The 138,958-nt window shown below is 41.7% G+C and overlaps 5 protein-coding genes across 7 annotated transcripts; 4 read left to right on the top strand and 1 right to left on the bottom strand.

Annotated features, from left to right (window-relative positions):
• Positions 1 to 52,483: 52,483 nt before the first annotated feature.
• ctns (cystinosin, lysosomal cystine transporter) lies at positions 52,484 to 62,524 on the bottom strand. Of its 3 annotated transcripts, none has more exons than XM_080736207.1 (11): positions 62,449 to 62,524; positions 61,659 to 61,790; positions 61,084 to 61,162; positions 60,677 to 60,767; positions 59,902 to 60,005; positions 58,790 to 58,933; positions 58,401 to 58,500; positions 57,689 to 57,808; positions 55,535 to 55,705; positions 54,670 to 54,787; positions 52,484 to 54,273 (listed from the first exon to the last, which is right to left on the bottom strand). In XM_080736207.1, exons 2-11 carry the CDS (start codon positions 61,720 to 61,722, stop codon positions 54,122 to 54,124), a joined length of 1,143 nt encoding a protein of 380 aa, XP_080592333.1. In that variant the 5' UTR covers positions 61,723 to 61,790; positions 62,449 to 62,524; the 3' UTR covers positions 52,484 to 54,121. The 3 variants fall into 3 exon arrangements, with proteins under 3 accessions (XP_080592333.1, XP_080592334.1, XP_080592335.1); XM_080736208.1 differs by having other exon boundaries at positions 62,454 to 62,498; XM_080736209.1 differs by having other exon boundaries at positions 62,460 to 62,493.
• A 294-nt stretch (positions 62,525 to 62,818) lies between these two features.
• Positions 62,819 to 65,195, top strand: mrpl55 (mitochondrial ribosomal protein L55). The gene is made up of 3 exons (XM_080735841.1): positions 62,819 to 62,940; positions 64,035 to 64,311; positions 64,898 to 65,195. Exons 1-3 carry the CDS (start codon positions 62,897 to 62,899, stop codon positions 65,045 to 65,047), a joined length of 471 nt encoding a protein of 156 aa, XP_080591967.1. The 5' UTR covers positions 62,819 to 62,896; the 3' UTR covers positions 65,048 to 65,195.
• A 2,406-nt stretch (positions 65,196 to 67,601) lies between these two features.
• On the top strand, positions 67,602 to 75,236 carry slc5a9 (solute carrier family 5 member 9; the record flags this gene model as incomplete). Its single annotated transcript, XM_080727692.1, has 13 exons — positions 67,602 to 67,703; positions 68,088 to 68,159; positions 68,257 to 68,361; positions 68,469 to 68,633; positions 68,922 to 69,027; positions 69,362 to 69,442; positions 69,789 to 69,994; positions 71,037 to 71,172; positions 71,441 to 71,548; positions 71,732 to 71,882; positions 72,201 to 72,369; positions 72,532 to 72,747; positions 74,901 to 75,236. 13 exons carry the CDS (start codon positions 67,602 to 67,604, stop codon positions 75,234 to 75,236), a joined length of 1,953 nt encoding a protein of 650 aa, XP_080583818.1.
• Positions 75,237 to 76,399: 1,163 nt separating this feature from the next.
• Positions 76,400 to 94,664, top strand: pde6d (phosphodiesterase 6D, cGMP-specific, rod, delta). The gene is made up of 5 exons (XM_080722141.1): positions 76,400 to 76,660; positions 91,111 to 91,199; positions 92,508 to 92,633; positions 92,863 to 92,968; positions 93,299 to 94,664. The coding sequence occupies exons 1-5, from the start codon at positions 76,599 to 76,601 to the stop codon at positions 93,378 to 93,380; spliced, it is 465 nt and encodes a 154-aa protein (XP_080578267.1). The 5' UTR covers positions 76,400 to 76,598; the 3' UTR covers positions 93,381 to 94,664.
• Positions 94,665 to 99,128: 4,464 nt separating this feature from the next.
• phb2b (prohibitin 2b) lies at positions 99,129 to 115,054 on the top strand. The gene is made up of 10 exons (XM_080721462.1): positions 99,129 to 99,210; positions 103,609 to 103,744; positions 104,794 to 104,878; positions 105,414 to 105,493; positions 105,785 to 105,969; positions 107,964 to 108,093; positions 108,853 to 108,956; positions 109,651 to 109,728; positions 110,497 to 110,573; positions 113,615 to 115,054. The coding sequence occupies exons 1-10, from the start codon at positions 99,190 to 99,192 to the stop codon at positions 113,640 to 113,642; spliced, it is 924 nt and encodes a 307-aa protein (XP_080577588.1). The 5' UTR covers positions 99,129 to 99,189; the 3' UTR covers positions 113,643 to 115,054.
• Positions 115,055 to 138,958: the final 23,904 nt, after the last annotated feature.

Genomic DNA, 138,958 nt, shown 5'->3' with positions numbered 1-138,958 from the left:
TCTCTGCTCTCAGTTAACTCTTTACAGTGCCAGACTCTGACATCACTACAGTCTTAATTCTCAACCTTCAGGTAATGAGGGTGGATAAAGTGTCCCAGAGTTGCACTTGCCCTGAAAGTAAAGCTGGAATTAAACCTGATAGTGTTCCTCTAGAAAACCTAACAAGGTCGGTAATGTTCTAATTACTCTTAACGAGCCTAAAAATATCTGTAATGTTAAGAGCCATAATGAGGCTAACAATATCTGTGTGATGTAGTCATGCAATGGGCTGGCCATTAGAGTGGGAAAACCTATCCGATCTGCGTTTTTCCCAGAGACATCGTGTATTCAGTGTGTACCCTCACAAAGGAAAACATGTCATTAACCACATGAAGCCTATTCTAGTGCATGTGAACCTTTGGCAAAAGAATAGAGCCCTGTGAGACTATATAAGACTAGGCATGCATACCCCTTCTGCACCATCATTTCTTAAGTTATTCTACATCTCTCGATTGTGGTCCAAAATGGAATGAACTCTTCTGTGTAGCCTTTTGATCATTTCAAGTTGAATGAAAACCCATCTTATTTGCCCCTGATTTTGACATTCATTTGGACCTTTGATCTTTTTGACTCAAATGTTCATCATAATCCCTACCAAGTTTCATGAAAGTCTGATGATCCATTCTCAAGTTAGTTGGCCCTACAGTCAGACCGTGACCTTGAATATGAACTTGAATATGACCTTGAACATTGACCTTTTGAGCAACATACAGACAGGCCAGAGAACAATACTACCTTGCTTATTATTTGTAAGTCACTCTGGTTCAAGAGCATCTGCTAAATGACTAAACTGTAAACTGTAAACTGTTGTGCATAATATGCACACTCCCAGATTGGACAGTAACCTTCAAGTTAACTGGATGATATGTCAGCTGCCACCCCAGTAGGATTCAAAACCACACAATACCAACAAGCCATTACAGATTTTAATCAGTCTAGAATTGCCTGTTGTACAGAGAATTAGTTAATGTCATTATAATTTGGAATATATGTCGAGATGAATTTACATTCAGAGTCATTAGAGTTTCCTTTACATCACCTCTCTTGTATAGGATCTATCATGTTTTGCAACAATGGTGGTGGTGGGGTAATTGTGGCTTTAGGTCCACATCCATCCCTGTTCTAAACATTGGCTATAGGGTTGCTTATGTTTTGGGGTAAAACTGGGCTAAATTATAATAATTTCTGATTTCATATCTTTCCAGTGGTGGCAATTGTCTGTCCCAAACCATGTGGTTTTGCCTGTGTGGTTGTGAAAACTCGATCCACTCTCCACTGTTCTACTCAGACTACTGTGTTTTCTAATGAGCTCTCTTCTGTATTTCTATGTTAGCGTTATAACCATGTGATTATGGCCTAACTCTCTAGCCCAAACCATATGCCGTAAAGTCATTCCATGGCTTGTGTTTATGAATGTGCTGTTTCTATACCGTGCTATAGTATCTCTACTGTACTGTTAACAATATATGTGTTGTGTCTTTCCTAGATAGGATTGTATTATTAGCAAAAGCCTGAGTTGTTGTGCATCATGATGTTGCACATCGGAAATTGTAGTTACAAGCTTGTGTGAGTACTGGCACACAATTAAGAATATCAGCCATACTTTCTCAGACTCTCGCAATATAAAAAAGAAATGGAAGGAAAGAATGAATGAAAGAAAGAAAGATACTAGAAAGAAAGATACTAGAAAGAAAGATACTAGAAAGAAAGAAAGAAAGAAAGAAAGAAAGAAAGAAATGTTAGAATAGTACAGTAAGTCACTTTTTCATTTAATTTCAATCTCAGAATATGATAACATTTCACAACAGAACACAACACTAGAGTTCTCAACAGGCCTGAAAATGAAGGCCCGGCCCTAACTGGGCCCTAACTGGGCAGGCCCGAGGCCCGGCTGCCCGAGGCCCGGCCCGATATACTTTGCATATACATTTTAGGCCCTACCCTACCTGGCCTGAAAACGTAAAAGTAATAAAATAATGTTTTCATTGAGCCCGAGGCCCTACCCGACTAATTAGCATACATTTTAGGCCCTACCCTACCCTAAATGTCGTGTCGGGTTCGGGTATGGTCGAGTTCTGGCAGAATTTGAGAACTCTACACAACACAACCGTTGCAACAGGTAAAGTACCATGAGTCAAACCTATAGGTGACCACAGGATACTCGTGAAAAATAATGCACACTATGTTTGATGTTGTACAGTGTAAGTAAGAGGTACTGTATGGAGAGCCTTCACAAGGGTAGAGTCAGTTCTACATTGTTTACTGAGTCGTGTCTGTCTGGTGTGCACACAAGTCTGAATTTTGAGCAACAATGATGGTATTGTGAATAGTTGAAGAGATGAGCTAAAGTTTCTTTTTCTAAACAAAAATCATGGTTTTGTTTGTCCTTGAAACACAGCCTTGGCCACATCTTTCTCCTGGTACAGTACCAAAACAAATGCATGACTGCCTGCATGCGTCACTAAAGAATGTCTCCTTTCCTGAAAAAGACAAGAGAGGGATGTCTGTATGGAAGACAACCACCTGTTCCGGCACACACACTGTATATTCTTTGCATACAAAGATCAAGGGTCTTCTGATTGCCTTGTGGAGAAACAAGCTAATTCCCACATTCACACATACAGGCACTAATGCTCTCACACAAACATGGCCATGAAGACACAGGTCATGGTTGAGTGATAGTCCTACCTCATCCTCTAGACAAGATAAACAAAGCTGGCTGATGATGATAAATGGTACTTGTTACATGTGTGCAAGTGACACATGCAATACACATACGCGCGCGCGCACATAAGCACACACATCACACACACAAGCACACACGCATTCATGGATGCACTTACACATGCACACACAGACACTAGACACACACACACACGCACAGGCGCACGCACATGCGGGCACACGCACGCACGCACGCACGCACGCACACACACACACACAGGCATGCCACTAAACATGTAGGCCTGTATACCCGCATGTACACTCTCTCTTGTGCTCTCGCTTACATCGTTTCCATAACTAGATAGGTTTGCTCCATGGAAAAATAACTTCTTATGATGGTTGTCTTTCAACTGAATTTCATATGAAAAGGTGTGTGTGTGCGCGCGTGCATGCGCGTGTGCGAGAGAGAGATCATTGACATACTGCTGAATGTGATGGCTTTCACTGCAGTGTTATCATCAGACTATGAATCACACTTTGGCTGCTCTGTGGAAACATGGTTTACTGTGTTCTTAGAACTCTTACTAATACCTCCATAGCGACGTGTCAGACTGGACGTCTTACATGGATTATATGCATTAACATTTGAGAGATAGGAAGTGTGGAGGTTTGTGACAGAATCTCTGATAAACTACTCATCTGCATGTTTTACCATGCATTCTTAATTGCAGATACTGCACAGCTTGTATACATTCAGATGTTGTCTGACTGTACATAATAATTTTTGATATATCCATTTCAAAATGTCAAGTGGTATTCAAAACTGGACAATAAGTATAACAGCTTGGTGAAGCAGAACTGAATTTCTTGCTTCTTTCATTCCAAGCATTGCTTCCAGTGTATAGAGGCCGAACCAGGCCCACCAGGAGAGGAGGCAGGAGACAGAGACAATATGGTCAGAAGGAACATTAATTTTGAAGGACCAGAATTGAATGGCCACGCATTCTACTGTCCAAGAGATTCCATCTTCATCCTCATATCCGGAGTCGGGTCATGGAGGTAACATTTCCAGCAGAGAACCCCAGACTTTCCTTTCCCGGGACACATTAGTCAGCTCTGACTGGGGGATTCCGAGGAGTTCCCAGGCCAGTGTGGAGATATAATCCCCCCACCTGTCCCCGGTCTGCCCCCTGCCCCATGGCCTCTTTCCAGCTGGACATGCCTGGAAAACCTCCAGGCATGTCCGACCAGGAGCCATCCTTACCAGATACCCATTGCCCAAACCACCTCCAGAGGCTCCTTTCTATGAAAAGGATCAGCGGCTCTTTCACTGATGACTGAGCTTCTTGGGATATCCCTAAAGGAGATGCCAGCCACCCTCCTGAGAAAAGCCATTTCGTCCACTTGTATCTGTGATCTTGTTCTTTCAGTCATGACTCATGACTCACATTACATAGATAAAGAATATAGGAATGAAGACTGACTGTAGATTGAGAACTTTGCCTTCTGGCCCAGCTCTCTTTTTAGCACAACAGTGCAGTACAGTGAAATATACGTATCCCATCTACATGAAATCTGAAGTTTATTCTCTGCATCAGCATTTTCTTTCATTTGTATGAAGTAATATGTACAAGGTGAAAAATTAAGGTCATCAGGTGGAATAACATGCAAGTACATATGTAATTAAAATGCTGTCAGATAGACCATGAGCATAAGAGTTTGATCAGAAACAGATGTCAAATCATCTGTGGCAGTAATGCAATATAGGCCAAGAAATTAACAGCTTACGCTGCCAAGAGACTGACGTCACAAGTGGTACAATAGATCAGGGGTTCCCAAACTTATACTCCTACATTATATTCATAATCTTCACTCCCAGCACCTCATATTTATAGCATATTTTAGTGATTATGTTGCGAGGAAAACGTTGAGATAATAGACATTTTGTCTGGAACTGACAGAAAATAACGTTTTAGTTCAAGTTCAAGTTTAAATTGATACTAAATATTGTGTCCAAATAAATTCCAAAAAATATCAAATTATCCCGCGGCACCCCTGGACTGCCGTCACGGCACCCCAGGGTGCCCCGTCACCCACTTTGAAAACACCTGCAATAGATACCGGTAAACCTAAACCAAGATAAGAAATGACTTAAGAAATTAATTTTTTATCAGTTTTGTTTGTTTTTTCTCTAAAATAATTGTTTTCAATATTCACATATCTGATGTTAGAAATATTGAAATAATATGATGCTAAAAATGTTTCTTTTGCTTTCTTTATGTTGTCTATCATAATGTCTTCATGGCTAATGTTTTGTGTAAAGCACTTTAAAATGTGTTGTTGTAATGTCATATAGCCTACTGTACAAGTAAATGTGTCCTCCATTGCCTTCAGGGAGTTCTTTAGCCTGCATGGACCGTGTGAGGGTGTGAGAGGTAGGTTTGTGAGGAACACATAAAAGGATGAGTGAATAGATAAAGTGGTGGCAATCATGTATTCCTTCCATGGAAGCTACGGTATGCAGGTGTTTTTCAGTTCAGGTTGACAAACTTGACAGGATAGGTCACTGGAGTTTGTTCTGGAAGACATTTAAGTAGCTTTTTGAAAATATGCCAACTAGCAGGCCACACACCAACACCAACATGTCTTGAAATTATGCCCTTGAAAGACAAGATCATCAAGCCATGTACAGTACTAACAATGTTAAGAATTGTCTTTAAACGGTGAGGTTCTCTTATAGTTATAAGCCCTCCTATGGTTTTATTTCTTACAGCACAACTGTCATCTTTCCTATACTATGCATATTGCATATGAAAATGTATTCTGTTGTTCAAATCAAATACATCAAATCAAGTCTCTTAACACAAACAATGTATCTTTTTGCCTGTCTACAGTAAATAAATAAAACATAAAATAAAATAAAAAAACTAGCAACAAATTGCACATCCCCCATTGCATGTGTTTTTTCTTTACATAAGTTAGAAGGTGTGTCATGCCTGTACTTTTAAACCTTTTCCTATCTTTATCTGATTTTGTTTCTTATTTACATGTATATTCTTTACAATCCACTAATTAGCTATGTATTGATGTTGTTACTGTAGCATAGTCTTGCAGAACACTAACATGTTGCTGCTTGTACCTGTATGAGTAAGTGACAAATAAATAAGGGATAAGGGATATACGGATAAGGGATAACGTTTCGCCCAACAGGGCGTTCTCAAGAGAAAGCCCTGCTGGGCGAAACGTTGTTTGTTGGTTGAAAATAAAGAAAAGACGGGAGAGCATTATAATGTGTGCGGACATTATCCCTTATTAATTCACTATTTCCTGGATCCAGCACCGTATACAAGTTAGGGGATGTGCATTATGCTATTCCTTTGGTCTGAGTGACAAAACCCAGATTCCTGATGTGTATATGTTACAAATTGCACCATCAATAAACTGTCAATTCTGCAACTTTAACTCATATCAGAAATGTGTCTTTTATTGAAGGAATGTTAGGTAGTATTGACAACAATAACTATGCTGATAAGTGTCAGTATAGCCTATACAGCTAAAGTGGGAAGTGAATTATGAAGGGGTTTGCCTAATAAAACCACATTCAAACAGATAAAGCAGTAGAATTAGTGCAACAGCACCACTAGTCTGCTTTTATTCTGCTCCTGAGATTCAGTGGCAAAGGTTGGACACAGCTGGAAAATAACCTCAAGTCAGACGAGTAACGGTAGAGACGTGATGAAAGAAACGGTGACAGGTTGACAGATGTGTCACCAATTACCGTAACTTTCTCAAAAATGTAAACAAACAATTCTCCTCATTTTGTCTTTACCAGCAAACAGTTGCCATGGTGAAGTGCAAATATTGTCATCTGACTTTTATTTGTTTTTGAGGTAATGAAAAGATGAAGACACAGCCATACAAGATGGATGGATAGATGGAAGAGGACTATGATGATGAAGGGATGGTACATGCCAACATTATATATATATTTTTGGAGCCGTGTGCAAAGCACATGAGCTCCCAGTAAGTGGCTTTCGGTTTTTGTCTCGTCTAGTGGTTTTTGTCTCGTCTAGTGGGAAAAAATTGTGTCGTTCAGTTCGAACAGGATCTGCGCATGCGTGACTTTACTGCGCACACACCGATTGCACACACACACACACACACACACACACACACACACACACACACACACACACGCAGTGAGTGCAGCCTCTGTGTCGTGTATAGGCAAGCGCATCACTCACTCCCCAAGCCTGCACTTTAACGTGCGATTAATGCAGTGATGTTGGAGCCTCGGTAAGGAAGCAAATGCACTGACAACAGACAGTCAGTGTGAGATGCTGCTAGCAGCAGGGCTAGTAGTATGAGACCCCATGTATGAGACAGACAAAACGGCAGAGATTTAGAAAACAACGGTGACTAACACTTTATTTTGTGGCGGGCTCCAAATATCTGCATAGGAAATCCTGTGACCAAGTGTTTCCAGGACCTCATTAAGGGAATGTTTTTTTTGTTTTTTTTTGCATACACATGTGTGTGTGTGTGTGTGTGTGTGTGTGTGTGTGTGTGTGTGTGTGTGTGTGTGTGCGCATGCGCGTGCCATGCAGTTGTTTAGACTGAAGTCACATTAAATCTGTGATGGAGTCCTGACCCTGACACTTTACCACAACGTGCACAGTCTGCACACACATAAACATGCCCATGCTATTCTGCAGCACATAATGTAGATGAGCATCAATCCACAGATGCACATACAGCAATGACGGCACATGCACACACATGCATGCACACTGTGGTAGAGCCTAACGTGCAGCCTTATCCAAACAAACGGAGTCTGTCTGACAAACAAGCTACTAACAGTTGGTTTGCTTGTTTCTTTTGGGTAACACTGAGCAGGCAAGCTGCCCCCATGTGTCTATTTTCACTTTATTTAGACTGCTAGAAAAGTCTAACGGCTTATGAAAGAGACCCGAATTGGTTTACCATCGGTGTGATTTAATCAGAAGCTCAGGAGGTAGAGTGGCTCGTGGCTGCTTGGGAATCCCAGGTTTCCCAGTCTGACGATCCCCAGCTCCTCCTGGGCCTGGCTTATACTTATGTTATGCTCACACACACTTACTGTATGTAAATATACAATATGATATATAAACATCAGGAATCTGGGTTTATTTGTCACTCAATCATACAGGTACAATCAGCAAAATGTTAGTGTTCTGCAAGACTATGCTACAGTAACAACATCAATACATAGCTAATTAGTGGATTGTAAAGAAATACCTGAATATAAGAAACAAAATCAGATTATTAGTTATATAAGAAAAGGTTTAAAAGTACAGGCAGACCCTCTAACTTATGTAACGAAAAACTGCATGCAATGGGGGATGTGCAAAAAAGGGGATAATTCAATCAGGTATATGTACCGGTACGGCGGTACGTGATCTCTATACATCAGTATACATGCACACACATGCACGCACGCATGCACACACATACTGTATATACTGTATAAGAAATTATGAAGAAAGCACACAGACAGATGTGGAAAGGTGTCATAACTTAGGTTATCTTTATTGAATAGTCTGGATAATACACTTATTAGCATCATATAACATCCATGCCATATTATAACATACCATTTATTATACATGTACAGTCTCTCTTTTGGCACCACCTAGTTTAATAAATAACAGCTTGCCTATCTGAATAAATAAATATAACTTATTATTACTCTGTGGTTTATGGGTCATAAATACTCGTGCTGCTGTCACACAGGCAGAGACTGGGTTTACAAGGGCAGCAAAGATCTAGTTTCTTAGTCTTTATGGCCCAGATCTGATGTTCTCGAAAAGAAAATCCTTCCCTGTTTAGAAAGCCATCAGATCTGGGCCACATTCAAACATCATACATTCTGTTCCCATATAAATGCAGCCTTGGAGGACAGGCCGATGCAAATATACCTATATACAAATGTCTAGAGCGTGTCCCCCACCTATGGGATGGCCCGTCCGTGAGAGTCTGAGTACTGTATCTAGAGCTCTAGAGAGCACTCTGGTCTGACCTGCTATGTTTGAACATACCATCTGTGATGAAGGATGTGGCTCTTGTACTGTAAGTGCAGTAGTCCCTCTGACTATTCACAATAGAAACATTATCATGTTGTCAAGTGATAAACAGCATCTCACATGGCACATGGCACACATACGTACCACAGATTGCTTCTGCTTACCTCCCAGTATATGGTAGGGTAGGCCCTAGCTTTGGGCTATGGGCCAGCCAGTACCATGAACACAGCACAACTGTCACATCCAGTAATGCAGTGGTTCTCAAACTTTCAAATTTCAAGTTCTCTGACAGTGTACAAATGGAACCAAATGAATTTGTACACTGTCGGAGTTACAGACTTGTATGGGTCAATTTAGATCCCCCTAAAAGAACCCACAGTGTCCCTGGAATTCACTTTGAGAACCACTGCAGTAATGCCCTCCAGTAATGTTTTTCTATTTGCACTATATTCTCACAGGGCACGCTCCAGATTGTGTTGTCTATGTGCAGATGCTTGTTCGATACACACATCCAAAAGCACATGGCTGTGTAAAGCTGAGTTGTGTTATACTTTTGATTGTCACAAGGTTTCATGGAAACATAACGCTACTGGCCAAAATGTCCACATGCTGACCATCCGGTTCTTTTCTTTCTTTCTTTTTTTGGTCGGCATTTTACCTAATTTCCTGGATTTCCAGGATTTCCTGACTCTAAGCTCCTCTTCAGGCTCTTCTCTCTCAGCTGCTCACCACCTCCCAAACCACAGATGCTTCACCCTATAGCTGATTAGACAGCCAATTGATCAGTATTAGCCAAATTTGTCTCACATTGACTGCCGTAATATGTTGGCCGCATGTCAAAGTGAGGGGGAGAGCTGGCTTGTTTATTGACACATAACAGCATGATTCCTCTTGTTCGTCAGCCTGATTATGGATGGTGCCCACCCGTCATAATCCTTGGTCCAGTGAAATATTATGTTGTTTAGCAGATGGCTAGCAAGGTAAGAGAACAGAGGTGAGAGGCATATGAATCCACAGTGTTGAACAAAGCACTCCTGCAGCTCTGGCCTTTGGTAGAATATTATGATTGCACGCATTGCTTTACCAACAGTCCAGAGAGGAATCATTATGTCATATCCACGTTGGTGAGATGACTGCCACCTTAGTTGCTGGTAGTGGTCAGCTACACTTTGGTATGATAGCCATGTCCCAAGGTCCTCTATGGTTCTGTGTGGCAGCACATGGTAGTTTCTGTATTCCACGCATACAATCCAACAATATTTAGCACTAGCCTTGCCTTGCAGTAGCGCTAGTGCATTATGTCACAGCTGACATAAGCTGACAAGCTGTCATGTTTTTGTAACAATTCTTGGTCCTTCCCATTAATCCTTTATCATTTTTTGTTTGGGGGCTCAAAACAGTGTATGTTTTAATGATAAAATAGTATGTCATACACAGTCACATGCCTGTGCAGAATAATTATTTAATGTCTGAAATTTATTGTTAATGTCAAACACCACAATGTTCTCGTATTTGATTGGCCGACAGCAGGGGGCGCGGTCCCTCCGTGACACGCCCCTACCTGTCCATTTCTTCATGATGAGGTCGTACAAGCGGCGCTTTGAATGACACGTTCCACTGCAGTAGTGGAAAGGGATGGTCTCGTCGCTAAGGTACCCAAGGCCCAGTTCACTGACAGTTAGCTGTGCCTCTCGTAGAGCACATAGCTTCTGACCCTACGAGGAGAAAGCAAGATGTCAGACTGCAGGGAAGTACAGAACCCACACACTCATAAGCTGTTGTTGAAGTTATTCAACAACAGCATGTTAAACTCAGTTTGATGTTTCAAATGAATTCACCCTTTGTCCCAAGTCCCACCCGTTGTCCCGCCCCTCTTCACTTGGTTTCAGTAAAATGGAGTGTCAGTATAGTGACTCAGCATGTTTTTAAATGTTTTTATTTCTTTAACAAATAAAATATTTTAGCAAATTCAACATAAAAAAGGCAGAACCAGGGCGGGACAAGGCAGATAGAGCCTGCTGGTTGGTCAGTCAGGGACCAACCAGAAGGCTAACAAAGGGTGAATTGTGTTGGATGTGTGGGTTTTGTCGTTCTCTATGTTAACCCAGCACCCCAAAATCAATCAGTCAGCAAGAGGTCAGTCCATTGAACCAGTGGGACTGTGTCTGTTGAGCTTTTCCTATCATTATTCAGCTATGTAACAATTACCTTCTTGGTCTTGCCACGGCCGCCAGCACGCTTAGGCCGGCGCCCAGCCTGTTGAGCCTCACGACGCTGCTTCCTCGCAATGAGTCTGTCAATCAGACTTTTTAACTCTGCCTCGGTGAAGGACTGGAACATCTGCATGACTGTGGAGAGAGGAAAGGCTGAAAAAATTGGTAAATCTAGACTATAAATCAAATCTATAAATCTCATACTGTAGTTAGAGCTGATGCTGGTCACTCACGCACTCACTCACTCACTCACGCACGCACAAGCATGCGCACGCACACACAGACATTTTCTCTGTCTCCAACTTTTGCCAGAGTGTGAGGTCAGCCTATAAAGCACTATAAATATGAGCTGTGACCTATAAACACACACTAAGCGAGAGCTCCACAGCCAACATTTTGTATGTGTGAATAAGTACTGATTGAGGGTTGAATTACATGAGTCTGATGAGCTAAGTGATTCTGCTGGAAGTTTTGGGACCACTGACCAGCCTGAAGCTACAACAGAGGCACATTATAATTGCACACTAAACTGTTGTTAAGGGTCATCTTGATGAAGAAAGCTAAATTATAACAAATGGACATTAATAATAATAAACCAATTGGTTTGTGAATTGTCCAGTGTATATGAGGTAAATCGTTAGAGTCAAGATCTGGAGTATTTGTTTGTTCTCTCACAGCTGTCTAGACAGGGAAAGAAGCCATGAGATTATCAGAATGAAATGAAAGCCAGAACCTTTTATACCTGTGTAAATGCAAGCCCCAATGTTTAGTCCCATTAATGCATTTCTTGTGGCACTAACCAGGCAGACAAAATTAAACAAATCTAAGCTAAGCTAAATGGAATCAAACTATAAAGCAAGCACAGTAGATCAAAGGAAACAAAACACTTAGACGTTCACATTCACATGGATGACATCACTGTCTTCATGATCGTGTGTGTGTGTGTGTGTGTGTGTGTGTGTGTGTGTGTGTGTGTGTGTGTGTGTGTGTGTGTGTGTGTGTGTGTGTGTAAGTGGTTTGTGCACAAGTTCGTTCGTTCATTCATTCGTTTATTTGTGTGTATGTGTACGTATGTGCATGTGTATGTACAGTATAGTATGTCTCAGGGCAAAATCCATTAGTTAACACCATTCTATTCTAATATTAATGTACTCCTTTATCTTTAATAGGATATAAGATGACAGTACATTCTATCTAGTATCCTGTTTTTAATGTGACCTCAGTCAGTCATGAATGTTACAGCTGAATGCACACTGGAACCTTCAATGAGAGACAGAGAAATAATTGACCTCGGCAGCAGTTAAAGGAGAATAAGAAAGCAAGATTTCAAACCAGCAGTGATTCTGACTAATATTGCTTGACATTCATTTACTTCAGTGATGTGACAATTCACTTCACTTCATGTAACAAAACAAAAAGATCAACCCCCTAAATGAGGTGGAAGGAGATGGTAAATCCATGACTTACATTCTGTCAACATGGAGCTCAGACCTCCTGCAGAGCGCACCCTGCGCCTCCGTAATGCCCTCACTGAGGAGGAGGAGGATGAGGGAAAAGAGGATGATAATGAAGGTGATGAGGATGATGATGACGATGCTGCTGCTGCTGATGATGATAACAACGATTCCCAAGAGGGGAGGAGACTGTGATTCCTGGTTGTGGTAAAGGGGCTTCTAGGCAGGAGGCAGCAGAGGGCGGCACCACATATCACCAAAGAGATGACTGACAGCTTCCATAACCTCATCTTAGAAGGCTGGGGGACATGGACACTCTGAAACCACAGGGAGAAACGAATACTGGATCAGAACACAATGACGTACATGGTGACAGAGACCTTTGAACTGTGGTCATCATGTGATGTGTTATCATGACAAGCTATATTAACATTTGCCTTTGGCCTCATTCAAGCAACTTATAATCCTCTACTTGGCTTGCACCATCACCACCTTCAACTCAAAGTTATTCGTGTATACAGTCGCTGCACCACAAGGCACAAGGATCAGATTCAAATAAGGTAGGGACATTCCAACGCCACAGGAAAATCCTCATTGTCAGTGTAACATATCTTTGGGGAGGCGCAATGGCAGATTGACAGTTTCAGGAGGCAAAGTGGTATGTTTTTTCCCGCCTGTGTGTGCGGTATACTTTCGATCGCCGGTGGGAGGTCAGGTGCAGTGTTGGGAGTTTACAAAGCTGCAGCGCACTGCAATTTCGGGGTCAATGAGGAGGACCAGGCGATGTCCACTGGCCACCTGCTTGGAACAGGTTTACTGGTGTATAGTGAGGTACGCATTATGTCCATTGCTAATTTCAGCACACTTTAGTTGGCAGGGATGCTATCCCGACATTTACCAAAATCCCACATACATTTATATTATGTTATTGTTATGGTTGTCTGTTTCACTTTGGTATATCCCTTAAGCTGGAAAAATCATTTTAGCATTTTCTTAATGCATTCTAACCCACACGTGACAATGGTTAAATGCTCGTGACCTCAAAAAACTGTTGTGCGTCATCATGACGCATATGCACAGAGAATGTTGAAGGCATAATATCCTCTGCTTTTTGGACTTGGCTTGATGATTGGTCAGTTTGGCTCATTGCTGGACATCATCAAACCATTTTTAAGGTGCTTAACTGTATGTACAGAGGGGTGGGGGTGGGGGCTGAGGGCCCCTTTTGCCCCTGATGTCCATGCACTTAGTAAAAAGAAAAAACATTTTCACCCCCACCTGACACAGTGATGTCACGTTCCCTCCAACCTTTATGCTTTGCAGCTGCAACCACCATGTGCAGCCAAGCACTCAGCGTTTAGATGGTGAGTTCTGAGTTTCACTTGTATGATTGATACTCCCTCCCCCATCCATAAATTGTTGCTATTAAACTTCAAGTTTTGTGCAGATTAAACAAACGAGATGCATGTTAATTTGTGAGCTTTTATCTCCGCCACGCCAGGAGGTGGAAATTATGTTTCGCCCCTGTCTGTGTCCATCTATGTGCAGCTTATGTCGGACACTGCCGGGCCGAACACCGTCAAACCTTTCATGCACATTCCCAGTAGCCCTAATGTATGTTCCATCAGCATCTATTATTATTTTCCACATACAGATTAGGCCCTACTACAGTATTATGTTTCCTATGTTTCCTCATGAAACATTTCCATCACAAATTACAGTATAATTGCTTTGGTCTATGCCTTGGTATGGTCTATTTTACAAAAGAAAAGGCCAAGATCATGAACGCATTGTCAGATTGACCCCGGAGAGGACTATAAACCATGCAGAGCCAAAAGCCATTTCACTAATGCTACTTTTTCTTGCAGAAACCAAATTAGGTACAAAAGGCTTAGGGAGCTATGTGACAATGAAAATGAGCGTCAAACAGGGTTTTGATATGCCACTCTGTTGTTCCATTCAGCCTGTAATTGGCTTCCATTATTAGTGGGAGGGCTGTATTTAAAAATAAAAAGAGCCACATGTCATGACATCCAATCAATTCCAAATTGGAATCACATGTTGAGGGGCCGCTAAGGAGCACAATTCCAACAGCACTTTCACTTCTGCATATAAAAGGGCCACCGCAAATGTTAAAATGTTGCACCGTAGTAGCCTATGGGCCCTATTTTCGTCCATGCCTTAACCCTCATCCCTAAACTTCTTTGCCATTTTTTTTTCTAAATAGTTTAAATAGCTGATCTACAAGCTCACAATGTGTCAATGTAGATCGGCTATTTGAAGTACTAGAAGCTGGGCCGCCCTTCCAGCGTCTAGTCGGCGACCTGGCCAACTCGGAACAATGTAAATAGGGAATGAATGCCCCGCCCATTAATGCAAACCCCATTATACCTGTTTTCATAGGACCCGTTTTGACCATCTGTCTGCCTGTGTCCATTTATGCCCATATATGGAGTTATCTGTATCTGTCTGTCTGTATGTCGCTGTCCATTTTATGTCCATATATGGAGATCACTGCAGTTATAGTTCTGGGTCCATTTTATGCCCATATATGGAGATATCTGTCTATCTGCGTCCATTTTATGCCCATATATGGAGTATCTGTCTGTGCCTCCAACTGTGTTGCAGACACAGTGCCGGTTCCCCCTTTAATGCAAACCTCATTATACCTGTTGTCATAGGACCCGTTTTGAACATCTGTTTGCCTGTGTCCATTTATGCCCATATATGGAGATATCTGTATCTGTCTGTCTGCGTCCATTTTATGCCCATATATGGAGATCTTTGACCATCTGTTTGCCTCTGTCCATTTATGTCCATATATGGAGATATCTGTATCTGTCTGTCTGCAATCCATTTTATGCCCATATATGGGGGCATTCATTTTATGCCCATATATGGAGAACGCGCGTGCCCGTGGGACGAACGGTTCTCGAGATACGCGGATTACATACATACATACATACACACTCACAGAGATTTTTTGTTGACTCATGTGGCGTACGTGATGTCAGAGCCTTTTATGAAGTGATGTCACAATGAGTCAGAGCTTTCGCCGATTTCCTCCGGAACAGCCTGATGTCAACAATCAACCAAATAAACCAACAATCAAATAAGGAGATTCCGAACGTTTCGCGCCGGTTCGGGAAAACCGCGCGTCGGGTCGGGTCGAGACCCGGCACTGCACTCCGTGCCGCGGCGGGGAACGCGCGTGCCGAATCTGAAGCCGGTGGGACGAACGGTTCTCGAGATACGCGGATTACAGACACACAGACAGACAGACAGACAGACAGACACGCAGAGACTTCTCGCATTTATAGCTAGATATTCAAACAGTAAAAAAAAAGGCAAAGAAGGGGTAAGGCATAATATTATCCCAAAATATAGCTCTAAGTCTATTTCCCCCCACAGCTTTCTATAGTGTCTTGAACTGAAAAGATTAACTTAGGACCCCTCTAAAGGTCGATTCATACTCCACTTTTAGAGCCTAATTTATTTCGGTTCGGCTCTGTCTAATCTATGATATGGCGTCATTCGGAGCCGAATTAATGACGTTACCCGTGCCCCCGATCCTCTGAATGACGCCATATCATAGTTTAGACAGAGCCGAACCGAAATAAATTAGGCTCTAAAAGTGGAGTATGAATCGACCCTAATGGTCTCTGCACGGGCCTATAGTGTACAATGTAAACTCCTCAGTGTTAATTTAACTGAGAGTTACAAATGGATAAACACTGGGGATTCCTCTCTTTTCAGCTGTTCTTGTTTCTCTTTGCATTGTTCTTTTTCTTTCTCTCCCTCCCTCAGAATAATTTCCAATAAAGGCAAAACTACCAATAGAACAAAGTACATTTGTTTTGCTAAAGCGGAAAATTTGTATTAACACAGGATTCTGCAGTGTAGTCTGACTATAATAGATATAAATAATGCTGGAGGACATAAAGGCCTGGGCAACATCATCGTTAACACTGGATTCATCCAGCCAGAACAAAACACTGTGTAGTTGGCTCCTCAACGTCTACTTAGGGTCCGATTAATCTGGGATCAATTATGAGCAAATAGAGATCGGTTACATTTACACAAAACAGAGCAATCTGACTTCTAATATTTTGCGACAAAGTCCTGATGTCAAAATGGGGAGAAACCACATGGAATCCGATTTTCCAGGGGAACTCGGTTTTATACAATACATTAACAAACTTGTAATAGTTATTGTAACAATAACGAATACATGAAGGGGAATATTGCTTAGAGAGATGGCATTCTAATCTACTTGCTTTGTGAATTACTGAATAAATGCACCCTGTAAACAATAAAAAGTAGTCCGTGTTTGCTCCAGTGCCTTCCTTCCACATAAATGTATATGAATCTTGGAATTACTAACATAACTGTTTTAATTTTCCAAGTTGGAGGGAGTTTGGATGGAAATTTTGGGTGTGGTATATTTTTTTCAGTTCCATTTTCTATATCTTCCTTTGATAATAAATCAAAGGAATACTAGTGCTTTGGAATACTGTGGACAGGAAAATACAGGATATATTTGTAATATATCATTTGAACCATGTCAATACTGGGGATCTCGCTGCATGTGAACAGTGAACGATCCCAGAACAGACCTCAACTAACAGTTGATACAAAAAAGAAAAAGGTGATCCAGGCACTCAAGTTTAAAAAGGAGGAACAGATTTATTTCATATTAAAAAGCCAAGCCAAGGCTTTTTAATATGAAATAAAGCTATTCCTCCTTTTTAAACTTGAGTGCCTGGATCACCTTTTTCTTTTTTGATGACTTGATCCCGTAGATCCAAGAGCACCATTATACTCGTTTTTACTATTATACTCTCTGACGAGCACCTGGTTTCTCTCTATCTCTGAATAACAGTTGATACAGTTTATAATTTATAGCAGACACAAAGATGAGATTTTGTCATTTTGTACCTTACTAAATGATTACTAGATTATTGAATAATTGATTGCATAAAAGTTCTCCCCTTTTATTACTTTCCCTTATCATCTTATATAGTATTTTTCTATGTGAAATGTGTATAGTGTGCACACGTGTACTTCATATTGTATGTGATTTTAACACATTTCGTGTTATTTTTTGTATCTGTTAAATTGAGGTTGTTTTTTTTGGTACTTTGCACAGAGATTGTACAAGGTTGGATAATGTGGTTGTGGACAACAGAGGTGTGTATCCCACATGTATTATGTGTATGTGTGTTAAGATGTTTTCCAGATTAGGAAGCAGTACATTGACATCTGCTGAACACTCAGGCTCAGCCTATGAGAGAGAGATGCAGTATAATGTACTGGTATGTATATGTAATTACATGGAGCAAGGAAGTCAGAGAAAGCAAGAGAAATGTAGCAAAATGTTATGTATTAGTAGTTGTATTTTGTAGGAGATATTTTCACTTCAGATGTTATTGAAAAACATTCTGCTGAATTCAATAAAACAGCATTTTGACACTAAAATGGCACTAAACATTTGACAGTTCAGTTTGACAGTTTTAAACTCACTCATTCTGTTATTCATTACTGGCAGGAATTGAATAGTATTATTGAAGTGTGATAGTTTATTTTAATTAGCTTAGTACAACACTTCTATACAGCATTTTCTTTTAAGATGCTGGCTTGTGTGTGCGTGTGTGCGCACACGCATGTTGCGCCTGTGTGTGCACTGTGCATGTGTGTGTCAGATGTTTTTCTTTTTTCACATATGACACTGATAAGTGGTCTCCTGTTCTGCCTGTCTCTGTGTTTACATGTATTTCCTTGCAAACACAGTTTACATTCAATCACGGCTCATGTGTTTCTTTTTGTTTAGATTGTTGTTAAAGCAAATTTGTCCCATAAATGGTTAAAGACCAGATATATTGAAGCTTGAGGAAAACCAGCCTCTCTCTCTCTCTCTCTCTCTCTCTCTCTCTCTCTCTCTCTCTCTCTCGCTCTGTCTTTTCTCTTTCTCCCTCCCTCTTCATCTCCACTCTCTCCCTCTTCATCTCCAATATTGCTCTCGTTCTCTCTCTGTGTGTGCCTCAAAGAGTTAAGGATTTATGTGCTGATGTCAGCGTTTCAGAGTAAATGTACTGACAACCCAGGTATTATGTTGTGCTTTTCTTTCTTGCCATCAGGGTATTTGTCTTTTTCTGTCCAGGTCTCTCTATATTACAGTCACAAATAGATGATGTTGTTGTTCACCCACATATAATCAAATAAATACACACATAAATAAATAATAAAATACACACATACACCCATTGTCAGGATTTGTAAAAAGAAAAAATGCATTTCCACTTGCAGGAAATGGAATAAATCACCTTGATTGGTATTTATAAAAGCAGAGTCTGGGGGGGGGGGGGGGGGGTTCACTTGTGTTTGTGTGTGTGTGTGTGTGTGTGTGTGTGTGTGTGTGTGTGTGTGCGTGCGTGCGTGCGTGCGTGCGTGCGTGTGTGTGTGTGAGAGAGAGAGAGTGTAATTTCACATGAGTGTATGTGAGATAGAGACAGCTTGACAATAGCCCTGAGAGCAGAGTGTTCCGGAGGACTCCAAGGGTTCCGCTGTAAAACTGCAGTCGGCGTTCCGCTATAGAAACTTTCTCAGACCTCAAGAACAATGGACACTAACTCTCAACATCTGTCTGTCTGTCTCTCGCTCTGTCCGTCTGTCAAAATTGTATGAACCACACAAGCAGTCCCCGAAATGGACGCAAAGGGGAATGCTAATTGTAAATAAACAATAGTGATTTACTCATAAACATCTCAGGCTAAAACAGCCCCATTAAAATGTGTGTGACTCACTAAAAGCCGTTCCATTAGCACTATTTACTATTTAATAGAGACAAATATTTGACATGAATATGGAATTCTTTGTGAATAGCCCCAGTAAGACCTGTTATACAAATACTGTTGCAATAAACTTTCCCTCACCTCAGTGTTATTTATACCAACAAGATACTGTATCAATGGTGGTTCCGTTTCAAACATCCAAATTGAAAACAGAACCCCATAGCCTGTTTTTTAACCTCTATCTGTCTGGTGGAGATTTGAAGAACATGAATGTTATATTTATTCTGCCACAGTCTTAGAAGTTTACTCCTCAGTGATGCATCAAATAACACACTGAACACCTATTTATACACCTAACCTTCACTATCACTGACTATACCAACATCAGGGTTTCAATAAGGAAATATTCATGATAAGTGCTAAGTTGTGTACTGTTTTGGACCACACACAAACAGATACAATAGACAGACATATTGGAGTAAATTGTTCACTATACGCGTTTTTGTCCTCCCTTGTGTTTTGTGGTTTGTCCGTTTTGTTTTGTTTAATTATGTTCATGCTGGGAGAGCAGGATAAAAATTGTGTATAAGTAATTTGACCATTATGGGTAAGCTGTTTCTGAGCTGTTTGATGATTAAAAAATCACAGCCAATGTGAAGTGAGCCGTGGTCGTGCTTGCATAACGTCTTCAGATTAGGATTTGAGTCTAGGATGTACAGGGTATGCTACACACACACGTTTTGCTATGGCAAAACGCTGAGAAAAAAGGCTACAGACACACGCACAGCCACATATAGGAGCGGTTTACCACCGCTCAAAAATAATAATCAAACAAAGTGAAAAATAAGAATGACATACAGACTGAAGAATACTGTACTGTAACTCTGCTGCACTAGTTTTATAAACTGTATACTGTATACGTCTTTGTGGGACAGACGTACCTCATTAAGCACTTTCTCCTCATTATCTTGCCTTCTTGTGAAGTTTAAGAGACGCTCCTCAAAACCGAGGGCTCTCGTAGCTCTGTAAATATACTTTCAATTATGTGAAGGGCCTCATCGTGATGAGGAAGTGCAGCAATGGAACCCTTTCACGGATGGGTAAACATAAGGAGGGGGTGCGGCTGTAGCAATAAGATTCATTCTGTGTGATGTTAACTGTACAGGAGATATCCATTCTGGTACACACTGATATGAACTAGAAAGACGCAATTGGTTGCTGTGATGCGAGTCACACTTGCAAATGAATTTCGTCTTCTTAACATTTGAATTTTTCCCATTCAAGCCAATGGGGAAAATTAATTCACTAATACATTAATGGCCATATATGGAGATCTATGTGTCAGTCCTTGTCCCCTTTATGCCCATATATGGAGATCCCTGATCAACACTAAGCCCATATCTTGGAATCCCATATATGGACATACTGTGTCAGCATGTAATCTATGATGTCAGACATCTATGATGTCAGTCATCTCCATATTTTGGAAAAGTTTAATTAAAGTCAATGGAGAATCTAAGAGGAGAAAGAAAGATGGAAAGATAGATGGATGGAATAAAGTAGGACAAGTAGGCTACTATTGTTTGGTTGCCCTGGTTGCAATTACCCATCTGTTGTGTAGGAGGAGGATAAAGGCAAGATAGGAAAACGTTTTTTTTTGTAATAATGTCAAGTTAAGTCTGCATTTTCTTGTTACAGTATGTGTATCAACCAGGAGCATAGTTCCGCCGATTTAAAATGATTCCAATACGGAACTAAAACTTCCTATATTGGCCGCTAGTTTCCCCCCCCGGCCGATCGCAAAAAGAATTGTTCTCCATTGGACCCCATTCATTTTCCCCTTTCGTTTTCTAACCTTAATTAACATTTTCATAAATACTTTATGGTTCCTATCGCTAGTTCAAAATTGCCTTTCAATCACGATGATATGCGTTTTGTGAAAATAAGGTCCCATTTATGTAAAAATTGATGATAAAGTTGCGGGGGGCGTGGCCAACTAAACTGATACCAGCCGGCTGTGTTCTTCGTGTGCTGTATTTCGGGAGGCTCCGACCACATTCTCCCATGTATCTCTGCGGTTGCATGTGACCGTTGGCAGCCAATAGCATCCTCTGGTGCTTTTACAATCTATGATGGCGACACCCATGCCAAGGACCCAAAATGCGTAATTTGCGCTGCATAGAAACCAATGGCTTCGCTTTGTCCATATATTTTACAGTCTATGGTATCAACAAGATACCTCAACAAAACATAAGTCTTAACGAGTCATAAACATGTGGCCCCAGGGCTATAAAGAGGTGACAAAGAGGACAAGGTGGTAAAAACGAGTCATAAATGCAGCCTTCAGAGATCCATGTATGTCTATTTTAAGTTTCCAGTCTACTTTTGGTAGTTTTCTAACATTCACACACCAAATGATTTACATTGACCACACAAGTGCAGATGGTTTGGCTTTAAAAATTAAAATAATAATAATAAATCTAAATGGCTCTTTGTCCGAAGCTTCAAATGTTCTCAGCCTAAAAATAACAACAACAAAACATAACAATATCCCTATTATATTCCGCTGCCTGTGTGTCTCACTAAGCCATTCTTCACATGAAGGGTCTCTTTAGGGGATTCAATAAGGCATTAGTCAACGGTGAATGGTCTGTAAACAGGAGATGAAGGGGAGGCAGGAAGAAGCAGAAAAGGCGAGGCTGTCAATAGTCAAGGGGATGCTTGAGGAGGAGGTATTGTTGTATCAATTCAATCATTCATTTAGTATTCCTTTGGTCTTGAAAAGCCTCTCTGGAAATCCTCCATGATCCGCATGGGTACGGTAACTAGCACAGCGTCTTCAAGTACCAATTATCACACGTTTGGAAGTAAAACCAGAAGCCTCCTCAACCACAGATAATCTAAACATTACAGAGGTAACATTGCTGGTTTTTCTGGATATCCCATCCTGCCGAGCTCCTGTCTTTATGCATTACGCTCCAGATGGCCAGTTAGTTAGCTACTGTTTTGACCCTATAAGACACCTCTGACACGCATGCACGCACACGCACGCACACGCACACACACACACACACACACACACACACACACACACACACACACACACACACACACACACACACACACACACACACACACACACGGATGACCCATAACCTGCAGACTGAGGGATTGAACCTATGGGAACATCCTGGCATTTCCTGTTTCCTCTGCTCTGCACCAATCACATTGGAAGGAGGAGAGAAGATGATCTTAATTATGTTATGGCAAAGACCATCAACGTTTATGTATAACACTACAGAGGCTTTAAGTAAAGATTAATTTACACCGTTTGCAAATATGGGATGTGCTGTGTAGGTGATCAAGGCCAGCTGATGGCAGAATCGTCATCATACTTTGTCAGTGTTTTATAAACTGTGGTGCATCAGCTGTTGTGACAGTATGTACTGTAGGTGCACATTTTGATTGCATTTTAGTACAGAATGAAGTTGAATACTAGTTCTTACTAACTAGGGGTTGTGAGACATAGGTTGTGTGGTTAAGCTTTTGTATCCCATATCATGTTGTTTTCATTAGTCCGAGAGACATCTATTAATGTGTTAATATGATATACAGTATGGGGACCACACATTTTGGTCAATGAGCCTGGGTTCCAACGTTGGAGTCTACATGGATACTGTTATATGAAGAATTAGGACCTTTGTGCTGTTCTTTTACTATATGGGAACCAAACGTCAAAATACATTTCTCCCTTTCTACCTTGTATGTGAAAGACATTTTCTAACTTAACTGGATATTAGCAATATTTTACTAGGAGCAAAAACGATAATGGAGACATTATCATCTTTAATTGTTTTGAACAGAAACATTACTTTGAAATCACCATGGTTAAATAATGTTATTCTTTTGGATCATAACAAGCCAAACATTTCTGAAAAACTTGTACCTTCATTGGCAGGGACGTGTAGAGAATGTTAGAGATAGGGGATGAAATTTCTAAAAGGGCCTTTTGGTGAAAATATCGAAAATAGCAGACCTCCAAGCTCACAGCTTGGAGGTCGGCTATTTTCGGTGCTTGATACTGTATACCACACTGAACTAAGTATAATCAAGTGAATACTGGAGTTGTGGCGTACAACATGGATTTCTACACAGAGAGGGCAATTCTTTCAACATAAGATGCTGCATTCAAGTTCAGGAGAGTTTGGACAAGGCAATTCTCTTGAACGCTGCCTTCAGATATGGCATGGAAAGGGAGTATTTGCATTTCTTTCACTGTAGTAAAAACTGCATTTGTGATCTGGAGAGGGCACCTTTTCCAGACGGATAAAAGGGCAGGGGCTCAAGCCCCATTTGATGTCCATGTGTGCACGTGCCTGTTCATTGTATCAGTGCTCTTATTAGAGGACAGGTGTGACAGGATTTTGCCAAAGAAATAAGCCCAACAGAAGCAACTAGTCTCAGTTTTACTACCGGTACGTTACATTATAGCAGATCAGCAAGCTCACAATGTGTCACATTGCGACACATTGTGAGTTTCTATATTTGCTATTAAAAAAATATTGAGGAAATACCGGTATAAAATATTTTGAGTATTTTTGAAACATTTTAACAACATGAATCTGTGTGGAGGTCCCTGGCACCACATATTTTCAGGTGGGGGTCTGCGACTGTGGACAAATATGTTAATCTGGGGTCCTTGATATGAAAGGATTTGGGAACCACTGGTTTAAAAAATATTAGAAAGTAAGGCAGCCCAATAAGCAACTACACAATTTTTTTTAAAGACACAAATTGCTTATTATAAGCAGACATGGCAACACAGGTTAATTCAGAGCCCAGAACGCCAACTACTGACACTTTAATGCAAGGACACAGGAAACCAAATTATGTTTTTCAGGCCAGCTTTTTCAGCCCCCGCCTCTTTATTTCAGGATATGAACAGGAAGCCAGGGGCGGGGCCAGGAATATGGTGAATACTCTTGGGCTAGGCCCACAGACATAAAAAGGTAGACGCCTCTTCCGGCTCTCTGGTACCCGTCTTGCATTGATAGGCATTTTTGATTGACAGTCTTGGAATTCTTCCACGTGTGTAACAGACACGGAAGGTCGGTAGGCAAATCAGAGTTTTTTTGAGTGGCAGCCTGCCCTCGACACTTCCGCTTTTCTGCCTATCAAGTTGGACGGGTCGCTCCAATCAACTGCAGCGGTGGACGAGGTATCTAGCTTTTTATATCTGTGGGCTAGGCCTATCCCTCTATGTCTAATGTTAAATAACGTTGTAATGAGCTCCAGCTAAGCAGATGTTTTCTATGTTATTTAAACGCACAATAGTCTAGTCTGTCAAGTTGCAGGGTCTGTGCACATTCCTGTGGATTTTTATATCCTTAACTGCTGTTTGATGTTTCACTTTTTCACACCAACCACTAACCAAATCCACAAAAGATGTTAGTTATGATGCTGAAATCCTGCACCAGATGTACAGTAGTCCTGTTAACAAGTGGTACCTGCTGTTTTGAATGCCGTTTCCGCAAGAATTCAACAAGCTATTCCAGCAGGACTGGGGCAGTCCATTCAAAACGCTGGAATGTCTGCCTCTTTTGATGTGGAGTGGTGAGGCCTGGAATTAATCCCTCACCATATGAACAACTTTTATTTTTATTTAGGTGATTACTGAAATGCTTTTCCGCTGGATTTCTTTGCTCATGCCTCATCTCCTCATCATCAGGCCATGCCCATTTAAATCTAAAAGATTGTTTTTGTTCAAATCATGTTTTTTCCGCTACTCCTTTAAAGTCTGAGCAATCAGCATCAAATATGGCACATGGAATAACTGGACCTTAGCTGAAATATCTAGTTTGGTGGTTCTCAACCTGTCGTACATGTACCTCTGGTGGTAATCAGAGGAGTCTCCCAAAAAAGCAGAAAAAATACACAAGTGGAGTGAAATATTATATATTCTACAGTAGAATTGTTCAGATTTACGTTTAATTTTCCAACACAGAATGAAATGACATTTTACATAAAACGGTTTGGGCCCTTTCTTGTGCGGCACCTTATCCCTTATTATGTCTAATCCTTTAGTATTTTGAAAATCTTTTTTAAAATAATGAAAATCTACAATACAAAAATGAATACAAGAAATACCTAATTTCTACAAACTGTACAAATATCACCGTCCTCCACAAGTGAACATGATTGTTATATTCCTTGTCTCGTATTGGGGTGGAATGCAATATCCTTGAACCTTTTGGTTCTGCCAACTGGTTGGAAAAAAATACTGTTTTATAAGCCCTGCTTTTAATACTACAGTTTATTTACAAAAACAAACATGGTGGTTAAGGTTTGGTCAGGGTAAGGATTTCCTGTTTTTGTATGGTAAGGTTATGTTAAGACACAAAAAGAAAAACCACATCAGGCACTGACTTTGTAAGTAGGCATCAGTTTGTTAGAGTTGGAGAAATAATGAAGGTTGCAATAAAACAGCATGGTTCACATGGGGCTGGGTTCTCACCATTTAATCACCTACAAAGAGTTTGTGCCTATTCGAAGCCATCTTGTCACAAATCATGAGATCATGTTTCACAGCTCTTAATTGTTTCTTAATAAGCCCTCGTTTTTGTGTTCCCCTTTTAGCACCATTGTATAATAGTACCACTTTACTATTTGCAAACTGTTAATAAAGTATTCAATCAATCAAACAATGGCAAATTGCTTTTACATTTTCAAATGACCATGAAACCAGGCTGGAATAAAATAAAGTCAAAATTGCGAAGTTCCCAACATTGTTCTTGTCCTCAGATAAGCTCATCATCTACGTTAGAAATTATTATAGGATGATCTTGTCCAGAGCAACCCAACTAATGAATGCAACAGAATTTGGCATCCATGAATAAACATCCCTGCAGCCTGGTTAAGAAAAAGAGAATACCTACATTATGCAGTGATAAACAGTAGGACTGTGACAGACAGTGGAATGATGTTTTTGGACATATTGCACATATTTGCTTTCCACAAATGGTTTTCAGATGAGTTCCTGTGGTGAGAATCAAGATGATCTGGCGATAAATATAATGTATTCCTTTGTTTTAAACAATGCATGCAGACATACTAGACACACACACACACACACACACACACACACACACACACACACACACACACACACACACACACACACACACACACACACACACACACACACACACACACTAAGCATGCACTTTATCCTGTCATTTCAAACACAAACGTGGACATCGCAGGGGGTGGTTGTCATGGCATTCTTTCATCTTTGACATTGTAGAAAGGAAAATTCATATCTGGAAGCTTTACAGTGTGTGTTTCTTGTTTCACAACTCAATTTCCTCTCCAGAAATAGACAATACTCATAAAAAACATCTCCTTCTGTTCTCCTGACAGAAAATACAAGGAACACCTTCCTTGTTTTGAGATGGACCCTGTTTTGCTAAAGCCCTAAAGTAAAAGGCTCATTTATCTCCCCTCCATGAATGAAATGTGTTTAATTGCGACCGTAGGTCGCAGTTTCAGAACCGTCACATCTTGTCCGTATCTGTCTATCTGTATGGACGGGTTTCTGGTCCACGTTACACTGATAAGAAGTAGATGCGTGTGCAGGTTCGGTACCAAAATTAGCCAATGAAACCAGCGCTCCCCAAAACAACAGGTTTGGGGATTGGTGGGAATTGATTACATGATACATTCAGCTGTGCATTTAGTCTCAATGTTTGTAAACAAGAAACCCGTCCATAGGTAACGCTTGTCTTTTTTGTTGATTGACTCTCACACATCTGACATCACGCTCTGACATCACTGTGATGTCAGGGGAACCAAATCCCTTTTATGCCCATATACCGGTATGGAGATCCCTGTGATGCCAGGGGAACCAAAACCGTTGTATGCCCATATTATGTAGATCCCTAATGTCATCAATATTAACTGGTTCGATATACTCACTGGCCAGATGGCCAAGACATGGCGCGAGGTCGCTTTTTTCCCTTAGGTGTCTTACTGGTATAATAACAAATGATACGTAACCTGCGAAGTTAGTTCAGGCAGGTATACTCGAGAGGATACATTGCATTGCAGTTGTATAAGGACACTAATACACACTATTATGCCAGACCCTACGTCATTGGCCGACGTGGCAGTCAGCTGATCATTTGCCAACTACTTAAGTCCGTCCAGTCTGTCATTCTCCCTGCTGCTCTTGCCCGGACTGTTGCTTGTGTTTGCTTGCCCCCACCGCCTGCCCAGCACCACCGTCCGTCCAGTATGTCATTCTCCCTGCTGCTCTTGCCCGGACTGTTGCTTGTGTTTGCTTGCCCCCACCGCCTCCCCAGCACCACCAGTAGGCTCTGCTAACTCCATTCCCCATGGGGGGATGTTTATATACTGTATATATATCTCCCTGCTCATTATGGTTAATGATGTTCTTCTTCTGTGCTGCTTGCTGCCAGTGTTACCAGATGGGAAATGTTGAATTATCGTACCGGAGGCTCAGAATTATCGTATTTGACATGAAACTATCGTACACGGCCAAAAAAGAGAAATCACTCGCGTAAAAACGTAATTTCACCAAAAAATGCGTCTTTAGTGTAAGAAACGACCTCGTTTTAGACTCCTGCGTGACAAAAACGCATCAGATTTGCTGTGTGGAGGCAGGCAACTTCTTGGAGCTTACACAAATAAAAGCCTGAAACTGGTCTGGAAAGATGCAACCAGTGTTTTTAATGCCTCCAAGTACAGATCTAGGGTCAGATTGACTGATTTCCTGGCTTATTTTGAGAAGCCAAACCAGATCCCAGATCAGCAGCCAGGGAAAATAGTGAATTCACGCTCTTTTTGATGATATGCCGAAATTATCGTACATTTGGGCATTTTTGGAATTATTGATCGTACATCGTACAGAGGGTCAAATTATCGTACAAATACGATAATTATCGTACGTCTGGCAACACTGCTTGCTGCTGAGCAGGGAGAAAAATTAGCAGAGCCAAACGCCAAATTAAATGTGACATTCACACTTGTATACTCATTAATAATAAACATTGTTCAATATATCGTGAGTTACCTGACGGAACTATAGTAGTTCACACAAATTTCACCAACATTTATGTGTGACTTACTGTTAATGTAATCAAGTTAACTACAGTTTAAAGGAGGAAGGCCCTAGGTCCTCCCGGTGGGGTCTCTTCAACACACAGAAATGTGTGTGGAGGCCCGAACGGCTGACAGCGTGTTGTGGGTTCGAATCACGATCCCGACAATCTTTGCTGCGTGTCACCCCCCATCTCTCTTCCCATTTCCTAATAATCTACCGTAAGTCTATCAATATTATAGGCAGAAAAGGCACCCAAAGAAATCTTCAAAAGAAAGTGTGTTGGGAGGAATTAATTGACAGTTACATTAGGGAGGAAAAAGGTCTAAAAAATGATTGGCTACTCTATAAATGCCAGATACTGTACATCTACAGTATTTGATGTAAAGGACACATGATTCAACATAGTAATTTCATCACTACAGTATGCTCTTGCTCATGCTTACATGTTGCCTTCTGTTCTTTGGTTTAGCTGTCACTGTCTTGTGGAAACTTCCCCCATTAGCATAGGACCCATTTATTCAGCATTGATAATGACTAGATGTTGCTGAGTGTTGCAACTGAGCTTTGAATTCCATCTTTTTCAAATTATTGTAGACCAGGGATCTGTATTCCATCACAATGCAGGTTCTGAGGATCAAAGCTTTGACTTCACTGTCAAAACATTATATTTAGCATGCTACATTGTTCACTGCCAAAAGCCCATGACTAATAAATCATCATTAATGTCAGTGTAGAGCATTGTTTTAATCATCCTGTAATAACACTAGGGCCTTAACAGTATCATCTGCAGAAAGACACAAACAAATTAAGTAGACAAATTTGACAGGTACACGGTTCTTCTTGGTGCAGGTGATGGCAGGAGACACAAATATTCACTGCACACAATAAGGCTGACATGTTTCCTCTAGATTACTTCCCCTTGGGCTTGGAGGAATAGCCTACTCTCTATCCAAATTATACATTAAATTGATCTAATTACGGTAGATGTACTCTGGGAAATGTATTTGCGTATGTTGCTATTATTTTTCTTCACAATTGCTTCTAATTCCTATTAAGAATAACTACATAATTGTCTCCACCAGCCGAAGGCTTGGGGGAGAGTATGTTTTCCCCTTCGTCCGTCCGTCCGTGCGTCCGTCCGTCCGTGCGTCCGTCCGTCCGTGCGTCCGTCCGTCCGTGCGTCCGTCCGTGTGTCCTCACAGTTTGTGTGCAGCTAATCTCAGTCGCCGTTGGCCCGGTCGCTGCCAAAGTGAGCACACACATTCCCTGGATGCCAATCTAGAACCTCTGCCCTAAATTTTTCAAATGGGCCTTTTCTAGCGCCACCTAGTGGCCGATGTTCACAAAACACATTTCTGTGCATTACTCTTACAGATTTTGTCAGAAAATCCTACAAATCGGTAGGCAGCATCTCGACAGTCATGTGATCGACACAGATCTGTCCGATTTTGCATATTCCATCCGGATTGGCTAAGATTGGCTTCCAAAGTTTGTAGGATTGAGCCGTTTTGAACAAAATGCCTCAAATCCCAAACGCAAAGTGCAATTATCATGAAATCGCGCACACACGTTCCCACTAGGCCGAGGAAGAAAAGCCACTTATTTTTTTTTAAATCAGCCTCATGGTGGCGCTATAACAGGCCGATTTGTGGTTTTACCTATAACTCCACCGATTAGTTTCAAACTTTGTAAGCGCACTCCCTAGAGGCTAAGGATAAACCTTTGCCCTGCATTTTTCACACCAGCCTTTTATAGCGCCACCTTTGGACCGACTTATGTAAAACACATTTTTGGATATTACTCCTTGAGATTTTATCCAAAAATCACGCAAATCGGTACACAGTATCTCTATAGTCATGTGATCAAGTCCGATCCGTCTGATATTTCATATTCCATCCTGATTGGCTAATATTAGCTTCCAAAGTTTGCAGGATTGCTCCGTTTTTGAACAAAATGCTTCAAATCATCAACGCAGCTTGCGATTACCGTGAAATTTGCCACACATATTCCCACTAGGTCAAGGAACAAAAGCTACCTTTTTTCACATTGGCCTGTTATAGCGCCACCAACAGGTAGCCTTTAGCAAAACAAATTTTTGGAACACAATGCTTCAAATCATGCATGCAGCGTCCGATTTCCATGAAAGATCTATGGTGAAGAACATATGCCACCCTTTTTACATTGGCCTATTATACAGTAGCACCACCAGGACACACAGCCTGGTGGAGACCTGTGCTCGGAAGAGCACTGCTTCTAGTTTGGTACTGTAAAATCCATAAATCCATTGGTGGACCATGAATGAACCACACTTGAATGACCTCTGCCTGTTTTCTGAATAAACACACTGGAATCCTACAGTGGCCTACACTAATGTTGTGAGGAATATATCATCTGCCATTACATACTAGCTGATCTATTAATGTCATATTAGTCTCATCAGGGAGACGTTATCAGCAGCTCTGCGCTACAGGACAGCAAATTGAGTAATCAGTGATTGTTTAACCACATACAGTACAGTACAGTATGGTGATAGATTCATAGTCCCATCCAGAGGGATTTGATGTTTTTCACAGCTTTCTTGGGCCATTATACTTGTCACCACATGCAGCACATTTCAGGAGGAGTACTCATTTTTATTAATGACCCTACCCACTGTAAAATCCTGGCTGTTAATATAAGTTTACAGATGGAACCAAACTGACCCATACAGGCCTTTTGGTTTCATCTGTAGACTTCACAGTTAAATGAACACGATTTTATTGTGTATGGGTCTCAGGTTAAGGGCTTATATTTCACAACTAAGGCTCTTTAGAAGATTTTAAACAAGTGTTAATAAACCTTGATCCAAGGGTAACCGACTGTATTTACTTAACCATATGAACCCTATAGCGTCCCTATTCTGGGGCGAACATTTGGCAGAAATAGCCGATCTACATAAGCTCACAACGCGTCGCAAAGCATTGATCTGCTATTTTTGGTGAAGAGATTTAGTGGAGGAAAAATTTGATATATAGCCTCAACAAAGTGTTTAGCATTTAAGTGGTTAAGTGAATCCCATATGTCAAGAGTACAGCATGTTTTAATGAACCTGTGCCCCAGGGTAATTGACCTGGTTTGGCCGCCCAGATAACGTAAGTATGATAGTCTTAATGAGCCTGGGTCCTGGGGTGTCAGAATGAGGGTTTGAGAATAATTATTAAGAACTGGTCCGTGGAAAGACATTACACATCCCTTTGTTGAGCAATAACTGGATTGGACCGCCCCTGTACAGCTTAACTCAGTTCAGATTGTCCATGCGTTTCTTGTAGAGCTCTGCTGGTTCTCCATCATTTTCACTTTCAACGCCTAAACTAAACAGGATATATACTGACCACACCCGGACATGGACGTGCGTCTGGAGTTGAGATGTTGTACCTTGTTGTGGTTTCCATTTTCTATTTATTTCCCCTTTGGAGCTTGTTTCCCTTGATTCATTACCCAGTGAAGACCCGCAGGCCATAAATATTCATAATTTCACAACCTCGTTGCAAGAGGAGACCCGGCAACTAGAAATTGTTAGGAGTATTCCAATACCTCAAAGAGAGCAGTCTGGGATTTTTGTAATCATGAAATACCTTCTTTTTTACGTGACTTTGATAAAACACTGAACTACAAGCCACAACCACTTAAGCCCTATATACTTAATTGTTCAACAATTATTGAAAATAGCTGATCTACAAGCTCACAACACGTTGCATACTGATGCGTTGTGCGCTTGCAGATATATCAGACAGTCTACTGTACATTTCCCCAAAAGGAAATGGTCACTGTCGGGCAGAAACCTCGTATCTCCAAGTTTCAAATGTGTGCGTTTTTTGGCAAAGCAAAGCCCAGCTGCTTCATCATACAAGACCGTCGCACAAAACTAGTGAAAACAGCAGATCTACAAGCACACAACGCCTCGCGAAATTCTTTAGATGATAAATACAAAACGAACGGTTTTGGACATACAAGGTTTCCATCCGACAACGACGAAATGCCTGTAATTAATTCAGTCTGACCAGCAGATAAAACACATCCCCACTGGCGATAAAACCACCAGAGGGGGGATATCAAAAGCACCCCCCCGATCTCCCTTGCAAATGGAAACCTGGAGCCATCAATCGGACTGCAACATCCAGATGGATCCACACATTTCCCCAATATATCGTCGTTGTCGGGTGGAAACCTTGTATGCCCAAAACCGTTTGTTTTGTATTCACCATTTTAAAAATGATTTAAACTAGTGAAAATAGCAGATCTACAAGCACACAACGCCTTGCGTGCTTGTGGATCTGCTATTTTCACTAGTTTTGTGCGACACTTTTGTATGATGAACTAGAGCTTCAATTTACCAAAAAAACGTACACATTTGAAACTTGGAGATACAAGATTTCTGCCATACAATTGACAGCAGTCATTTCCCCCTGTCAGGTTCATCTCTAGATTCTAGCGGCTTTCTCAGAAGTACAGTAAGAGCCTGGCTCTTGACCAACTTGTTCCATCCAAACTAATGGAAACCATGTACATATGTACACCACACCACAGGAAACACACTTTTTCTTTTACTGAATGACTGGCCACATTGACAGACGAATTACAAAATGTATACCAGCAGTTTGCATTAGTTTGCTCCTGAATCCTCTAAAGGTTAAGCCATGTATTTCAATATACTATATTAATACACGTACAGTATATTTGAGATGAAAGGTTGTCTTGTTCCCAACACAGTGTTGCCAACACAAGCAAAATAAAGGTTTGGCAGCATGTGCACTGAAATAGCAATGCATGAACATGCAGCGCCATTTATCACCGAACAAAATGTGAAACTTCGAAAGCCTCTGCTATTTCTGCATTGGGAAAAAGAGAAAGGTTTTCTTCCCGCTCTCTATTTTAGCTGATCCAACAGATGTGTTTCAAGACAAATTAGCCCTATAACTTTTGTGTGTGAGATATTAATGTCACTGTCTTCCCACATCACTGCTCAGAATCTGCTGTGTGTACTGGCATAAGAAACCCTAACGCAACAAGATGCACTTCCAGCTCAGAACCCTACCCAGAGTGGAGAGACAGGTAGACAGACTTGCATATTGGTGTCAACATTAATGTTGATGTTCTTCAAATGCTCAGAACTTGGGCGCAGCAGTAGCTCAAGAGGTAGAGTAGCCACCTGGGAACGGGAATCGAACATGGAACCTCCATGTTCGATTTCCGTCTCCTCATGGCTTCATGTCGAAGTGTCCTTGACACTGACACCCGTAACTGCTCCTGATGAGCATGGTGTGTGTGTGTGTGGTGCAGTGCGTAAGGTGCTTAGAAATGCAGACCATTTAACTTGAGAGTATACAGAAAGCGAGGATAACATGACCCTTACATTTATGACGCTGAATACAAGGCCAGCGGAATTGTGTGGATGAGAATGCACTGTCATCTGCATATTGTAGGTCACAGAGAGGATAGATGGTGGCTTTAGTGGGTGGTTGCTTGTTGCCACAGTATGTAAAATAAGTCTTTGACTGAAACTGAAAAATATGACCACTTAAACCCTACACTTAGTTGACATATTCCCATGGGCCCTATAGTTGATCGTATTCCCATGGGCCCTATACCTAGTTGATCGTATTCCCATGCCATCATTAAGTTCGGTGCTACCGAGATGTTGTGACTCCTCGAACCGAACAGATTTAAATGCATCGGCCCTTGGACATAAAGTATATCAGGTTAAGATCTTGGTTCTTCTGTGATTCACATTTTCTCAACCTGTAAAGCAGTGAAGGTCATATATGCTGTGCCTAATCAACAGTAGCACTTTAGGTAAGCAAAGAATTTGCCTCTGACTCAGTGTAGAGAGACAAGCATCTACACTAAAATAGTTGAATGATAGATGAATAGAGATTACAGTTATTGTCCAAAAACGCGGGCGCACGCACACACACACACTCACACACACACACACACACACACACACACACACACACACACACACACACACACACACACACATTTAGAGTTTTTCAGGTGAAGTGTTTATTTTAGATGTCGGTACTAGCTGTTAGCACATACTGTAGCGCCATCGGTCACACTGGTGTGTATACACTCTATGAGGGTTTGACCCAGGCTGGCCAGCCTAATTAGATGTTTGTGTAAATGTCTGTCGCAGGCTGGCGGGGACAATCACACTAATAGCAGCTAGTTAACAAATCACTATCTCTATTGCCTTTGGCTGTGTTCATACACAGTGAGAGGTTATGCCATGTGTCTTCTAAAGGACAACATACTTTTCAACACAGCGTATGTTGTAGCTGGGTTAGCGGCACACGTTGACACACGCGTATTATGAAACATCGCTTTAAGAGTGGAAATATAGGTGTCATTGTAGAGGAGTTGACAAATGAACCATAATATTTGTTTCGAAGAGGTGGTGACATTTCAAGACTAACAGAAGGCCGGACTCCCCCGGTCTTTAGGATGTAGTTAAGGGACTGGGTGAAGGTTTTTTTCCCTAACAAAAAAGGTCCAAACCTATCCACCTGTTTCCGCGGGAGTTTACTGGAGATTATTTGGACCACACTTCCGGTTTAACAGCAGACATACAAGCTCACGTCACGTCGCAGATGCAGCCCGTTGTGAGCTTGTAAATCACACTCGGCTGCGGCGCCGGAAGCTCAGTACAGCGTCTGCGCAATGCACTATGGGGCGTTGGAAACCCGTGGATAGGGTTTCCCTATAGGTAAGAGATAACGAATAAACTGGTCTTCTCTTGTGAGTGGTTGAAACAAGTTGCATCTCATCCTGCGGGGGAAAACATCTGAACGTGAATCCCATGTTAGAGAGTGTATGATGGCATGAAAATAGCCTGTAGCACTGTTTGTGATTTATGAAGCTGCAAATTCCCACCATTAAACAGTAACGACGGAATACCCTTTTGAAAGAAGATATCTCTCAAATCTTGTTTTGTCATGTGTGGTGAATTCCTCATTAATGACAAATGTTTAGATGGCTGATAACACTGACAAAGATTCTTGGGAACTGTCAAGGAAACAAAACCCAAGAGCATACTGTATGTGAACAAATCTTCTGGTCTGGGTTGTTAATGTTAGACTTGATATAAGCTCTGTCCTGAATTAATACAACATAACTAGCACATCTGCAGTGGTTGGAGGTGGTCTCCCTACTCTGCATTGACACATTTAGACCCTCTTAAGGACTCCTACTGGTTGACAATGTCAATAAAGTTATAGTTATTTGAGCAGACAGTACAGTGGATTGGACACAATGCACCACCATCACTGTTGTAGTTTGGACATCATTGCAATTACCTGTATCCGTCGGAAGAGGGAGAACAACGGAAATGAACTTATTTATTAACAAAATGTATTTTCCACCTTTACACTAAAAACGTTATCTGAATGTTGTACAACTTCCCCAGTCTGGGAGAAGCCATGTGGAATTAAAATGTCGTACAACTTCTCTGTGGTGTAGTCTGGGAGAGGCCATATGGAATAAAACATTCCCCCATACTGACAGACATTAAAAAGATCAGATGCAGATCATAAACAGTTAAAAGTCGGATTTGCTTGTCTTGTGTAAATACATCGTACGGTGCTTAAAGATGGAAACCAAGTCAAGGTCAGCCATGTGGGCATTCGTCCTAAAGAGCAATCACTTCCTGGGGCCTCTCAAAAAGACAGAAGAGGAAGTAGCAAGGAAATGCATGGAAGAGGGAGAGCATACATAGCATAAATGGAAAAGCATTTATTTTGGTCTGCAGCTGGAATACACATAAGAGAGCATCAGACGTTTGCCCTGTGACCATCCATATGTTATAATATAGCTTCCTAGACTGTTTGACAGACTGACTGACTGACTAACCGACTGACTCATAACCAAATCAACAAACCAAATGACTGACTGACTGACTCATAACCAAATCAACAAACCAAATGACTGACTGACTGACTGACTGACTGACTGACTGACTGACTGACTGACCGACCGAACCACTATACCCAAACCTTTTCATGTCAAGGACCCCCAAATGAATGTGTGTAACGGACTGATTTATCTAAATCTGCTGTATAGAAAGATGTGAAACTATACCCATTCTTGGTTTAGAAGTCATTATATTATGAACTTCAGCTAGGTTTTCCCAGAAGTAAACATGTCCACGCACTGAAACAGACCGCTAAAACGTATAGTAAAATCATTCCAAGCATGTCATTCTTCTGTTCTATTGTGCGTCTTTGATATTTAATCGAAAACAGTTGAGTTGGTCTCAACCAAAGGAATTCTTGTTCCATGCTTGCTAGGCTTCCTTGTTGAGATGGCAGGGTGGTCCAGTCCTGTTTCTACAGAAAGGACAATACATTCATGACTACCATCATGTTATTGATACTGATTTCTTTCTAGAACCAATCCGCATCCATGCTGAATCAGTGTTGCCTCTACAGAAGGGGCCTTCAACATTTTTTTCAGACCAAGGACCTCTTAGCGGAGAGTTAGACGAAGCAGGCACACCCACATATATTCAATATATTAATATTAAACTTTCTCCAGTGATCATATGCATTTTCAGACATTTAACCACTTAAACACTCAATACTTTGTCTGCTCTTTATTCCCTCTGCACCAAATCTTTTATTTTATTTCATCTATAGCAGATCTACAAGCTCGCGACATGTCGCAGTGGCCATTTCCAAATGTTCCCCCAGGAATAGGGCATTAACCACTAGGGTTCAAGTGGTTAATGTAACAACTTGAACCCCCCTGTTCAAGACCCATGCTCTTGACTAGAGTCCAAATGTTACCTCAAGACCTCAAGAGCTGTCATTGATGCGACTTAGTGTTTAACCACTTAAACCCTATACAATATAGTACTTAGTTTACTGGAATCCTCCCAGTGGTCTTTACTAGACCCCCTCCAAATCTCGTTGCTGAAAACAGCCGATCTGCTATTTATGCAGAATATTCACAGCAGCATGTAGGGACACTAGGATTCATGTGATTACTTTTTGCACAAGGTTCAAGAGTTTAATGTTTGTGTGTGTGCATTTGTGCAACTATGTTGTGCATGTGTGTGTGTGTGTGTGTGTGTGTGTGTGTGTGTGTGTGTGTGTGTGTGTGTGTGTGTGTGCTTGCAGCTCACATGACATGCATGCTTGGTAGTCAGTTATGCCAGGACTCCCTACAACATGTTCACCACTCCTTCACCACCACTCTATTCCTCACTTCCTTCTCCACTCGTCTCCCCTCCAGGCCTGTCACATTTTTGAGCGGTGGTCACAACGCTCCTATACGTGGCCGTGTGTGTGGGTCTGTCTGTCTGTCTGTCTGCGTGCGTGTCTGTCTGTCTGTCTGTCTGTCTGTAGCCTGCAGTAACCTTTTCTGACCACACATGTTAAGGGAGGGGCGCTGTTGTTCAGGCCAGGCCAGACCAGGCACACACACACACACACACGCACACACACACACACACACACACACACACACACACACACACACACACACACACACACACACACAGGGGGGGGGAACCACCGCTCAGTTCACATGGGTGTGATTTTTTCAATCTGTTCAAACAAATATCATCGCTGTTGGGTGGAAACCTTGTATGTCCAAAACTGTTACTTTTCAGGAAATGGAAAAATCCAATGTAGTTATCATTTAGTGACAAAGTTTTTGTCCTACAGACACACTTAACCCTGTTCAATTTCACTTTTAAAATGCTTAGAAATGGCAGATCTACAAGATCACAAAATGCCGTAGGCCTAGTACGACGCGTTGTGAGCTTGTAGATTGTCTGTTTTCGAAACCTTTGTGCGACACTCTTGTACAATGAAGGAGGACATTCATTTACGAAATAAACAATTGAAAGGTGGAGATACAAGGTTTCTGCCCAACAGCAACGTTATGCAACAGCTGATCATAACAGAATAACAAAATACTAATACATCTAGGTTTGGGCACGCATCCCTGTGATGCCGGGGGTACAAATCCCTTTTATACCCATATATGGAGACCCCTGATGGCCACATCACTGTCACATCACTGTGACTCTGTTCCTTTTATGCCCATATATCGACATCCCTGATGTCCACATCACTGTGACATCACTGACTCAGTGCCACTCTGACCAGATGGCCAAGACAGTGATGTGTCAGGGGAACCACAGTGTCAGGCGTTACCCGTCCGTTTACGGACAAGCTGTGTCGGTTCTGACAGTAAACTGCGACCTACGGTTACAATTAAACAGTGTAACAGCGCATGCCCAAATAATGTCTGTCTGACATGATGAAACAAGTGACCAAATTTGGAGATGACTGACATCACTGACTGACATCACTACAGTGTCCAAATTTAGAGATGACATCAGAATGGCCTGGACACGGAACACCATATATGGGAATAAAAGAGAGCCAGACAGACGGATACAATGGGTATTGCACAACTGGACGTCAATGGTGACTATTCTGCCCCCACTATGACAGCAAAAAGGATTATTAAACACCACTAGTTTGATGTCAAATGCTGTAACAATTCTGCTGAAGTGTCTGCAATGTCCTCTCCTGCAGTCGTTCTCAACCTTTTCTGGATCAGGGCCCATTTGAAAATCTTGAAAGCCTTTGCGGCCCACCCATCTGACCACTTAAGACGGGCCGCTTGCATTTTCAGAAAGTGTTTATTTGAATGATCGATCAACCAATTGTGTTCCGGCTTGGCTTCACCAACGTAGTATACGTTAAGGTAGCCTGGCGTTGCTCATACTAATTCCTCACACTACCAACAGGGGGTGGTGTTGTGCAGTCTGGTTTATTAACCAGGCTAACGTTAAGGTCCTATACTATATACTGACTTTGACTCATATTTCTTCTCTACACCTGATCAATGAAACCCATACAGTTTGTGATAACATGTGCCATATTACTGTACATCCTGGACTCGTAAAACCGGGTACTGAGCCTGGTGGCTCAGACAGTTTGCTCCGACCCCTGTCTTGTCTCGTATGTCTCTCCTCTCTCTCTGACCTTGATTCCCGGTCTCTCTACACTACACTATCAATAGAGTAAAGGCTTTAAAAATACCCCAAATAAATCATAATAATAAACTATATGTAATCCTGGTTTTGCTGTGGGGATGAGAGAGGTGAAAGGAGTTTAGCCTTCTATCAGACCTAATGCACACACACACACACACACACACACACACACACACACACACACACACACACACACACACACACACACACACACACACACACACACACACACACACACACACACACACACACACAAACACACACACAGTTAGTTACCCAAACTGTTGCATATGCTCTGCGGTTGGTCTTCCTTTTTTGGCAGACTAACGGCGTGTTTGTGTCATCCAGAGCCATAGATAGTCAGAGTTTGTCTAAATTGTGTTATGGAGTCAACGGCCAACATGTGCATGCAGTAACTCCTCACCGACGCAGACGGTGGCCCAGGCCGTGTCCTCTGCAGGCCAGCACTCAAAACAAACTGTAACAAGTTTCACCGTTGCCAAACCTCAAGCTCCACCACAGCCTTATTACGACATCAGAAGAGAAGAAACAACTACTGGTGCATGATGCTACACTATTCTCCTCGGCCCTCAGGTCTGTGGAACATTGGCACACCAAATATCCAAATATCGTCTTCTATTCCCTTTATACGCATTGAATCAAAACAACAGGATGGTTTTCTGCTCTCAGGGCCTTCAGGCACTTCATCCCCACACAAGACTAACTCTGTAGGGGACTTCACCGACGATGACATCTTTATAGCCCCTAATGGAGCTAGGCCACCCCACCAGTTCTGTGTGTGTGTGTGTGTGTGTGTGTGTGTGTGTGTGTGTGTGTGTGTGTGTGTGTGTGTGTGTGTGTGTGTGTGTGTGTGTGTGTGTGTGTGTGTGTGTGTGTGTGTGTGTGTGTGCGTGCATGCGTGCGTGCGTGTGTGTGCGTGCAATGTACACTGGTTGCCCCCTGCCTCCCTGCCTTTGCCTTCTGTGTTGAAGGGCTGGAATTGATTTGATTTCAAATGAATACAAAATGGAAGCGGATTCTATTCAGCAGACATAAGCCATCTATTTTCAAATATTTTTCATAGTTTCAACATGACGTCCTTCTCATGTCAAAAGTGCTTGAGTTGTGAGGTGCCTCCGGTGTTGAATTGTCTAGGATACATTAAAGTAATTGACCCCAGCCCTGCTACGTCTGTTCATAATGTTATAGGTTTGTGCAGTCAGTTAAAATAGTTGATGAAAAGGCAAATTAAAATTAGCTGTGGTAACTGCTTTAGGGACACACATGTCAATACTTTAAAGCTATAGAGAAGGCTACAGTGGCTTTTGGAGGAATGTGGATTGGTAAAATGCAGTGGTTCTCAAACATTTTCTTCAAGGAAAATAATATCTAATTAGCTGCGGACCCCCATCTGAAAATATGTTGTGCCAGGGAGAGATCCTCATACAAGATTTTCACATCGAGCTTTTAGAGCAGCTATTTTCAAGCCGATGCATTTAGCCGTTAAATGGTTAAACTGATTTTTATGCTATATTAAAGAGAATTCCGGACTAGCCGCTTTATTACGTTAATCTGATGTTATCCCAGAGCGATCTGTAAATTAGTATTATTCTTTTTTTTTGTTCAGCTCGAGTCCAAGGCTGCTCCGACCGCGAGCGGTGGAACATTACGTTAAATCGTCTATTTGTATCGAGATGTCTCCACAGAAGCTGCCGTAAAAAGGCGAAAGGCCACTAGATCGCATCCCCCCCTAGAAATGGATTTTTTTTCCTTTTTGTTGCCTCTACGACTGGTTAATGTACTACAGTATATGGAATAACGGTAAGAAAAGCACTAGTCCGGAATTCTCCTTTAACAAATTGGCTGGGGACCGCCTTGAACGCCCTCAAGGGCCCCTTGGGGTCCCCGGAGCCCACTTTGAGAACCACTGGTAAAATGAACAAAAGAAGTATGATAATAATGAGCTAAACATAGTGTGAAGTACGGTATAAAGCTTGGAACACCCACTTCCATCCCCTCAACATTTAGCCCATGTGTGATTGCATTTAGAGTTATTAATGTAGGAACACTGTCTAAACAAAGCCATTCATATGCTGTGTTTGTACGACCGTTGGGTCTTCCCTGTCTAATCCATAACTTCACATTATAAACAAATGGAAAGCCGTCAAGGGCAGTAATGTGTTTTTTGTTATTGGTATTAAATATTTCTGTGAAAGTTTCAATGGCCCCATCAGTGTGTCTTTCATGTGGTAGTGCTGCGTCTAAAGGATGTATTATGTGTCCTGCGTAGTGTGGCTTGTTTATACAATGAATTGTTGCTGCCAAGCAATCTGATTGGTCAAAGACGTGTTCCAGCCTACTGCAGCTAATTCCCATGAAGCATAACGTGCCAACTTGTGGTCTCTTGTTGGAGCTAATTAGTGATCATTGTCGTTTTCTTCTATTTTTCACTGTTTTTTTTTTATCTTCACCAGGTCAAATGCAGGGCGAAGAATCTTGTGTTTGCCCCTGTCCCTCTGTTTCAGTCTGTCTGTCTCTCTCTGCTGGCCTGGAATCCAGACTGATTCACTCAGTTCGGTGGATAAAATGTATGAACTTCAAATCTAGACCAATCAGTGTCATGTTCTTTTATATTTTTTCTGCATGCTGACAGCAAGCCAAAAAACATAATCCCTGAATAGTAAAAAATGTAATTCATGACAATATTTTGGCATATCTGCTGATGAATATAAGTGTATCTGCACTAATAATGTCCTTGATGACGTTTATTCTGATTCACTGTGATTCAATGTGATAGTTCGGTGCTACTGATTTTGTACTTGGAGGCATCTTGTACCAATTGCATAACCATTTAGCTCATATCACAGAGCAGAGCTGACTCCCATCATCATGTATCACTGCTTGCAACAATCTGTCAGGCTGCAGTTGTGATGCTGCTCCACCAACACCTCAACTGACAGCTCAACATCATTAAAGAGGATTGTGGGGGAACTCTTACTTACCGCTGGTCTGGCTGTCCCACCACGTCTGTCCCGTTTGGCACCTGCTTAGAAGAACACCGGGCTGGAGTCGGTTATGGACAAGGAGTATGGGAGGCCTGTTGGCTGCACGGTGAGTCCACAGAACCACGGAAAGCAGCACTTAATGAGGCTTTAGAATATCCTGCTTATGTAGGTCTAGTCCAGTCAAGAATAAACAATGGAAAAAAAAGAAAAAATTGGAACTCCAACTGGTCCAAATCCAGGAACAAGGCAGGCAGGTTCCAAAATAGAGTCCAAATATTGGTTCTGCTTTGAACACACTCTGTAGTTCCAGGCCTGTGGCTTTTTAATCCAGTTCAGTCCTCTGTAATCGGGTCTAGTCCATGTCCAATACTGCCTAATGATCCACTTCTAAAGAGGCTCTATGGGTTTTTATAGTATCAGGATCCAAACCCAGTTCTGTTCATCTGCTGTAAGCGGTACCGCGTCCCCTCGATTGGTTGGTTTAGAGACAGCAACAGCAATAGACCCATAGTCCCAGATCACAGATGTCTCTACTGTTTCTCACACACGCACACGCGCACACACATACTGTTGTGCCACTGCACACTGAGGTGCATGTGCGCATACACACCTGCACACAAAAATGCACACTGATTGATATTCAACTAAACTATTAGTGCAGGAGTCTTATCAGGCTGTGATTCCAATCAAGAGAAAGATGCTTGGAGGGAATTAAACGTCAAGTCAGCTTGCCTTGCACTCAAACACTCGATTATTATTAATTAACTCACACACACGCACACATATGCACATACACTCACGCACACGCGGACGTACACGCACACGTTCACACACACACACCACACACACGCACACGCACGCACACACACACGCGCACACGCGCGCACACACACACACACACACACACACACACACACACACACACACACACACACACACAGAGCTTAAACAAAGGTGCACTTATACACTTAACACACACACACACAGACTTAGAGACACTTAGAGACACACTGCTATAAAGACGCACACACACACACATACAGTATATGTAGAAGTCACTCTACTCAAGGGACCAGAGCCACGTTTCTAAGCCGCAATCTGATAGGAGATCTGCTGTGGGGGCAGGTTGTCTACACACACCATAGAATATTCACAATCAGTCCATACGTAGAATTAAAGCTCTAAGCATGCAGGTCTGCTCAGCTAAGACAAATGATCACGACACAAAAAGAGATATATGGCTGAGGAATGAGTCTTAGACACTTCCTCTCACATTCCCTCCCTCTAACCCTCTGTGTCGAAGTGTTGATGGTGTTAAGACAGGTCGCTGTGAGTCTTGGGAACACACACACGTGTATGCACACACAGGCATACACAGACACGCGCTGCACTCACTCCAACCCGCACCTGTATGCTGCTGGGTATTTCCCAGTGCAATGTGGCAAAATAAACAGGTTCCTCTGTGATTATAGCGGCCTGCCTCAATCAAAGATGTGAATTTCACCGCTCTTACGCTTGGAAAAAAGAGAGGGAGAGGGAGAGACAGACAGACAGAGAGATAGACAGATAAACTGAGAGGAACAGAGGGCAGAAAGAGAAAATATCAACGCTGCTTCTCCACTGAAGGAAGCTCTCAGCGTCCCTGTGAGGACACTCCTGCAAAGTTACACACAAGCGCTCTGTTCCAATCGCACAGATCCATAACTAGAAGCAGGATCACAGAACCACCAGGGGCCAGACTGAGTCCCCGTCCTGTCAGCAGAAAACTAACTCCTGGTGATGGGTCCACACGCTGTAAGCAGAAACAGAAGCTTCAGCCGCAGAGGACAGAGTGTCCACTAAAGAGACTCTTCTGCTGTGGCTCAGAGCTGGTCTCCTCCAGGGGGCTGGGGCATGTTTTATTCCATAAACTTAATGTTAAACCTTTTCCTGGCCCAGCAGTCCCGCTGAGTGATCTTTGTGCTGCAGACAGCACGAGCGGCAATTAGGCATCATCCTTTGGTTGTGCAGAATTCTCGAAATGAAAACAATACAATAAGAATAGTTTCCGATGTGGTCTTCCAATGTCGCACCAGAACCAGCACTATGCAGCTTTGTGTTCTCCTCTAATAACAGAAGAATATGAGTCCCTCTTCAGTCTCCATGGCACATAAGGCTTCTGTTGTCCTTTTACTAATAGTAGTATTAGAGAAAATTAGGAAATGTCACTTTTGAAGCATCGCCCATTGGAAGGAGTGAATATTTCAAGTTTCTCAATGTGTAGTGCATAGCTGTAGAAATAATAAAAGGATTTTTCTGCAGCAGTTGCACTAGTAATACTTTGCCATATATCCTTCCAGCTACAGTATGTCCTCTGGTTGAGAAGCAGACATACTATGAGTAGTGGTAGTGTTGCGCAGCAGCGGTCTGAGTGGTGATAGAAAGAAGCTGATGGTGATGCTGTTGCCTCGTTGCTCAGAGCCTGACTGCTGAGTGAGAGAAAGATGGACAGATAGAGGAGGAGAGGGAGGGAGGGAGGAGGGGAGAAGGATTGAATGGCCTCCTCATCACTCTCCCTCCTCTTTACTCAGTCCCTCCTTCCTCTCCTCTCTTCCTGCCATTCTCAATCTCTGTCCTCTTTCTGTAAATACAACTACACATGCACGCGTGCACACGCACACACAAGTAAAATGTTTTGTGAATGGCCACACACATGCACGGCCACACACACACACACACACAAGGATGCAGACGCAGACACAGACACACACACACACACACACACACACACGCACGCACACACACACACACACACACACACACCCCCCCCCCCCCCCACACACACACACACACGCACGCACGCACGCACGCACGCACGCACGCACGCACGCACGCACGCACGCACACACGCACGCACGCACGCACACACACACACACACACACACACACACACACACACACACACACACACACACACACACTTGATACTTCCCAGCTGATTGGGTGCTATCTCTGCTCCTGCCTGGCAGGATCCCATAGCTCCATTAATCTGGCCAGTCAGATCTAGTGTCACTCAGTTCAATTAAATGCATTTGACTCACGCAATTATTCCCCATAGGGGTGCACTTTTCTTTGATTGGCTTTCACCTGCAGTGTCTACAGTATATGTGCTTACTTTTAAACGCCCATGAAAAGGTCAATGAATGTGGTGGCTGGGCCTTAACGTGGTTCTAAACTTCTAATAACCATAAATGTAGCCTTGGGGAGTTCTTCTTCACACAAAATCAGCAGTCTTAATTTAACTCCGAGGGTGTAAAAATAGTGCATACGAGTCTGAGATTATGGGGGTATATATCACCACTGATGATACATGAGGATTCTGTGTTTGTCAAGAGTCAAATACAGACCTTAACAAATACATACAGTACAGTATACTGGGTTCCCAGAGATGCCTTTCTGCGCATGTGTAATGTTATGAGCAGGGGTGATCAACGTAAGGAAAGAGGGAGGGTGTGGTGGCTAAAAAGAGAATAATGTAGACACTTGAAGTGATAGTGTTTGCTGATCTGCACATGCTTAGCTGACAGAACAAACACAGACACCATATGAGAGACAGACAGAGACGGATACAGAAACATGCCACTACCCGTGCACTCACTGTCTGTCACTGTCTACTGTCTACATGCACACTTGTGGAAGAAGTGTGGGGAGGCTTTTAGCACTTTTCCAACTTCTCTTATCGCCACTTTCAGTCGCGGACTATTCCTGTTGTCAGCCCAGTGTGTTTGTGCAATTGTTGGACTGTGTGTGTGTTTGTACTTAGTGTATATGAATGAATATATTCTTTGTTAATAGACTGCTAATGGACTTTGTATCACTGTTGATAAGACTGTACATACAGTATATTAATGCAGATACTGTTGAAGGCCAGTCTACACTTTACATTTTCACTGTTGATTGCGACCGTAGGTCGCAGTTACTTGCACACTATCCAAACCTCCACCGGCTGTCCCTCCGTCACTCCCTCCGTCACTCCCTCCGTCACTCCCTCTGTCACACGTCACACGTCACACTTTTGCCCTGCTCATATCTCTGCAACCGTTGCCCCGATCCATGCCAGATTTTGCACACACACTCCTTGCCTGCCAAACTACAACCTCCAAGGACCCCCGGAGTTTCGGGGACCCCCAGGTCCCTGGGGGACCCCCAGGTGTAAAAAATTACCAAATGTGCAAAAATGACCAAATGACCACCCCAACGGGGCTGCTCACGGGGCATTCCCGGGGACCACCCACTCCTGGTGCTCCAGAACGGATGCAAAAGTGGTGGCGCCCCCAGTGGAGGACCCCCTGCCACTGCAGCTCACAGAAAATGCCGTAACTCGGGCTAGGAGCGACCGGGAGAGCCGGGGCCAGTACCTATTCGTCCGCCTTGGCGGCGCGGAGACCCCACCCCTCATTTCTCACATGGCCCTCTAGCGCCACCATGAGGCCGATTCAGATTTTGCCCTAAAATCACGAAAATCACTACACAGTATGTCTACACTCATGTCAACAACATGGATCAGGAAGATTTTGGAAAAACACATTTTTGCTCTATTTATGGAGATAAGCGACCAACGGTCGCTTATCTCCCGATTAGGGAGTCTTACTGGTAGTCTGTGTATATCCATTCATATACTTGCAAATGTATTCATTCATATATTCACTGACAGACTATACATTTATAGGATATTTATGTATACACCACACATTTGTTAACTCATTCATTTCAGAAACCAAGATCCCAACCAAAATCCAAGTGTAACTTACTATTAATTGTCTCCACCAGCCGAAGGCATGGGGGAGAGTATGTTTTCCCCTCCGTCCGTCCGTGTGTCCGTCCGTCCGTGCGTGCGTCCGTCCGTCCATGCGTCCTCGCAGTTTGTGTGCACCTAATCTCAGTCGCCGTTGGCACGGTCGCTGCCAAAGTCAACACACACATTCCCTGGATGCCAATCTAGAAGCTCTGCCCTAAATTTTTCAAATGGGCCTTTTCTAGCGCCACCTAGTGGCCGATATTCGCAAAACACATTTCTGTGCACTACTCTTACAGATTTTGGCCAAAAATCCTACAAATCGGTAGGCAGTATCTCGACAGTCATGTGATCGACACGGATCTGTCCGATTTTGCATATTCCAACCTGATTGGCTAAGATTGGCTTCCAAAGTTTATAGGATTGAGCCGTTTTGAACAAAATGCCTCAAATCACAAACGCAAAGTGCAATTATCATGAAATCGCGCACAAAGGTTCCTACTAGGCCGAGGAAGAAATGCCACTTAAATCTTTTTAAATCAGCCTCATGGTGGCGCTATAACAGGCCGATTTGTGGTTTTATCTATAACTCCACCGATCAGTTTCAAACTTTGTAAGCGCACTCCTTAGACTAGAGGCTAAGGATAAACCTTTGCCCTGCATTTTTCACATCAGCCTTTTATAGCGCCACCTTTGGGCCGACTTATGTAAAACACATTTTTGGATATTACTCCTTGAGATTTAATCCAAAAATCACGCAAATCGGTACACAGTATCTCTATAGTCATGTGATCAACTCCGATCCATCTGATATTTCATATTCCATGCTGATTGGCTAATATTAGCTTCCAAAGTTTGCAGGATTGCTCAGTTTTTGAACAAAATGCCTCAAATCATCAACGCAACTTGCAATTACCGTGAAATTTGCCACACATATTCCCACTGGGTCAAGGAACAAATGCTACCTTTTTCACATTGGCCTGTTATAGCGCCACCAGCAGGTAGACTTTAGCAAAACACATTTTTGGAACACAATGCTTCAAATCATGCATGCAGCGTCCGATTGCCATGAAAGATCTAAGGTGAAGAACATATGCCACCCTTTTTACATTGGCCTATTATACAGTAGCACCACCAGGACGCATGGCCTGGTGGAGACCTGTGCTCGGAAGAGCACTACTTCTAGTTTATTTTTCTTTAATTATTTTTTTATCTTTGGTTTGGTTCTTGAATTTTACTCATACCTGCACCTCTCCTGTGTTTCACTCTTACTGCTGTTACTGCTATGACACTTGAATTCTCCCCAGATCTTGTCTATAGTCTGAGGAATGGACCTGTTAGAGGAACCCCAGTCAGTCTGTCCTCGATGTCATTTAGTTCTGGCATGACCCGACTTCTGTTGTAACTATAGCACACAGGTGCTATGGAGCTTTGCCTTTAACATATTAAACACATGCTTAAGTCCCAGTTGTCCAACTGCACCCGCAGAGAACCACCAGGATGACCCTCAGTACGAATTCTTGGAAAATACTTAGAGTTCTCCAGTGTTGTTGAACAAAGCTGGACATAGGTATTTGTAGAAGGTATAGCTTGATAAAGTCAGAACATTATTGTTCTCTGTAGCTCACTCAATCTTACATCAACTGTTATTGAGTAAGGCTTTACATGGACTTTATGTTGCCATCTAGTGTATAACGTTTGAAGCACATGCTCAGCACCACTAGCCTTGTGCAGACTAGAACATGTACAGGATGAACACTCACAACATTAAGCGTGTTAAGTGAGAGTTAAGTGTGTGTTGAGTCTGTGTGCATTTGAGGGTCCGTATCTGCTAGTCATCTGCAAGTGTTCACTTTTCTAATGTCAACACCTGCTACTCCACCTAACTACTTTGGCCCTACCACACACTTAAATAAACATGCACGCACGCACGCACATGCACAGGGCCTAGCTAAAGTTGTTAATTGCCCATAGCAGATGGGGTTAGTTTAGGCCGCCAGGGTGTCTGTGTGTGTGTGTGTGTGTGTGTGTGTGTGTGTGTGTGTGTGTGTGTGTGTGTGTGTGTGTGTGTGTGTGTGTGTGTGTGTGTGTGTGTGTGTGTGTGGCTGTGCACGGTCTGTGTGCATGCATGTGCGTGCGCGTGTGTGGATGTGCATGACGTTTGTGCGTGTGTGTGTGTGTGTCGGGTGAGGTAAGGTTTCTGGTTCCCACTTCAAACAAACACAGTCAGTCAGTCTGAGTGTGAACACTGAACAGTGTGACTATAGAGGGAGAGAGGGGGATGAAGGAGCGAGAGGAAGTGGAGAGAACAGAGGGATAAAGGCAGGGAGGACAAAGAGGTCAAAGGTGCAGGTACTGGACAGGAGATGGAAGTGGAAAGACCTCAAACTCTAGTTCGACCTCCACATTAACAGGACATTCTTACTGACCTTGACTGATATGTTTCTCTGTCAGTGGATCAGATTATATGATGGAAACAGGATGCCCATTCTACAGTTCACTGAATATAAGCAAAATTTCCCTTGTGGACAATAAAGTTTACCTTACCTTACCTTACCTTACTCCTTCCTTTATATGGAAGGTCCCTATACTAGCCATGTCATAATAGTCGTAGGCCTACATTACATTCAGCAAGATTTTCAACAAGCTCACAATTCATCATGCCACAACACGTTGTGAGCTTGTAGATCAGCTCATTTTGCTATTTGACTGTACAAAGTGTACAGGGTTTAAGTAGTAGTTGACTAGTTGACATCAATTCTCTTTCAATTAGGCTTATGTGCTCTGACTGGCTTTAATCTGAGCACACAAATAAACACATACTAGAATAATGGACTGCATTTTATAGAGCTTTGCAAAGCAAGTTGCGAGCTTTATGGTCCATTCATTCATACGTTAGGTCCTAACGGTTAGGAGGTGACACAGCGAACAGTCGACACCACCAGTGTCCTCACTACCCACATTCACACACCAACGGCGGCAAGCTAGCACTGACCGACTCATTGGAGGCGATGTGGAGTTCAGTGTCTTGCCCAAGGACACTTAGACATGTGGACAGGAGGAGCCAGGATTCAAACCGCTGACCCACAGTTCATTAGACGATCTGCACTACCTCCTGAGCCACAGCTGCTCTACCTCCTGAAATACAAATCCCCAAAACACACACACGCATACACGCATGCACGCACGCACACACACACACACACACACACACACACACACACACACAGAGATTGTGCAGAGTTCGTTGAACAGATGAGAGACATTGAACAGATGAGAGACATACAATCAAGGTAATACATGTATTTGTCTGTGTGATTGCAATCAAATGTGTTTTGAAAACTCAAACTGCAGTTATACACAAAATGTTTTTATTTCTGTGTTTATTTTAGAGAGGGAAAACCCTTAGAAAAGAATTCCAACAACATTCTACAGTCTTGCTGCATGAGGTCTAACTTGGGGAACACAAACACATCCGTGCAAAGCTAAAGCAGAGAGCCAAGTTTGCGATGATGTCATGAAGATATTTAAAACAAAACAAAAAAACAGCTTGTGCTGCTCAGAGAATAGGAGACAGACTTTGTGGGCACAGGAACAGTGCCGCACAGAGACATAGAGGCATGTTCTTGTTTAGAACTGTAGAGCCATAATGAATTACAGCTCGTTTGACTGCAATAACAATTTATGGCCATCATATTTATTGCCAGAGATTATATTCAAGACATTTAGAACAGCTGGTAATGAAGATGTGTAGCAATAAAACCTTTTCCCCCATAAGGCTGACTGATCCTGTTGCTGATCTTGTTAAAATCTTGAATTAAGTATGTTTGTTTTTGGGCTGGTGTGTGGTGAGGCACACACACACACACACACACACACACACACACACACACACACACACACACACACACACACACACACACACACACACACACACACACACACACACACACACACACACACACACACACACACACACACACACACACACACACACACACACACGTAAATGGTCTCTCCACAGTATTTCTAATTATAGTAATCATAACCAATAATCACCACCATTCCACTTTCCCTCTTCCTGGCTTGTCAATAATCGGAAACATGTTTAACCCTTTAGTCCCCTGCCAGTTGTTGATCAAAGAACGGCAGTATAAAGGCTGGATCAATGCAATGTAAACACTTTAACTCAGTCCAGGTTCAGACATGATGACAATATGTTTTGACATTAGATTCACACAGGAATTAAAACCGTAGCGTTAATTGGATGGGTTTGTAATCTTTTTTTATTACACAGAGTGAAGAAAAGATATTGACAAACATCTTTTCTGGTTTTGCCCCCTCTTCTATCAGCACCTCTGTTACCTCATAGTTTAAACATCAATTTCCTCTTGGAATTCCCCAGCAAAAGCTTGAAAATGTGCTTTTATTATTATTATATTTAACAAAGATAATTGTTTTCTATAATAAAGTAACTTCACAGGCCCATGTTCCCATCGACACTATCCCCGTTCCTTTTCCAATCTAGACATTGTAAATGATTGTAGGACATTATGTATGTTAAATGGTGATATGATGTAATGTGGGGAAATGTAAATCGATTCTATTCATTTGCTGACCATTACACAACAGATGAACATTGTACATTGACGAGCCGCTGGTCAGTATTATAAAGTAGAAGTATTTCACTGTCTCTAACAGCCTTATATTTCTCATATTTCCCATTTCCTTCCCAACAGTGCCCCCTACTGGTTTAATAGAGATGTGCTTGATTCATTTATACTGTATATTACCCCAACACATGCTTTAAGCTTTACCTGACACTCAGCCTAGGAATGTGGAGAAAAGTGAAACATTTCAGGAAGGTCCCAAGGTTATGCCTCTTATCTGTATAAGGACTGCTGGAATATTGAATTTACTGTGTACATGTAATAAATTGTAAATGTAAAGTGTAGGTTTAATAATTGGCCCCAGAATTCCACAAGTTTCAACTCCATAAACTACATGTGGATGAAATATCGGTCCGTATACAATAAAACCATGGATGGAAGCAGTCAGATAAAGATTTGTGACCTTGTCACTTTAGACTTGAATTCAACTTGCAGCCAATTGTTATTGGCAAACAATAAAAATGACCAGTTGCCATAGAAAGACTAACTTACCATGTTAAACTAAAAGTCCAACATGGGTTTTACTACTGAAAAAAAGAAGAAAGAAAAAAAAACAGCCCATGTAAAACTATTTCCAAACACAGCAGTACCTACTGTAAGTAGCATAGAGCCTAAAGAATAACTGGCAGCACTTAGATCAACTCCAAAATTAATTTATTAGTAATATAGATTCCAAAGGTCCCACAGACTAAAATTGTTTTACATTTGAAAATATAAAAATACACTTTTTATACAAAAGAACCCCAAAAAACTAAAACATAACTAAACATGAGTGTTTTAGGTTTCTACACTGGCCAGCCAGACTTTAAGCTATAAAGGTTGCATTTACATATCTAGAAAACAGAGTGATAAGAAAGTTCAACATTTCATATATTCACTATTCACTGATGCATTTGGAATCGTTTCATTATCAACAAAGCAAGTTCTTTGCAGACACAACCTTGTTCTGAGAGACAATTTGACGTTCACAAATGTACTGCAGGAATACGAAACTTTTTGGGGGGGTGGATGTTCCCTTTAAATTCAGATATGGTTGCTGTGCAAATGCAGCCTCTGAGGCATCAAACTACCGATATCCACAATTATCCGATAACCGATATCCATAATATAAATTCTCCATGGTCCTAAAGAAGCATGATTACAATGAGCTTCAGAAAAAGCAAGGCCTCAACAATGCAAACCCTGTTTTGGGTTATTAGCCGAGTTGTGCAAATTGTGTGCTTCACTACTGTAACAAGGTTGTCTGTGTGTGTACACTGTGTATGCATGTCACCCCGTCTGCAAATGTACCAGAGGGTGCTCGAAACCCAGCCCAACTATGCCCACGTCTAGGTTGCCTTTTATGTACCATGTATTACACACAGGCATGTCCACTTACAACGTCCTGTGTGCTGAATGTTTGGGACAATCACTGTTGTGAGATGTTTGGAGGTATTTGTTTCTTTAACCACCCTATACACTTATATAGTGTCCCCCCAGCTTGTAGATCTGCCATTTTCGGCAATCGTTCACCCCAGAATAGGGACGCTAGGGTTCATGCCATTAAATCTGTCCAATAAAATCTGTAAACAACTGAAGATGTACTGGAGATGCAGTAGCTGCTGTAGCTATGTTCTTCTCAAAGAGAGAGAACATCTTATGGCTATGTTATATGATGTTATTACAACCCCTTTGTTGACCTTACTCTGTGTCAATCTGAATGTGTCTTACTTCTGGTCCTATCAATCTTATTGCATAGTGAGTCTATATATGGAAAGTCAGTGGTTCTCAACCAGTTTTCCTTGGAGCCCACCTTCTTAAATCTGATACAAGCTGAGACCCCCAATATGCAAAGTTGCAAACATGTTTTTAATTAGGTTAACATAATAATTAACATATTTGAAGTAGGCCTAAAAGGCCTGCTACAATACAACGAGTAGCTAATGTACAAGCTACAAGCAAAACACGTCTCAAGCTTGTAGGTTATCTATCTGTCCAAAAATGCAAGTTATGATTTTGTGCAACATAACATTTTATAGGCCTGGGCCTCACTGTGATCTTTAGTGCTGCCTCAATGTAGATCTGCTATTTTCACAATAGAAATGTGTTATACAAAATATTATGCCTCAACTCTTAGTGCTCGTCAGGGTTAAAAAATATGATTATTTTGGGGGTCGCGGCCTGAAAAGGTTGAGAACCACTGCTGTTCCTGTGTGTGTGTGTGTGTGTGTGTGTGTGTGTGTGTGTGTGTGTGTGTGTGTGTGTGTGTGTGTGTGAGAGAGCGAGAGAGAGAGAATCATTCCTCATCTTCCACAACCAAAGGTTCATAGTATTGACTTCTTTGTCTATAAAGACAGTAGTGCTGAACCATGAACAGTATATCAAACATCACAGAGAAAAGACCCAGGCCAAACTTGGTTGGATCGCCAAATATCAAATGCCACTCATCTGGTAAAAAAAAAGAAAAAGAGAGTGACAGAGAGAAAGAGAAAGAGAGAGAGAGAGAGAGAGAGAGAGAGAGAGAGAGAATTAATATCCAGCTCACACACAACAGTCGTTCTAGTCATGTTAGTCAGACACTGATGTTACATGCTTGCTTTATCGCCAAATCAGGGGTGAGTGAAGAGGAATAAAGACAAACAACTGTGACCTCCTTCCAAAACATTGTTGGGGACACTTTGCTGGCCAGCATCGCTAAAATCACATTCATCTGGATATTTAATCACACGATGACCTTGAACTTGAAATAACTCACGCAAAATATGTTTGGAGACTTTGATACCAATCTAAATCTTATCTACTGTAGATAATAAAATATAGCACAGACAGCCACTGTTTATTTACCGTTGTTATACGATTCCAGGACCATCTGCACAATACTGAATGATCCACCAGTGAAATCCAGCAACACGTTGCCAATACTCCAACCTTCAGTACTCTGTCTCTTGTAGTTCATGTAGGCCTAGAGCGCGCACGCACACACACACACACACACACACACACACACACACACACACACACACACACACACACACACACACACACACACACACACACACACACACACACACACACACACACACACACACACACACACACACACACACACACACACACACAAATCATCTATAACCAGTAAGACGCCTTAAGGGTGAAAAGCAACCTCGCCCTAAAGGGCCATCTGGCCAGTGATGTATATCGGACCAGTTACCCATATGGAGACCCCTGATACCCATATATGGAGATTGATGTATATGGAGATATGCTGCGAGACCCCAAACATGCTTACTCAGTTATTCGTTATGTGAAAGTCCTATGACGTCTATGACTTCTGACATCATACATACAATCCCTTTTATGCCCATACAGTATATGGAGATCCCTGTCTGTAGAACCAGGCACACAGTCATGGGCTGTCTTGGCCATATATGGATTCTGTTAGTGTGGTATGTGGCCTCCATAAATGGGCATTCCCATATGAAGTCCTGTTAGATATGGGCTTAATATTGATGACATCAGGGATCTCCATATAAGGGGATTCTGTTAGTGTGGTTCCCCTGACATCTCAGTGATGTCAGAGGGTGATGTCCGAGCGTCAAACCGAGTGTTACACGGAAACGTGACACGGAGACAATCTGTGACCGTTTTCATTCTAAACAATGGTATTTATTATCTTCAAGTCTGAATACATTTCTTGGGTGTCGCTTACCTGTGGCATGTACTTGATCAGAGTGATGGCTAGTTTGATGTAAGAGAAATAGTAGAGGTATTCCAACCAGGTAATCTTATTGGCTACTGCCACAAAAAGGCTAGCACATGCAAATGACCAGCAAATCAGCAGCAAGAACAGGGCTATCCTGGACACCCTCTGACCACCTCTCTGGAAAACAGAAGATAGACAGAGGGTTACATCCACGCACAATCAGTCACACAAACAAACACTATACAATGTTAAGTTAAGACAACTAAAGTACTATGTTTTTAGACCTTTTCGAATTTATAAATCGCACCTGTGCGAAGTGAAAGGTGCTAACACGAACACGACACAGGCGCATATCTCCTTGTATGGGCCGTTCTGTCTGTGACGTCAGTTACTTTATGTGTACTAATGTAGGCTCCGGGGTAGAGCGTTGGTCACTTGCCAACGTGCCTGGCACTTTGGCTGACTGGTTAACGTACGCGCCCTGTAAAGTAGCGGCCCGGATGAAATGTCACCCATAACAACTCGAACTGAAACTAGAAACTTCCCCTATTAGGAGAACTACTGTACTTAGACCGGACAGATCACACAGAGTGAGTTCAAAATATAATTCCATTATTGTGCTGCCGGCCATGTCTTACTATAGAAATGTAAGTAACTAAAAATTGTCATATTTTCTTTTGAAGAGCAATACATATTTTTTATACTCATAGATGGGTGGAAATTGTTTTGGGGATTACAGCAGAATGATCCTTACACCAAATGGCTTCCATTAACAGGATTTGATTTAATGCCACGACGTGACAATTCAAGCAACAAGCTTTACCTCAGACTTCTGGTGAAGACAAAGAGTTTGCGGGAGTATGCATTTTTTATTGAAAGTTCTTTTTATCTAAGGGGATTTACTCCCAACACCACAAAACATTTTCTGAGTGTGCATGTTGCATCTCCCCTTATAGACAGAAAGTCGGCATCTTAACCCATTCAGGCCGGGAACACATTTTGCTGTTTGGGAGGGGCTTACAGTACATGTACAGTATGTAGCAACATATTTGTTTTGTAGGCTAATTTCTGATTTAGCCCTATTCTATAGGTTAGGCCTACATTAATACATACAGTCCCTGTAACAAATTTGCTTGATAAAAACATCTGTTGCATAATTCAATCAACCAAATTGTAACAAACAACGCATTTTGTCACTTTTACACAAAATGGGACAATATGTAATTTTGTATGTAATTTTTGTATTTTGTATGTAAAAACACTACATCAAATACCGAAAATGGCAATCTAATGTTTGCCTATTTTTGCCTATTATACCCAGAACGCTAGGGTTCATGTGGTTAAGATGGAGACTTTCTGTCTATACCAGAAGTCTGAGGAAGAGATTGGAGCTCGAAACGTCACGTCATGGCATTAAATAAAATCCTCTTAATGGGAGCTATTTGGTGTGTGGATCTTTCTATTCTAATCCCTGTATTTCTGGATCCAGAACCCATTTTATTGGAGATTTGGATACTCTTTTGTTATTGGAAAGTCTTACTGTAGCTCATGTTCCCCTCTTACCACAGTCTCTCCAATCGGGTCAATTTGTTATTATTTGTGTTAATAAAATGATACATTGCAATTCAAACTTAGGGAAACATTACGACAATAATAGTAGATGTAAAGGACACTGCCGTTTTTTTTAATCAGATAAATAGCTTGCCACTTTGAGTTGATGCAAAATGACCAGCAAACCCTAAATCCCAAACTAACCAGCTTGCCAACTGCAAGCTTGCTACCAAAGTGGCTGAGGTTTCAGAAAGCAATGGTAGAAATCGAATTAATTGAAAACACCCCTAAGTGAAATCACCCCTCGACATTATGTTTGCATCACCTTAACAAAACAAATGTATAGTGTAACTGTGTAGTCACTAGTCAGTATGGAAAAGGGTCATCCGACTAATAGCTAGCAGTAGCAGGTAATAAAAAGCAGAATGTCAGAGGTTCTAGTGTTAAAGCTCCTATACAAACTATACGTTTTACATACAGTACATCTGTTGACTCCCTCCATCCCGGGTCTGAACATTATACGCCTATACTGATTGATTTGCCAGGATAACTACTTATTTTCCAGGACAATTTGGGACTATTTTATTAACATCCTGTGTATGTAACTACCTCATATACAGCAGCCTGACAGACATAGACCAAGCAGAGCAGAACCGCATGAAGACTGAAGAAAACATCATTGGCATCTACAGGGTTGACTCCATTAGAGTTCTTGTCCAAGAATTGCTCCTACCGCACCAACAAACAAACAGAGGGCACACATGCAGTTAGATTGATACAGATGAAGTTGCTGGTGACCTAAGTTATCTATCAGCTTTTGAAGCTATTAAACATAGCTACAGTACAAAAAGAACACAAAAGAATTACTGTTTGGCTGTGGCCCCTGAACTGGTACAGGGCAGGCACCTATTTTCTACAAACATTTATTCTAAACAGTGAGTTTGAGGCCACTCAACCTCAGTTTGAGGCTGCTAACTGCCGGCTAAACATCCACCTACTGCGGATCCTTACCCTTAACTTCAACAAACCCAAACCTAAATGAAGCCATCTGTAATGTAATACCTAAACACAACCATTTCAACTTTATACCAGAATTTAGGTGGCATCTTCTAGCCTCTGGCTGTAAATGAATCTGCATCTCGGGTGGGTTGGTTGGTTGGAGGGAAGGGGGGGTGAATGGATGGATTGATGGATAAAACCTTGTTGATGGTCTGAATATGCCGGATACGGACCGCTCAGGAGCCACTACTCTATTGTTAATAAATCATGTTACCGTAACGACACTAACACACGGTATAGTATCTTTATATTATAGAATTACCTTGATATAAGGCACCCAGAAAAGCCCTACGTTGAAGACACTGTAGGCAATGAAGCCAGTCAAGTTCAAAGCCAAGAAGTCAAAGTTCAGACCTACAACACTGTCACACAGTAACCACACACACACACACACACACACACACACACACACACACACACACACACACACACACACACACACACACACACACACACACACACACACACACACACACACACACACACACACACACACACACACACACACACACACACACACACACACAGAGAGTAGTATTATGTATTAGTAATACACACAAATAATTAAGAATCTACTGGACTTCATACTTGTAGCCATTCTGATAATTACTTTATGTTTATGCCTGTGTACATCCATCATAGGTAAGCTACCTTTTCCTTTTCCAGTTTTCCCAAGCTTGTGGATAGAAGGAGATTGACCAGGCCACAAAGTAAATCCATCCAATCACCTGATTGATTATTGACAGAACGTTGCTACGGATGACCAAGAAACGGATCCTATTGGTCAGACTGAAACTGTAAAAGAAAAAGAAAAAGAGATCAGAGTGGGTGAATTGTTGTCCCTTCCCGTCATGTCTGCCCATATGGGTCGCTGTCACTACAGTATGCTAGTTGTTAAGTCCCTGCACCAATATCATCTTCACAATTGTTTTAACTTGTTTAATAAAATGTTCTGATTCTGAATGGATGGAGCTAGGAAACGATGATGGGTGGATGAAGGGATGAATAATGCCTAGCTTAGATGAATAATTAGATACTGTATGCGGAGAGGAACAGATGAGAACGAGAAGTGATAAAGAGCCAAGGCCTTCTATCCAGCCAATAGACCTTTTTCAGTTTCACATGTCCACGCCCTGTAGTAATGAGCAATGTTATTGACGGGTGAAACAGCTAGGGTAACAGTCCAAATAAAAAATAGTGAATGAGAATTTCTCTGCCAATTGCAAATAAGATTCAACACCGCTTTGAAAACCCCACTGCCATGGTCGTTTAACCTACCATGACATAATATAAAAGGTCTGTAGGTTTGATGGGTAGATAGATCGATGAGCGAGGGATGGCTGTTCAAACAGGCAGATAGAATACGTGGACTACACAACATGGATCTGTCCCATTTAGCGCCACCATCAGGGCGATTTTTGCAAAACACATTTTTGGACACTGCTCCAACAGATTTTTCCCTAAAATCACACAAAGCGGTATACAGTATGTCTAGAGTAATGTCATCAATATGGATCTGTCCCATTTAGTGCCACCATCGGCTGATTTTTTCAAACACATTTTTGGACACTGCTCCTATAGATTTTGGCCTAAAATCACGCAAAGCAGTACACAGTATCTCTAAAGTCAGGTCATCAACATGGATCTGTCCCATTTCCCATATTCCCTCCTGATTGGCTAGGACTGCCTTCCAAAGTTTGTGTATGCGACGTGACGGACGCTTATCTCCCGATTAGGGAGTCTTACTGGTTGTAAGAGCTTACCTGGGTATGTCTGTGTTGTTGCTCAGGAGGTACACGGTAACTTGACCAACCCTGTGGGACGCCACCTCAAAACTGACGGAGGTCTTCTCCACTGGCAACAACACCTAAACAACATAAACAGCAGCATTCAACCTCTCTATACAGTATGATGTACTGTATGGTCATGAGATGCAAGAAGTCTTAATGAAATGTTTTCTAAAGTATACGTTAAACTGACTTAAACCCTGTATTCTGAAACCCTGTATTCTGAATCTTAAAGGACAACTCCAGACTAAATAACATCAAGGCTCATTTTCCTACTTCTATTGATCCCAAATGACGGCCTATTAGGCAGAAATGCCCCTGCTGTCCATTTTCCCCAGCATAGAGTGGAGCCCATAAGCCTATCGCTTTTACACTATTTTGCAGTCAAATGTGTTTTTGTTGTTATTAGTTGTCGTAACACACACATCCACCGCCACACTCTGCTAAACAGATGTTATACTGTTATTTGTTTTGCCAAGTCCCGGAAAAGTCGTGCTGTGATTGACCAGTAGTCACTTTGGAGTAGGAAGATTTGCCTAGATGTTATTTAGTGCAGAGTTGTCCTTCAATTAACCCCCAGGTGCCGGGCTCTACTAGGGCCTGTATTTTTTTCCCCCTAAAAATAGCTGATCTACTGTACAAGCTCACAACGCATCCCAATGAGACGCGTTGTGACCTATTTTGCAGAAACCTTGCCCCCAGAATAAGGATGCTAGGGTTCAAGTGGTTACTGTGGTCTTGTCTCCGCTACCTGTTGAGGAAGAGTGAGGATGGAGGAGTAGTTGTGGATGGAGCTAAAGGTCACATTGAACTGGATGACAGCAGACTGGTTAACAGGGGGGCTGCAGGAAAGGACAGAAAGACAATTTCAAAATGGCAGAGAGAACTCCAAACAAACACGTTAGCATGATGTCCAGCTGGACCACAAGGACAGGTATTTTATTATTTGTTCATGAATGTTTGGCCAATGTTTCGCCAACAACAGCCTGCTTCACAGTCATACTATTACATGCATTTTTTCACCTAACGCAGTTAAACAACTTGCTAAAACTGCTCAGCAAATGGACACATTTTGGACACAGGCTACATTGCCATAGTGACTACTGCTGATGATTGACAGCTAATAGTTACACTATGTAATTGTTGTTAATATGTTACCTGGCATTTATGGTGATATTGACTGTGGATTTCTCTTCCAAGGTGACAGCAGCAGGAACAGACAGAGACACCGTGGATCCTACAAGACAGAAACAGTACTACATCTTTAATTCAATATAGAACACACTGGAATCTAATGTGATCTGTATAACATTAGATGTTTAGTTTTCATTGAAAATTCGGAATAAGACATGAAACAGAAAATATCTGTTTCATGTCTAACATGGGTAACATGGGTATTGGCAGACTAAACATTGTCAATTTGTCATACACCAATGTCATTTTCGCTGAGAACCACTATACGTTCTGTAAGCAGTAGCTTACAGAACAGAGGATTCAATTCAGCTAAAATATTCAATGTTCAAATCAGTTCAGTTATGTCCAGGAGCATGCCACGTGGGCTGACTGGGCTCGGTGTAGCGTGACAGCATGTCGTTGGTTCGAGTCTACCTTTGCTGTGTGTCACTCCCCATCTCTCTCCCCATTTCCTGTCAGGCTACTGTCCTATCAATACAGGCATAAAAGCCCAAAAATATATATTACAAAAAAATAACAGTTCAGTTATAGTCACACACCAGATGTGATGTTAGCGGTCCAGTAAACCAACAGCAGCCATGCCAGCAGACCTCTCCCTGCCATGTCCAGTGAGAAAGATGTGCTCAGCAGAGGCAGCCTGCAGATTCAGAGAGGGTGAGGGTGCAGCTAACCTACAAGAGATGAAACAAAGGCACAAAGAGGAAATAACATGCCCACTTTAAAGACAACTATATAGTGGGCACAATGAGGACAGAACATGCCCACTTTAAAGACAACTATATAGTGGACAATCAAGTCAGACTGGTTCCACCCAGGAAGTTGTTGGTGCAGAATATGTATCAACAATGCTTGGCTTGCACTGAACTTAGCCGCAAGCAACTCAGTAAGATGAGATAGCATCTATTATTACTGAACGTTTTGCCCATGGGTTCCCACTTCTCAGATTGCCCTGAACTGAACACATATAGGTTGTACGACAAGAACAGTGAATCATAAATGTCTCTTCAAGTTTAACCATGAATGGGTGATATTCCAGACACATCTCTTGGTGGCCACATCTGAGTTAGCATCTCTAATTTCAGATATATATTGCTTTGAAAACAAAGGAAAAGTCTGATCATACAGTTAAAATATACAGTTGTGTAATCAAACTGCTTTCTTTGGCTAGTTCGTCTCTCTGTCAGAAGTTAAAGTAGTAGCCTATAGGCTAAAGAGCTATAGCTCTTTATGAAAATAAATACATAAAACTGTGCAATTTAAGAACACTCGTCTGCATTTCAAATGCTTTGATAGCACTGAACCAATCTTAAATCATTAGATGCACCTTACCTTACCCTTACAGTCTTGTACTGCTACCATATGTCTGTGTCTGCTATCTCCTCATCACACATTCACAACACAACTGAAGCTGTGACCAGTCATATGACCTGTCATCTGACCGCGTCATAATATGACTCATGCATGTGTCATGGTGTCATGTGGCTGACAGAAGTATGTTTTTATCATACAGTAAATTATATAAACACACCCAGGATGCCTTGCTGTCAGCGGCTTTGACATTAATAATCGTTATAATGAATTCTTATGCAGTCATGTGTGGTAGTAGAATAATTTAATCAAGTGGAACCATTGTGACATGCGTTGTTTCGGTACGACAACTAATGTTGGAACTCCTCAGCATGACCTTCTATTTCCGGTAGTTCATGCTGTTGTTATGTATGCTGGTTGTTAACCAATGATAATAATAATAATATAGACGTTTGTATTTCTTCTCAAAATGTCCTTAATGAAGATCTGGATGCCTCCATCTCCGCTCTCACGGTAATCTTATGTGAAAGTGAACGTGACTTTGTTAACGGAAAACCCATGCTGTTGCTGTCCAACTAATAATTCGCATTAAGTTATATTCTGCTCTTTCTGTAGCCCTGAATACAGGACTCTCATATACATGAGAGTCCTGGTGCCGCCTCAACATGAGGAGTAGTGGGCAATCGAGCCCTTAACGGTTTGAGCTAGGAACGTCAGATTTCAAAAATAAAGTGCTTACCTATGCCAACTTTGATAACAATTTGACGCCGCACAACGTTCATTACACGCCGCTACCGGATTGTTGAATAAAAAGCATTTTTGTCCGAAATTATTTTGCTTAACATAGGACGTCCGCCTCTAGTGGACAGTCGCGTCATCTCCGGTTGATCATTGTAGTGAACGGAGATGATGCGATGACGCGACTGTCCACTAGAGGCGGACGTCCTATGTTAAGCAAAATAATTTCGGACAAAAATGTGTTTTATTCAACAACCGGGGAGCGGCGTGTAATGAACGTTGTGCGGCGTCAAATCGTTAGCAAAGTTGGCTTGGGTAAGCAGTTTATTTTTGAAATCTGACGTTCCTAGCTCAAACCGTTGAGGGCTCGATTGCCCACTACTCCTCATGTTGAGGCGGCACCAGGACTCTCATGTATATGAGAGTCCTGTATTCAGGGCTACTCTTTCTGAAGACTGTAGCGTTTTTGAATGGAACGTGTGTCATACTCGTAGCCTAGATATTTAGAGTGAGCTTCGTTGCCAGATTTAATATTTTCACAGATTGAATGATGAGACATTAGGCACAAAGTACATACTGTACCATTTATTAACTGTAGTTGTAGTTGCCATCTGTATGCAAGAGGTCTAACTGACTGGACTATGTGTCTTTGTGGCTTGATCTGTGTGTGTGTGTGTGTGTGTGTGTGTGTGTGTGTGTGTGTGTGTGTGTGTGTGCTCATTCATCTTGTTTAGACTTTTAAGTTAACTCGTGTTTCATTCTCACTGCCTTTGCTGGTACACTTATTATGACACATGAGTTTCCCTCTGGTGATCTGATCAACAAAGGTTTATATAGCTAATCTTTCTGTCTGTAATGGGTCCATGCAGGTGTATCCATCATATCACGAGGCAGACGACTGGATCCCTCTCGGCACTCTCTCGCCCCTCACACACCACGTCTCAGCCTGTTTCCCCGTTCACGCCTTGTCCGTCCGTGGTGGGTGCCTCTCTCTTCCACACCCACACTCCTCAGCAGAACTCCAACAAGACCTCCATAGTGCGCCACGGCAGGCAGAAATACGAGAGGCTGTATCCCGTCCTTTTGGTTAGAACTGATGGCTCTACGTTAAACATAAGATACAAAGAACCAAGGCGGATACTTATGGTTAGTATATGTGTTCTACTGTGCTGTTCTATTTTATTTGTTCTGTCCAGTATATCAATTCAAATCAACCTCCTATAGAACAGTTGTTCTCAACCTGTGGGTCGGGACCCCCAGGGGGGTCCCCAAATTATTTTGGTGGGTCCCCAGATGATTAGCTTAATGTGTAACAATGTTTTCTCACTCAACAGTAAACAAAACAACATAAAGTTTAAGTGTGTAGTAGAGTGTAGACTAGAGGTTATCTGCATATTTCCAAAGTGAGAATTTAAGGATTTCTTATTACCTCTAAAATGACAAATGAAACATTGGCAAAATTGTCAAATATTAGAGGCAGACATTTTGAAAATAGCAGATCTACATGCTCACAACGCCTTGCGTTGTGAGGCGTTGTGAGCATGTAGATCGGCTATTTTCACAATAGAACCGTGTTATACAAAATGTAATGCTTCAACTCTTAGTGTTCATCAGGGTTGGGGGTCCCCAGTTAAAATATGACTATTTTGGGATCTACATTTATAATGTGTGTGTGTGTGTGTGTGTGTGTGTGTGTGTGTGTGTGTGTGTGTGTGTGTGTGTGAGTGAACAGATGCCGGTAGACCTGTCCACTCTGTCAGAGGAGGAGCGTAAAGCTCGTCAGAAGAAGAGAGAAGTAAAGAAGACGGCGAAGCAGGAAGAAGTCCACTACGAAGACGACTTTGAGGCTGACGAATACAGCAAGTTCTGGAAGAAGAAATAACAGCTGGGCCAGGTGGTGCTGCTTTCATGTATCTGGACTTGATGCAGTCTGTAAAGCATTTTATATTTAAGTGAGATTTTCAACAGCAAACTCAAGTGTTCTCTCCTGGAAGAAGAATTAAGCTGTACTTGGAAGTCAAAACATTACGTTTCAGGTCGTCGTCATGTTATCAGATGTTGTTTTAATAAAACATCTGATTGGACAATACGAAGCTGATTCTGTCTTCCATTTCACAGTTTCACGTTATAGAGTGTTCATCAGAGATGGAAATAGTAGATAAATCAATATATATGTTAAAATAAACATAATTACATGGATGAGTTTCATGCCTGAGCAGTGTAAGTCAGTACCACTGAACTGTAATTATGTGGGTAGAATATTTTATCCCAATTAACAAGATTCATGTTTGACTCTAGACACCCCACCTCTCCACTTTTTTTCTCACAGTATGTACACGGAATTCCTATGGCTCCCCTCCCCCAACAGGAACTTAAAGGACAACTTTGTTTTTTTACAACAAGGGTTCATATTTTAGATTGTAATTAGAGAAAAGAAAAAGTGAGTGTTAAAATGTTTTCATTTGCGTCGTTCTATTGTTTTATCGCGTTTACCGTGCTAAAATGTGGGGCATGTGTACGCATGGGGGCATGCGTACAAGTGGCTAAATATGTCTTTTTAGACACAATAAGCCAGCAGTTTCTTTATTGCTATTTACAGTAACACTTCTAGCCCCCATAAGTCACATCCAACCATGAAAGGTTGTGTTGTATCTTGGGAATGGGCTTATTGTGTGTAAAATGACATATTTAGCCACTTGTATGCATGCCCCCAACCACTGAAATAAGAATCTCTAAAACAATAGAAAGAAGTAAATGAAATAATTTTAACACTCATCTTTTATATTCTTTAATTTAATTACAATCTAAAATATGAACCCTTGTTTTAAAAAAACAAAGTTGTCCTTTAATCTTTCTCAGAACATGGAAACACACTAAATATGAACTTGAATGAACTTGAAACAACATTCTTGTTTGTGTGTGTGTGTGTGTGTGTGTGTGTGTGTGTGTGTGTGTGTGTGTGTGTGTGTGTGTGTGTGTGTGTGTGTGTGTGTGTGTGTGTATTTGGAGGAGTGAGGTTATGAGTCCATCCATTATGTCAGTTCTGGGAAGAAGCAGTTGTTAAGAGGACACCTGTCCACTTTGCAGGTCTATTTACAACTCACATGAGTAAAACAAGCCATGTTTTCAGCTCAGTCTGTCAGAGTAATTTGTGAAACCAATCGTCAATCAGCCACTCGACCATCATTTTGACCGGAGGGTTAGCAACTCACTCCACGGAGGTTAGGGTGAGGGTTAGAGTCGGGTGTCGAAAAGATGACATGTAGTAGCAGCGACACGCTCCCCATACCAATGAGGGAAGAAAGACAATACACAGGGAGGGCAACGCCACACAAGGAAATATACACATATATGACCCGGGACCCCAAGGGTCATAACAGTCACATAGGAAGCGCCATGTATGGCTCTGTCCACCAACCGAGCCCCCATTTGTGTTTTCCTGTTCTTCTATAAAGGGGACACATGTCTGACATTTGGGAGGCTGCTTTTGCATGGGGCAGTCTCAGAGAGCTCTCGGCTTTTATTTATATAATAAATACATTGATTCATTCCACTCTACCCTTGTGGGAATATGAAAATAACTAAAAAGTTAGTTATGACGTAAAAACTAAAACTGGATGATAATCATTGTTCTTTGAGTATTTTAGGCAGAGTTATAGATCAAATTTGACCCACTAACACAAAACGTGTGGGAAACTTTCTACCACATTAAGAAGGTTAACTTCTCTGTATTTCCTGGTGATAATACGTGACTGATGAAACAGTTTTACTGACTGTCTTGATAACACACTGATTAATGATTGACAATTTAAGAGTTGACAACACAGATTAACTCTGAACACTTGCTGATCTAGACAAGAAATATCCATACTTTCACACACAACACACCCACACACACACACACACACACACACACACACACACACACACACACACACACACACACCCACAGGGAGTCGCACTCTCAAGCCCACTAAAGAAAAGTAAAGGAATATTTAGAGAAACAGTTCTGGAAGAGTAGTTGCTGGGTTAACTGTTAACATAGCAAGTCAACATCTGGAGGTTTCTGAAGCCAGCTGAGCTCTGGACTCAAGATGTCAGCCACAGGTGTGTATCCTTTTTCCAGTGTTTCCTGATTCTGTGTAGACAATGTTGCTTTAGTACAGTAGTATTTGCCAGCACATATATATTTTATTTATTTTACATTTGTATTATGTACCCATCTATTTCAAAATCAGCAGAACCAACCTCTAATGTTTGAAAGCTTTTAATTCAAGTTCCTTGATAAGTGATGTGACTGAATACTGGATGATACCTAGACCAACCTTACTATTTTTGCGTTATGTAGGTAAAAAAAAAAAAAAAAAAAAGATAGTTGCCTGACTAACACCAAAGCAAAATATTGCTTTAAATTTGCTATTCTGTTCCCAGTCAGCATGCCCACTACGAAACCCCCAACTACCAGTTTCACCCTGGAAGCAGCTGACATTGCTGTGGTTGTGATATACTTTGTCTTTGTCATGGTGGTTGGCATCTGGGTAAGATCCCACTTGTAAAGATGCAATACTATTGTATTAGTAGAAGTAGTAGTAGCAACTCTGATCTTTATCTGACCCAACTTTGAGAAACTGTCAGGAGAGGATAAAGAATGTGTACTATCAGCAGTCCATGTCCGTGTGATCATACTTATGTTTTTTGCTATTTGAAAAGGTTGAGGGCAACAAAAGGATCAGCATGACGACTATTATTTAGTCTAGGGCCCCTTGTAACTTCAAATAGTTAAAAAAGATATAGTTCAAATAGTGTGATTATTATATTATTGTCATCATGGGTATTTGGATGAGTCATTCCCCATCACATTACCATTGAAATAATAACCCTATGGCATCATATTCACCTCAACCTCCACATTTTTCCTCCAGTCATCGGTGCGAGCCAATCGCAGCACAGTGGGTGGATACTTCCTAGCTGGCCGTTCAATGACCTGGTGGCCTGTAAGTATGCTGATCTTAAGGTGTGCACATAGTCCGTACAATGGCCAGTTTCTAAATTTCTATATAGTATTATTCTATATTGTTTGTATATCCACAGATTGGAGCTTCTTTGATGTCCAGTAATGTTGGAAGCGGTCTTTTCATTGGACTGGCTGGCACAGGAGCAGCAGGAGGAATTGCAGTTGGGGGCTTTGAATGGAATGTACGAAACACTCTATGTATACCTTTGTGCGTGTGTGTACGTGCGTGCGTGTGTGTGTGTATATACTACACTGTACTGTTATTTACTGTGTGTTTACATTCCTGCAGTCAGCGTGGGTTCTGGTGGCTCTGGGGTGGATATTTGTACCCGTCTACATCTCTTCAGGCGTGGTGACCATGCCTGAATACCTTGCCAAACGCTTTGGAGGGCAGAGAATACGGATCTACATGTCTGTTCTCTCTCTAATACTCTACGTCTTCACCAAGATATCTGTAAGCCACACATACTGTACACAAAAGCACTCATATAATAATTTATATGGTACTCATTCACATGAAAATGTCACTTAGCATCTTCTGTTACTTGTATGATTCATCGGAATCCATCTGATGGGTGTGTGTGTGTGTGTGTGTGTGTGCGCGCGTGTGTGTGTGTGCGCGTGTGTGTGTGTGCGCGTGTGTGTGTGTGCGTGTGTGTGTGTGTGTGTGTGTGTGTGTGTGTGTGTGTGTGTGTGTGTGTGTGTGCGTGCGTGTGTGCGTGGGTGTGTGTGTTTTGTCCAGTCAGATATCTTCAGTGGAGCATTGTTCATCCAGATATCTTTAGGCTGGGACCTGTACTTGTCTACTGCCATACTGCTGGTGGTCACTGCTGCTTACACTGTGGCAGGTACAATACCATGCACAATGCACATAGACACTGCCTACACATTAAGCAATGTCGCAAAGAGTTCCAGGCTTATCTGTTTTTTTGTGACAAGTGAATAGAATACGTATTAGTTATTACCATTAACCTTTTAGCCAAATCTCTAAAAGGTGTGTGTGTGTGTGTGTGTGTGTGTGTGTGTGTGTGAGTGTGTGTGTGTGTGTGTGTGTGTGTGTGTGTGTGTGTGTGTGTGTGTGTGTGTGTGTGTGTGTGTGTGTGTGTGTGTGTGTGTGTGTGTGTGCGCGCGCGTGCATTTGTGTATGCTTGTATGTATGTGTGTGTGCGTGCGTGTTTGTAGGTGGCCTGACAGCAGTGATCTACACTGACGCCCTGCAGACTGTTATTATGGTGGTAGGAGCCTTCACACTCATGTTCATAGGTAACTCAGTGCTATTGATACATATTGGGGGTTGTGAGTCGTTTACTCAGTGGAGTAATGACATTCTACCTCTGAGAAAGAGCTGATCCAGTAACATATATGGTACTAAATACAGTGGTGGAAAGCAACTAAGTTTCTACCTTTGTGGTATTGATACCTTTAAAGTAAAACATTTGAGTACTTCTTACACCACTGAATAAATGAAATATGTTAATGTAAGTTTCTCTTATATGTCAACATCTTTATACCCACACAGAACATTGGATAATGTGTGTGTGTGTGCGCAAGTTCATGTGTGTGCATACAAATGCGTGTGGTTGTTTGTGTGTGTGTGTCTATTTCCCAGCATTTGACGAGGTGGGTTGGTATGAGGGTCTCCTGGACCGCTATCCCTCAGCTGTTCCCTCGGTAACGGTTCCAAACACAACCTGTCACCTGCCCCGTGACGACGCCTTCCATTTGCTAAGACACCCCATAACGGGAGATTTACCCTGGCCTGGTTTGATATTTGGTCTCACGGTACTGTCCACATGGGTCTGGTGTATGGATCAGGTATTCACCATCATTATAATCATCATACTGATTGATCATCATCATTACTTGCGCCAGCAGAGCGTGCAAGTACTGCTGTCTGCTTCCGGCCGACAGTACAAAGGCAGGGCCTTTAGCCAATGAGGGAGCAGCATTCTTACAGAACTCATAACCACATAGATACAGACAAGAACCGAACAGCACCGATCGCAGTACTTGCACATTCTGCTGGTAAGTAGGTCAAGTAGGTCATATATGGCCACGAGTGCACAAGGCGCAAGTTGTCACCTCGACAGAGTGCAGTCTAGTTATCATCGAGTAAATACCAGACCTTAAGAAAAGTTGAAGTGGGGATGAGTAGAATGAAAATGAAAAAGGGGTGAAGGAGGCTATGAAAGGACGAGATGGAGTGAGAAGTAAGGTGTGAGGAGATGAAGGGATGTGATGAAAGGATGAAGGACAAGGGAATGATTAGACATGAGTGTAGAGAATGAGGGGGTTGGTGGATGAAGGGATGAGAGAATGGAGCGTGAAGGGGATGAAGGAGGATGAGGGAGCCAGGAGGCAGGGAAGGTTCCGCATGGCGGAGGGAAACACTGAATCTTTGGCTTGGGAGTCCATGGAGCGCTAAAAGACCCCCTATCATAAATCTGAAAAATAAAGGATAGAGGAGAACGACACGGGGAAAAAGAGGGATAATGGGGTGGCGGAGGGACAATATACAAATGACAGGCAGACGTGAAGTATAAATACCTCACTGATTGATGTGAAGTGAGGAGATGAAGGGTTAACCAGGTGAGATTGATGTCAGGTGAGAGGGGGAGAAGCTATATGGTGAGATTTAAATCATGTGAGTGTGGAGGAGATGTTATCAGATGAGATTGTTATCAGGTGTTGATTTCCCTCCTGATTCCTGAACATATGTTTTTCCAACTCCATGAATTATTATCATTACTTCCCAATAGGTATATTCCAAAAGAAGGTGTGTGTAATTGGGAACTAAATATAATAAAGTCTCTGACGCGTCTCTGACACTGTTGTCCTCTTGCATCTCTGTCCCCAGGTTATTGTCCAGAGGTCTCTGTCAGCCAGGTCTCTTTCTCATGCCAAAGGAGGAAGTGTTTTGGGTGCATATCTCAAACTGCTGCCAATGTTCTTCATCGTCATGCCAGGCATGATTAGCCGTGCACTGTTTCCTGGTGAGGAAGAATTATACTAATTGTTTTGAAGTGACTGGAGAAATATAAACTTGGACTTAAAATAAATTATGGAAATGTATCACATTGATAAACATATTGTTTTAATATATTTTGCCATTGGTTTATCTCAAGTTTGTATCTCAGTATTAAGTGTGTGTGTGTGTGTGTGTGTGTGTGTGTGTGTGTGTGTGTGTGTGTGTGTGTGTGTGTGTGTGTGTGTGTGTGTGTGTGCGCGTGCGTGCGTGCGTGCGTGCGTGCGTGCGTGTAGATGAGGTAGGTTGTGTGGACCCAGAAATTTGTCAGAGTGTTTGTGGGGCATCAGTTGGCTGCTCCAACATCGCCTACCCTAAACTAGTGGTGCAGTTAATGCCTGTGGGTAAGACACACACACACACACACACACACACACACACACACACACACACACACACACACACACACACACACACACACACACACAGTCACACGCACACACAGTCACACGCACACACACGCACGCACCCCCCCCTTTACTGTGGAAAAGAGCCATTAGTGTTGCTGTTGTTGTGTGTCTCTGCAGGGCTACGGGGTCTGATGATAGCAGTGATGCTTGCTGCTCTGATGTCCTCTCTGACCTCTATCTTTAACAGCAGCTCTACTCTGTTTACACTGGACCTGTACAACAGAGCAAGACCTAAAGCTACTGAGAGGGAGCTCATGGTGGTGGGAAGGTAAACACACGCGCACATGCACACACACACGCACGCACGCACGCACGCACGCACACACACACACACAAATACACACACACACACAAACACACACACGGTATGCTTTGAGGTTTGCGTAGTTTTACATACATTAAACATCCCAATACAAAGAAAATATACAACAGTGTTTTGCAGGACATCACAGGTTTCATTTTTAGGTGGACCGTGAAAGTAAGAAAAACATGGACACTAATATACTAATTTGGGACAGCTTACAGTATCTCATGATTAGGAAATTACCAATAATAATGATGATAATAATAATATGTATGTTTTCAGGGTATTCATCTTGGTTTTGGTGGTCATTAGTCTATCGTGGATTCCGGTCATCCAAACATCCAATAGTGGGCAACTCTTTGATTACATCCAGTCAGTGACCAGCTTTCTAGCCCCTCCCATCACATCTGTATTTCTGCTGGCAATCTTCTGGCCACGTGCCAATGAACAGGTCTCACACACACGTACTTTCCATACACACACACTATATTCATACTTTTAAATAATAAATGATGAATAGCTTGGTATATGATCCACCATATCCGTATGGTTGTATTTGTGTGTGCATGAGTGTGTGGGTATATAATTATGTATCTCATTCTTCTTCTCTTAGGGTGCGTTTTGGGGACTAATGATTGGGCTGGTGGTGGGAGGAGTCAGAATGGTTCTAGAATTTACCTACAGGGTTCCTTCCTGTGGCGAGCCTGACCAGCGGCCATCTATAATCGCTGATGTTCACTACCTGTACTTTGCTCTCATCCTCTTGGCTCTCACCAGCCTTGTCATTGTTGCTGTCAGCTTGGCCACGCCTCCAATACCTGAAGAACATGTGAGCATTAAAGCACATTAATCGGTACACACACACACACACTCAGCTCTTCAGTGGACAAGTCAATTACGTTAGACATTAGTTTTCTGGAGGTTCGTTCAGATATGTGGTGCATAGAAACTAGATGCTGCTTCCCCACGTTTATTCCTGGTTCTAGGGACAGAAAGCAGACCTTTCACAGATTACCTGAGCAGTCTGATCAGAAATGTATTTTGGCCCAAAACCATTTATACCCAGCAAGCACGTCAAGACCTGGACCAATCAGCGACGTCTCGATTGGGGCTAGATCACAGCCCATATGGGGATGATCTTGACGTCATTACTAGGACGTCATATGGACTTTTTTGTTTGACAGGATTATTGTTATTGTTTGTAATATTAGTTGAAATGTGAGCATATAAGGTTATATTCTGGGAGATATCTAATTCGTTTATCTGGCCTAGAATATCACCTGATTTCAACCAACATAAATCCTGTCAAACAAAAAAGTCCATATGACGTCCTGGTAATGACGCCAAGATCATCCCCATATGGGCTGTGATCTGGCCCCAATCGAGACGTCACTGATTGATCCAGGTCCTGACCGTGCTTGTTGGGTAAAGCTTTATAGACCAACAGTAGTATTTTGAAATCAATTATTCAATTATCAATTATTTGACACACAGGGAGCCAGAATAAGGATTTAAGTACTGGAGTGATATGCTCCACTTTCTTGGTATTGGTAAGGACTTGAGCAGCAGAGTTCTGTGTCAACTGCAGCCGTCTTAATTCTTTTTTTTAGGGAGACCTGCTATATTTTTAGGTGTTGTAGGCTGACTTTGTGATTGTGTGAATGTGGTATAGGTCTGAGTCCATGACTACACCAAGGTTTTTGACCTTGGCCCCAAAAACTATTAGTTCAGTTTTGTCTTTGCACATCCAATTGTTCAATGCATTAATTCAGTGTTTGTATTGGACCATAGTCAAAGTAGATTTGTGTATAATAGGCTGCATATATCTATGGTAGCTTATTTTTATTTTGTTCCATCTGAGCTACTACACAAACGCTCTCACATTAAGCAGAATGATTGAGTAAGGATGTTACATGCAATACAAAGACACGCATACTCATTCACACACTTATGAATATAGATGGACATAAAGGCATAAAGTATTCTCAATACTGAAGATGAAAGTTAAAACTGATTTGTCATTGTCACCTAAATAGAGGACCTCTGTGGGAGAGGGTTGTTTTGGATATTAGTACTTGTAGTTAATGGGGTAATCATGCATGCATCAAACACCTGTATGTTCCTTTTCACATGTCATTGGCATGTGTTATTGTATAGATCAGTGGTTCTCAACCTGCGGGTTCTCAACATTGTTTTCTCACTCAGCAGTAGACAAATCAACATAAAGTTTAAGTGTATAGAGGATGTCTGCACATTTCTAAAGTGACAATTTAAGGACTTATTAATATCTCTAAAATGACAAATTAAACATAGGCCAAATTGTCAAATATTAGAGGCAGAAATTGTGAAAATAGACGATCTACATGCTCACAACGCCTCGCAACGCGAAGCGTTGTGAGCATGTAGATTTGCTATTTTCACAATAGAACCGTGTTATACAAAATGTAATGCCTCAACTCTTAGTGCTTGTCAGGTTGGGGGGATCCCCAGTTAAAATATGATTATTTTGGGGGTCCCGGCCTGAAAAGGTTGAGAACCACTGGTATAGATTGCGACTAAAATTCTGAATTCAAATTTTCAACATGTAAGAATTTTAGGAGGAGGAAATCTGACTCAAAGACAGACTGACCCGCACACTGCCGCTTGTCCGTTTCAGAGAATTTATTAATGTATAGCAACGTTTCGGTCACCAGACCTTTATCAAGCAGCTTGATAAAGGTCTGGTGACCGAAACGTTGCTATACATTAATAAAGGTCTGGTGACCGAAACGTTGCTATACATTAATAAATTCTCTGAAACGGACAAGCGGCAGTGTGCGGGTCAGTCTGTCTTTGAGTCAGATTTCCTCCTCCTAATGTTCTGTTACCAACGCACCTGCTAAGAGAGGAACTGGGTGTGCGTAAGCCTTCCCTTCAAAACATGTAAGAATTTCAAATGTGTAATATTTTATCATCTCAACATTCCGCTCCTCTCTTCTACAGTTGTACAGGTTGACCTGGTGGTCAAGACATAGCCAGGAGCCTCGTATTGACCTCCCTGATCCCTGGAGGGACTGTGACCCTGTGACCTCTGATAGTAGCGCTGTCTCCGACCCTGACACCGTACCAGTGTCGTGGTGGCGCAGAGCGGCTCTATGGCTCTGCGGTCTGAGTAGCTCAAGCTCTACTTCTGGCCCCGTTCTGAGCCCTGAGGAGCAAGCACTGCAGACCATCAAACTAACCTCCATCCAGGAGAGGGCAGTGTGGAGGAATGTCTGTAATGCTAATGCAATAATATTATTGGCTGTTAATGTGTTTCTATGGGGATACTTCTCCTGATATTTGGGTCTCAGATTTGGCAGAAATGTGCCATCTACAACATTCTTGTCTGTTGGACCATAGTCCTCTGGTGATACAGTTAGCCTATGTAGATTTCATTGTGCCATATGAGTGAATATTGCAATGTATAATTTAGGCTTATCTAGACTCTAGAGAGACTTACAAAGTACAAGACCAGACAAAAGGCATGAAATATTTATCAGCTAGCATATCAGCTAAGAATAAAACCTAGCCTCTAAATAACTGCATTTGTGGACAAGAACTTTAGAATTTTGGGGCCTCTTTTAGCCGGAAGGATATTGAGTCCTTAACGGTCATAATATAATAAATAGGTTACGACCAAATTGAACAAATACATATACAGTATTGTAAGACATTGTCTTGAAATAAGTTGCTTATAAAACACAGCTGCCATTTTGATAATACAGAACAATGTTTTCCATAAAAGTATTGCATGTTTATTTTTTCTTAATCTATGACCTGCATAGGCTGAATCCTGCATGTATAAAAGCTGTAGGGCATACACATTTAAATATATACAAATGTTTTACATAACACAGTTTTGTGTTTAAGCATGACCATAAATAAACACTATTAATATTATGAATTTCCCCTCGCATATTATGTAGGTTTTATCTCTGTTTGGAATTAATTCCATAATAAGGGTAATAATGCAATATTGTTTTATAAGGAATTATTCATTATCATGTTTTTTCTTTTCTTTTCTTTTTTGCATTGTATTTAGAAAATAGAAAGTAAAATAAAACCCTTGTGGAATCAAGTAGAAGCATTGATGGAGCACTGGTGTAATGTTGTAAATTGTAAGCTCTTAGCATCATACAAATAAGATGATGAATCAGTTCACCACACTGATATAGTCCAGTTATAAACACCAGACCAGTACTAACACCACCAGAGCCATAGACCTATATGTGATGCTCATTTTCCACAGGGCAACTCACAGGGGTAAAGAGAAGGGAGCGCCTGTGCACGCGCATGCGCTTGCTCGCCGTTGCCCCTAGTGACGCGTCCCCATACAGTTTGGTCCCGCCCCACGGGCCATGTTGACTGGCTGTTCACGACCCGTGCAGCGTCTCTGCGTGGAAAACACCACTGTCAGTCAAGTAGCTGACGCTATTTAGCTTAGCTTGGTTTATTATCGGATCAGTTGAGCTGCCCAGTCAAAGTCAGATTAAACCTGGATAGAATCCTACAAGTGAACATATTGTGCATACATAGTCCGCGGACCGCATGCTGTTCGCACAGGGAACGGTTGCACATTAGATCCCTCCAGCAGGTCAACATCATCTCTCTGTGGCTCCTTGTTTTCTCCACCCACGAAAACTGAGAATTTCCGAAAAAATGTCTTCAGAAGAGGACAACGTTGACAAGAGGGCCAAGGATATCCTGAAGGGCTTTAAACTGTATCCTTTTAATGTTGCTACCTGTTGTGGTTATTTGATAGCTAGTGTGTAGCCTAGTAATAACTGCCTACTGACCAGCTCGCTCGTTGCACATAGAGCTTTCTGAGCTAACGTGTGTTAGCTAGCGTTAACCGTTGTCTGAAATAATGATCCGTTCACATGTCGTTTGCAGTGCGTAAAAGTATCAATACTGCAATGTAGAAATACTCTGTTGGGAAGTAGAAGTCCAGAATTCAAAATGTAGGCTACTTGAGTAAAAGTACAAAAGTATTGGCATCAAAATGTAGTCCTACTTAAAGTAGGCTACCAAAAGTACTACTCAGTACGGAGAATGTCCAAGTTTTTAGATGTACAAACATTTTGAAAATGGATGTAGTGGAGGTGAAGTACAAGTATTGGTAATTATTGGAAATACTCAAGTAAAGTACAAATACGGAATACCTAGCTCAAAATATTTAAAGTGCTTGAGTAAATGTACTGTTTTTACACCACTACATATCGTTTGTCAAGTTGGCTGACATGATCAGTAGGCTAGTCTGGTTTGACTCGTGTTGCTATTAAATTAGATCATGACAAAATAGTTCACTAGGCTACTTGAAAGAGTTCATTTGGCGCCACTTGTAGTGACTAATGTAATCTCCCGGACCCCCAACAACACCAGCTTTATGGGACGGAGGCTGCGCAAGATGTACACTGTTTTCATAGCAAAGCATCCAAGTGGAAAGTGGCAGTAGCAGGATACATTTTAGCAGCCTTAATTAAATGCTATATAACGTGACAACTAAGTCAAATTAAATGATGGTCAGTGGTGCACGAATTTATATAAACATGTTTGTTTGTTTGATTGATTGATTGATTGATTGATTGATTGATTGAATAGGCTACTTTATTAGCAGTTTGCAAAAAAGAAAGCACAGGAAAAGTACAGTTCAATACGGTCTGCTAAGACGATTTTAAACCCAAGAAAGCCTATGCATTGTGGTCCTTTGCACTCAATTCATTGTTTGTTTGATTGATTGATTGAAGACTATTAGATGTTTGCATAGGAAACATAGGTGCATAGTTACAGTTTCATGACAGTTCACTGGTACACACGGTCAACTAAAAGGATACACCCTTAATGGTTTCATTTGAAATACTTTTTTAACTCATAACATTGAATGACAGACAGACAGAATCAGTACTATGCAGAAGATAGTATCAGAAAAACCGCCATAAAACACTATTTATACCTGCATTGAGTAAATCCTTTTGAAAATGAATAATTGCCTGATATTAACCATATTGTTTGCTGGTATGTATGTGTCGTGCAGGCCTACATTTAAGACCGTGCCTTGAAAATATACAGACACATTTGTTTGCCTGAAGAAGAGCAAATCTTTGTCATTGTTTGAGTAATTGCTGCAAAAAAGTTTGAGTAGGCTATACCCGTGCATGGATCCTATTATAGTTGGACAGCACTGATGTCTGTCTGTGGCACTGTGCTCAGTAACCTGTTTAAAAAGGGACAGACTGTGCAGACTGAAATGACTGATGCCAGACCAGCTCATGAGGATGTCAGGAGATGAAGCCCGTAGAAAGATGGATATTTTGGTTCATAAGTGGTGTGCAGCTCTAGGGCTGTCACATTTAATTACTTGCTTACTAACAAAGTTACTTTTTGTTAAAAGGTTAAAAGCACTCAATTCTGATAGTAGGCTAATCTTTGCTATAGAGTGCTTGTTCTCCCTGTCTCTCCAGAGCTTTAATAAACAGAAAATATATTTTCAGGTGGGTTGCACATTTTCAGCCAATCAGAAGAGCTAGATTTTTATAGCGTTTTGTCCGCTCATTTCTTTGTGACATCACTTCCAAATTCACCTTTCCTGTATCCTGTGTGAGTTCTCTCTCCTGATTGGATAAAATTGGTGTCCCGACCTGAAAATGTGTTTTCTGTTTACCAAAGAGCTGGAGAGACAAGGAGACTCCTGTGTTACTGATCAAATACTCAATGCAAACTATCGGAATATAGGGCGATTTAACACTTATTTTTTACAAAAACATTATTATTATTTCTGAAAATGTACTATGAACATTTTGAACATGGAAAGATAAGGATCATGACGATCATGATGGTTGTTATTATACGATTATGTAATAATATGATGCTTATGACATATTATTAAGTGATTATATAATAATAGTGACAGGCCTAGCTGTGCAGAAGGTGACTTTCTCACAGTGATAGTCAAACCAGCCTTTGGCCCTGTGATGTCCGGAAAAATATCAGAGGACGACATAGAGAGCTTCATTTTGCACTAACATTTCCTAGCATCTTTTGGACTGTTCAGGTGAAAGCTCCCAAGGCTGTACCATTTTTATTTGTATTCATCCTTTATCTACAAGCTTTGGCTTTAAATGTATTAGATTAGATTTTGGGATGAGCGTATGGTTGCTTGCAAAGGTGGATGACTGAAATGAATTCCGGTCTGCAGCGTAAACTTCTATAGCCCACTTTCCCCACCCTATTAAATGAAGCTTTTTGTCCAGGAGGTGTAAAAAGGATGAGCCCAGCATCAATGGTTAAAGTTATGTTTATGTTCTCTCTTCCTTTTCACCTCCTCTTCAACCTTTCCCTCCTCCCTGCTGTCTCCTTACGTAATCAGGCAGGAGACTGAAATAGCCTCAGTAATACCCCCTAGAATAAATAGCACACCTGCACTGCAGCCTATTGCTACTATCATTGCTACATCTAAGGTTATTGTCCTGTACTGTGACATAGATATTGCTCCCGCTACGTTAGAAACAAGAGAATGACTAGACAACTTTACAACTTTTTCAACAATAAAAAAAAAAAAACCATGCTGCAACCATTCTGTAACACAACCTTTGTACTCTCAATCCTCTCTTAAACACTAAACCTTAGCGTCTCATTTGTCAAACTGTAGTGTTTACATGCTTCTCTGCTTGTCTACCTGCCAGCATCTCATGTTCCGTATCGCTCAAATTGTAGGATAAGTTGTAAGACCGTAATGTATGTGAGGGTGTGTGTAAGTGTGACCTTCCTGCATGAAGCCAGGCCTCATGTGCTGCCCAGTAATTCCTAAATCCATGATTTACTGCTGCGCAGGGATTTTCTAGCTAAGGCTAATGGTAACAGTGGGTGTTCATGATGTTGCTACACATGTCGCTAATATTAATGCTGCTGGCTATACAGCGCAGCACTGATTATGTTGGTATACTCATCAGCTACCCACATCGCATGTTGTTGTCACTACATCCAAAACTGCTATACTGTATATATTCAAGCCAACCTGCCTCATAAGAGATCTTTACAAGTCGGCCATACATGCCATGACCAAAAAAAGGATACATATTTAAGTAATTATTTTGTATTTTAAAACACAATTCAGAGGGGCAAACAGCATCTTAAGCCAACTTAAAAAAATGTAACTATTTAGGTGTCAGTAGAGCATGATGATTCATATCCATACGAGATCATTTGTTTATTTTTGCTACACAGTTCTTATTTGATGCGATATTAAACAAGTCTATGAGAATTCTGAATGGGGGAAAAAAACGAGACCAGTCACCCATGTAGGATGTGTAAATTATGTCAGACTTCGGTACACTATAGAAATTATATTAAAACATACAGTAATACAAAACATATGATGCAATAATTACATAGTGTCATGTTTTTGTCTTGATTGACTGACAAAAATGCATATAGACATATTTTTACTTATCTGTCAAAAGCATAAAATTCAATAACACTTGAGAGCTTATGTCCTTTGAATATACAGTAAGTGTGAGTAAACTGAGTGCCATGCGCTCGGTGCTGTGTAGTCTTTCCATCCATCTATCCTACTCGGGATGCAATTCGCGCACAGCCAGCGGCTAGCAGAGGGCACCTAAATTCTAATAGAAAGGGTTGTGTTTAGGTATTGCATCACAGATGGTTTAATTTAGGCATGGGTTTGTTGTTGTTAAGTAGTTAAAAGAACAAGATGATGCGCACATCCTTTCCAAGTGTTGGTGCTGGGCTCAGGTCGACATGAGATTAAAGAGAATAGAGGTCCGCACACAGCTCAATGCTCCACAGTGTTTATTTGAATTAAAACATAAAGTTAGATGACGTTTCGGCCATCAGCTGGCCTTCATCATTTGTTGTTGTTAAGATCATGATACAGTTCATCTGCAGAAGGTGGATGTTTAGCGGGCAGTTAGCCAATGATGTTGAGTGATCTCAAACTCCTGGATTCTGAGATTATAGGAAATGAGTGCCAGTATCAGTTCTGGAGCCACAGCCTAACAGTTTCAGTTGAAATATACAATTTTTTAAATGGCTTCAAAAACAGATCACTTGGTTCACCACCACTAGCAACTTTTATTTTATGTATTTTTATTTATTTGTTTATTTGTCAGGGACAAAGCACATTAATCAACAATCAACGTGTCAGTTTTCACATCAATGTAAATGAGCCAGAGTTAAGCTGGTTGCACACTGCTGCGTTTTTCGTTGCGAAATGCGTTTTTCAGGGCAAGGAGAGAGAGAGAGATAGAGAGAGCAAGGGACCGAGTGGTGCGCGAAACGGGCGGCAGTGTGCAAACGTGACTGACATAACGTGAGGTTGATTTTTTTATTCACACGCTCCGAAATTCACCCCGATATTCGGCCCGAAAAACGCTGCAGTGTGCAACCACCTTTAGCCATGAGCTAATTCTCATCTGTAGTCCCTGGGCAGGCTGTACAAAAGTGATGGTAAGGCTTTCCAACTTCATCTGTATCAATCTAACTGCATGTGTGCAGTTAGAATCAATAGATTGATACTGTTTGTCTATTTGTGCAATAGGAGGAAGTCTAATCAATAATATAGATTATACAATTGTATAATTATCAATACAATCTGGGAACCCATCATCAAAGAAAGGGCGACGCCCACTCGGTCTGTCTCTCTTCCTTTGTTGACTCTGTCTCGAGAGATTGTTATCAATATAAAGTGGCACATGAGTGTGGCCTATGTTTAATTTATGTGTGTGTGTGTGTGTGTGTGTGTGTGTGTGTGTGTGTGTGTGTGTGTGTGTGTGTGTGTGTGTGTGTGTGTGTGTGTGTGTGTGTGTGTGTGTGTGTGTGTGTGTGTGTGTGTGTGTGTGTGTGTGTAAGGTGCTGTAGGTGTTTAGATTCTGCTTAATTCTTAATGTGCATATACTGTTTATGTAGTAGTTTGCCTGTTTGAGTGTGATAATATATGCACAGCTTTGAGTGTGAGTGACACAGACAACATGCCGTGTTCATAGTTCACAAGCTTGGTTGCCTGGTGGTAAACGCTGTCCCAGAGCCTGCTGGTCTGAGCCATGAGGGTGCTGGAACAGTGGCAGCTGAAACAGTCCATGGTTAGTCTAGCTGGGGCTGCCCATATACCTCTTTCAAATGACCACGGTGGTGTGGTTCCACTGTTGCCGTCGTTTTTGGTGGAATGCTGTGTCACGGTTGGTGAAGTGATGATGGTAATTGTAATTATGATTATTGATGAGGATTATTTAAAATTGCAGTGATGGTCATTGGTCAGGATGATGACAACACAGATGGTGGTGTTGGTGATGAAGAGTTTCAAGTATGAACCTCAATTCAACGGCAACACAATTATTGATTGTGTTGTGTTGAATGTGATGTATTTTACCCTGGTGTATCAACAGTACTTTTTCTTGCCCTGTAACTGAATCTGAACTGTCTATGCTGGCAACCGGATTTCCCCCCTGTATCAATAAAATGTCTGAAGGGAGCCATGTTTGACTTGATTTTGAATACAGCTATATTGCTCGTCATTCGGGTCCAACACTTTGGAATGTTTTGTTGAGTAGGTTAGGGCTGGAGTCTGGTGAGGCAGCTGTCAGTATTTTGCAATCGTCAGCGTCTCTTTAAAATCACACCCGTGTGAACTGAGCGGTGGTTTACCCACCCCCCCCCCCTCCCCCCTTCCCCCTGTGTGTGTGTGTGTGTGTGTGTGTGTGCGTGTGTGTGTGTGTGTGCCTGGTCTGGCCTGAAAACAGCGCCCCTCCCTTAACATGTGTGGTCAGAAAAGGTACTACACCTGAGGCTACATACGGACGCACCCACCCACATACACACATACGGACGCACCCACCCACATACACGTACCTCTACACACACGTATAGGAGCGGCACACACGTATAGGAGCGGCGTGACCACCGCTCAAAAATGAATACAGACTGAAAGGTGACAGAAGCTACTCACTGTGGACTCATTAATGTGTGTGTGTGTGTGTGTGTGCGTGTGCGTGTGCGTGTGCGCGTGCAGCCCTTCCCTCCACCTGGGACTCGTCAGTCTGGTTGATGTAAATAAGGACATGATCTTAGCCAACAAGATTCAGGTACGACTTTGTCTTTGTCAGACATTTGTCACTTGTCAAACTGCAGCAGAGGCATGTTATAAAGAATGGGATTTGAGGAAGAAAGAGAGTTGCTCTTTCCTCATTGTCATAAAATGACTACATCCATCTGCCTTATTTATAGATTTTCAGTTGCAGAGAAAAGTAAAGGGTTCATCTGCCCTCCCAGTCCATTGCAAAATGTGAACAAATTGCCCATTATCTATGCATTACATACTTGGATTGTCAGATGAGGAAAATGTTGAAGGATGGAGATACATATGTGGTCGTTAACGCACTGTAGTATTTCACTGTTTCCAAAGTAGGTGGGCTCTAATAAGACAATATTAAAAAAAGCTCACCTAGAGTGAACTAAGAGGTGCTATTTATGAGTTGCTTTCATTAAGCAACCGCAAAGCTTGGCCAATGTGACACAAACTTTGAGTGCTTTGTGGCAAATTTGTGCCAAGATGTAGGCCAGTTGTAGGCCACGCTTCAGAGCCCAGAAGCGTGCATACAACAAACTTTGAGTGCTTTGTGCCATGATGTAGGCCAGGTAAACTGGATTAGGCACAGAACATATTGCTCATATTACCCAAGTGACTTCACTTGGGGCATTTTCTCAGACTTTCCACCACTAGCTCTAGTTACAGAACAGAACACTGAATATTCTGATGTCTAATGTCAGCAAAGAGCCGCTTTAAGGTATAATGTAGACCTAGAGTAGACCACTGAAATTTGAAGTACTAATGGGTACTCTTCCTGGAAAAAACATTGTGGGCTCATTGCTTGTCGTCTGACACAGGACGGACATTTGATTGATTGATTGAATACTTTATTAACAAGATCATTAATAGTACAGGTAGTACAGACAAAGGTTATGCTAAAGGATAATGCAGAAATCCCCAAGGGCTTGTTTCCATTGTTGTCCATTGTACTCAATGCACCAGTAATACATAACACATACAATGCAATACAAATGCAATACAAAACATATTGGGATCACAAGGTATATTTACAGAGAAAGGATTATTACACATGTTTGATATGAATTTGGGGGGAACAAGGTCCGATGATGATCTCTTTGTGGCCTTATATGCCCACGGGCATCACTCACTCTAGAGAAGTAGTTTGACGGGTGAGTAGCACTAGTCTCGGGAACCCAGGCGTTTGTTTCAAGTGGGCACTGACCATTTAAAAACATCCCACAAGTCTCACAAGCCGTGCATTGTTTTGGCATAAGTAAATGTCAGACATGATTAATTGATTGATTGTTATTTATCTATTATTAGCAGTTCGCATAGGAAAACCACAGGACAGTACAGTTCAAATACAAGGTCTACAAATAGGCTTGAAACCCAAGAAGCACTATAGCTTGTTTACATTGACAGACATATACACAGTACTATGCAAAAAAAAAAATGAAACGTATAACAGTCAGGGGGTATATGGGTAGGCTTTGGTTTTGTCTGATATTTCAGAGCGGTTTTAAAGGAGTGTAGGGATTTACACTCCTTTAATATCATCGGTAGGGCATTCCACATTGTTGTGGCATAGTAGCAGGAGAATTTGTTTGAGCCAAATCTGGGTTGGATGTGATTTAGTAGAGCTGCCTCTGGTGTTGTGATTGTGGACATCTTTGACGTTTTGGAAGTAGTTTGACATGTACAGTACATGGTTATCTTACTGGTGTAGTGTATCTTGTACACCAGGCCCATTGCAAGATGTTGTACTCTCTGTCAGCTACCCTGAGCCATCCCACCCTTTCAAAATGATCAGGGTCAAGATGAGTCTGAGATGGAAGAATAAGCTGTAGCCTAACCAGTTTACCCGGACTAAATACGTTTACAAAGATATATACTTGTACTTTAATAACGGAATTCCTGGCTATACCCGTCTGAATGACCCAGAATGAAGCTTCTGGGTGAAATGATGGCAGCTTCAAAGTGTGCCTCCAAAATAAATAAATACAAATAAAGTTATAACTAGAAAGAAAGTGTGGTTGCCATGACGCGAGTCACACTTGCAAATTCATTTTTGTCTTACCATTAGAATTTTCTGCATTCAAGTCAATTGGGAAAATTAATTCAGTAATAAATTAATGGCCATATATGGAGATCTCTGTGTCAGTCCTTGTCCCTTTTATGCCCATATGGAGATCCCTGATCAGATGTCATCAAATATTAAGCCCATATCTTGGAATGCCCATATTATGGACATACTGTGTCAGTCCCATGTGGTCTATGACTTCAGACATCTATTATGTCAGTCATCTCCATGTTTGGGAAGAGTTACATTTTTAATTATGAATTTATATAAATTAAACTATACATATAAGTATCTCTTAGCAAAATTGCGGTCGATTTGACATATGGCCCAAGTGCGTGCCACCAAAACTGTGGAAGGAGTAGCGTGGCAAAAAATAAATAAAAAAAAGGATGGAATAAAGTCGGACAAGTACTATAGTCTACACACTAATTAAGACTAGTAAGACGCCTCAGGGCGACATGCGACCTCGCCCTGGTCGTGCCATCTGGCCAGTGATGTATATCGGACCATTTACCCATACAGTATATGGAGACCTTTTAAGTCAAAACATGCCCATATATGGGCATTACCAAATATGGGCATTCCCAGAAATGTCCTTAATATTGATGACATTGGGACAGGGATCTTCATATAGGGCATAAAACGTATGTTAATTAATAAAGCCAAGCAGGGCCTTGGCAAGATAGGGCTTGGGTTTGATGCCTGGGGATCTCCATATATGGGCATAAGGGGTTACCCTAACATGGGCATCTGGGAATGCCCATACTGTATATGGACATTCTATTGTGGGCTCGCCTGAAAGGCAAGAACACTATGTTATCTTCATTATTTATATAGTGAGTTGCGTCGCAGACAGTACAAAGGCAGGGCCCAATAGCCAATGAGGTGCTGACAATCTGGGAGTGGTGAAAGAAGTTGGCAGGGCGCTACTGGTATCCCTCAAAGCACCGGTGCTCATGAAAGGGAACACAATGAGCAAAAGAGGACAAAATGTGCCACAGAGGCACAAAAATCCAGGTCCAAAAAGGTATTTTTATTTCTAAATCCACCTGAGTGCCTGGACCTGGATTTTTGTGCCTCTGTGGCACATTTTGTCCTCTTTTGCTCAATCTGGGAGTGGTGTTAGCTGGAGTATTGGTTGAGCTTCACATGACAGTTAGCACACTGCAGAATATAGTCACGAGCGAGCCCACACTGTTTTGTAGGAACAGTATTTCTAGTTTATTTGATCCTTTATTAATACTAGCCCTTACCCGTTCAAAGATATGAGCTCCGAAATGATGTGCAGTGTGTGGGTTATGGGATGTGCACTGTGCACACAGTATATGAGGGATGGAAAGTAACTTTAACTGGTGCTTGCATGCTAATATGTAGGAGCATCAATGTAAGAAATACCCGTTCCATTTAACGGCTACAGAGATACTGTGTACCGAATCTGCATGATTTTTGGACAACATCTGTAACAGGGCCAGAACCCCCCCCCTCCCCCGCCCGCCCGCCTGCCTGCACACCCCCCCCCCCGTGTGTGTGTGTGTGTGTGTGTGTGGGGGTTTGTGTGTGATTGTGCATGGCCTGAACAACAGCGCCCCTCCCTTAACATGTGTGGTCACAAAAGGTACTGTAGGCTAAATAGATATAGATACACCATAAAAATGCTAATATACAGCATACGATTTGTGAAAGTGACAAACGGGCTTCACAGTTATGTCAGGTGTGTTCATATGCTAATGGTGATGCGATTTCAGATCAATTGCTCCAGCCACCGAGGAGAAACGCTGAGACAGACAGACAGACAGACAGACAGACACTCACTCACTCACTCAGACATTCGCAAAATTATAGTATAGATATATATATCCTTATACTTGGACTTAATATTAACGTTTTCAGGGAATGTAGGGGTAAATCAGAGTAAAGCAGGCTCTTGGGCCAGTTAGGGCCTGGGATTGATGACATCAGAAATCTCCATATACAGGTATGAGCATAAAAGGGATTTTGTTTCTGGGAATGACCATATATGGATTTTTTATTTTATTTTATCCTTTATTAATAATAATAAGATGTATCCATATACATACAATATATTTTATGCCCATACATGGAGATCCCTATCTGAACCAACCACACAGTTATGGGCCATGCCCTTGCCATCTGGCAAGTGATATATCGATGACATCAGGGATCTTCATATATGGGCATAAAAGGGATATCCATACAGATTATGGACTTTTACATAGGGGATGTCACCTGTGATATCACCTGTGATGTCACAGTGACATTGATGAGGTGATGTCACGTAATGTACGGACGGACCACACTTCCTGTACGGACGGACAAGCTGCGACATTTCTCATGGTATACTGCGACCTTCGGTCGCAATTAGTGACAGTAATCTGGGCTCTCCTAGATCAAGCCCACTACTTGGTGACGTTAAGGAAAGAGTTACTGTAGGCCTACAATCAAAGTTCAACAACATTTCTACCGGTGATCGAGCTGGTGCGGTAGGAATAGGATTGCATTCTACCGGGTGGCTTGGATTATTCTAGAAGGCAGGGAGTGGACGAGGGGGAGGGGATGGATGTGGAAGTGACAGATGAGAGGGAGGATGAGTTTAAATGGAGATCGGACTCAGTTTGACTTGAGAGGATTAGCGGGTGTGTTCAACCCAGCACGTTTCTAGAAGGAGACAATAGAGAGATGGTGGGGAATGGCAAGCGCTGCTGCCACAGGAGCGTTTTGGCTTATTGATGATATTGTATAATATAATTAATTCAGCAGTCAATTCACTTTGAAGCTAAGCTACATTTATTTCTTGCCACGCTTAAGTTCATAGTGTTATAAATATGTTTACTCAAGTGGTATATCTCTCATCCCTTCTTTGATGCATTTTCCCCTAGACATCTTTCTATAGAAAAATATAGAAACAAACATTTTGGCAAAGGCTCATCACAAGTTATCTGAACAAACACCTTGAATTTCACATTTTGATGAAGCTGTAAATGCCATATATTGATGCACCACTAACTGTATTTCTAAAATTTGCATTTCAATACATTTTCTGTTCTTCGTTCAATCAGTTCTTTTATTCATAAATGTATCCCTACTTTGTAACAAGTAAAACAGTGTTGGTTGATGCTAATTTTGTTTTGCCTTTTGTTGGAATTAGTATGCTCCATGTGTTAATTAATGCAGTGGGCTCAACGGGGCCCCTCTCCTGTGCTGGTCATCAAATAATAATGCCTGTGACAAAATGTCAAGTCAGCATCCTGGGGCTTGGAGGGTGGTTGTTGTGCAGATAAGCCATGGTGGGGAGTCTAGGGGACGGAAGCATCACAGGTGGTCAAGAAATTCACATTTACCTCACTTGTAGATGTGCTTTTTTCCAGGTGTGTGTGACACTAAGTAGTGACTGAGTGTGACAGGGCTCCTTGCTAAGTGGACACTTCCAGACCTGAACACTGAACAGTCTGTAGTGTCTCTCTGGTCCTTTTATATTTTCAGTTAGTTGCTAGGCTAGCAAGCACACTCATTTTGTATTCTTTATTTCGTCTTCTCACTTTTTTCTCACAGTAACAACTTCTGTTCATACTTGTTAAGGCCCATTCCCACCTGGCCAGATAAACAGATAAAAAAAATATCTTTCTCCATTCAAGTGGATGGTAAGATACAGATAAAACATATCTGTGACACTGTGATATTTCTTTTATCTGTTTTTTCCCTTGAGCAACAATGAGCAGCTTTGTATTCCATACTTGTCTGATACATACATGGCTTCCAAGATTAGTGTCAGGAGCCTATTTCTACAATATTTTGCACCAAGTCCTGTGCTCCATATGTGCTACTGTTCTAGTCTGCAACCTTTTGCACCATATGTCTAACCTTACCCGCAAGCAACTCTAAGATCCTATCCTGGAATCTAGAGTTGCATACATCCAGCCCATACATACAAACAGAAACAGAAAGTCCTATCTGACTGTATTAAATGATGTTAAACTCAACAACATTTCAGCTGTATGGAAAGCTTGCATTATCCTCTTTCTATAGGTAAGGTTTTTGTTTCATAAAACTCCACCATAGACATGTTAAGAGTTAAGAGCTACTTTGTGTCAATAAATTCTGTGCCTGTGATAATCTTTCTAAAGAGCGTTTGGAAGCGCTCGTTGGATATCACTCAGTGGTCCTGTGTATCATGCACCTGTTTCGAAATTGCAGTCGGCAGCAGGACATTGCGTTATTGAAATGAGCGCTTCCAAACCCCAAAACTGGAAAAATGATCACCTGCACAGAATATATTGATGGGAAATAGCTTATAACAAGTTTATGGTAGATTCCTATGAAACAAACACTTTGCAGATAGAGGATAATTCAAGCTTTCTGTACAGCTGCAATGTTGGTGCAGTACAATCAGTTTAATAAAATCAATTCTGTTTGAATGTATGGGCTGTCAAGGGTAGGTATTGGGTAACTCTAGATTCCAGATATGAAAGAAATAGGCTCTAAGAGTTTCACCCACTTCTTTACAATTGTAAACCTGGGATGTGACAATAACGTTGTGATTCTGTAGATGTAAATGTGCTGTTTTCCTTTGTCCATATGTTGGGTCGCGACAGCTGAAACCCAGTCCGGGCAACCTTACTTATACAGTAGTTTGTATTACTTATTTAGACAGACAGATCAGCTAGTTGCTACATCGCTTTTTACATTTTAAATTTTATTTCAATCTGGTATTTACATTTCCAGCCTAATATGTGTTCCCAGTCTGGCTCCACACAAACATTATTGTCACATTTACAAACAGCATGCTTTATCATAGCCTTTCCCGCCATTGCCCTGTTGCATTTTTCCTTTGGGCCAAAAAGGTTGGGGAACCCTTGTGTAGAGGTTAAATATATAAATGGCAAAAGTCCTTTACAATGTATTTTCTGCAGCACCCACTCTCCCGCCACCTGTAGTCAAGTCTGTGATTGAAGGCTCTATTGTTTCAATTTGCGTTATGTGTTGTGTCAAGGCAGTCAGAACCAGCTGGCTGACAGGACAGCTAACAACTAGCGTGCATCATCTAGGCTCCACAGGTTTTTTTGTTTTCCTAATACGGGCAACCCTGCTTTTAGCTCACTAATCCACTGCTTTACATTGTTAATGTTTAATTAAGACTATTAAAGATTTTAAATTGCAGATACTTTTTTAACGCAACCAGGAACACTTTCTGGACATCAGATATACTTGGATAGAACATTGATTAGGTTACATTTCAAACTTTGAATTATTATTATTATCAATGTATTCTTTTGCTTTTTAATTGTGAAATAAAAACTATTGGTTTATAGTCCAGGTAATACAGATGATTACCAGGATGCAGTTCCTTTTGTGTAGGTCTGATCGTGGTTCTCCCATTTAGCTTGTAATCTGAGGCAGGATAGAGATAATACTGGTAGTTAATCTGACAGCTATAAATGCACAGGTTTAATAAGGAGCCCACAGCATGAAGTTGTGTTAGATGGCATACTGAGATGCTATATATAGGTCATAGTCAGTCTGCTCTGTTTACCTCTACAGTGAAATCCCAATGGCGACAAAACATGCTGCTAGATTGTTCCTAATGTAGATGGTCTTTGTACGTTAGTGCTTTAGACATGTCGTATGTTTAGAATGTTTGTATGTCTGCAGTGAAATAAGGTTTTGAGTCTTTGTGGACACAGTATCTGCAGTGAAGCATGTTATAACTTTGAATTCAGGAAGCCCTTGGAATTGGATTAATTTGGACAGAGCTCTAAGATTTCAAGCACGTGTCTTCCTCAGAATGATGATGTTTGATTCCGTTTGGGTTTTAAGTACGGCAAATACGCACAGAAACCAATCTTTGTTTTGTGCTGTTGAAAAGAAAAAGAAAAAAAAAAGATTCTCGTTTCCCCCTAACCCCCTAATGTCCCTCTGGGATATTCAAGTGTAATTCTGATTCATATCTGTAAAGTCGATTTAGATTGTTGTCTTTTTTGTTTGTTATTTCCTTAACCCCGTTTCTCTCTCAGTAACTGGATGAATCTTAGAGATGCAGAGACGGGCAAGGTGCTTTGGCAGGGAACGGAGGACCTTTCTCTACCAGGAGTAGAACATGAAGGTACATCACGCCATTTTATGCACACATTTAACCTTGTCTGTTGAGAGTAAACAGAATAAAAAGAGGGAGTGAACACCTCAACCCATTTTTTGATTTATTAATGTTATTATTATTAGTTTTATTATTAGGTTAGTATTCATGAATATCATTTAATATATCTGTTTGTACTATAAATAAAAGTGTGCAACTATGCATTGGATTTAAATTGAAAATACACAGAGACACATTGCTGTGCAATTCATCTTGCATTTGACTTTGAAAACTAGCACTCAGACACTGCTTCTGCATTTGACATTGAAAACTACAGCTCATTGCTCCCTCTAGTGGTTAACAGTACCAAGTGTGTAATCTTTGTTTTGGATGATGTCACACAGTATACTGTAGATGTGGGACTTATGAGCCTTGCTCTGGTTTCTGCTAACAAGTCCCCTGTTCCTACCTTTGACTACCTGCAAACAGCTTTATTTTTTTTTATTTTTTTAATACTTTATTTGGTCAATCAACATGTAACATTTTCATCATAAATACCTGTATATATATATATATATATATTTCTTTTTTTACATGTCGTGTCCCTTGTGGACATTTTTACCCATTTTCTTTTCTTTCTTTTTTAACACGTGTAGAAAACCCATCACCTACACAACAAGACAAAACACTACACAAAGACCAAATACATAAAAAATACATAAAATAAAATAAATTAAATTAAAGAGGCTTTTTTGTTTGATGTTTGTGTGTGAAATACTTTTGGTTTGAACAAAAATAAAGATAAAATGGACAGAACAAAAAGGGAGGGCAAACAGCTTTATTGACTATTAAAAATAGCAGATATAGCTATATAGCTGCGCTGCGAGCTTGTAGAGTTTTTTTTTATTTTATTTTTTTTGTGAAAAGTTGTCCAGGTTTTTGAATATGTTGACCAGATTCTATAAGACAAAATTTGAGTTACAAATGTTCTCTTTAAAAATACATATATTCAAAGATTTGCACACATTTTATGACTTTTCAAAAATAGCAGACGTACAAGCTCGCTGTGACCATGTACTGTATATCTGCTATTTTTCAAAAGCTCAAGTATAAAATAATTCCAGGTCTTAATGGGTCTCTGTTTTACACTTTCTGTAAAGTTCATATGCTTGTTCTCTCCTATATGTTCTACATGTTACTACTTCTCTCTTCTTATTTCTTGCTCCCTGTCCTCTCCTCTCATTTTATTCTTTTCTCTAAAGCTTACTGTTTCTTCCTCTTCCTCTTCTTCCTCTTTTTTTCCTCTTTGTGACCACCTGTATCTTTATCCCACTCCAGCCCGCGTTCCTAAGAAGATTCTGAAGTGTAAAGCAGTGTCCAGAGAGCTAAACTTTTCATCTTCAGAGAAACTAGAAAAGTTCAGACTGGAGCAGAAGGTCCTCTTTAAAGGACAGTGTCTAGAAGGTACATAAGACTCTCCTGAATAACTTTACAGTGCAAATGTGATTTTGTTCTTGTAGATGTTAATTCAGTTTCCCAAAATCTCAAACTTGTCACACTGTGGATGTTATAAACCAAGCCTAACCAGAATAATTCTAACCACAAGGTTCGTCTACATATCCTCAAAATAGCCATTGCAATTCCAATGATTGTGACGCAGTTGTTTATTCTTTCTCCCTCCTTCTCTGTCTAGAATGGTTCTTTGAGTTTGGCTTTGTCATTCCTAACTCTACCAATACATGGCAGTCTCTGATAGAAGCAGCTCCAGAATCTCAAATGATGCCAGCCAACGTTCTAACGTAAGTCCACCATACTGCTACGCACACCATTTCATCTGTTATTCGTGCCACTCCATGCTAATATTAAATATTTTGACATTATGAATCATGAATGGTATGATCTTCCTTTGCTTAATATTATTGTTATGCTGTTATGATAATTATATTATTTGCTCCAATAGAACTTTGACCATTTAAAGTTTTTAAATTTGTTATTGATAGTTTAATTATATTATATTATATTTCATAGTAATATTGTGTTCATCTCACTCTGTTCTCTCTGCGATAATGTGACAGCCGCCGAGGTTTCCTTTATACTTCAGCTAACGCATATATTCCTCTATATTTCAGCGGAAACGTTATAATAGAGACCAACTTTTACGATGATGACCTCCATGTGAGCACCTCCAGGGTACGACTGTTCTACGTCTGACCTCTGACCCTTAATCCTGCAAGCCGTTGGTCTATAAATTACCAAGTTGAGCCACAATTTGCAGAGGCAAACAATTCAAGCGCTGACTTGGGACCTGAATGTTTTATTAAACTGAATTGTGGACCAATTGCAGTTCCCACTGTCTCCTGAATTCTGAATTTGTTGACTTATTGTTGTCTAGACCTGCATAATTTATAGACCTTGCTCTACCTGCCCCATCCTCACAATCTCTCTAACCAAGAGGGAAGAGGAGGAGGGGGAAGGAGGGGGTAGAGAGAAAGAGAGAGAGAGAGAGAGAGAGAGAGAGAGAGAGAGAGATGAAGAGGTCATCTTTCTCCACTGTTGCCCCAGTATGCAGATCAACTCTCTCTTCCCTCTCTCCGTTGGACTGTTTCACTGTAAATATTCTGCCACTGATCTGAAGTCAGCCTTGGAGAGTGCTCTGTAAATTAACTGATTTGTACATTTTATTTGAACTCTTAAATGTAACGTTTTGTTAAGTACAGTCCAGTACCTCACCTTTAGCTGCATTCAACAAGGTGTCACATATTCCTGAAACCCAAGTTGGTGTTTTGCCGAATTAAACAATTTTTTGTTTGCTGGCAAACAATTTCAAGCTGTCATTCAGGAAGATGTGTTACATGTACAGTACATGTACATGTTAGGACATGTTAGGCCGAATGTGTGCCCAGATTTGGCCTTTTAGGTTGAGACAAATTAAATGACAGTTAATAACAGTTAATTGGTAACTGTTAGTGTCAGGCAATGGTTCTCAACCTGTGGGTCAGGACACCCTGGGGGGTCCCCAAATTATTTTGGAGGGTCCCCAGATGATTAGCTTAATGTGAAACATTGTTTTCTCACTCAACAGTAAACAAACCAGCATACATTTTAAGTGTATAGAGGGAATATGCACATTTCAATAGTGACAATTTAATGAGTTTTTTGATACCTCTAAAAGGACAAATTAAACATTGGCCAAATTGTCAAATATTAGAGGCAGAAATTGTGAAAATAAGGTTGCGAGGCGTTGTGAGCATGTATATCTGCTATTTTCACAATAGAACCGTGTTACTCAAAATGTAATGACTCTTAGTGCTCGTCAGGGTGGGGGTCCCCAGTTAAAATATGATTATTTTGGGGCCACGGCCTGAAAAGGTTGAGAACCACTGGTATAAGGTAAAGTGCAGTGGCATCAAATGTTTGTCTTTTAATCGAATTCCCTGTTAACAGCTCGTTGGATGCAGCTCTGTTTTGTGGATCCCTGCTGGATTTCTAACTTCAGTTTCCTATCATCTCAATATGTTTGTCATCATTTCTGTTTGTTTTTTAGCTGCTAACTGAGTTATGTAAAATAGAAGTGTTTAATACAACAGGATTAATGAATTAAAGTTGTCCACTGTTTAATAACTTCATGGTGTGTCTGATATTATTCTGTGTGCTCATGCTTTTGGGGATGATTGGTCTTCCACCAGAAGGTGTCTTGTGTCCAAGGGGGACCTGAATTTGGTCAATTGAAGTTATTCTATAACATGGGTGGTGCCTCAAAAAAGGCTGCTAGATACTTGCAACTTGCTGTTTTTGTTTCACATTTCTCTCTCTCTCTCTCTCTCTCTCTCTCTCTCTCTCTCTCTCTCTCTCTCTCTGTGTGTGTGTGTTGCCTGTCATCCCTTCTGCAGTCTGTCCCATTGTCTTGTCTCAAAGCACTTATACTCCCAAAAGTATTAAAACATTTGGTGCCTTTAAACCCTGATGTCCCTATTTTTGGTATATCTATAGAGCTTTATATACAATTTAAGAGGTTAACAATTGACAAATAATACTGGACAAATCTATGGCAGTTCTCTGTTCACTTGAAATTGTCTGCTCCTCCTTGGTCATTTGGCTGTACTGCTAACCATCACACCCATAGATGTATTGATCCCAGCATCACAGGGTAATCTTATCATCTTTACTGCCAGCACTTGGGCACTCCAGTGGGCGAGGCAACATAACTCCCACCTTTCAGTCTGACTATTCCACTTACAGTAATCGTCTCCTTTTCCTGTGTTTATGGTCATTTGTTCTGGCACTACAACGAGGAGTTATGACATGTTTTATCCATCTGTATCTGATGGTCCAGAATATATATTTCAAATGTGTCTGTATGAGTTGTAGCCTACCCCCTCCCCCCTCTGATCTGGACATGATGACCACAGTAATAGTTTAATTTGATATTCTGATCAACCTGTTAAGATGCTTGATTTCTAGCCTATGATCTTTGCATAAATAGTGCGGTATGCTATGTATTCCTGTAGGATTTTTCTGCCAAAATTGAAAATTTTTCCAGCTCTTTTGGCTTCTATAGGGACCAAACTATCAGAAAATGACGGGGGTCAAATTTTCAGACCCCTCCCTCATTTCCTGGGGGCGGGTAACTTCAGTTTTGGCCCTATTCGGCCATGTTTTCCCAATTTCCCATAGGATTTTTTTGCCCAAATTGTTTTTTTTTGCTGTTTTGGCTTCTATAGGGACCAAACTATCAGAAAATGACAGGGGTCAAATTTTCAGACCCCTCCCTCATTTCCTGGGGGCGGGTCACTTCAGTTTTTGCCCGATTCGGCCTTGTTTTCCCAATTTCCCAAAGATTTTTTTTGCCAGAATTGATTTTTTTTTTGCTGTTTTGGCTTCTATAGGGACCAAACTATCAGAAAATGATGGGGGTTCAATTTTCAGACCCCTCCCTCATTTCCTTGGTGCGGGGCACTTCAGTTTTGGCCCTATTCAGCTATATGTTTTCCCAATTTCCCAGAGGATTCTTTTTGCAAAAAATGATTTGTTTGCTGTTTTGGCTTCTATAGGGACCAAACTATTAGAAAATTATGGGGGTCAAATTTTCAGACCCCTCCCTCATTTCCTGGGGGCGGGTCACTTCAGTTTTGGCCTTATTCGGCTATGTATTCCCATTGGAGTATTTTGCTCAAATTGATTTGTTTGCCGTTTTGGCTTCTATAGGGACCAAACATCAGAAAATTATGGGTTTCACATTTTCAGACCCCTCCCTCATTTCCTGGGGGTGGGTCACTTCAGTTTTGGCCCTATTCACCTATGTATTCCCATAGGAGTATTTTGCTAAAATTATTCTGAGGCTATTCAATAGTTTAGGTAGGAACAGTTCAAGTGAGGAGGATGGGGTAGCATTTATACTTCTGACCTGTTATTATTCTTGTCAAATACAGGATCTATTCATCATCACTGTTAGCTATATCCTCCCGATAAGGCTCATCCCCACTGGGCCAGATAAACAGATACAAAAATATCTTTCTCCAATCAAGTGGATGGTAAGATACAGATAAAAGAAAATATCTGTCACAGATATTTTTTATCTGTGTCTTACCATCCACTTGAATGGAGAACGATATTTCTTTATCTGTTAATCTGGCACAGTGGGAATGGGCCTTTATACTGTTGGCAAAGGCTCCAGTCCAGTGCCATAGCACTTGCAGAGATTGACTGTCCCTTGCAACCTGCTTTGCTCAAGTATTGCCTTTGGAGCAGGGGGCAAGACACCTGACTGGAACATACCCGCCACTCTCTGAATTCCACCAATTCTCTTCAATTGGTCGAAGCTCAGGGCTCAGGGCAATTGGACATTGGTGTCAGCAGCCTCTTCGATGTGTGCACCTCCTCAAAATCCCTTGATGAAGGTATCATATATGACAAAGAGCATGAAAGAACTGTCCTTTGAGAAATACTCAAGCAGTCCCTGGCCTAACACATGTCAACTTCTCCTTGGTTGATCACACAGTCAGGAGTTCCTTGATGGACATAGTGAGCTTCATCTCTGGATGAAGACTTTGTATTTTTGAAGCGGTGAAAACCGCTTCCTATGAGTGGCTTTGTGTGTATCACGCCCATATATGGTAATTTTAGTCCAGAATGAACAGGCTTTTTCAAAAACAGAATGTCCGTTTAATTACCATATATGGTGATCTCAGTCCAGAATGAACAGGGTTTTTCAAAAACACAATGTATGTCACCTCATGTCCATACATGGTCACTCCAGGCCAGAATGAACAGGTTTTTCCTGTCCCGTACGTGCAAAATATCAGTCCAGAATGAATAGGCTTTTTCAAAAAGCAAAATGTGTGTCCCATGTCCATATATGGTCATTTCAGTTCAGAATGAATAGGCTTTATCTGTCCTGTACGTCCAGAATATGTGTGCGGTGTCCCTCCCGGTCAGATGAATGGATACTTTGAGGATTGGTCAAGCTTCACATGATAATTTGGCCCTCCATTCTTTATATATTCATTCAGAATATATAAAGAATGTAGAATTCAGAATATATAAAGAATGAATAGATCACAGAGTCCATAACTGTATAGATGTATAGATCACAGAGTTCATAACTCTAGAACACATAGAATAAAAGTTCACCGCTTCACTTCGAACCGAGGTTTGATTTTTAATGACTGATCCATATACCTAATATTACCTATCAAAGACAACTTGACCCTCAACATAGCCAGCCATCATCGTTATGATGCGTTTGTTGAATGCATCCTGAAGATCTGACAGCTTTGTCTTTTTCGTGTTCTGAAGCACACGGCATTAACAATAAGAACTTTGACAGAATAATCGTCCTACGTCAGATCATGCTATGGGACACATAGAAGATCTTCCTGCAGGGGCTCTGCCCTGGCATCTTCAATTGCATGCAAAATCTGAACACCCTCATTTTCTGACAGTTTGGTCCCTAAAGAAGCCAAAACAGAAAAGAAGAAAAAAAATCTATGGGAATATAGAGCCTAATAGGGCCTCGCCTCAGGAAATGGGGGAGGGGTATGAAAATTTGAACCCTGACATTTTCTGATAGTGTTGGTCCCCATAGAAGCCTAAACAGCAAACAAAATAATTTTAGCAAAAAGAAGGAAAAAAATCCTATGGGAAATTGGAATGCATAGCCGAATAGGGCCAAAACTGAAGTGACCCGCCCCCAGGAAATGAGGGAGGGGTCTGAAAATGTCAACCCTGTTATTTTCTGATAGTTTGTTCCCTATGGAAGCCAAAACAGCAAACAAAACAATTTTAGCAAAAACATCCTATGGGAAATTGGGAATGCATAGCCGAATATGGCCAAAACTGAAGTGACCCGCCCCCAGGAAATGAGGGAGGGGTCTGGAAATGTGACCCCCGTAATTTTCTGATAGTTTGGTCCCTATAGAAGCCAAAACAGCAGACAAATCAATATCAGCAAAAAATACAATGGGAAATTGGGAATATATAGCCGAATAGGGCCAAAACTGAAGTGACCCGCCCCCAGGAAATAAGGGAGGGGTCGGAAAATTTGACCCCCGTCATTTTCTGATAGTTTGGACCCTATAGAACCAAAATCTGCAGAAAAATCAATTTTGGCACAAAAATCCTACTGGAGCTGTATTTTGGACATAGCATACCACACTAAAACCTCCACCCTCTACTCTCACTTTCTGACAAATCACATTAGGCATAGGCCTACTGCTTGATAACTGATGAAGCATATTTAAAACCCTGTAATCAATGTTAGTCTGGACGGATGGAAATTTGGATGACTCCAAATTGGTATACAATATACAATTAATAAACAACTCTAATATTAGAATGTATAATACATGTATTCAAATTCTTCTCCAGAGTCAGTCTACTCTAGAGTAGAGCAGTATGTAACCCCCTAAATCTACTACATATCCCAGCGGTCTTTGCGGCACATGTGTCCTGACCATAGAGTTATAATAAGGTCTTGACAGTGACTGTAGTGTCGACCTTGGAGCTACACTGAAACTCAAGCATGGCGAGCAAAGATCCGAGCGTGAGTTTGTTGGATATCAAACAATTAATAAATCAATTAACGTCAGTTTATATCGTTGCAGGGCGTTAGGATTCTGTAGTTTACTGTACATATACTGAGCTGACACTATTATTCTGTGACTTGGTTCGGGAGAATGAGCTAACTACGTAGTTTGCTATCAAACATTAGCTAGCCTAAAATGTTAACCAGGCTCGGGCAGATTACATTACTTGATTTAGAAACGTAATCTGTTAATAACGACAAATAAGTCTATCCATATATCCATGAAAGCATTTGCAGTAACTATCAAACACAATAAATCATAGCATAACGTTAGGATTAGGCTTTCGCTACGCTAGTTTAGCCTAGCTGGTTTCTTAACTGTTAACACATAATGCTGTATCACCTTATGATAGCGAAATGAAAGGTTATAAACTTTAGACTGACTAACTGTCTGTCTATTTATGGCTTTTGTTCAGTTTAGCGTCAGAAAAATGACAAATATTGAAGAGAGTTTAACAGTTCCTTCATGCACCATTCTGCACTGCACGACCCTGACGTAACGTTATTATGTTATGTCTTAAGCCAAACATTTTAGCTGTTAATCTCATACCTATCTATCTGGGATAGTCTGTAACTTAGTTATTTCCCAATCAAAAATGTAAATTTGAGAATAAATCCAGGTAAAGAAGAAACGTTAGAGGTGGCAGGTAACTTTGACAGTTGCCACAGAAGACCACCAGATGTCACAAACGATTTGCGTTACACCAGGGTTGTGTGATGGATTGATTACTTAATTAGAAGTTTTCTTTGGAATAGTACAAGACAGTACAGTTCAGATGCACGGTCTACTAAAAGGATTTAGACCACTAGAAAGTGCAATGGCTTGTTTGCATTGGGGTCCTTTTGTACCCAATTCACTGAACTAATGACAGTTGGAGTTCAAAATCTGCAACTGAATACTGTCAGACAACAAATAGAGTTAGAGATATCATACTACAGACTTTTGTGACGTACAATGATATACAGTTGTCAAAGGACTTAAGCTTTAAAAGGATCCCTGGCTAATACGACAAATATGCCTTAATACATTATAATTGTCCTCTATAACTACAGTGTAAAATTAAAAACACCTTAAATATTTTATATCTTCTAGAAATAGCTAATCTTTCACTCAATAGGGGAAATGCATGTCGCAAGTTGATGATGTCATAAATGTCATGTGTAATTTTTATGGCATGCATGTGCAACAAAACTAAACACAAACAAAACACAAAATATTGATTTGATGCTCATATTAACCAAGTAGAAGTATTACATTTGTTTTTATTTGTACATGCATGCCATGAATTCCATAGGGATAGATCACAAATTACATTTATGACATCATCAACTTGCGACGGGCATTTCCCCTATTGAGTGAAAGATTAGCTATTTCAAGAAGAAATAAAATAATTAAGGTGTTATTATTAATTTTACATTGTATTTATAGAGGACAATTATGATGTATGAAGCCATATTTGTCGTATTAGCCATTTGTCGTATTATTATTCCCTTTAATAAACATAGATGTTATGTTGACACTGATTAATCTAAACTAAGCACAAAAAGAAAGGAAACTTGACTTCGGTCCATTATATCTCCCCTTTAATAATACCAATTTGTATTGTGTTTTATATAATTTTTATCATTGATTCGTCACCTTTCCAACGAGGTACAGCTTGCTAAGCATCAGGCATTCAAAGCATGAGCTACACAGCCAAACGTGTGGGTAGCAAGATTTTTGCCAAAATGGCCTGTAATACTGTTCTGCTGGCATTCACTCTCGCTTTGGGCTTCAAGTGCTGGCAGTTGTACAGTATGACTGGCACACACCTGTGACTGGCACCTGAGCATGGGTTCTGGTTTCTTCAAACAGCAACACTGGTGGAAAGATGCCACGTTTGTCCCTTCAGGATAGGGCCCTGAATGATGGCATTCATCTTTGTTGCTTGGAGAATTGAAGATTCTGGTCTTCTTGGGGTGCCTTGGGGCCACTTTTCGGTCTGTCTTTGACTTCACCAGTCTCACAGAACTTGGCATCTTTCCACCAGTGTTGCTGCTTGAAGAAACCACAAATTCAACAAGTTGCAGAAGCAGAACCCATGCTCAGGTGCTAGGCACACATCTATGACTGAGTCTGTCACACACATGTGACTAACACAAAACTGCCAGCACTTGAAGCCCAAAACGAGAATGAATGCAGCAGAACAGTATTACAGGCCATTTTGGCAAATTTTTGGTCTGCGCTACGCTGCTACCCACACGTTTGGCTGTGTAGCTCATACCTCGAATGCCCGATGCTTTTAGCAAGCTGTACCTCGTTGGAAAGGTGACGAATAATAAACAATACAAATTATATAAAAAAACACAATACAAATTGGTATAATCAAAGGGGAGATATAATGGACCGAAGTCAAGTTTCCTTTCTTTTTGTGCTTAGTTTATTAAACTAGAAGCGTCTAGTCGGCGACCTGGCCAACTCGGAACAATGTAAATAGGGAATGAATGCCCCGCCCTTTAATGCAAACCCCATTATACCTGTTTTCATAGGACCCGTTTTGACCATCTGTCTGCCTGTGTCCATTTATGCCCATATATGGAGATATCTGTATCTGTCTGTCTGTCTGTCGGCGTCCATTTTATGTCCATATATGGAGATCACTGCAGTTATAGTTCTGGGTCCATTTTATGCCCATATATGGAGATATCTGTCTATCTGCGTCCATTTTATGCCCATATATGGAGTATCTGTCTGTGCCTCCAACTGTGTTGCAGACACAGTGCCGGTTCCCCCTTTAATGCAAACCTCATTATACCTGTGGTCATAGGACCCGTTTTGAACATCTGTTTGCCTGTGTCCATTTATGCCCATATATGGAGATATCTGTATCTGTCTGTCTGCGTCCATTTTATGCCCATATATAGAGATCTTTGACCATCTGTTTGCCTCTGTCCATTTATGTCCATATATGGAGATATCTGTATCTGTCTGTCTGCAATCCATTTTATGCCCATATATGGGGGCATTCATTTTATGCCCATATATCATATGCCCATATATGGAGATCTCTGTATGAGTCAGCCCTTGTGCCGATACGTCCATTTATGCCCATATATCTGTGTAGCCCATATGGAGATCTGCCCATATGCCCATATATGGAGATACATAACCATGGCATTTTGTGTTGACTCATGTTGCGTACGCGATGTCAGAGCCTTTTGTGAAATGATGTCACAATGAGTCAGCGCTTGCGCCGATTTCCTCCGGAACAGCCTGATGTCAACAATCAGCTCCGCATAAGGAGATTCCGAACCTTTTTTCTGCCGTTTCGGAAAAAAACGCGCGTCGGGTCGATTTCCTCCGGAACAGCCTCCGAACGTTTTGCGCCGTGAGTCAGCAGAAGTGATGTCAGATTGCCCATATGCCCTGCCCATATGCCCATATATGTCACAATGAGTCAGCGCTTGCGCCGATTTCCTCCGGAACAGCCTGATGTCAACAATCAGCTCCGCATAAGGAGATTCCGAACCTTTTTTCTGCCGTTTCGGAAAAAACGCGCGTCGGGTCGATTTCCTCCGGAACAGCCTCCGAACGTTTTGCGCCGTGAGTCAGCAGAAGTGATGTCAGATTGCCCATATGCCCTGCCCATATGCCCATATATGTAGCCCATATGGAGATCTGCCCATATATGGAGATCTCTGTATGAGTCAGCCCTTGTGCCGATACGTCCATTTATGCCCATATATCTGTGTCCCCTTTATGCCCATATGAGTCAGCAGTGCCCATATGCCCATATGCCCATATATGTAGCCCATATGGAGATCTGCCCATATGCCCATATATGGAGATACATAACAGCCTTTTATGAAATGATGTCACAATGAGTCAGCGCTTGCGCCGATTTCCTCCGGAACAGCCTGATGTCAACAATCTGCCCATATGAGTCAGCAGTGCCCATATGCCCATATATGTAGCCCATATGGAGATCTGCCCATATGCCCATATATGGAGATACATAACCATGGCATTTTGTGTTGACTCATGTTGCGTACGCTATGTCAGAGCCTTTTATGAAATGATGTCACAATGAGTCAGCGCTTGCGCCGATTTCCTCCGGAACAGCCTGATGTCAACAATCAACAATCAGCTCCGCATAAGGAGATTCCGAACGTTTTGCGCCGTTTCGGAAAAAAACGCGCGTCGGGTCGAGGCCGGGCACTGCACTCCGCGCCGCGGCGGAGAACGTGCGTGCCGAATCTGAAGCCGGTGGGACGAACGGTTCTCGAGATACGCGGATTACATACACGCAGACAGACAGACAGACAGACACGCAGAGACTTCTCGCATTTATAGATAGATGTTTGTCTTTTCTCTAGCGGGTTCTCCAGCATCTGAGGGATCTGGCTGGTAGGATGTCATCCTCAGGGGGTGGCAGAGGTGCAGGATTGGGGCTAAAGCTTCTGATTGGAGCTGGAGCTTTGGCCTATGGCGTTAAAGAAGCCACCTACACAGGTAAGCGCACGCACGCACGCACGCACACACGCGCACACACACACACACACACACACACCTACACACACACACGCGCACGCACACACACACACACACACACACACACACAGTGAACACATTTTTCTCTGTCCTTTAACTACAGCACAGTCACTATTATGGCCATTTCCTTCTCCTATCTTGTAATACCTGCCTGTCTTGCTTCTCTCTTAATCTTTACTCCCCTAATTTATATTTTGGTAGAACATCTTCCTCTAGGTGGAAAAGTTAATTAGCTACTATTACATCATCATCCTTTGGCTAATTCCCAAAGGGTCGCCACAGTCGATCAACCTGTTTTCCATAATGCTTCTGTTCTCTACGTCTTCCTCGGTCACTCCATTCCCTTGTGTGGACTCTCGCTGCATCCATAAACCTCCTCTTTGGACCTCCTCTTCTACTTTTGCTTGGCAACTACATCTTCAGCATCCTTCTGCCAATGACCCCTTCATCTAATGTAGTAATTTCTGATCTTGTCCTTCCTTATCTCTCCTAATGAGAATCGTAGCATCCTCAATTCTGCCACCTCCAGCTCTGCCTCCTATCCTTTTGTCAGTGCCACCATTTCAAACAGCGTGGCTGGTCTCACTACCGTGAGATGTATATACCGTCTTTTACATCTTCCCTCTCACTGGTACCTTTCTGTCACAAATCACTCCTCGCTCGCACTTTGCTCCATCCGTTCCACCCTGCTTGCACTCTTTTCTTCATATTTCTTCCCACTCTCCATTAATGTGGATAATTGAACCCAAGCATAACTTAACCTCAGTCACATAACCTATCCTCAGTCACTGTTCCACTGTCCTCTCTCGTTTAGGCACACATATTTTGGTTTACTCCTGCTAATTCTTCTCTCAACAAATATGCCGACAACAGACTGTTATTACATTTATGTTGATAATGTATTATTAATTCTTGATTTCTATGACAGAAACCGTGTACATCCTCATATATAAGCTGTATTCCATTAATTCATTCTATACCTGTGTGTGTTCATGTGACGGTGTCTCTAGTGGAGGGAGGTCAAAGAGCCATCATCTTCAACAGGATTGGAGGGATGCAGATGGACACTGTACTGGCTGAAGGGCTGCACTTCAGGTACTACTGCTGTGATTTATTTATCTCCTGCCTTACATAATCGTCTAATCGTGATTATTTGACATAATCGTGATTATTTTTCATAATCGTCATAATCGTTTCCATGTTGAAAAATCTTCATATATATTTTTAAAAGTAAATAATAGTGGAAATAGCAGATCTACAAGCTCACGATGCGACGCGTTGTGTGCTTGTAGATCGTCTATTTCCACTATCAATGTTCTTTTTTAAGTATAAAGTTGTCAAATGTGTCAGTAATTTCTTTGTATATTTAGGCTATGTGTCATATCTACCATGTGCAACTTAAAAGCCTAAAAGCCAAACAGAAATGTAATTGTCAATGACAAAAACACAATTAAATCGTTAATCGCAATTATTTGAGTGACAAATAATCGTCATGTAAAATGTCATAATCGTGACAGCCCTAACTACTGCTGTGATTTATTTATCTCCTGGCTAAACTTCTAGTATTGGTATCAGTACATGATTTTGGCAATATGATCTGAAGGCTTTGATGACTGACTCTTTGTTGTAGGATTCCATGGTTCCAGTACCCCATCATCTATGACATCAGAGCCAAACCCAGGAAGATATCTTCTCTGACAGGCAGTAAAGGTAATGGACACACACACACACCACGAATTTCATCCGAAAGTAAAACAATTGCACTGCTGCTGAGAAATCAAGAGAGTCCTCAAAGTGTCACTGAGTAACACATTGCTGTAACTCACGCCGACCAAATCTGCAGCACATATTTGACGGGATGAGCCTTTTTCCTGTTGCAGAATTTGTATTTACCATTGAAACATTCTAAATCAGTGGCAGCAATTGACATTTCTATTAGGAGATGGAAGATGATGAGGAGAACATGACTCTTACTTTTTCATGGTGTGTCTCTTTTTGTAGACCTGCAGATGGTGAACATAGCAGTGCGTGTGTTGTCCAGGCCCTTGGCCTCCAACCTGCCAATTATGTATCAGCAGCTGGGGAAGGATTACGATGAGAGAGTTCTGCCGTCCATTGTCAATGAAGTTCTCAAATCTGTGGTCGCCAAATTCAATGCCTCTCAACTCATCACACAAAGAGCTCAGGTATTATCACGTTTACTGCTATGTTTATGCATTATGACTTACAGTATGAGTATGCTTTTATGAGTTCTAACTGTAAGATACACAGATTGATAAATGGACAGTAGCAGTGATTTACCGTACACATATTTGACCTTTTTGATGTTGAATTCTTGCATTCCATCCTTTGCTTACCTATTGTACAATAATTGTGCGTGGTCACATGATTTTAGAAATATTTTTTCACATCCCACTGATGAGTGCTGCCCACAGAGGAGAGTGGAGGGAGGGTTAAGTGTCTTGCTCAGGGACACTTCGACGCATTGAAATCGTACCTGGGCCCTCCAGAGTCCTAGGCAGGCTCACTAACCATTCAGCTATGGCTGCCGATATGTATACACCTGTACCTCTGTATGTGTCTGTCATTCAGACTTGAATTATGATGATGTTTGAATCCAGTTAGAGTGAAACTATTAATTATTTTGTTTTACTTTATTTTTAATTAATAGAACCTTTTTTTTTTTTTTATCAAATCCTTGTTATGCCTCCGTTGACTGGAGGCATTGTTTTCGGGTTGTGCATCCAGTCCACCCACCTGCCTGTCACAACCTTGTGAATGTCTCAGGAACCCCTTCAGGGAATGTCATGACATTTGGCACAAATTGTCCACTTGCACTCAATGATGAACTTAGAAGTAGGTGGTCATGGTCACTTGACCTTTGACCAAGGTCACTTGACCTTTGACCATCTTACTCTCGTGAAAGCAATATCTCACCTTGAGGGAATTTCATGACATTTGTCACAACGTCCAATTAGATTCGAGGATGAACTGAATAAAAGTAGCTGGTTATTGTGACACAAAACACGTTCAGAAAATTCCTTCACTACATGTACTGTGTCATCTGTCAACTGGTTGGCAGAGGCATATAAGCGCATAATAGTTCTCAAATTCTGCCCGAACCCAACAGACCCAACGTTTTTGGGCCGGGGCCAAAATCTATGCTAATTAGTCGGGCTGGACCGAGCCTTGGGTTCTTTGGATAAAAAAACGAAAAGAAATCTATTGCCCCCAAAAAAGAAATTTCAATTGCCTCTAATAGTAGTAAGGCAGACGGAAATGGCAGTAGATTTGTTGGATGCAGCTCAAAGAACCAAACTTCCTAGCTCGTGTTTTTAAAGAAAAACGACGGCGAAAACGCAATTGAACTCAATCTCCGAAAATGTCAGTCTTAAAGCTGTTTTGTCAATTATCTCTGATCTGAGCAGATAGGACCTTCCGTTCCAAAGCTTGTTGGATGTGTGACTTAGAGGACATTAAGCGCATAATGATACCTTTTTGGGGTTTTTTCGGGTTGTCATGAATGGTAATTGTTCGGGCCGGGAGGGCCCAGTTGGGCTGGGCCTTCTTTTTCAGGCCCATTGAGAACACATTTTTGCTTCTATTCTTTTTTTTTTTTTATTGGTTTTGTCTGATTAGATGTTGCAGTCCTGTTAGATCTATTAGAAATAAGTAATAATAATCAGACACACAAAATAAATCTCCCCATTATGTTAGGCTGTGATGTGAGACTGAAAACAAAGTGTTGTTTCTCTTGCAGTTTTTCAGCATAATGTTGGACAGACTGTTGCGTTTATATAAGCTTACATTTCAATTACAAACCATATGCACTCTTATAACTTATTTATAACATTTTATCATCTATTAAATAAATGTATGTGATTAAGGGCCGATTCATACTCCACTTTTAGAGCCGAATTTATTTTGGTTCGGCTCTATCCAAACTACAATATGACGTCATTCAGAGGTTTGGGGGGGCAGGTCCCGTCATTAATTCGGCTGTTCGGTGCCACAGATTTTGTGACTCATGTATGCATCGGCCCTAACTGTTGCAGCTTTCTGCTCTCCATAAACTCTTTCAATGTCTCCTACTGTATTGTCTAACTAAATAGAAATATCCACAAAGTAATCTTCAAAAGATTTCCTGCAGAATGTCTTTATATTTATCTCTGTGTCCTAGGTGTCATTGTTGGTACGAAGGGAGCTGTTTGAGAGAGCAAAAGACTTCAACATCATCCTGGATGACGTGTCTATCACCGAGCTCAGCTTCAGTGGTCAATATACTGCAGCTGTGGAGGCTAAACAAGTCGGTAAGGATTTGCACTTGAAATATAATTTCTTCTCTGTCGGGTGGAAAAACAGTCACTTATCAGGATTCAAATGAAAAAATTGATTGCAGATCTGCTTCTTTTGATGTGACACTGTAGTTAGTGTAGTATGATGAAGTAGGGCAGGGGTCTTCAACATTTTAAGGCTAAGGACCCCTTAGTTGAGAGAGAGAGAGAGAGAGATGAAGCAACCCTTTTCATAGATTCCATATAGTTTCACTGTTTGACAGCACAATCATCAGTGTATTTAAGATTCATGTCAATTTGTGTATTCAGATATTTAACCACTTGAACCGTCAATACTTAATAAACTTGACCTTTTACTCTGTACTTAGTCTGCTCTTTTTCCCCACTACACCAAACCTCTTTGCCGAAAATAGCCGATCTACAAGCTCAGAACGCTGTTGTGAGCTTGTAGATCTTTTATTTTTGGCTAAAGATCTTATAATATGGACACTAGGGTTCAAGTGGTTAATATAGAAAAGGAGAAAGAAGGTTTCCTATCACACAAAGATTTGGGGGACCCCCTGTAGTAACTCTGCAGACCCCCTAGGGGTCCCGGACCCCCTGTTGAAGACCCCTGAAGTAGGGCATTAATTTACGACAAAACGCAAAAGGGGTTTCTGCCCGATTTCTCTTTGTCCTCTGTCCCACCTAGACGGCTGATCAGCCTACACTCATTGGTCAATGGTCATGTACACCAGAACAATGAGATTGTGCCTTCTCTCTGTGTGTGTGTAGCCCAACAGGAGGCCCAGAGAGCCTTCTTCTACGTAGAAAAGGCCCTACAGGACCAGAGACAGAAGATCATCCAGGCAGAGGGAGAGGCTGAGGCTGCAAAAATGGTAACCACCAGACTAAACTGGCTTTATATTCTAGTTCTGTGTGTCTTTGATTAGACAATAGGCATATTTAAAGTGCTGGGTAGGTGCCCTACATTTACACCCCAAATTGTTACATCATTCACATTACAAAACTTGGCATTGAAAACAATACAAAATGATAATTCTGTCAATGTCTACTCACCTTCATGCTAGTGGACAGATACATTTATATGTATTTTATTTCCGCAAAAGGGTAAAATATGAGCATACAATTGGTCCATTGAGCTGGTGCAGCATAATCTGAAGTTAAGCGATGGCAGTCATGGCACCAAATCAATAACCACTGCCAGCTATCTTTCGTTTTTCAGAAAATGTATCGCTGTAAAAAAGAACAGGAAAAAAAGCCATACGTGTGCACTGCATTTCATTATTATCGACTATGTGGACTTTATGTATGGAGTAATTTTATGTTGGTGATTTCTGTAACTGGTCAACCTGTCTTCAGTATTTATTTTGAACTATTTCTTTAAAAGGCTAAATACCACTAATATGCTAAACCTTTTAACCACTTAACAGAAAATGTAAATTTCGAAAACAAGCTATTTTTGATATGCAGTTTAAATCACCATGATGCCAAGTTTACTCATTGTGCACGATGAGAAATGTGTGTTATGTACAGTATTTTGTAATACCTACTTTTGGGTGTCTTTTGTAGTTGGGCCAAGCAGTGACTAAGAACCCAGGTTATCTGAAGCTGAGGCGGATCCGAGCTGCACAGAACATTGCTAAGACGGTCAGTAGTACTTACTCTCTTATTGTCACTGTTGGGTGGAAACCTTGTATGTCCAAAACCGTTACTTTTCAGGAAATGTGGGTGAAAAATAGTACCTGTTAGAGCAACACACTCTGTACGTAGGCTATATTCACTAGTTTTGCAACACGATCAAGTATAAAATAGGGCATTCATTTATGAAAAATAAAGAAGCTCCTCGGGCCTAGCCTGTGTCGGTCACCATGAGGCTGACTGGAAAGATTTGGGGGTGTCTTCCTTGGCCCTTGAAAATACAGCACTTGGCAACGTATCTGCTCCACCATGTGAAGGAGCAAACTATCTATACGTACGCTACTACGTACATGAATATAAAAAGCTAGATGCCTCATCCGCCGCTGCAGTTCATTGGAGAGACGTGCAACAACTGAAGGCCGGATGTCCGGGAGTGCCGGAGACTACGCTGCCAGTCAAAGTGACTACTGGCCAATCACAGCGTGTCTTTTCCGGGACTTATCAATTTAATTCAACATAGCTTTATTGGCACGTCTCCATCCAGTTCCGATGATGCGCGGCTCAGCTTTTCTTAGAGGCTGTGTACACAAAGACTGAAAGACTCTGAAATGCCCTGGCCACCAATTAAAAGCAAACATAGAAACCATCATTGAAGTTGAGGTTAACTTGCTCATTTTGCACCGTGACCTTGCACTCATTGTCTATTGTTGGCTCTTAATATTGTTTATTTCTATGCTTTTTTGTTTTATATTTATTTTTGTGTCTTGTTATTTCCAGGTAGCACAATCACAGAACAAGGTTTATCTTAATGCGGACAGTTTGGTTCTCAATCTGCAAGATGAGTCATTTAACAGGTAGGTTTATATTTGCTTCCACACGCACGCACACACGCGCACACACACACACACACACACACACACCCACACACACACACACACACACACACACACACACACACAAAGGTCAAGCCACAAGGACACATACTACATGTGTATGTCACTGCTCAGAGTTTATTACTGGTGCTACTAAATAATAGTAATTAGCATGGTAGTTTTGTGTAGCAAGTGATAAGAGATCTCTGCCTACTGGGGAAATCAAAATTCAATGAATAGGCTTGATTGGTGGAGAAAACCAGTGCTAAAAGTTTTTTCCCTTTTAAAATACAAAATAACTAAAGCTGTCAATCGATTAAAATATTTAATCAGATTAATCAACGTGATTGTCTGTAGTTAATCGCGATTAATCGCATATTTTGTATCTGTAAAATCTACCTTAATCGGACATTAATAGTCTTATCAACATTGCTTTATGCAAATGTAACATATTTATTATTATTATCTATCTATAAATGCGAGAAGTCTCTGCGTGTGTGTTTGTAATCCGCGTATCTCGAGAACCGTTCGTCCCACTGGCTTCAGATTCGGCACGCGCGTTCCCCGCCGCGGCATGGAGTGCAGTGCCGGGCCTCGACCCGACCCGACGTGCGGTTTTCCCTAACCGGCGCGAAACGTTCGGAATCTCCTTATGCGGAAATAGGCGCAAAATCGGCACAAGCGCTGACTCATTGTGACATCACTGCAGTGCCGGGCGCAAGCGCTGAGTCATTGTGACATCACTGCAGGCAGATACAGGGGCCTAGCCTCGACCCGACAGACTGAGATCTCCATATATGGGCATATGGGCAGATACAGAGATCTCCATATATGGGCAATACAGGGGCCTTGCCTCGACCCTACAGATATCTCCGTATATGGGCATAAAAGGGACACAGACAGATATATCTCCGTATATGGGCATAAAAGGGACACAGACAGATATATGGGCATAAAAGGGACACAGACTGAGATCTCCATGACAGATATCTCCGTATATGGGCATAAAAGGGACACAGACTGATACAGAGAATGGGCATATGGGCAGATACAGAGATCTCCATATATGGGCATATGGGCATAAAATGGACGCAGATATATGGGCATAAAAGGGACACAGACTGAGATCTCCATATATGGGCATATGGGCAGATACAGAGATCTCCATATATGGGCATATGGGCATAAAAGATGGACACAGATAGAGTATATGGGCATAAAAGGGACACAGACAGATACAGAGATCTCCATATAATGGGGTTTGCATTAAAGGGTGGGGCATTCATTCCCTATTTACATCGTTCCCGAGTTGGCCAGGTCGCAAACTCCATATATGGGCATAAATGGGCACAGGCAAACAGATGGTGAAACCAGGTCCTAGAGAGATCTCCATATATGGGCAGAAAATGGACGTAGACAGACATATCTCTCCATATATGGGCATAAATGGACACACGCAAACAGATGGTCAAAACGGATCCTATGACAACAGGTATAATGGGGTTTGCATTAAAGGGCGGGGCATTCATTCCCTATTTACATTGTTCCCGAGTTGGCCAGGTCGCCGACTAGACGCTCGGCCGCCCGAAGGGCGGCCGAGCTTCTAGTAATAAATAATGACAGATACTGTCCAGAATCTTCAAGTAGGCCTAACAAACATATAACAACTTGAGAAAATATCTGCTTCCATTAGGACAGATTTAATGGTGAAAGGACCACCATCTGCCAATAGATTTAGGTGAGGTGCTGGATGCCTGAAAAAGGTCTATGACCTAAAGCCTGCACTTTATTTAACTGAAAATAAAGAACTTGATTTTGCAAAGTTTTGAGTGTGCTGAGGCTCCCTTAAGGACAGATTTAAAAATAAACTTTTATACTTGGCATTTAATCACTCAAACCCCAGCATCCCTATTCTGTGGGGACATTAACCAAAAATTGTCGATCTACAAGCTCACCACAAGATGCGTTGTGAGCTTGTAGATCGGCTATTTTTGGTGAAGAGAGTTGTGTATGGAAAAATAATTCAAGTACAGTTCAACTCAGCCTGAGTTGCACTCGGTGCCATGCTGTGATCTTGTATATCCGCTATGAGTTGCACTGTACTTGAACTTCGTAAGTAAAACACTCTGGTGCCTCGTTGGAGGATATTTGTGGCACAATAGGCATATGCCAAGTTCCCCGGCCGCTGCGATCTGTTTTTCGTGCACTGTCGGCGCTGACTATATTTATTATTTTTCAATGACGGCAGAGCCGCGGAATAAGACAAGCACAGACACGTTTCAGGGCTACGTTTTCATTAGCCTGAAACATGACGGTTGCGAGTCCATATGACACGACCGTCATGCGCCCAGTCTCCAGTGAGCCCAACTGTGGTTGTCTTGTCTACTGCTTGTCTTGTCTGTCTGTCTCATTGTACAAGCCCTGCTGTATGCCTGCTGTAGCCGCTAGCCGCATCTCGCACTGTTGTCAGTGCTGCTCGGTGCATTCGCTTCCTGATTCTCTATCCCTAAACTGCGGAGTGCACACAGGCTTAAAAAAGTTAACTGCTTTAAAAGGATTTTGCGTTAACTCATTAATAAAGCGTTAACTTTGACAGGCTTAAAAATAACACAATACAACAAAACAAACCTTAACAGTACTGGGGGGGGGGGGGAGGAGAGAGAATAGATTTATAAACATGAAATGTGCTGTATATTAAAATGTAATTATGATTGAATAAATAATTATTGCTGTTGGTGAGTTCACATGAAAGAAAAGGGTAACAAACTTACGCCCACTGCTTTGAAAACCAAACCGTCCCAAAATAAAGGACTTTCCTAAGTCTTTGCATGCTGTTTGTTACTATTGTTATTTATTACTTTTTTCAATTTGTCGTTTATCCAGTCTTCTCCCATTCATTGACATTAGATGTCAGACTTAGCAGATGTATCAGTAGATAGAGCGCTCTGATTGTCTGCCTACGTGAGACTGTAAGTATGGCAACTGGTTTAAAGTTTCTGTTCCCATTTCTTTCCTTTTTGTAGTAGCCTGTCACTGGGCCTGAAAAAGTGATGAAAGGAGACGTAGGGAGAAGAGGAGAAAAGCATCGTTAAAGCTGGAGGAGAAAGAGGCAGTAGCATTGTTCTTGTCATCAATTTGAATTTGACATTTATGCAAAACTATGTCAGACGTGTACATGGAATGTGACCTTGGAGAATTGTGAGTGTACGTGCGTATCATAACAGAACTGGATAAATAAATCAAATCAAATGTACATAATCTTACATTCTATAATAAAGCTGTAGATTTGACAGTGTGTGTGAAGTAACAATTTACACAGTAGCCTATTTGAACATATTTCCACAGGTTTATTTTTCACCAATACAATTACTTTCACACCCAATGAAGCCTTGAATTCATGGGAATTTCTTTCTTTTTTGACGCATTCTCATGTCAATAATTTGCTGACCGGCAGAGTCTAGTAGGAGACTTGCAGAGTCTGGTAGGAGACTCTGCAGAGACATTGGCGTCTTTCCACCGGTCATAAAATGATTGGCTCAGGAATGCGAAAAAAATAAATAAAACGTCTCCATGAATTCAAGGCTTCATGGGGTGTGTAATTGATAGAAAATAAGTTGTTTATTGTGTGAACTACTCCTTTAATGCCATACCCTCCTCAACGGTACTGAAATCTTCGGGAATCATCTCGAGGTCATGGACTTGCTAGCACTACTCGCCAGAACTACCAATGGTACTACAGCTTTCAAATATATGTTACTGGACCCAAACAAAATCTAGGGACTATACTTCTTTCTCCTTTTGGCATTTTTAGTCTGTGAGCTTTCATAAAGGAAAAAGACAAATTAACAAGCCATTGAGGTCACAATGCACAATAAAACAAATTGCGCACTCGTAACAATGAAAGCATGCCGCTCTCACCATTCTTGGGACAGTATGCCTAGTGTCGCTTTTAACAATGATGTTTTAGCATTGGATGTGCATGTTTTATGTGGTTGGATTCTTCACACAGTGAGCTCTATAGTTCTTAGACATTCTACATCTACACAGTATGTTGCCAACCTCTTAAACACATTTCTCAATGCCATGTTTCAGAAACAAAGAAAATACCATATATACAGCAGAATAAGAATTTACATTTCCGACATTTACCAGATGCCCTCATCCTGATCAATTTACAATTGTCCATGTTCAGAGTAAGTTCCATGAACACTTAAAGAAATCGATGCCTGAGAAAATGTCTGAAGATTTTGTTTGGGAAAGGGTATTGGAGTTACCACTGCAGTTATCGTAAATTATTTGAATGACTGAATGCTTGCTGATTGAAGGTTCTGTGCTGTTAATTTTCTGTGCCGTAGATTGTCTCTAAGGCTGTGCTGTCTGAGCTACTATTGGCCATTCTAGTCTTCTGGTTGGAGTTTATCTAATAACATTCATCTGCTTGACATAAACAGACTTTTTTTTTATTCCAACATCTCATACTTTGTCTTTCTTTAAGTGTGTGTTCTGCCTTTTTTGGGGTTGGTTGTGGGGTGGTGTAGTGTTTTCAAATACAACTACAACGTTAGTATTTCTCTATTACTAACTTAAATGCCAATTATTCCTTAATCCAAAATCGCAAATGTAATTACATGTGTCTCTTTTGTCAGAAATATATTACTACAGCTATTGAACTGAATTGGAAGTTTGGTGTTAAAACTAATTTTCGGTAACGGGAATGGACAAATGAAACCGGTATTGGCATGACCATTTTATTAATGTCCCAAAAAGAGTCTATAAAATACGAGTTAAGAATTGGCTCTTAAATTTGGATGCATATGTCGTATAAACCAAGTTGGCCTTGTGTTTTTATTTACTGTAGGTATCAGCATTTAAATATTCTTATAGAACCGTTTGGTCATTGGTTTGTTTTCCCAAAGTACTAGTTATGCTACCATTCTAGCTGCCTGAGCAGTAGTTTCCTATCGTCTCCAGGAGGTGGAGTTGAAGCATCGTGCAGGTCAGCTGCTCACTGACTGTTATTGCAGCTGTGCAGTTTGTTTCATCCGAGCTACAGCGATGCACCTGTGTGCTGACTGTTCCTGTAAAGGAAAACGGTTACCTCTCTGCCTGTGTGCTGCTGACTGATGAAAACGGTTATCACTCTGCCTCTTTCCGTTTCTCTCACCCCCTCCTCCCCAGTGGGTGGTGTTTGCTGTTTCAGCTGCTGTGCTTCTATGGCAACAGTGACCTCATGCTGGTAACGGTTGCTATGGTTATTGGGTGGGTTGTGACATCAGAGCAGGTACGGCCAGTTGCTATGGTGACACAGCTACCGGCACTAGCAGCTATTTCAGTTACAACACCACCAGAACACTCCTACTGAGTGTTTGTGAGAGAGCGGGGGGAGCAAGATAGAAATATATATATATATTTGCTGTAAGGTCATTTCCAGTTTCAGAGAAGGAAGCACACCTCTAGACTACAGCCATACTCCATAGCAGCCTCTGGCAGTGCAGTGTGTGAGTGTGTGTGGAGAGAGTTGAGCCGGGTGTTTAGAACTGTGCCTTGAACAAAAGGCCTAATGACATTAGAATGATGCTGATAGTTAACCATAATGGGACCATTGTTTGCATGCATCCCTAGACTGAACAAGAGGAGAGAAGAGGGGTGGGAAGAAGAGAGCAGGAGATGATGGAGAGGAGGGGATGGGAGAAGCTTTCATTGCACTGGTGAGAAACACAAAAGAGGAGGACCAGGCCAGAAAACTAGGCTCAGTTTGACCTTTGATTGTGCTTGTGTTGTCCTTGGTGCATTGTATCCTGAGATATGGTACAGTACAGCCAAAAACATGAAACTGATATTGTGATCACTTCCAACATGCCTTTCTTGCACAATTTCACAATGGACTGCACACCCTTGAGCCACGTATTCTATGAGATGTCATCAGTCTGGCTGCTATAGCACGCGCTACCAGTAATCCATATCATTATTTCCCCATGCGACGTGCACTGTAGCGCAGCAGTGGCGTGGCATTGATATCACTCTTTAAGCCTGATTTATATTTTGTCGTATGACCTATTTTTGGTGAGTGACACCATCGCACGGCGGATTATAAATTGAGCATTATGGACACGGAAATAAAGGAAGACAAGGACGGGGAGTTGCAGGCTGAGGGAAGGTCAGCAGTACTGCTACTACGGCATATGTGTGTGTGACTGTATGTCTGTGAGTGACAGTAAGGGGAGTGGTCAGGTAATCTGATACTAGTGTGTGTCAGTGTGCGTGTGTGTATGTGTATATGTGGCAGTGGGGAAAGGGAGGGAGGGAGGGAAGGAGAAGGAACACCACCAAGGATAATCCTCTTTCTGTCCGATGGAAATGGAGGGGGGGGGGGGGGGGGGGGGGGGGGCTTTAATCTGAGAAGGGTTCTCCTGAGATGGGCAGAGAGCTGGAACATCAGGAGAGTGCGCGCATGTGTGTTAGCGAGATTGTTTTAAATTAATTATTTTTAATTGGTCGTCTCTCATTAATCATTCCCTTTGTTGTTTCTTTCCACTCCTTACTATGCACAAATACTTACAGCTGCTGAGTGACAAGTTGCCGTAAGATCACACCCTGTTGTGTCCAGAAGTGGACCTTTTAGGGATTGTCTTGTACTCTCAGATTGACAGGCTTTGACTTGGCTCACTGGCATTCATTCACTCAACTAAATATGTAAAAGGTCAAACTAAGGCAAATCTGTTCATGTACAAACTAAAGTCAGTCAGTGAAAATCAATTGAACTGAAGTTCTAAAGACAAGACAAAGGGGAGACATGAGAAATGCTATCCAACGCCTACTGACAATAGACAGACATGTAAGTATGCCTTGTAGATGTTCTGTTCGGCTCTGTATATGCTGGAACATGTCTCAAGGTGAGTGACTCTGGTAGAGGGGGAGAAAGCACTCTAGCAGGAATTCAAGAGGGCATGTTGAAACACATACTGACAGCACTGTCATCACCTTTCTCTCTCTACTCCCCCCCCCCCCCCCCCCCCCCCCCACCTTCTCTCTTTCTCTCTTCATTCCCCGACTCTCTTTACCTAAAATCGAAGTAATTGTGTTTAGCGTGTGTAGCCCCGGGTGCCTAAGGCCAAACTGACAACACATTTACTCATTGGCTTGCTGGCTGGTTTATCGCAGCCATGTGACTTGTGCGTTACCAGCACATGCTCGATGTAAAGGAGTTGCTTGTCTCTAAGCAAAAACTAATGACACTGTGGTACACAGCACACTCCATCCCTCCCCACTCCTCTCCTCATCTGGCTTCTCTCCTCCCCGTCCCTCCTCTTGTCTTGTCCTCATCTCTCAACTCCTTTCCATTTTTCTCCCCTCCTGTCCTGTCCTCTCCTCTATTCTCCTTTTTACTTCCCTGAATCCCTGCCCTCCTTTCGCCTCATCTATCCTGCTCATTTTCTTCCTTCTCTACTTGCCTTATTCTCTCATATCCTCCCTTTTCCTTTCCTTTTTCCTCTCCTCTCCCCTCCCGTCCTGTCCCTTCTTCCTCTCCTCCCATCCATCTCTGCACAGTGTCAGTCTCCGGGTTGTCATAACAACCAACAGTCTTTCACCCAAATCAGTCGGTCCAGATCCAGTCTGGGTTGTAGCTCCACCCCAGGCTTTTCTTGCTGCCACACAGCTAGCACTCTGCAGTGTCAAATATCTCTCCCTTCCCCTCTTCATCTCTCTCCCTCCCTCTCTCTCAGCCGCCATTTCACACTAACCTGCTGTGTTCTGCTCTGTGATGGAGGAAGAAAGATAGGGCTTTGTTTCCGCTGAGGAAAAAGAGGGGAGTCAAGAAGGAGACGATGGTAGGGGAGAGAGAACGGGAGAGAAGAGCAAATGTGGGAGAAAGGGGAGGCATAGAGAATGAAGAAAGGAAATGAAGTCTTTGCGATAAATGTATTCATCGGTAGGGAACCACCACTGTGAGAATATCACCGCCAGTGCTAGCTGGTGATCAAACTAAATAAATACATAAAAAATCCCAGAACACATCATCTTTTTTTAGCAACTTCCTGCATCACATTGATCCAGTTACTTTTTTCTTTTCACTGGGTCATGCCAAATAACGGTACTCTTGGTTACTGATCTGCTCATAACAATTAAGGGTCATTCCACTGGGCAAAATAAAGATAAAAAATATCTTTCTCAATTGAAGTGGATGGTGATCTTCTTTCTTATTTTAGTTAGTGATATCCCTTGCTCAGGTGCTCACTCTGTCCAGAGTTTCCTTGATAATGTCATTTCAGACCAGCAGTTCTCTTGATCTCAAGGCTGCTCCTACCAAGGGCATGAAGATGAGAATCAACAGAGTCACAGATGAATAGTAGTTTAGTCCTTGGGTAGAACTTTGTTTCTTTGTGGGTGTTCAATAATAACAGTTTTTTTGTTTAGATTTTTAGGTCATTTTGGGGGCATTTTATGCATTAATTTGATAGTTGTAGTGGAGAGAGAGAGGGAATGTCATGAAGCCTCAGGTCAGAATCTGGCCTCAGGTCAGATTCAAACCCGGGCCAGCTGTGAGCTCTCACCAGGTGAGCCCCCAGCAACCACTGTAAAATCACATATTTTCCTTTTCACTGGGATTTTGTGATCTATTTTCTTACATCTGTTGAGGGAATATTTGGTACATTATTTTTGCTCACCTCTAGAGAATGAAGAAATGAGCCACAACAAACAAGAAAACAAACAAAAATGGACCTGACTACATTAGCAGTCAACGTTTATGACAGACTGTCATTCAAGCCATTCAACCTTGTCTTTTTTATAACATCAGTAATTGCAATGGAATGAAATTACTTCTCAAAAACTTCAACGCCAATCATGGAAACAACATAATTATCTGGGTCAACATCAAAGTTCATATGTTAGAAGTATTTAGACTTTGTTCTGAGGTCTGTCTGTGTGGGTGGTTGGCGGAGGGGGCAGGGAGGGGGCCTTCTGTTGCCATGGTTACTTGAGCTGTAGGTTTGAGTTTGCATCACTGGAGGGCAGCAGAGAGACGCAGCGTGTGGCAACACACTGATTCAGCAGCGGCCCATATGAATCAAACAGACACACTTGTACTTTGATCCGATTTCCTACCAGCCTTATGTAGTAAGACAGACACCTACACGCCAGCCAGGTACCCTCCAGGTAAATATTTAAACCCACTGCTGCTGTAATGTAGATATGTGCGTTGTTAATGTATTATTGATATGTAGATATAGTTGGCCGCTTAGGGAAACTGTTAATAATAGATAAGGTCCATAGTTTAGACAGGATTTAATGTCTGCTGCATTTTAAAACAACTTTTACATGTATTAGTTATGACTAGAGACCATGATAGGCTAAGGCTACATACTGTATGCAACACTGCCCTCAGCAGGGATTGGCAAAAGACACCAAACTAGCTGAGCTTAACTCATCCCTCATACACAACAGGACATCTCTATTACATACAGTATGTGTAGGTGCATTGCGTGATGGACAAGTGCAGTACACGGTCCCGCACACGCAGCAAAAACACATACCTTCACTACCATAAATCACCATAAATCATCATAATATCAACTGGCCATTGAAGTAAGCAGCACAAAGAACAACCATACATCACCATCATCCCCTTTACCAGCTGTAAACATACCGGGTACATGGAGGTACAGGTTATATTTCTTGACAAGGTTATTTGCCACTGGGATAAATGAGCTGTACAGAGCTCAGATTGGAACTGGCTCTGAGGGTTCATTAGATTAGAAGATGAGCGTGAGTTGAAAGTGATACTGAGAGAAGTTTACCTGAGATCTTAAGTCTGATTTATACTTTATCAAAAATGTGTCATGTGAGATGATATGACAAAAGGCAACTTTTATTTTTTCTTTCATTTTGTCAAGCGATCAAAGCTTCACAAAAGTATAACTATAAGGCATCCCCATGTTTTTCTCAATAAAATATGAATACCACAATAATCAGAATTGTAATTGAAATCTCTTTTTGTGATTATGAATAAAAGTTTCCCCAGAGATGGTAAACAATATTATATATACACAGTCATAGATCCATCTAAAAAAAAAATATTGTGTAGAAGTAAAATTTCTTCTGTAATATATATATTTTTAAATTTTCATATATTTTAGATTCATTGTGCATGCAGTGAATATTCAAAATATTCAAAAACGTTTTTTTTTTTTTTTTTTTTTTCATTTTGAGTTTTATACAGCTCATGAAAATCAAAAATCCATAGCTCAAAATATTAGAATATTCCACACGGCAACTCAAAAGAAAGATTTATAATACAGAAATGTCAAACTTCTGAAACGTTATGTTAATTTATGCACTCAGTACTTGGGGCGTGGCTTGAAGGTGATCAGCCTGTGGTACTGCTGAGGTGATATGGAAGCCCAGGTTTGCTTTGATAGAGGCCTTAAGCGCATCTGTGGTTGAGTCTGGTGTCTCTCATCTTCCTCTTGACAACACAACAGAGATTCTCTGTGGGGTTCAGGTCAGGCCAGTTGGCTGGTCAGTTAAACCCAGTAATACCATGGTCAGTACACCAGTTACTAGTAGTTTTGACTCTGTGGGCAGGTGCTGCCAAGTGTTGACTCTGAACTTGATAAAACACAATGTGGGCAAACCCAGCATTGCATTGTATTGCTGGTGTTGGTCCACTTTGTGATTCCGTACTAGGTTGACCAGCTTTATAACTGGTGTTAAGGTCTTTGCACACTGTTGCATTTTTCGTTGCAAAATGCGTTTTTCAGGGCAAGGAGAGAGATAGAGAGAGCAAGGGACCGAGTGGTGCGCGAAACGGGCGGCAGTGTGCAAACGTGATTGACATAACGTGAGGTTGATTTTTTATTTGCGCGCTCCGAAATTCACTCCGAAAAACGCAGCAGTGTGCAACCAGCTTAACTGGTGTACTGACCATGGTATTACATGGGCTTAACTGACCAGCAAACTGGCCTGACCTGAACCCTACAGAGAATCTGTGTTGTGTTGCAGAGTGGTTAAGGCGCATGCCACAGACTCTGATGCAGCCTGACAGTGTCCCAGGTTTGATTCCCAAACCTGACAGACCTTTTGGAGTGTCACTCCTGCTCCCTGAGTCTCTCCACATTTCCTGTCAATCTAATACCGTTCTCGTGAAATAAAGGCAGAAAGGCCCCAACAATATCTAATAGAAAAAGAAAATTACATTATTCAGACATTCTTTTGTTTTTATTATTTACTTATTTTATGCTTGTATTATGACATAAAAGCAATGGTGGTTTTCAATGTCTGGCACTGGTTGATCATGCTAGTCTTGTAAAATGACTAATGTATAATTAAAAAATATGCTTCATTATATTAGCTGGAAGAATGCTACACCTCATTTACTTGATCTTGCCACTTTCGGATACTAAAATTAGGATTAATCTATTTGGGATAAATCTCAAATGTTTCCATCAACTGTAGTTCTATATTTCTTCCTGCCTGGCTTTGCCTCAGCATCTCAGTATGAGTATACGTATTCTGTAACCATGCAGTGCACACAGCGTCTCTATTCTTGGCATGTCATCATAGGCGAACACAAGATAACAGATCTACAAGCTCACAACGCGTCCCAACTTGATGTGCTGTGGGCTTGTAGATTGACTATTTTCTGCAAAGAGATTGGGTTTAGATGGAAAAAAAAGAGCCAAGTATCGACCCATGGTGCACCATGATCAGAGGGTTTAAGTTCTTAACTGTGATAAGTTTACAGTATGTGGAATAAAATAAGAACATCTATTCATTGTTCATCAAGAATATGTTTAAAATAAGGAAAATTTAATTATAAATGTGATAGCCCCCATTCTCTTCGATAGGCTAAGTAGGGGCGGCATAGCTCAGGGGTAGAGAAACTGGTATTAGAGCACGAAGGGTATAAATCCCGAAGGGTTCCCAGTTCGAATCCGGGCTCCCCCTGAGTTAATGTCGAAGGGTCCTTGGGCAAGACTCTGAACCCCTAATTGCCTCCGGTGAGTAGGTTGGTGCCTTGCATGGCTTCCTCCGCCACCGGTGTATGAATGTGTGTGTGAATGGGTGAATGTAATGCACAATCTATGTAAAGCGCTTTGGATTAAAAGCGCTATATAAATGCACCATTTACCATTTACCTCCATCTTTTTTCTAATTTTTCTTAAGTCTGATAATATTTTCTTTTGGAATGAAACAAATGTAATTGATATTTTATTGCTATCACTCATCTATGTTGTCTAAATAGTCCTTTCTATGGAGATTTACTGTGTGTGTGTGTGTGTGTGTGTGTGTGTGTGTGTGTGTGTGTGTGTGTGTGTGTTTGTGTGTGTGTGTGTGTGTGTGTGTGTGTGTGTGTGTGTGTGTGTGTGTGTGTGTGTGTGTGTGTGTGTGTGTGTGTGTGTGTGTGTGTGTGTGTGTGTGTGCGCGTGCGTGCGTGCGTGTGCATGTGCGTGAGTGTGTGTGTGTGTGTGTGTGTGATAGAGATTGGCATTTATCATGATGAGGGAAGGTCTATACTACCACCAGGAACCAGCAGAGAGCAGCACATATTCACGATTTCTTCTTCCTTTCTTTCTTTCTTTCTCTGTCTCTCTCGCCCTTTCCCTCGTCCTCTGTCTCCATGAGTTGTGGCTCCAAGTCAAACTCCCAAGAGGAGAAGTGAAGTACAAGCTACTGACAGATCAGAATATCTGGGTTGCACTATTCATCATCTGCTGTCACACACACACACACACACACACACACACACACACACACACACACACACACACACACACACACACACACACACACACACACACACACACACACACACACACACACACAGAGTGACAATAAGCATTGTGTTGGTGATAACACATTGGTGCACCAAATGCCCAACAGGGCACGCGTACCCAGAAAGAACAGGTGAAGAAGGAACTATTGATTATAGATACTAGACCTTACCCGTTTGAAGATATGTGCTCCAATATATGTGCAGAGTGTGGGTTATGGAGAAATTAACTGTAACTGGTGCGTGTGTGAGAATGTGGGAGCATCATAATGTAAGGAGCAACCCATGGAGGAGTGTATATTTTTTTGATGGATACAAATAATTTAACAGCTAAATTAGGTGAATAGAATATGGGGATGTATGCGCTTGCCATACCCGTCGGAAGATAAGACACACATCAAATGCACCCGGTGCATTAGTGACCCGTGCATGCAGGCAAACCACATATATGAGAGAGAGAGAGAGAGAGAGAGAGAGAGAGAGAGACACTGCAACTTCAGTCCGCACGTCACCACCCCCTGTTGGTGGGTGGTTTGTAGTGGAAAAGCATTTACTGACTGACTGACTGACTGACTGACTGACTGACTGACTGACTGACCTACTGACTGACCTGGAGAATTATATGTTAGATGTACTAGCAAGGAGCTATTTACATTCATGGACTGTCAGTTGTGCAGTGTTTGAATTTACACAATAGGATTTAGAATCTGTGCATTGCTGCTCTCTGGTGACCGACTGTCACCACTGCAAGACATGGAGCTCTAAAGCCTGATTTATGCTTAGTTGTGCATCCTGTCTTGAACTGAAAGTAACAGATAGATATACAAGCTCACAGTGCACCACAAGTTGTGAACACGTTGTGAACTTGTAGATCTGCTATGTTCAGTGCATGACAAGAACTTCCTTTTGGTTTTGTTAACCACACATTGAAGAAAAGCATTGAATCAGCACAGCTTTCTTCCGTCAAGCCTGTAATTCTGTAAATAGGACAAAAGTGAGTCATGATTTCTGTGACACATAAATTAGCAGAGTCAAGGTGCATGGTTGTAGTTTGGGCACTCTGTTGATCTCCTTCTCTAGAACTCCAATAGTGGTTCTGAAACGTTTTCATGTCAAGAAACCCTATATGAAAATATTTTGTGCCATTGACCCCATAAAAGATTTAAATTGTTATTTAAAACCCTTTTCTCCCCAAATGAGTTGAATCCATAACCTCTGTTGTGGTGGGCAGGCACATTAGCCAACACAAGATTTGTGTTGTTAAAATGTTTCAAAAATATTCCATTCTTCAGGATTCACAACATGTCTTTTCAAAGTGGTTAAACAGATGTTATGCTATATTAGCCAGGCTAATTTTGCTGGGGGCCCCCTGGAACCTCCTCAAGGACCCCTGGACCCTACTTTGATAACCACTGCTCCAGCATTACTGGCTGCAACCCTGGGCAGGAATTTCAGGGAGGCCATGAAGGCCATGGCCGTCCTTGCCCCGCAGTTTGGCCTTGTGCCCCTCAAACCAATGGCATGACCTGAGGCCACAGTGGCCTTAATGCCCCAGCTGACTGTAGCATTTTCTCCTCTGTCTCTTTCTGGTCAATATGTAGACAGTAGACACCAGTGTCTCTTTCTTTTCATGTAGATACCAGTGTCTTTTGTTGAGATTCTGAAATCTTAACTCCGAGTCCCCATCTTTAAACCAATCCAGTGACTTTGATTGGTGCAGGCTGAGCATGGATCAGATTATAAATACCATCATTAATCTATTTCACTGCAGATTAGGTTATCATCCCTAACCCTTAAATTTGTGTTTTATTCAATGGCCTTCCTGCCCTGGCATGTGCCCTCAAAAAATGGACAACACCAAAGGCCAAGTGGCCTTGCCCCTAAAATGAAAAGATTCCAGGCCTGCATGCAACCCATATCACTGTGTGAAATGTGTATCACTTTAAAGATCAGCTTAGAACCACAAGTTACAATGGAGTAGAGTTTTGGAGCCAACATGGCTGCCACTGAAGTGCAGCATCAATACACTAATATATATACTGTATATTAATCAATGTATTAATGATCTGTGTTCATGTGTGTATAGTCTATCAGATATTTTCAACACTTGCTCAATAGCACTCCATTATTTATTACTACCTGCACCTGAAAACAAGTTTTTAAAGAGATTGAAAGGTAGGAGTGCTCTAATTGGTCCAACGTTTCTAACCTTTTTGATTCTCTCTCTCCCGCTGTCTGTCTCACTCACTCACTGTGCACATCAGCCGCACGCCCTCACACACATAAGCGACTAATTTATTTAGAATTTTATAACCGCTCTCCAACAGGCGGTGTGTGTGTAAACTAATAGTTAATCATAATCCTGAACATGAACTGCACCTCATCATGGGTGTTCAAGCCCCCCCTGTTTGAATGAACTCTCTGGATTTCCCAGTGTATGGATGAGGAGAGAGAGGGACCATTTCTCTGTAGGATAATGTATATCCATCTTTCAGATTCTCTCTCTCTCTCCCTGCTCCTCTCTGGAGAAGTGAATTCAGTGCACAGGGAAAAACAGTTATTAAGGAAAAGCTATATTTATAACAGGATGGGAAAAGAGGAGGAGGGAGGAGTGAAACCAAGGAGAGAGAGAGAGAGAGAGAGAGAGAGAGAGAGAGAGAGAGAGAGAGAGAGAGAGAGAGAGAGAGAGAGAGAGAGAGTTAGTAATGTGGTGTGGCTGGGAGCCAATTCCATTACAGCATCATTAAACTGGGCTTGGGTTGGCAAGGAGGGGGGGTGTAATGTCTGAAGATTCAAATGTCTCCAGTGTTGCTAATATTCTACTTTAAGTGATTCTACTGTGTGTGTGTGTGTGTGTGTGTGTGTGTGTGTGTGTGTGTGTGTGTGTGTGTGTGTGTGTGTGTGTTCGTGTGTGCATGTGCATGTGCGTGCGTGCGTGCGTGCGTGCGTGCGTGTGTGTGTGCGTGTGTGTGTAGAATTATGAAATTCAATAATGTAATCCTTCTAGTCTAACCCTGTTCAGGTCAGCATCCTATACCTGTCCAGCCAAAAACAACCTTGTTTATTTTGTGCACATAGTAGATGACCAGGTGGATGGTGCACGATACAAGTAGATTTGGGTCCATGTTACTCTCTCAAAGTTAAATGAACCCAGGATGTTAAAGGGGAAGACCACCCATTTTCAATATTGAAGTATGTCATATACCTTAGAGGAGTTGTGTGAGAAAAAAAAAAAAAAAAAGTTCCCCCCCTTCTGTGTTGCCTAGAACTGGAGGATTGATTTTGGGGTTTGTATTGCAAATCACAATGTGATGACATCACACGTTGTACTTTACAATACAACCCCCAAAATCAATCCTCCAGTTCTAGGCAACACAGAAGGGGGGGAACTTTTTTTCTATTTCCACACAACTCTTCTAGGGTATATTAATGACATAGTTCAATATTGAAAATGGGTGGTCTTCCCCTTTAACCATACCAAACGGTAGCTTGTAGCTGGCACTCCATACACATTTGGTTACTTTTGTGCACTCTCTGAGTTAAATTAACACTCATCATCACACATTATTACCATAGTCATTTTAATTTGATTACACAAACAAAACAAAACAAAAATCATAATAGTTTTGTCTACATGTGTGATAATGTTTATCATGTTCCTGATACCTTGGCAATGAGAGCTGTCTGGCTGAAGTAGGGGATTTCCAGCTCAGAGGGAAACTGACTGTGGGAATTGGTGTGTGTGTGTGTGTGTGTGTGTGTGTGTGTGTGTGTGTGTGTGTGTGTGTGTGTGTGTGTGTGTGTGTGTGTGTGTGTGTGTGTGTGTGTGTGTGTGTGTGTGTGTGTGTGTGTGGTTTGGATGTGGGTGTGGGTGTGCGCGTGCGCTGTGCGTGCGCTTACTACTTGTCTGTGTTTCTGTAATCTCTCAAGAACAGATGTAGTGCTATGTAGAGAGGGCGCTGTTTTCCCTTTTCTTTGATGATGGCTAGCCAGATCAGTGAACTGTACTTGTGTCTGTGTTTCTAGTTTCTCTCCACCAGAGGTCGCTAGCAGCCTGATGTTCATCTCAAAAGAGAGAGGGGAGGTGGGAAGAAAGAGAGAGCAATGGGAAGGAGAGAGGGCAAGACAAAAGAGAGGAGAGAAAAAGTATGCTTCTTTTGCATTTTGCATCATAAATCCATTCCAACAATGACAAAGGTTAATGTAGGCAGCAGATCAAAGAGAATAAACTAAGTAAGAAAGAAAGAAAGAAAGACAGAAAGAAAGAAAAGGGGGGAACATGTGAGAGACAAAGAGACACTGTTAGTTGTGTGAATCCATACCTTCCCTATAAGATAATTGAACTGTCATTTGTATCTACTGAACAATGACAGCACTGTTACTAAATAACCAATCAGCTTCCACTGTTACTGACCAACCAACCAATCACCATTTATTGTGAACAATAGCTTACTATTCAGTCACTGCACTAACTAACTAATGAATGAGAAGGGGGGGGGAGAGAGAGAGAGAGAGAGAGAGAGAGAGAGAGAGAGAGAGAGAGAGAGAGAGAGAGAGAGATGAGGCAAAAGAGAAAATGGGAGAAAATAAAAAAGAAATTGAAAGAGAGGCAAAGGATTGTGAGAAAAAAAGGTGGTACACTACACAATATGTTCTAATTCTGGTATATTTGTGGTATATTTGTGTCTCACAGTGTTATGACACTGTGAGATGTAGGCTACTTACTGTAGTCAGTAGCTGCTCTGTGTTGTCAGACATACAAGGCATTGTGATCATCTTCAAATCATTGAGCTAATGACTGGGAACTCTTTATATGATAAAGAGAACACAGACTCCTACAGTATAATGTAAAGTTGATAATAGAACTCATTGTTATTGCTGTCACCCTAACACTGCCTGGCATACAGTGCGGAGGCCAGTGCTCAGATTATTGCCTTTACGTCACAGATTTGCATTGGTCAGAGATTTGAAGCATAAGCAGCCAGAGACTTTGGCATAAGAGAGATCAGATCTAGGTGAACCGATCATTAGTGGTGAATTACACATTACTAGGTTACTATACTTGTGTTATATCAGCGCCATTTCTCAGTCTGAAATGATTCTGTAACTTGGAAGCAGCTACTTTAATTATATACTAGCCCTTACCCGTTCAAAGATATGAGCTCCGAAATGATGTGCAGTGTGTGGGTTATGGGGTGTGCACTGTGCACACAGTATATGAGGGATGGAAAGTAACTTTAACTGGTGCTTGCATGATAATATGTAGGAGCATCAATGTAAGAAATACCCGTTTCGTTTAATGGCTATAGAGATACTGTGTACCGATCTGCATGATTTTTGGACAACATCTGTAACAGGGCCAGACAACCGCCCACCCGCCTGCACACACACACACACACACACACACACACACACACACACACACACACACACACACACACACACACACACACACACACACACACACACACACACACACACACACACACACACACACACACAGCTGGTTAAACATGTTGCCTCATGCTAGATGCAGAATAGATATGCCTCATGCTAGATGCAGAATAGATATAGATACACCATAAAAATGCTAATATACAGCATATGATTTGTGAAAGTGACAAACGGGCTTCACAGTTATGTCAGGTGTGTTCATATGCTAATGGTGATGCGATTTCAGATCAATTGCTCCAGCCACTGAGGAGAAACGCTGTGACAGACAGACAGACACTCACTCAGACAGACAGACACTCACTCAGACAGACAGACAGACAGACAGACAGACAGACAGACAGACAGACATTCGCAAAATTATATGTTTGATATACTAGCCCTTACCCGTTCAAAGATATGAGCTCCAAAATGATGTGCAGTGTGTGGGTTATGGGATGTGCACTGTGCACACAGTATATGAGGGATGGAAAGTAACTTTAACTGGTGCTTGCATGATGTACTGTAGGAGCATCAATGTAAGAAACCCGTTTCGTTTAATGGCTACAGAGATACTGTCCCCCCCCCCCCCAGCCCGCCCGCCCACCCGCCTGCACACACACCCGCCTGCCTGCACACACACACACACACACACACACACACACACACACACACACACACACACACACACACACACACACACACACAGAGCTGGTTAAACATTTTGCCTCATGCTAGATGCAGAATAGATGTGCCTCAAGCTAGATGCAGAATAGATAGTAGATACACCATAAAAATGCTAATATACAGCATATGATTTGTGAAAGTGACAAACAGGCTTCACAGTTATGTCAGGTGTGTTCATATGCTAATGGTGATGCGATTTCAGATCAATTGCTCCAGCCACTGAGGAGAAACGCTGTGACAGACACTCACTCACTCAGACAGACAGACATTCGCAAAATTATAGTATAGATATATATATATTACATTTTCCTTTTATTTTCAGTTATTCTATTGGGTGCCATGATTGGGTGCCATGATCCCCCCCCCCCCCCCAGCTGCGGCTCCAGAGAATTGTGACTGGGGGGGCTATGGGGGAGCTGGCTTTTTTAGAGCAGTGGCAAATTAATTTTGGTAACAAACAATAATGAATAATATTTAATACGACAAACAAGATTCTCTGGCTTAGGGTATTGATAACTGAACAGACCAGATCATTGATAGTGTTCAGCTCCAAATCTGAGTACTGTAGGTGATCGAATAGGGTTTTTGTGAGGCTGAAGATGCTTTCCAGCATAAAAAGTACAGTTTTATAGTATGATTTACATAGAAGTCAGTCAATCGTCTTTCACATATTCATTTATATTTCATTTATTTGTTCCTTAAATTTTTTTATCACAATTTGTGTGGGGTGGGGGGGCTTAGGGGGTGCTAAGCCTTCACCAGGGGGGGCTAGAGCCCCCTCTATCTACCCCCTGGAGCCGCCACTGCCCCCCCCCCCCATTCCCCCTCCCCCCCAAACATGATCAGGTATTATGATTATACTAGGAGGAAGATCCAAAAAAGTGTACAGAAAGTGTTAAAATTATGTTTTTATGTGGCCACACCCACCAGTATGTCTGGTTGTCAGGTGGGTGGTAACTCAGCTGAAGTTAGCCACACCCACAGTGTGTATGGTAAAAGGGGAGGGTATTACTTTATGATGTCATTAAATCAGTGTTTTTTCGATCAGGCCTTTTAACTCAGAGGCTTTCAGCTTTCAGGAAGAACCCAAAAATATACAGGGAAGGTGAATTTGCACATTATAACCCCACCCAGTGGTCTATTAGAGTAATATTGACTATAGACGCATAGAAAACAGAAAAGTACAAAACTATGGCACCACCCATTTAAAAAAAGACAACACAATAACAGCGCATAGCTTGGTCACTTTTTTGTGGATTTCATTACTGATGGTCGAGTAGTAGCGTAGTGAAGCAATAAAAGTCTCACTGTGTGCTATATTCTCCTGTTCACTGAGCTCCTGCTCTCTCCTGCTGACTGAGCTTTATGAATAGAGAGCCTACATTTACCTGTATGCATTGCACATAAGGTTCCAATTGGCAGTAGAATAACAAGTCAGTCACTAAAAGCTTCACTCAACTAGAGACTGAGGACAAACTCCCAGCTTTCAATGGAAACACTGGGTGAAAACAAATAGAGAATGCAATGCAGAATCAAAAGTATTTAGGGTGGCCCATATTATTGCGACCGTAGGTCGCAGTTTACTATCAGAACCGTCACAGCTTGTCCGTATACGTCCGGACGTGTACACTTTTTTACGGACTTTGTCACTCTGACATCGTTGTGATGGCTTCACTTTGATGTCACACTAACAGATTCCCTTTTATGCCCATATATGGAGTTCCCCAATGTCATCAATTTTAATCCCTAACAGGACTTCATATGGGAATGCCCATATATGGAGGCCACATCGGCCACATACTACACTAACAGAATCCATATATGGCCAAGACAGGTGGCCCATATCTGTGTGGCTGGTTCTACAGACAGGGATCTCCATGTATGGGCGTAAAAGGGTATGATGTCAGATGTCATTGACATCATAGGACTTTCACTTAACGAATAACTGAGTAAGCATGTTTGGGCTCTCCAGCATATCTCCATATACAGTACATGGATCTCCATATATAGGTAACTGGTCCGATATACATCACTGGCCAGATGGCCAAGACATGGCGTGACCTTGCCCTTTAGAGCGAGGTCGCTTGTTGCCCTGAGGCGTCTTATATACTAGTAATATTGACTGGTGACGTCCAAAGTGTTTGTTTGCAGCCATTGCTCTTTCACAGTGGTTCTTAAAGTGGGGTCCTTGAGAGGGTTCCACTCCAGGGAACACTATCACCCTATACTGTACATAGGTAGGCTATTTGAAGTAAGTACATTCACTTGAGTATCTGTACTTTACCTTGAATGTTTGTATTTTTGGATACTTGACTTTCAATCCACCAGGAGGCCACAATAACCTACCTGACCTGGCGGAGAACTGTGCTCGGAAGAGCACTGCTTCTAGTTCAGGAGATGAATAGCTTTATGGATCTCCCCTTTGCTTACCCTGTTGCAACTGACTTGAAGTTCTGTTTCAGCTGGATGCTGAGTGTGGTCAGCTCTTTAAAGTGCTCTGCCCATCTTTCCATTAGGTTGTCTTATGTGGTGAGTTGGCTCTCTAATTCTTCTTCTTCTTTAATTGTGTTGTTGATGTTTCCCTTCCAGTTTCTTTGTGATGCTGTAAAGCTGTTTGTCTCTGCGAGGCAGTTGGCCCGATTGCAGCGAACTGGATGCCAGAGCAGAACCTCTGCCCTGAATCTTTCAAATCAACCTGTTATAGCGCCACCAGGAGGCAGATCTTTTTCATACTAATTTTGAGGTAGGTTATTGTGGCCCCTGGTGGCGCTATAACAGGCCAATGTGAAAAGGGTGCCATTTGTTCCTCTGCCTATGCACAACTTTCCAACATCCCATCGTGCATTGCGCAGAAGGCGAGCAGCATTTCTGTCGCCGCAGCCGAGAGTGATCTACAAGCTCACAACGGTTGCATCTGCGACGCGACGTGAGCTTGTATGTCTGCTGTTAACCGGAAGTGTCCCGCAGATAATGCTACAGTAAAGTCTCGCGGAAATAGGTGGATAGTAAGAATGTGCATGCAAAATTGCACAGAAATCAGTTCATGATTTTAGGCATTTTGTTCAAAACTGACCATGCAATCCTGAAAACTTTGGAAGCCAATGTTAACCAATTAGGATGGAATATGAAATATCGGACAGATCTGTCTTGATAACATGACTATAGAGATACTGTGTACCGATTTGCGAAGGAGTAGTGTAATATAAAAACAAACAAACCCATGTTGAAGTATGAGCGGTGGTGGTGGTGCGCGCGCGTGCGTGCGTGTGTGTGTGTATGTGTGTGTGTGTGTGTGAGGTTTGAATTATGACCCAAACGGCACCCCATACATAGAGTTTGAATTATGACCCAAATGGCACCCCATACATAGAGTTTGAATTATGACCCAAATGGCACCCCATACATACTTGCTCACAGACACGCCCCTGGTCACCCAGTGGTATTGACCATATTCACCTGGCAGCCATGTTTGAAATTTGCATTGAAAACTGTCACCGGGTGGCAACTGGGTGGCATTTCATTGACTAAAGGGCCGTTTATAGTTACGTATGCTTGATATTGTGTACGTTTTTGGGTGAGAGAGTACGTACAGTAGATCCGTCGACATGCATAGTTCCTCTCTACGTTATTTACGTGCTGACCGCTCTCCGCTCCAATTCTGCTCCCGTTGGGGCCGCGCGCCACATCGAGGTGGTTCTGCACAGCACACACGTGTACTGTAAACCGAAGCATTTTTAGCAAAATATGTAGAACCACAGAATTTCTTGACCAGACGACCGACGTGATGTTTGGTAACAGTCTGGACTGGTTCAACTTCTGCAGCTGCTGTCTGTCGGCAACGTTATCGCGGTAAATGCAACTCCACGAGGGTACAGATTTAACCACCCGGACTGAGTAATAATAACCAGTAAGACTCCCTAATCGGGAGATAAGCGACCGTTGGTCGCTTATCTCCACAAATAGGCCAAAAGTTTGTTTTACCAATTATCAAGACATACGGGCAGTTGACAGTTTGCCATGGTTACTCATTGAAGTTGAATCTCCATATATGGAGATAACCTACGCATCACACTAAGTCTGACCTCACCAGCCCATATTTGGGCATGAGCAACTTATGTCTCCATATATGGAGATATGATGACATCACACAGTCCTCAGCCGATGATGTGGCGTGATGTCATACAATACACAAACGAGCCCTACAGTATAAAGGGGCAATTCTTGCCACGAAAGAAGCATTTCTTCGACTCAGACCTTATCGCCAGGGTTGGCTTATAGCAGCTGTCGGTAGGACCATATATGGATTCTGTTAGTGTGGATCTCCTAACAGGGCATCATCTGGGATACAATCCCTTTTATGCCCATATATGGAGATCCCTAACAGAATCCCTTTCATGCCCATATATGGAGATCCCTAACAGAATCCCTTTTATGCCCATATATGGAGATCCCTAACAGCATCCCTTTTATGCCCATATATGGAGATCACTAACAGCTAACAGAATCCCTTTTATGCCCATATATGGAGATCCCTAACAGAATCCCTTTTATGCCCATATATGGAGATCCCTAACAGAATCCCTTTTATGCCCATATATGGAGATCCCTAACAGAATCCCTTTTATGCCCAATTGCCCATATATGGAGATCCCTAACAGAATCCCTTTTATGCCCATATATGGAGATCCCTAACAGAATCCCTTGTATGCCCATATATGGAGATCCCTAACAGAATCCCTTTTATGCCCATATATTATGGAGAAATCCCTGCTCTGAGTATCTGACATCAGTGTGATGTCACCTGTTTATGCCCATATATGGAGATCCCTGCTCTGCGTATCTGGTTGCTATGGTAAACAGTTGGTTGCTAGGGTAAAAAAAACATGGTTGCTATGGTAAACAGTTGGTTGCTAGGGTAAACAGTTGGTTGCTAGGGTAAAACCATGGTTGCTAAGGTGGTTGCTAACGTACACTAACAGACCAGCAACAACAGACTGTTGCCACAGCAACGTACACAAAGGTTTGTGTACACATGTGGTGTGATGTCATACTGATGCGGAGATATGAGCAGGGCAAAGGTGTGACGTGTGACGGACGGACGGCCGGTGGAGGTTTTCATAGTAAACTGCTCCCTGACGGTCGCAACAAAACACAGTGCACTGCACCCATCTCGCTGTTGAAGGTGTGAGTGTGTGCGCGCATGCGTTTGTGTGTATGTTTTCTCATGCCAATAAAGCCGTTTGAGCCTGTGAGGAGTCGAGACGTCCTCTTCACCAGTGGTTGCAATGACGTTCCTTTTTTCCCGTTTCTTGCTAAAATATATTTCTTGTTGGGACACATTGTTTCAGAACCGCTGTCTTATAAGTAATTTTCCTCACTACTGCCACGGTTGACAAAAGTTCGCCACGGGTAGTTCATGCGTACGTACGTCTTTATCGGTTTTAATCTGTCGGGTTGAGTGTTGTCCGTAAGGTTACGTACAGAGAACGGATTAAATCACTCTCCCCCTCCGTTTCTAATGTAGACTTGCGGCCCTTATGTATTACTATGCATGGTACTTTAATGGCAAGATGGCCGCTGTGTGAATATGGTCAATTGCAGTTGATGCTCAGGCTACATACAGACAGACACACACACACACACACACACACACACACACACACACACACACACACACTCACACACACACACACACACACACACACACACACACACACACACACACACACACACACACACACACATAGCTACACACACAGTCACTCTAAGGAGACGGTGTGACCACCGCTCAAAAATATGTTTTACAAAAGTCGGTTTCCTGGTGACACTATCCACAACTTTCCAACATCCCATTGTGCATTGTACAGAAGTTGCACGGAGCTTCCGGCGCCGCAGCAGAGTGTGATCTACAAGCTCACAACGGCTGCATCTGCGACGCGACGTGAGCTTGTATGTCTGCTGTTAACCGGAAGTGTGGTGCAAAAAAATCTCCAGTAAATTCCCGCGGAAACGTGGATAAAAAGCAGATGTGTAAAATGCGTGCATACATGCGTGCATGTATGTGTATGTGCACAGCACAGTTTCGCAGCGGCTGAGGCAACAGTGCCAGAGATCAGCTGGTCACAGACAGACGGACACACTGACGGACGACACACATTGGTTCCCAAACCTTTTAGCCCATGACCCAAAAGAGAATTTAGACATTTACCCCGGGACCCAAACTAGTGAAAACGTATAAAAACATTTTTTATAAAAATAATCTTTTGAAATATATACAGTATATATTTCTTAAATGTTGGAAAAGAAATTGGGATTTTTACTCGAGTCGTGTCCCATGAAAATGCTTCCGCGACCCACAATATGGTTCACGACCTTTTGTACACAGTATCTCTACAGTCATGTCATCAACATGGATCTGTCCCATTTCCAATATTCCCTCCTGATTGGCTACCATTGCCTTCCAAAGTTTGTGCATGCGACCTGACGGTCGCTTATCTCCCGATTTAGGGAGTCTTACTGGTAAAATGTAACTTTATAACAACCTCACACAGTCACAAAGGTTTTGAGGCTACAACAATGAGAAAAGGTAAGTTACCTTTTAAGGTAACACAATTGGAATTTCAACAGTGGAACATGAAAGTCTTAAATGATGCTATACTACAATGGATAGCTCAAACATGTGTGCATATGCTGTGTCTATTTCTACAATTTGACATATATTTGATTCTGTGTGTGTGTGTGTGTGTGTGTGTGTGTGTGTGTGTGTGTGTGTGTGTGTGTGTGTGTGTGTGTGTGTGTGTGTGTGTGTGTGTGTGTGTGTGAGAGAGAGAGAGAGAGAGAGAACAGGAGATTGTGTTTAGGCAAAACATGGTATGTCTGCTTTTATAACATGCTTCAACATGTAGAGCCCACAGGGGCCTCCTGAAAATGCAACATTTTTAAAACTACAATCACTGACAGGCTCTGTGTAGCCAGAGGGCCACTATTCTGTAGCACTACATTTGATCTTATCTGGGCTGTCTGCCTATATGATTAATTGTACGAATTGAACAAAATGTAGGCCTATAATACAAAAAAGGTATAGGATTTTACACAAAATGGAATAATGTCATGGTATGATGGTAACACTATTTCTTTGGTACAACGTTATTTATAAAAAACAACCATAAACTAGAAGCAGTGCTCTTCCGAGCACAGGTCTCCACCAGGCCGTGCGTCCTGGTGGTGCTACTGTATAATAGGCCAATGTAAAAAGGGTGGCATATTATGTTCTTCACCTTAGATCTTTCATGGCAATCGGACACATGCATGATTTGAAGCATTGTGTTCCAAAAATGTGTTTTGCTAAAGTCTACCTGCTGGTGGCGCTATAACAGGCCAATGTGAAAAAGGTAGCATTTGTTCCTTGACCTAGTGGGAATATGTGTGGCAAATGTCATGGTAATCGCAAGCTGCGTTGATGATTTGAGGCATTTTGTTCAAAAACGGAGCAATCCTGCAAGTCAATGCAACCACCTTCAACTTGTTCAAAACACAGCTACTAGAGTTCTTACGTTGCAGAAGATATTACCACATTAGCCCTGTTCTTGCCTCAGTGCACTGTTCACCAGTGGCGTTCAGAATAGATTTGAAAATTACATTGTTTATATGGGATATCTTCGCTGTTACTACATATCATCTGTACGACACCCAACTCTAACCCTTACCCTAAACCTAACCTCCGTGGGGTGAGTCGCTAACCCTCCCGACGCTCCTTTGTCGAACTGGCGGTCGTTCGAAAGAGCGAGATTTCCCTGTTTATGTTACACTGATGAAGGCTGGATAGCCGAAATGTTTGTCCTTTGTAAAGACATTGAGAAGAAGTAAAAGGTTAACTTACTGTTGTCACTCAGAGTGCGACCTATCACTTTTGTAAATTATATTGACATACTGACCATGATATGGAGTAATGAACCGTAAGGGGTGCAGTTCCCCATTCCGAAATCAGGTTAGCATTCACCAGCCTCGGCAGGTTAGCATTTCACCAGGTTAGCATTCACCAGTGTCGGCAGGTTGGCATTTCACCAGGTTAGCATTCACCAGCGTTAGTTTTTTTTTTTTTTTAAGATTTGTTTTTTTGGGGCTTTTTTATGCCTTTATTTGATAGGACAGCAGACTGACAGGAAATGAGGAGAGAGATGGGGAACGACACGCGGCAAAGGTCGTCTGGATCGGGAATCGAACCGGCGACGCCAGCAGGCACCACATCCCAGCATGTGGCATGCGCCTTGACCACCAGGGCAGCGGGCGCTCCACCAGCGTTAGTTTTACTGAGGTTAGGGTTAGGGTTAAAGGAGTAGTTCACCCCCAAAATGACTTTTTTCTATTGATTAGTCACGCCATGGAGACTTGAGTTCAATAATATCTTTTTGTATTTGTCGCATTCCTAAGACAAAAAATATATAGTAAATTTACCCCCATTGATTCCAGATGGGGACCCAAATGCATTTGGGTCCCCACCCGGAATCAATGGGGGAATTGGGGGTACATTTATTGTAATCAAATTATTGTTTTAGGAATGCAACAAAAAACAAAAAATATTATTAAACTCAAGTCTCCATGGCGTGACTAATCAATAGAAAAAATGTCATTTTGGGGGTGAACTACTCCTTTAAGGTTAGGTTTAGGTGGTCGGAATAGCGATGTTTCGGAGTGCAATGACCAGCACCATGACATACCTGTGAAAGGGCCTGATAGAGCTGTCAGGCTGTCACAGGGCCGACCATGTTATGACGAGCCTGTGACAGGGCTGCCAACAACACGTTGTATCGTGACAAGTTGTTGGCTTGTACAGTAGATATTCTTTTCGGCAAGCAACACCATTGTACAACGGAGTAAAACGTTCTTTAGTAGCCGTTCCAGACATCCTTCCATCTGTACAAATCCCATTCAACACTTACAATTTCTAAGCTAGCCAATCATGAAAAAAAGACCAGGGTGGCATATCTTCCTTGGACTGCTGGGAGTGTGCATGCAAAGTTTGAGGCTGATCGGTGCTGTTTCCGAGATTAGGCCTAATAAACATGCAGACACACGCACAGACAGGGGCGAAAACATAATAAATCTCTGTCTCCTGGCCTCTTGCCCTGGTGGGGATAACTTTGGTTTTACACTTATTAAACATGTATTCATCAAATTGATGCCAATTGTATTTTAACATCTTTGCCAAACTTACCATGTCATTTCGTACATCATGAGGGCCACAATGGCGAGTCTGTCTCATCCTCATGATTTGATGTGTTTTTTTTTATTCATCAAATTAAAAATGTTAATCAAGTATCTTGTGTGGGATCATATTATATCGTTCTGTTCAGCCCAAATTTAACATCTGAATAGAGCTTGTAACGCTAATTAACACATTTGAAGATATTCCAGGATCGTTTTTTTTTGTTTTTTCGTTTTTTTTTTTACTTTTAAGTGTAAAATTGCAACAAATGCG

This window comes from Nannobrachium achirus (assembly GCF_963921795.1).
Source record: "Nannobrachium achirus genome assembly, chromosome: 1".
NCBI classification, from domain to species: Eukaryota; Metazoa; Chordata; class Actinopteri; order Myctophiformes; family Myctophidae; genus Nannobrachium; species Nannobrachium achirus.
Note: the sequence above shows the minus strand (reverse complement) of the source record. Positions and strands in the feature narration are given on the sequence as shown.

What these genes read in the sequence shown, in the direction of transcription:
- ctns (XM_080736207.1), bottom strand. Translation starts at nt 61,722, where the DNA reads ATGGCAGGGAGAGGTCTGCTGGCATGGCTGCTGTTGGTTTACTGGACC. An exon ending in AACAACACAGACATACCCAG is followed by an intron (nt 58,934 to 59,901) that starts GTAAGCTCTTAC and finishes TTTCTTTTACAG; the next exon opens with TTTCAGTCTGACCAATAGGA. An exon ending in GTCAGGCTGCTGTATATGAG is followed by an intron (nt 55,706 to 57,688) that starts GTAGTTACATAC and finishes TCTGTTTTCCAG; the next exon opens with AGAGGTGGTCAGAGGGTGTC.
- mrpl55 (XM_080735841.1), top strand. Translation starts at nt 62,897, where the DNA reads ATGTCCTTAATGAAGATCTGGATGCCTCCATCTCCGCTCTCACG. An exon ending in CCTCCATCTCCGCTCTCACG is followed by an intron (nt 62,941 to 64,034) that starts GTAATCTTATGT and finishes GGGTCCATGCAG; the next exon opens with GTGTATCCATCATATCACGA. An exon ending in AACCAAGGCGGATACTTATG is followed by an intron (nt 64,312 to 64,897) that starts GTTAGTATATGT and finishes GTGAGTGAACAG; the next exon opens with ATGCCGGTAGACCTGTCCAC.
- pde6d (XM_080722141.1), top strand. Translation starts at nt 76,599, where the DNA reads ATGTCTTCAGAAGAGGACAACGTTGACAAGAGGGCCAAGGATATCCTG. An exon ending in ATCCTGAAGGGCTTTAAACT is followed by an intron (nt 76,661 to 91,110) that starts GTATCCTTTTAA and finishes TTTCTCTCTCAG; the next exon opens with TAACTGGATGAATCTTAGAG. An exon ending in TAAAGGACAGTGTCTAGAAG is followed by an intron (nt 92,634 to 92,862) that starts GTACATAAGACT and finishes TTCTCTGTCTAG; the next exon opens with AATGGTTCTTTGAGTTTGGC.
- phb2b (XM_080721462.1), top strand. Translation starts at nt 99,190, where the DNA reads ATGGCGAGCAAAGATCCGAGC. An exon ending in GCTGAAGGGCTGCACTTCAG is followed by an intron (nt 104,879 to 105,413) that starts GTACTACTGCTG and finishes TCTTTGTTGTAG; the next exon opens with GATTCCATGGTTCCAGTACC. An exon ending in CACAGAACATTGCTAAGACG is followed by an intron (nt 109,729 to 110,496) that starts GTCAGTAGTACT and finishes TGTTATTTCCAG; the next exon opens with GTAGCACAATCACAGAACAA.